At 46.2% G+C, this 122,763-nt stretch overlaps 1 protein-coding gene across 1 annotated transcript; it reads right to left on the bottom strand.

Moving 5' to 3' along the window:
- Nucleotides 1-17,809: 17,809 nt before the first annotated feature.
- Nucleotides 17,810-111,033, bottom strand: COL6A3 (collagen type VI alpha 3 chain). The gene is made up of 44 exons (XM_035306121.3): nt 110,824-111,033; nt 92,280-92,400; nt 90,154-90,771; nt 83,157-83,759; nt 75,272-75,856; nt 73,003-73,602; nt 71,132-71,710; nt 69,112-69,720; nt 66,915-67,520; nt 64,136-64,750; nt 62,297-62,896; nt 61,311-61,648; nt 59,764-59,842; nt 58,667-58,812; nt 57,163-57,255; nt 56,566-56,619; nt 55,546-55,617; nt 54,812-54,838; nt 54,650-54,694; nt 54,479-54,532; nt 53,964-54,026; nt 53,268-53,333; nt 52,820-52,873; nt 50,066-50,101; nt 48,824-48,886; nt 47,990-48,052; nt 46,610-46,672; nt 45,547-45,609; nt 43,786-43,836; nt 43,527-43,562; nt 42,989-43,051; nt 41,685-41,747; nt 40,357-40,389; nt 40,236-40,272; nt 40,122-40,133; nt 39,533-40,026; nt 37,036-37,132; nt 35,423-36,121; nt 34,024-34,126; nt 30,889-31,277; nt 29,369-29,632; nt 28,211-28,309; nt 19,267-19,431; nt 17,810-18,550 (listed from the first exon to the last, which is right to left on the bottom strand). Exons 2-44 carry the CDS (start codon nt 92,368-92,370, stop codon nt 18,510-18,512), a joined length of 9,531 nt encoding a protein of 3,176 aa, XP_035162012.3. The 5' UTR covers nt 92,371-92,400; nt 110,824-111,033; the 3' UTR covers nt 17,810-18,509.
- Between the last annotated feature and the right edge of the window lie 11,730 nt (nt 111,034-122,763).

Raw genomic sequence — 122,763 nt, forward strand, 5'->3', positions numbered from 1 at the left:
GTAACAAGAGTGAAACTCCATCTCAATAAATAAATAATAAATAAATAATAAAAAGCCGCTTCCTTCCTCCGTTCGGTGTTGGAGAGCTTTGCTTCTCGCCGCTCCTGCTTCAGTGAGACCTCTCATGCATGTCAGGAGCTGTTTCCTAAAGGAGAGTCCTGCATGCTGAAGGAAATGTGGATTAGCTCCAAAATCCTGAGGAACTCTGCCATGACCCCACCAGTCGCGCGCTGTCATAGGTTCGCCCAGCTTCCTCACATCCATGAAGAATTTGAGAAGGTTTCTGTGGGCTGGATCTCAGAGCCATGTATAAGACCCACAGCAGGTTCCCATGTGCTAATTTTGCGTGTGTGCCTTAAAATAAACTACAAAATCTTTAAAGAAAACAAGGGAATAGCAGTAATAAATTTTTAAAAAAATACAAAACCTGAAGTTTATAAAGTTAATTTTTAAAGAAATTAAAACAACAATTAAGCGACCTAAAAAGTTTCTAAATTTAGAAAGTGAAATGCAGTAGCATGAACCGAGGGTATGGACTAGAAGAAGCTATTCCAAAGGATTCAAAGGTTATAAAAATAAAATTTCTAAAGGATTCAAGAGGAATAAAACAAAAATCGTTTTGAGATTCATGATTATGGAATAAAGCCGAAAAGAACTGAAGATGGAGATACAGTAAGATGACAACTTTGATTCCAGTTCCTACTAGACAAAGACGAAAAGGACCCTCTGAATGGTCACAATGGCCCCTGTGACTTCCTATGTAGGAGGAGACCAGGTGGCATCAAGTTGGCATCAAATCACATACTTGGGTTCCGGCCTTGCTAAAGCTGGGACGTGGAAGTGACGGTCTTTATAGCAGAGGGAAGTTTGCCCTCTGCAGGACTTTGGCTCAGAGCCCCAGTTGTCCCTAGAGACACCCTAATGCCCTGCACTGCCCAGCGGATAGCAGCAGCTGCCTGTTCTCTCCCCATGCTGTGCACATGTGTTCAGCAAGAGGCTCTCTGGGTCTGTGAGGGCTGCACACGTGAGCTAACCCAAACCCTGCTCTCAAAGACATCAAGGAATAAGAAGGAATAACAGTTACGTGCAAATGGCTGAGACCCAAATGTCTGCTTTCTCCACCCCACTAACCTCGAGCCTTGAGCTCCCTTTTGCATGGGATATTGTTATTTTGGCCCCAGTCAATTTTGAACTCATCAGTTTCACACTGTGACCCTTTCTTGTGGTTTTACTCAAAGTGTACAGGTGCACAGGAGGCAATGCCTTACATATGCCACACATCCCTGGAAAAGCCCCCACCAGCCACCCTCTCGCCAGAGCACTGCCTGGCACCCACCACTAAGTGGGTCTTACTGCTGCTGTTGGGCTCACAGAGCCAGTGTGGAGATTGGCATGCTCATGGCATCAATGCCACTGATGGGGAGAAAGAAGTGGGTTAGGCCCAGAGAACAGGTGGCCTGCATGGAGCCTCAGCTGACCTCAGACAAAGGCCTGAGCATGGAAGGGCTTCAGAGTTGGCTCAGTTGAGGGGGCCATGTTTTTAAACCCACCAGTGACCAGGCACTGGGCATAGCCTGCCCCCAGGGAAGGAGCACAATCTTGGGTAAGATCTGGGGCCGAGGGTATTGCTCAAAGAGGGACTCAGCTGGAAGCCACCAGTAGCCACCATTCCAGGCAGCGAGGGAAATGAGTGTCCCATCGTGAAGGAGGGTCTGAACAGTGCACCACAGCACCCACTACCCCCGGTCCCCCTGCTACTTCATGGCTTTCTCTCTGTACTTGCAGGACACCCCAGGGTCACACCTGTGTGTGTGTGTGTGTGTGTGTGTGTGTGGTGGGTGTTGCTGGGGCAAAAAAGATCTTAACCATAAATCCCCAATTCAGTGGCATTACCCCTTTATTTTCAGCCCTTGGAAACCACTGTTCTACTTCCTATCCCCATGAATTTGTCTATTTCAGGTTGCTCCCATAAGACAAATCGTGGGTATTTGTCCCTTTCTGACTGGCTTATTTCACTTTCTTCAAGGTTCAGCCAGGTTGCAGGTGGCATGGATCAGAATCCTCTGCCTTTTAAAGGCTGAATAATCCTCCACCATGTGGATAGACCACATTTTGTTTATTCATTCATTTATTAATATTCAGAGTCCTTCTTAACAAAGTGGAGTTTCTCCTGGTCTCACTGGTATAAATATTTATACCAACTGCTACCAAAAAACACACGTTTCCCTCCTCATTTCTAAGTGAACTGTCAGTATTAGAGTTTTCCACACTTATTTATTCTCACACTGTTTTATTTCTAATTGTAAAAAGACTCATTAAATTAAAAGAGAAAAATATTTAACAAATATATATATATATATAAACACATAGTATATAACATGCTTGCTTAACATCTGAATTCAGAATCTAATAGCAAAAAAATGGATGAGACATTCTCAGTGAAGATAGAAATGCTTAACACCATGCCATGATATGTAAGTTCTAGGAAGTTTAATAAAATAAGAAAAATAAGAGCTGCAAATGTTGGAAATTAACATCAAAATACTATTTATAGCAAAATGATATCATAGTGTACCAACCGATGGTGCTGGTACAATTGATTGATAATTTGGAAAAAAAATAAAATTCCTACCTTAAACCTCCCACCAAAAACAAAAATCCACATCTCAAATATTTAAAATTAAATAGAATTTAAATTCAAAAATACTAGAAGAAAATATGGGTGACAATTTTTTATGGTTTTCTATTTGCTTATAAGTAACAGAAAAGATTTCAAGCTAAATGACACAGGAAGGGAATTCATTATAATTTATGATATTGTATCATTGCTCTTTCTGTGAAAGGCCCACATGGGACTGAAACAAGACCTGGAGTGCTTTGGGAAATGAAGACGGCTTTGCTCTCACCTTCCCTTCCCTTTTCATCAACCTCATAGTAAGTCCAGGACTTTTGCTGCACGGCTTTCTGGGCTGCTTGCATAACTCACAAGGGGCCTTACTAGAGCTCCTAGTCCCTGCATGTTTCAATCAAATAAGCCTCTCTTCCAGACCCTAACAAAAAGAAAAGAAGCCTAAACTCTTGGATGGACACCAATGGCCACTTCTCCCACAGCCCCTCATAACGTAGGAGGAGGAAACACTCATATCTGGGCATCCCGCCGTGAAGGGCGCATGGTTGGGGACAGATGCGTTCTTACGCCACGGTGGTACTGTGCCCTGGCAGCCTCTCTTTTTCTCCTTGGCAGGCCTCTTAGAGCTGCGGTTGGCCCATTGGTTTTTGAGCCTGAGGATGACCTGAGTGCTGAGAACCCTGGGTCCTCAGTTCACCCACTTGAGTTTTCCCTGGCAGCGGAACCCTGGTGAGCTGCTTCTCAGTTTCAGTTTACGGTGTCCGTGTATGAGTCACAGCCTGACATCTCCAAGCATCAGCCGCTACTAAGCCCAACTGCCTAATATGACAGAGTTCAGTTTGCTCCTAGAAGTTAGCAGTTAACCTTAGGATTTTGTCCTTCGCTGTGGTTCACTAAGTAAACCCTGGCTCCCAGAGCCCATGTTACTAGGGGAGTGGGGCAGTGATGTCAGGGGACCATTCTCAGAGAAGGGGCACAGGGGCTGAGCAGATGCCCAAACCACATCCACTGTAGTGTTTCTTCACCTGGAATTCAAGATGGCATTTATAAGCATAGCAGCAGAGATGAACTTTGTAAGGGGAAAAAAATTAAAAGGTATGAGTTCAGAAAAATTTAAAACCGCATTTAAAAAGGAAAATGTTAAGTACTTTAAATTTTCTAATATTGGTAAAAGTAATTCAATCAGTAAAGAAATCTTCAAAATAGAACAATAAATAGGCCAAAAGTAAAACGGGCCGGTTGCAGTGGCTCATGCCTATAATCCCAGCACTTTGTGAGACTGAGGCAGGGGATCACCTGAGATCAGGAGTTCAAGACCAGCCTGGCCAACATGGTAAAACCCCATCTCTACCAAAAATACAAATGTTAGCCGGGCGTGGTGGCGGGCACCTGTAATCCTAGGTACTTGAGAGGCTGAGGCAGGAGAATCGCTTGAACGGGGGAGGCAGAGGTTGCGGTAAGTCAGTATCACGCCCGTGCACTCCAGCCTGGGCGACAGAGTGAGACTCCATCTCAAAAAAGAAAAAGAGAGAGAGAGAGACAAAGAGCCCAAGCTCTTTATCCGACTTTCAGACTGGATTGAATGCAAAAACAGCTGTGTGACTAAGGGCAATTGCAAAACCTCTCTGAGCCTCTGTTTCCCCTCTACAAGATGCAAAGCTCCCGTCAGTCTGGGAAGAATTAAACATGACACTGAGAGCCAGGCACACAGCGCTCAATCCCTCAATCCCCTCCATCCCAGAGGAGCTGTTGTTTCTGTTGCTGTTAGTTTGGGTTTGTTGTCGTTTTGAATAAATTGTTTAAAATTTAACTTCACAGCCGGGCGCGGTGGCTCAAGCCTGTAATCCCAGCATTTCGGGAGGCCGAGGCCGGTGGATCACAAGGTCAAGAGATCGAGAGCAACCTGGTCAACATGGTGAAACCCCGTCTCTACTAAAGATACAAAAAATCAGCTGGGCATGGTGGCGCGTGCCTGCAATCCCAGCTACTCAGGAGGCTGAGGCAGGAGAATTGCCTGAACCCAGGAGGCGGAGGTTGCGGTGAGCCAAGATCGCGCCATTACACTCCAGCCTGGGTAAAAAGAGCGAAACTCCGTCTCAAAAAAAGAAAAAAAATTAACTTCACTAGTAATTTTAACCAATCAAAACAACACAACATCAATTTCACACATCAAATTAGCAGCAAAAATTTAGTAAAATAAACATAGTTTTAGATGAGAGAAGAGACATTTAAAAGACCATTAGTGAGTCAGGTGGGGTGGCTCACACCTATTAAACCCAGCACTTTGGGAGGCAGAGGTGGGTGGATCACTTGAGGCCAGGAGTTCAAGACAGACCAGCCTGGCCAATAAGGCGAAACCCCAACTCTACTAAAAATTCAAAAAATTAGCAGAGCATGCTGGCAGGCGCCTGTAATCCCAGCAACTCGGGAGTCTTGAACCCTGGAGGCCGAGGTTGCAGGGAGCTGAGATCGAGCCACTGCACTCTAGCCTAGTTGGCAGAGCGAGACTCTGTCTCAAAAACAAAAACATAACAAATAAAAGACCGTTAGTGGGAGTATAAACTGGTGTAGCTCCTCTAGCGGGCAGTTTGATGACGCGTCCCAGAAGACTTAAAAACATGAGCCACCTTGGACACGTGTATTTCATGTCTTGTAATTTGTCCAGAAGTTACAAAAAGAGAACTGGGTAATACCTATGCAAATGTCACTCATCACCGTATTGTGATAAAGTGTGCCATCACTGTGTAGTGGAAAACTAGAAACGACATAGGTGTCCAAGAGAATGAGGCGGCGTGACTGTGGTGCACGCACACCTATGCAAGATCGGGAGCTTATTAAAACCAGGCTGCAGAATCACACTCAGTGGTCTAGTTAGGAAGGACGGCTGAATACTACACACTGCTGGCCACATTCTTCTCCTTGACATTCTCTCCTACCCACACCCTTGGTTTCCAGAGTCCACCCTCGTGCCCGCTGCTTCCTCCCTTCCATTCCTCGTGAAACCTGCTGAAGGCCCCATCCCTGTGTCCATCTCTAAAGGCAGATGGTCCCCAGTGGCCCTTGCTTCTCTTTGCTCACTATATGTTTTCTCTGGGTGACAGCATTTGAATTCAAGGCTTCAATGGTGTAGTGATTCCTCCCGCATCTCTAGCATCCAACCGACCTTCTCCCCCTGCTTCAATGCATGGGTCTAACTCCTGGCTAATTAGCTTATACCCCATAAGGACTCAAAAGCAGGGTTCATTATTTTCCTGACCCCTGTAGAGCTCATCATATGCTCCCTGTCTCAGGAATGGTTCCACCGTGCACCCAGACAGCTGGGCGCCTTCATCGCTCAGCCCTCTCCTCGCCAGCCACAGCCAGCCAGTCAGCAGCCCTGATCCCCTCATTGACTCATTCCCACGTCTTCAATTCCCCACTCCTTCCTGTGCCAGGGCCACAGTCCCGAGGAGAGCCTTCACATCTCTCTTTGTAGACTGTTCACAGCCTCCCTGCTTCATTTGACATAATAATAGTTCATTATAACAGAAAATGGGGAGTAGATTGTCCTGGATTCTGAAATATAATCATGTCCTCTGCTTGCCTAAATAATTAGTCAGTGTTCCTCCCTCTGTGCTGTCTTAAACTCCTGGCTGGGCGCGGTGGTTCATGCCTGTAATCCTAGCACTTTGGGAGGCAGAGGTGGGGAGATCACAAGGTCAAGAGATAGAGACCATCCTGGCCAACATGGTGAAAACTACTAAAAATGCCAAAATTAGCTGGACATGGTAGTGCATGCCTGTAACCCCAGCTACTCAGGAGGCTGAGGCAGAAAAATCACTTGAACCCAGGAGGCAGAGGTTTCAGTGAGCCGAGATCGTACCACTGCACTCTGGCCTGGCAACAGAGTGAGACTCCGTCTCAAAAAAAGAAAAAAAAAAAAAAAAAAACCATAAACTCCTTTGCATGACAGACAGGGCCCTTCAAGACCTGTTCATCAGCTGTCAGTCCAGCCTCGTCTCCACCGTCCCAGGAAGGGCCAGCGCCTCTCTCCAGAGACGTCAGGTGTTTGCACATGCCAAGCGCTCGCCGTGCAGAAACAGCTCATCCTTAGGCCAGCCCCGCTATTTGGTCTGCCCAGGTGCTGCTGAATGACTTGAATGTGCTTCTCCTCAGCCCCCGTCTTCATCCTCCCCTCCGTCGGAACAGAGCCATCTTGTCTTTACCTGCCTGCGCATCTGTCTCTAAAGGCTATTTAAGAGCAAGGGCCAAGACTTCCCTTTTTTCATCCCCACTGCTTTTCTCAGTGCCTGGTTCACAGAAGGCCTCTCAACAGCACGCATGCCTTCATCAAAGCTCCCGTCATTTTGCACAGCGGTCACTGTTTATACATCTGTTTCCCCTGCTAGGCCAGGTAGACAAAACTCTAATGCTTTTATCCTTGTGCGTGCACATCCCACGGTACAGACCACTGCTTGCTAACTACACACCGAAATGGTGATCAGATGTTAAAACTCACGTACACGCCTGGGCTAGCATGATTGTTCTCGGGTCTGCTTGGATTTGTAAATTACCAGGTAGAATGATGAGCAGTATAGGCCAACTCTCCAGGGTCACTTTGAGCTGGAGGACCCGGCCTGAAGCTTTTCTTCTAGAAGCTCCTTCCTTCAGGCTCTCCACTTATGGCAGCTTCCTCGGCATCTGGCACCTATTAAAGCTGGGTCTCCTCTTTCCCCGTGGCCCTGGTTCCGCAGCACATCCAGAACATGCACCCGCATTGTGTCGAGAACTCTGCTTACTCTTCACAGAAGCAGCCTGCTTAACACGACTGGCCCTTCAGACAGCTCCGGCCACTCTCACTCTCATTCACTATCAATCCTAGGCCTGTCATCTGCACAGTCTTTCCGTCAGGTCACAGGCAATGATCTTTCAGTCAAGGGCAAGGGTGTTCATTCCAGGCCGGATCAAGCTTTGCACAGACTCTGCAGAAGACCAGACATAGAAACGTGTACGTGGAGGTGCATTTAACTCAGTGCCTCTAAACCAGAGATTGCAAATGGGTGGCTCAGGGGCCAGGTTTGCCCAGAAGATGTTTATTTGGCAGGAGTGTCTTCAGATCTTCACACCTGAGCGCCTTTACAGTGGCCACATCCTCCTTATTTGCCTCAAGCCTCAGCAATCCCTAGTGCCTTGCTCCTACTCTGCCCAAGAGACCCACCCAGCCCTCGAAGAACACAAGCCTGTGACTCCACCTAGACAAAATATGTGCCGTGAGCTCCAAAAGGACCCCAAGGGACTGAGGCTGAGGGTGGTCCCTGAGTCATCATCACAGTGGCTGCTCTGGCTGCCGATACAACCCCTGTTATTATATATTCTGCCCACTTTGAAATTGTCTAGTGAGAATCCCACTCGTGCTCCTGGAGCCGAAGGAAGCCAAACCCTCGGGCTCAGGGAGGTCACCAGGGGAGTGGCCCCAAGAGGCTCCAGGATGCTTCCCTTTCTCTGTAAATCAACGGTTAATTTGGGTTGGGGCTTGAGTAACAACCTCTGCCGAACAAGGCAGCCAGCCGAGCCCCGATGAGGCTCCAGAGACAGTGCCTCTTCTTCCACACAAGACGGCCAGGCTGCACGGCAGAGCCTGCTGAGCTGCACCCCGCTATTTTTAGTGCTGCTCTCTGCCACGCTGGCGAGGCCGCCCTGCTCAGCAGCAGGCAATGTGTTCCATGTGTGAGGCTGGAATGCAGCGGCTGAACCAGGGCCAGCAGCAGAGCGTGCTTCCTTAAAAGGCAAGAGAATGTCGGATCACATGCCACAGGGACAGGAGCATGGAGCCTGGGACAGGAAAGGATTTCCATCCTACAGAGCTCTTTAGGGGAAAGTGAGCTAGCAAAAATCTACTATGAACATGCTGTGGGTGAAAATTGATTTTTACCGTGAAATTGAAATAAGGACAAGGATTTGAGTCCATGGTTCCATTGCATTCTGGTCATCTCAGGAAAGGCGATCCCTGTGTGATTTATTTGTGGCAGGGACTCTAGAGCCACTCATATAAATTTCCCTTAGATATTTACTTCACAAATCAAAGCTGTTTGGCCAGCTGGTTACAGCTTGATGCTAAGCAGACCCAGGCCTCAGCTCAAGCTTTTCCCAGGGCAACCTTGCGGAAAGACACAGTTTTCTGAATATATTCTAAAACATACTAGAACGGAATAAAACATAATTAGAATATATTCTTTTTTTTTTTTTAGATGAAGTTTCGCTCTTGTCACCCAGGCTGCAGTGCAATGGCGCGATCTCGGCTCACCGCAACCTCCGCCTCCTGGGTTCAAGCAATTCTCCTGCCTCAGCCTCCTGAGTAGCTGGGATTACAGGCACACGCCACCGTGCCCAGCTAATTTTTTGTATTTTTAGTAGAGACGGGGTTTCACCATGTTGACCAGGATGGTCTCGATCTCTTGACCTTGTGATTCACCCGCCTCGGCCTCCCAAAGTGCTGGGATTACAGGCATGAGCCACCGTGCCCGGCCAATTAGAATATATTCTAATTTGGGATCTTTACTCTGAATATCATTAAACATGCATAAGCTGCTTCTGTAAATGGTTAATGTTTATCTTCGTTATCCTGAAGTTGTGTCTCACTCTGACCAGCATTCATTTCGCCTCCCGAGGTGGGAAATTCAACAATTCATTGTGTATAGATAAGGGCCAGGCAATCTATTGGCAAATTCCTCTTTCGCCCCACAGAAAAACAAAGATAGAGACATTTTGGAGGTCTCTCTGCACAGCCCTAAACTCGTACTTAACCATTGCACTGCTTTCCAAATCACCGACCCAGGTCACAAGCATTAAACCCGGCCCAGGAATTAATGAAGGCCACCAGAAAATAAAGAAGGTGGGAGAGATGTGTGGCTAGGGTGACGGGCACAGACCCTCAACGTTCAGATCTAGCGAGTCACCAAAGTCAGCGTCTGGTTGAGGCAGTCAGGTTGACAGTCACACAGGTACCCAGTTCTCCTGCCTCGAAGTGAGGAAAACACAGTAGACTTCATGTGTCATTACATCTCGTCACTTTCAGTGCTTCCCTTAAGCAAAAACTAGAAAGCTTTGTTTCTGTTGTTTTGCCTCTTTCGGAAACTATGGAGGGAGTTGGGAAGAGTGATGCCTACCTATGCCGTTGGGTGAACTGCAGGCGGTTACGTGTCACTGACGGCTGTGAGTCACGGATGCACACACATGAACTTGTACAGGCGAAGTGATGGATGCAGCCCGCTCACATCCTCTCAGCCAGAGCCCGAGGGCCTCTCCACAGCGGGGTGGGCTCATTTCATTTAAGAGGGTTTCTTTTTCTTTTTCTTTTTTATTTATTTTTTATTTTTTTATTTTTTTTCTTGAGACAAAGTCTTGCTCTGTCACCTGGGCTAGAGCGCAGTGGCACAATCTCGGCTCACTGCAATCTCTGCCTCTCAGGTTCAAGTGATTCTCCTGCCTCAGCCTCCTGAGTAGCTGGGATTACAGGCACGTGCCACCGTGCCCAGCTAATTTTTAGTAGAGACAGGGTTTCACCATGTTGGCCAGGCTAGTCTCAAACTCCTGACTTCAGGTGATCCATGGATTCTATTCTTATTGCCCATGTTGGCTTAGAGGCCATGCAGCCCATTTTCAACCAATGGAATGCCAAGTGCCATCTGCAGGGCAGCTTTTTGGAGAAAAGCCATAGAAAGGATGCTCTTCCTCCTTCCTTTAAATAGAAGTGTGTCCACATGAGACTGTCTCGTTGCAAGCCTGAGGGTGGAGCTCAAGCCAAAAATAGCCCAGAGAGACTAGAAAACCTGGGTCCTTTATGGCATCCTCGACTCCTCCCACAGCCTATGCTCTGGATTTCTGTGAAATGGGGACAACCAGTGACATCATGGTCTAAGCCAACGTGAGATGGGGTTTCAGTTCCTGGCTGCCGAGAGCATCCTAACACGCCACAGCCCCAGGAATACTTCTCTCTCCTTCCTGCTCTCCGTTTTCTAAACCATTAGCATTCAGCACAGGTGACTGTTCTGTTCTATTTTTTCTTTCTTTCTTTTTTTTTTTTTTTCGGTTGAGATGGAATTTCACTCTTTGTTGCCCAGGCTGGAGTCCAGTGGCATGATCTCAGCTCACTTCAACCTCTGCCTCCCAAGTTCAAGTGATTCTCCCGTCTCAGCCTCCCGAGCAGCTGGGATTACAGGTGCCTGCCACCATGCTTGGCTAATTTTTGTATTTTCAGTAGAGATGTGTTTTCACCATGTTGGCCAGGCTGCTCTTGAACTCCTGATCTCAGGTGAGCCACCTGCCTTGGCCTCCCAAAGTGCTGGGATTACAGGCATGAGCCACTGTGCCCGGCCCTGTTCTTTTTGGCACAGCTTCTCCCAACACTGTCCATGCATGACACCTGTCTCTCCTGATTCTCTTATTTCTGCAAACACTCCTCCTCAGCCTCTTTCAGCAAGCCGGTCTTCTCTGCTCAACCTCTGATGGCCAGGCCATAGAGAGGCCTCTCCTGACTCCCCGTCCCTCTTCATCTACACTCTCAAACAAGGGAATCTCACTACAACTCTAGGCTGTGAATATTATATATTCCCAAACTGCCGAATGTATATCCCTAGCCCCAGCCTCTCCTCTGAACTTTAGGTGCCTTCCTCATGTCACCACTCAAAAGTTCAATAAGCATCCCAAGTTCTAACACGTGTGACAGAATTTTTGACTGACTACCCGCCTCCAGAAAGAATCTCATGGCACACCCAGACTGCCTGGTTTAAAGCTCCCAACAGCTTTCTATCACATTAAAATAAAATTCACAAGCTCCTTACCATGGTGAAAGAGTTATGAGACCTGACTTGGCCATTCTTTCTCAGACTTCAACTCCAAAAATTTATCCACTCATTTGTTTGGCTCCAGCCATGCTGACATCTTGCTGTTTCTCAAACATGTCACTGTCATTTCTCTACCCAAGACCTCAGACCCAGCAGCTCTCTGGATATGGATCTTCCTTCAGGTCTTCCCAAAGGTGGCTCTCTTATTTTTGTTTTTGTTTTTTTGAGACAAAGTCTCACTCTGTTGCCCAGGCTGGAGTGCAATGGCGCCATCTTGGCTCCCTGCAACCTCTGCCTCCCAGATTCAAGCGATTCTCCTGCCTCAGTTTCCCAAGTAGCTGGGATTACAAGCATGTGCCACCGTGCCAGGCTGATTTTTTTTTTTTTTTTTTTTTGTATTTTTAGTAGAGAGGTTTCATCATGTTGGCTAGGCTGATCCCGAACTCCTAAAACCAAGTGATCCACCTGCCTTGGCCTCCCATAGTGCTGGAATTATAGACATGAGCTACCACGCCTGGCCTCTCTTGTTTTTTTTATTATCATTTTAGCTCGTGACTCAACTCTTCAGAAAGGCTTGCCTTAAACAAGCAGTAGGTCCATCAGGCAGCCTCCACCGCCACTCATGCTCCTCATTTACTGAGGGTTTTGTGTGTTTGCCACTGAATTCCCTTGCCACATAAGGAACACAAGAAGCAGAAGTGTGTTCTGTTCACCTCTGTGTCCCCAGTGCCTTGTCTAATACCTGCTGTATGTGAGGTGCTCAGCAAACATTTGTTGAATAAGTGATTGAATGAATGATTGATGAAGGCTGTTTCTGAACTGGCTCTGCATGGGGTCTCAGCAATGCTGAGGGGTGGCACAACGCTGGAGTGCATGATTCCAAGGAAACAGGAAGACCCCAGAATGCGATGGTCTCACAAAAAATCAGGTTCACTTCCACAAATGGAAAGGAACAGGGAAGTCGAGCAGCCAGAGCTGCGGCTGAAGTTCAAAGACACAGCACAGGCTCCATGGCTCTTACTGGAGCCCGAAAACCACTGGATACTGTCAGGGTCCTTTACCAGAAAAGTTTGCCAACCCCCTCTGGAAGAGTGCTGGGCATACTGTGGGCCACGGTTTAAGAGCTCAGAAGCTGTGCTTCATCCACGAATCCCCTCATTTCCTCCCATCAGCCTAATCAGAAGTGGACGATATGTCTCGATTCTCATCCTCATCTAGACAACCCTCTCTAATCCACTTCAATGTCTATAGGCTCATTCCAACTGGCTGATTGCTGATGCTGCTCCTGCCCTGCTCCTCAGCCAACCTCGGAGCTCCCCGGCAGCTGTGCTGGCTGGTTCCAGGTGTGCTGACAGCACTCCACCTCAGTGGCCCACAAGGCTCTGCTTCTCTGCCAAGGACTTTTCTAGCAAGTGTGTGCAGGGGAGCCTCAAAATGCTGGTGTGCAACACCCCCAGGTCAACCCCTGAGATGGCTAATATTGAGTGTCAACTTGACTGGATTGGAGGCTGCAAAGTATTATCCCTGTGAGGGTGTTGAGTCAGTGGACTGGGAGACGGAGACCCACCTCCCTCTGTTTCGGCAGTAACTAATCAGATGCCAGCGCCGCCAGAACAAAGCAGGCAGAAGAATGTCGAAGGACTAGACTAACTGAGTCTTCCGGCTTCCAATTTCTCCCGTGCTGGATGCTTCCTACCCTGATACATCAGACTCCAAGTTCTTCGGCTTTTGGACTCTTGGATTTATAGTGGTTTGCCAGGGGCTCTCAGGTCTTCAGTCACAGACTGAAGATGCACTGTCAGCCTCCCCACTTTTGAGGTTTTGAAACTCGGACTGGCTTCCTTGCTCCTCAGCTTGCAGGCGGCCTAGGACTTCACCTCGTGACTGTGCAAGTTGGTACTCCTTAATAACCCCCTTTCATATATCCATCTATCCTGGTAGTCCTGTCCCTCTAGAGAATGCTGACGCTGACTACCACAAACCCCAACCAAAAACAGATGAGGGTCAGTCCCTAAACACCCAGCTTTCTGCTCCTTGTCGCATTCTCCCACATGCCTCAGTGGATTCCCAGGGGGACTGAATTGCTCTCAAGGGTGACACGCTTTTAGCTAATGTACCATCCTTTGACTTGCCCACTTGTCTTTCTCTGTCTTGCTTCTCAGTGACCTCATTTGTGCTTCCCACGCACCTTCCCAACAAATGACTGCAACCAAAACTTGGTCAGGGTCTGCTTCTGGGGGAACTCAAAATAAGGCTGGTTTGCAAAAGACCAGTCAACTTCTTGAACTATAACTCCTATCAGACACAAGTGTTTTAAATGCAGTCTTTAAAAACAAATATTCTTTCACAGATATATAAGTTACACCAATTGCTTTTTATTGTGCTATTTCTGTTTCTAAGATCTCTTATAAAATTCATGCAAGGCCAGGCGTGGTGGCTTACGCCTGTAATCCGGCACTTCGGGAGGCCAAGGTGGGCAGATGGATCACTTGAGTTTGAGACCAGTCTGGACAATATGGTGAAAACCCGTCTCTGCTCAAAATACAAAAAAATTAGCCAGGCATGGTGGTATGCACCCGTAATCCCAGCTACTGAGGAGGCTGAGGCAGGAGAATCGCTTGAACCTGGGAGGTACAGTCTGCAGTGAGCCGAGATCATGCCACTGCACTCCAGCCTGGGGACAGATCAAGACTCCATCTCAAAAAAAGAAAAAAATTATGCAAATGCTGGGAAATCATTATTGTCTTGCAATCAAACTTGCACAGCTAGCTAACATTGCAGGTGCCCATTACCTTCTATTAGATGACCTTTTTGCAACAGCGGTGTGGTTTTCTGAGAGACATCGACATAGGCAGAAAAACAATGTCAGTTTTCCAGGTTGAGCGATACTTGGGCAGTGTCCCTGTCATGCACAGAGGCCCTTGCATTGCTGGCCTTTTCCCATCACCCATGATCAAAGGTCAAGCTGTGACAACTAGATTTCAAAATACTTCTTCCTCGGTGTTTTGGTCTTCATTAACTTTATGCCCCCCGTAAAGCTGGGCCAAATAATTGGGAATACCATGGAAAAGGATTTCTGAACTGGCTCCACATTGGAGTCTCTGAATGCTGAGGGGTGGCCCAACACTGGAGTGCATGATTCCAGGAAAACAGGAAGACCCCAGGAGTGTGATGGCTCTTACAGCTGCTTACCACCGGTATTCAGCTCCCAGGGAAGGGGAGGCACAGGCAGCAGCAACGCTCAGCCCCAAACTAAACCAAGGAGGGGTGTGCCAGAGGGCAGCCTCTGGACCAGACCCCATGGCCTGACAGCATTGGCAGCCCACAACTGCTCCGGAAGCCACACCTGGATAGGTGGAACCCTGGGAGCCTGGCTCATGAAGAGCAGCTAGGTCCAGCTGGAAATCTGACAACCATGGAAATTTGGCAGGAAAATACGAATCATCTGAAAGTGAATCGCTGTGGGGGAAGAAATTTAAAATGGTTCTTGAGGGTTCAAAACATTGGCTTTCTACAAAAAGGCTGGCACTGGTTCATAAGTGCTGTGATTTCTTTTTAATTATGCTGAAAATTGTAAAGAGGGAATAAAAAGTAGAAAGCACTTGTATTCAAAAATCCAGCAAGCTTGCTGTTGAAAGGACTGACATGTGCTCATGGAGTGCAAATAGATGTACTCGTGACTCGGCCTCGGAGCCCAGGCGGGCCGTACTCAGCCCCGGCCACCTTCTGTGCAAGCCCTCAACACGTGCCAGAGCCCCCAGCTTCTCCAAGTTCCTCCCTAAGCCACAGCTGCTCAGGATAATGAGAAGAGATAGAAAAGACTGCCATGAAATGACAGGGAAGAATAGAGACTCGCCGTCCAAGAAAGAGTAACGGAAGGTCTTGGGGAGAGTCATGCAGAGGGCATGCTTTGTTCTGGGAGAATACACATGGCTCAAATCTGACTTCCAGAGAAAGAGCCAGAAACATCTGGAGAACGGCAGTGGGGGTCCTACAGGAGCCAACCTTGGAGCTCTGGGAGGGCTTCTGGGTCACCATGACTTGTTCAGATGCTCCATTAGGACACAGCTGAGTGAACTGGACCACTCTGACCCTCTGTTTCATCATCTCTAAAACTAGGGCAATGACCACTCCTGAAGAGCACACACCACCTAAGATGTGTGTGGAACATTGAGTAGAGCACCCGACCCACAAAGGCTTCTGGATAAAGGTGCCCTGTGTTTGTTAAGGTCGCACCAGCTGCTAGAAGAGTCCAAGGCCCTAGGCTCTTACCTCAATAGAGGTTTATTTCTTAGTCACAAGTAAAACAAGTATTATATATTGGCAAGCCATCTTCCATGGGCCAGGCTGGAGGCCTCCCCAGAGAGAGCTGAGGGGATATTAGGGTCAGGGACATGTCAGGGTTCAAAGAAAGACACAGAGTCCTTGGTATAGTCTGGCAGAAGATGCATCTTGAGAAGAGACATCCATGAGCTGTCAAGGGGTCAAGAGTCCTGCAGCTCAGGTCATGTTTTGCTGAACCCTAAGTTAGGACAGATGATGTAGCAAAGGATTTTGTTATGTTTGCTCTGTGGGAATAAGTGGGAAAAACCGTTCACCCCCCGCCTGAGCACCTTGCCTTACCCCAAGTTAGCAGCACACACAGGTTAACCAGCCACTCGCCTGGACTTCCGTCACCTCCTCCTTCTCCTGACTCAGGTGAGACAGTGGCTGTGATTGTCCCAGCAATTTTGAGCAGCCAAGGGATACATACAGAGAAGCAATGCATGGATAGAGTGAACCAAGAATGGCAGGGATGGCCATGCTGGCAGCAAAGGTGGGAAGGGAGAGAGGGTTCCGTGCCTGGAGCCCTAGGAAGTGAGTCTCCAAGTGCTGGGCCCCCCCCCCAGGCTATTTGTAACATGCCTTGAGCAGACCATCTAGGTATGTTACAAATATCGGTGTCCCACTCCCGTACGTTGGAACTGACTACTCCCTCACATTCCACCAGTATCTGCAGGTCTTTGTCAAAAACATTTTCTTACACCACAGAAGGCCCCTTTGCCAGTGTGCCTGCAAGCCAGGAGGACCAGAGCAGGACTGCTCCAGGAGCAGCCAGTGACGCATGGGAACAGGTGTGTGACTACCCCAGCTCCTTCATCCCTCTGCTGGGCTACGAGTGCCACAGGCACTCCCAGAGCTTCCCGGAGGGATTAGGCTCTGGGCACCCACAGTGGGCGCTGACTACTCTTAACAGTGCTCTCCCCTTCCTTGTCTCACTCCCCATTTCTCAGCCACTCAGTGATTTCCCTCACCTCCCAAATAAACTACTCCTACCCATATCCTTAGTCCTAGAGGCTGCTTCTGGAGGGACCCAAAAAGTAAAACCAGAGTGCGATGTCACTTTAGGTCCATAGCAGATAGAGTCAGTGGGGATCCCTTGGGAAGTGCAGCAGGGCCGCCCATTGCTATGGGAGCCAGGCCCAGAGCTCTCCGCTCCGCAAGTTCCTACAAGAGGCTGATACTGGGTTCCTGGCTATTCCCACTTTCTCAGCGTTGGTCACCAAAGGCCACAGCTCAGAGCACACTGACCTGAGCCCACCAAGGTAGCTGCCAAGCTAGAAGAGGATGGGGGAGGAGGTCACGATGGCCTTGTGAGGACAAAGTGATGCTTCTGAGAAAGGCCACACTCCTCTCTCCCTTCCCAATAGACCATCTGGCAAATTCGTCCCGATTTTAAACAGAACCATCTGCTGACACCCAGGGTTCCTGTAATTCTACCCTTAGCACTCGTCAGAACATGTGTATTTTATCAAATAAGTTGTTTCCTTCGTAAGTGGAACTCGAGTGCCCCCCGAATATGTATTTGTTGGTTTCTTGTGTTATCTCTGAAGACAGAAAAAAAGTCTTTAAGAAAAAAACAATGAAAGACCTTGTGCTTTGTCTTTGAGATTCCAGGAAAGGGGTGGGGGGTGCTGGGGAAACAGTGACTCTCTCAGCCATTGTGAGACGGAGCAAGTCAACCCACTGGGAAAGGAGCACTGCAGAGAGGAAGACAGGAGGAGGCTGAGGCTCTGGGGGCCAACAAAGAGTTAGGGGAGAGGATGGAAGCCAGCCTGGACCCGACAGTAGGAACACCCTGCACTCGCCACGGAGTGCTGGAGGATGTGGGGCTGAATTCGCAAAGCCGGGGATGCTTGTCTCCACCCGGTCTCTTTGCACACTGGCTGATAAAGCGCTTCTTGCCTCCTCCACTGGAAATGAAAGGGTGTTGCCCAGGTCCATGGGGCCAGGACCAAGCCCAATTTCCCCAGGCTAGGGGGGAATTCTAACAATCGCTGCTGTGGACACAAGACAGCCAAGAACACCACACCCAGGAGACTTTCAATAGACTTTATTAAAAAGTTTCTTTGTATAAATTTCCTAAAAATTTTAAAATTAAAATTAAATCCCCTCCCCCCTGCACAAAAAAAAAACACACACAACATTAGAGGAATGCCAAAAATATTCTCTATGACAACTTTCTTTCAATTCTTTAATGAAGGCGTTGGTCCCAACGGTGCGCATAGATCAAGGGATTCTGCTTCCTTCTGAAATGGATCATTTGTTGGAGGCTTTCGAAAAAGAAAATTAGCTTGAAATCTAATCCAGGAAGTGAGAAAGTCGGTGTCTTATTTCTCCATGATACACAGGCTTCCCATCTAAAGTCATGCTTAACTAAGAGGAAAAAAAATGAACCAAGCAAAAGTATACAGAGCAGCCATGACATCTGCGTTACTTTCCAGGCTTCACATTTGCCTGCCGCAGGCATAACATGAAACTCCAGAGGGAATTCGAATTGATGTTCACAGACACACCAGGAGTGGCTAACTATTACACAACGTTCAAAGTACTGGAGAGAACAGACACATTAGCACCATACTGACAGGTCATGCAGCAGGATGATTCCTCCCGAGTTCGAGTGTAAATCAAAGCATGAAATGATACAAGGGAATCTACACCCGGAGCTTCTACAGAGACGAGCTGGCGATGGCTGACTCCTTCTTCTGCAAGAGGTATATGATGTTGGCCAGCCACGCTTAGGTTCCGATCACACTGACGACTCCGGGTTTGGCGAGCACTGAGGGTCGAGAGGGGAGGGGTGGGATGAGGAGCCGAGAGAGGAGAGGAAAGGTCACATTACTGACCCAAAAGGGCACGTTGTTATCACAACACAGCCGCGCAACCCCTGGTTTCCATCGCCTGTCTCACTTTTCTGCTCGGTACCATCCGTGGCTCTCTGTGACCTTCTCGGCCTGGGGCCCGGGAGTGTCTGTGAAATCTGATTCCATTCTTCCGCCCTGCATCATCTACCAGGTCTTTATACGAACTGAGCTCTCCCCATTCTGACACTGACCCCAGGATCCGTTTAAAGTGTTTATTTTATCACCAGTCGAACTGTCCAATGTAATGGAGACGCTTATTGTTGTTTATACGAAGCAAAATTATTTAAAGATAAATTTGTGGGGGCTATTTATCTTTGGTGTTTTCTGTGGTTGCTCATTACGTTATTTTCCCAGAAATCATTTTTGGTGCAATATTTTACGGAAAATGGCAACTTAGTAAGATTTCTGAAGAATGACAAGGGACAAGTGTTTTTTTAGAAACCCAAAATAGGAATTCAAAAAGAAATTTCACGGGCTGTATTTGAACCTCTTCCTTATCTGAGGATGCAATTTATCTTCTTTTTCCTATGTATCGCAATCTTTGTACCTCTAATATTTTCCAAAGTGACTTACTGACCTGAATTTCTTATCTTATGTGCAAAAGCCATAAACACAAAGAAGAATCACTTACCAGGAGCGCAAACCTTTTCACATTCTTTCTGTGATCCAAACTTGTTCTCATTTCCACCACAACCTCCGTACCAGAATCTCGCACAGCTTTTGGTGTTTGGATCATAGTACCATTTTAATATGAAGTCCCTGCAAGTTCCTTCGTCTTTCGGCAACTTGCATATATCTTTAATAACAAGATGACAAAAGGACATTAATGAGAATGGGTGTGTTACTCTGTCGCCAGTGCCGGGGCTGACAGTCTGATGACCCTACTGTGGCAGAAGAAAAAAAGAGAGAAGAGCTTCCAGGTGAAGGCGCCCTGAACCTGCTTGACTCTCTGTCTCCTCACTGCCATATGGACATAGTAATCACTTGCAGCATGGTGAGAGATAAATGAAGTTAAATCAGTGAAAGTGCTTCATAGACGGCACTCAGAATCCCAAACGTTGGCAGTGGTTACTGAATAATTTTAAATGAAATAAACTGTCTTTCTGCTTTCCAATCACTGGCCCATTTGCCCTCCAAGTCGTTCCATGTTAAATCCCCAGAGAAGAAACCAAATTTTAAAACCTCGGGGTTTTATACTTCTTGGCAAAATGGAAATTTGATTCTGTTGGAATATAGTTCAACCATAAGGCTCTACCTTTCATAACAAGTCAAGTAGACTTAAAATTAAGGGTAAAGCAGAAAAGAAAATCCTTTGAAAGTGTGTGTACACGTGTGTGGTAGCCAAGGGCCTTTGTGACCTGCCAAACGAAACACGTAAAACGAAGAGCTAGCACTGATGTAAAATGCATGATGGCAAAAATGTCACATAGCAGAGCTATTTTGAAGACAGAGAAGCATTCTTTTTCCAGTTAAGGAAATTTATGTTTTAAATGCACATGTCTGATATAGCCCAGCTGCAAAGTAAAGTGAAGGTCCCCTCGATGCCTGGAGCAAAAAGTTTACAGTTCACACACAGCGCAACTTCTGTTTACAGACTTTTCTGGCAAACTCCAGATTGTTCTGAGAAAGAGAAGCACTGATGTCAACTGTTATCTGTAAGTCTGAAAACATAAACCTTCTTTCTCCAAAACTCCCTGAAGCCAATTCTGTATGTTCCTGTGAGCAGCTAACAGGCTCAAATTACCCAGCTCAAATTACCCTTTGTCCCCAGCGAGGCAGGCTGCTCACAGCTGTGGAGGTGGTGAGCACCTGCAGTTCAGATAGACACCAAAAAGGACAAGGAAAACCTAAGTCTTCAGTGGATAATCACAGCCTGGATCACCCACGGTGGAGCAGACTCAAATGTGCACGGGACTGAGGCTCAGAATTGGTCTCAAACATTCCCTGGTTGCTGCTGTCACCCAAATGCCAGGCTGGTGGCTGGTGGCTCACAGTTACAACACCTCCTAGTCGCAGACCCTCTCAGGGACCAGAAAGCCAGCAGTCCCCTGAGAGCCTTTGAAGACTCCAGGAAGTCAAAATAAAATGGAGACAATTTACAGAAACAACCTCCTTTCCCTCAAGTATGCCAGCAACTGAAGGAAAATGCCTAGCTTTCAAAAAAGCTTCTCAAGGGAACTGAGCAACGAAAGGCGATTCAACCAACAAAACTTATCCCTCGTTTACTGGTGGGTTCTCCTTTCCAATTTCTGGGCCATTTGCCCACCAAATCCTTCCATGTTAAATCCCCAGAGAAGAAACCAAATTTTAAAACCTCGGGGTTTTACACTTCTTGGCAAAAATGGAAATTCAATTCTGTTGGCATACTGTTCAATAATAAGGCTCTACCTTTCATGACCAGCCAAGTAGACTGAAAATTAAAGGTAACACAGAAAAGGAAATTCTTGTGCGTGTGTGTGTGTGTGTGTGTGTGTGTGTGTGTGTGTGGATGAGGCCCGCATCAAACGGTCACCTTATTCCCTCGTCCTTCCTTCCCAGAGCATTTGCCAATGGACCCTATTTGTTCTAATTTATTTCTCAAGTGCACTTCAGTCCTGACCATCTGTGTTTAGCGGTTCAGTTCCCCGTCCCCTGGGCTCTTCTGAACCAATCATGAGAGGTCTGCCCAGACCCACAGACCCGTGGGCAGCCTTACAGCAGCGCACTCCACCTCCCATCTGACTAGGCTCTCCAGCTTCCTGGGGTCTCCACCCTAACCCTCCAGGTCCACACCATGGCACTGGTGTTTTCTGCCCTTATTTCAGTGAGAGTCACTACTGAGACGCTGTAAGATTTACTAATGGAAAATGAGGACACTGTTACTGTGGACAAGCAGATATTTGGGAAAGCAAGAGAAATATATGACTAAGAACCCAACACGATTCAAAGACAAAAACCTGAAATTCCCCGCCTCAGGAGCATGAAAATGGGGGGTTTTATGTTCTTAAGCAGACTTCTAATGCAAACACCACATCACCTTGACTTCTGAGACCCGTCATTTTGGCTGGACTCTCCTAAGCTATTCCCACATATGTTAAAGCAACTGTTTAAAAGCAAAAAAAAAAAAACAGGGCTCAGTGGCTCACGCCTGTAATCCCAACACTTTGGGAGGCTGGGAGCCTGAGGCATGTGGATCACCTGAGGTCAGAAGTTCAAGACCAGCCTGACCAACATGGTAAAACCTCATGTCTACTTAAAGAAAAAAACATTATATATATATATATATATATATATATATACACACACACACACACACACACACACACATATGCACACACACACACATACACACATATAGCTAGGTGTGGTGGTGGGCTCCTGTAATCCCAGCTACTTGGGAGGCTGAGGCAGGAGAATTGCTTGAACCTGGGAGGCGGAGGTTGCAGTGAGCTGAGATTGCACCACTGCACTCCAGCCCAGGTGACAGTGCGAGATTCTGTCTCAAAAATATATACATACATTTAAATGACCTGGAGTACAAACAGAGATGGCCGGCCCTTGTTGAACCTCACTGGGACGTCTCCCTAGAACCACCAGTCTTCGGGCACAACAGCTGTTCATCTAGAGCCTTTCCCTCTAGAGCCTTTGCTTTTTCTGAGAGGAGTGTTTGCTTGAGTCTTCCTTGATTTGCTCTTCCTAGTTACTGAGAACCTAGTGAGACCCTAAAAGACAATATGGACTGAAAATTATGCACAAGCTTCCTGGCTTCCTAACCTAGAATAACAATGTAAGTTTCCTTGCAAAACAGAGAGGTGAAACGCTGTCTGACTCAGACCACTGTCTGCTGAGATTTCCTTACTACCGGTCACAGTGTTAGGGATTCTGGGAATCCCACCTGTTCCCAGAAGCCACAGGCACCCACCTAGAACATCCTAACAACAACTGTTCAAAAACATTGGGGTGCAAGGCACCCTAAGCACCACGGTCTGTTTTTGTAATAAAGATACATGGGAGTGGATGCATGCAGTGCATGCCCCTACCCACATGCAGTAATATTCATAGAAAAAACATCGGAAGGCTATGTATCGGGTCGCTACTGGTTTTCAGCAAACCCAGCAATGCTGTCACCATGAGAACTGTATAGCAGATTTCTTTGCACATCCTGAATGCTTGACAACACATCTCTTTTAACTCTGATCAGCAAAAAGTATGTGTATTCTTCAAGGCGGAAAACATGTTGAGTGAAAAGCCTTGTCCTTTTCATAGTCTGAGGATCCCATAGTGTTTCAGTGCCTTTTTAAAGGCGCCAGCTTTGACGTTTTCCAAACATACTGATTTCCGAATCTCCACGGAAGTGCTCCCTTGAGCACACTGAAGGCAGGCAGGCTGGAGGTGTTCACGCTGCCTCCAGCCACACGTTCCTCATCAGTTTAACGGTCAGCCACCCTCTCACTCGGCATTGTTACTGTGGTGTAAAGTGCTTACAAACCTTGACGCTTCCTTGGATCCAAGCATGGGTGCAGGTACGAATTGCCTGATTGAAAACACTTTCCACCGTCGACATTTTGAGCACTGGTTAGTTCAAAAGGTACCAAGGTAACGTACTACATTTCTAACTTTATTTATTTGTTTATTTATTTATTTGTTTACTTTCAGGCAGAGTCTCACTCTGTTACCAGGCTAGAGTGTAGTGGCACAATCTCAGCTCACTGCAACCTCCGCATCCCAGCGTCAAGTGATTCTCCTGCCTTAGCTTCCTGAGTAGCTGGGATTATAGACGTACGCCACCACACCTGGCTAATTTTTGTATTTTCAGTAGAGATGGGGTTTCACCATGTGGCCAGGCTGGTCTCAAACTCCTGACCCCAAATGATCCACCCACCTGGGCCTCCCAAATTGCTGGGATCATAAGTGTGAGCCTCCACACGTGGCCAATTTTTAATTTTATTTTTAAATGTAGCTGTGGTTAAATTTTGGACCCGTTACTCTTTCAGATCTTGCCCAACAGACTCCTATTTTTTAAGACTTCAGGATAAAAAATAACTCTCTGGGCGCAACATGATCCACACACGGTAACGAATCAGAACAATTCCTCACACAGCGATGAACGACAGACAGCTTGGAGAGGACAATTTCCCAAACACCTGTAGCTATTTAACTTACTTCAGCCATGGGATTCGTTCATTCTTTAAATTATTATTAACATAAAGTCAGATATTTCCCCTGAATATACCATTTTATGCTAATTGATGATATATATGCATATGAAACATGGACAACCAAATACTGTATGCCATCCAATCTAAGATATCTTAATTTTATGATGCACCCTTGTTTTATGTTCCACTAAGTCACACAAAATACTACCAATAAACCATGATATGTTGTCAATTCCAAGTCACGTTTCAGTTTCGGAAGGGTCCCAGTGGGGAAAAAAAATGTACATCTTAGAATCAGTAAGTAAAATGTTGGTAAACATGACATGATGGTTCCCTCAGAGCTGAATACTTGGCCCAGTGATGCCTGCTCAGGCAAAACGTGATCAGTTCTACAGACTGCTCACTTCAAAAGCGAATAATAAAGGATATCATTTGTTATCTTTTTCTAGTTTCTGCATTAAAACTTCTGTAACACATACGATTAAGCCAGTAATTTAGGGTTCATTTGGTAATATTGCAAAAAGTAAATTTTAAGTTAGAAAATCTAACTTGTTGTTTAGAAATTTCGGAGTCTTAGCTTTAGTAATAATATGCATAGAAAATATCTATCCAAGGCTTCCTTAGCTAAAAATGAGAAGGGAGGAGAGGGAAATGGTAACAAGAGACTAAAATCAGAATTAGCAACTACATAGCACTGTCTAAACCAGCAGCGGCAAAGCCGGTGGCAGAAAGGCCCAGAACACCCATGCATTCAGGAGGCCGTGGTAACGAATGAAGGGTCCATTGCTGCTAATTGCCATTTGTAGGCAGCAGATGTGTCACAGAAAAGTGGCTGGGGTGTAATTCTTTTAGATGCTGAACAAAGAAAAAAGCACAGTGAGATATCTGTGTGGGGGTTCATTTTGTTTGTTTTAGAAATATATAAACATTAACCATTTAAAATTGAATCACCTAACATTGCAAAGCTGGAATCCTGAATGGCTGCCAACCATAGACATGTTAACAGAATCAAGGTCTGTTAACAGCATCAACCTTCATCTCAAAGGCGAGAGCCTCCCTGCCACACACCAAACAGGGCCAGACCTTGTAGGGACAAAGAATCCCCTAACCAGACTGCCCTCGCATTTCGTGCCTAACTCAGATTCCTGATAAACAAGCATCTATTCAGTGCGATTGTCAAAATGTGCAAACGTTAAGAAACACAAATGAAAACAAAGGGTAACCCTGGTGCTCTCCTCTTCCTCTGCCTTAGGGGCCCAGGACTGGGAACCTTTTCATTTCAGGGTGTTTTGCCCACAGACTCCTTCACAGACTCAAACACAGGCCACCAGGTCCCCAGAATCCAACATGATAAACTATGAAAAATATAGGTTCTTAAGACAGCATCTTTTATTCACAAAAGTAAAAAAAGCAAGCAGTAGTATCATAGGGACCCATCTCTGTAAACATGTTTCTAGTTCCTTGATGCCGCAGAAAGTAAGAGGAATTAAAATAGACACATGTACATATAGAAAATGTATTTTTAAAACTCTGTTCTGCCTGAATGGTCTAGGAACTCTATCTCTGGAGAAATAATGCAAAACAATGCATATTGTCATAACTGGAACTTGGATGCAAAATTCACATGCAACTACTGAGTCGCATGAGGTTACTATTTTTTAAAGTTATTTAATAAAGAGTGATGTCTTCTAACTTCTTTTTATATGTCCAAAAATATATAAACCATTAAAAGGTTTCCCCCATCACCCCCAGGAAAATGGTTAAAATGACAATTACAGGAGAAGGGGAGGGGGGGAGGGAGAGAAGTTGATGGGGTAGGGAGGATAAGCATTCCTCTCCTAATTCTGGTTATCCATTTTTAATTTTAGACATTTTAAGTAAATACTCCATTCATTAGGTTGGTGCAAAAGTAACTGTGGTTTTTGCCATTATTTTCTTTCTTTTTCTTTAATTTTACTTTAAGTTCTGTGGTACATGTGTAAATCTTACAGGATTGTTACATAGGCATATACATGCCATGGAGCTTTGCTGCCTCCATCCCCCGGTCACCTACATTAGGTATTTCTCCTATGTTATCCCTCCACAATCTCCCCACCCCCTGCTATTCCTCCCCTGGCCCTCCACCCGCCAACAGACCCCAGTGTGTGTTGTTCCCCTCCCTGTGTTCATGTGTTCTCATTGTTCAACACCCACTTATGAGTGAGAACATGCAGTGTTTGGTTTTCTGTTCCTGTGTCAGTTTGCTGAGAATGATGGTTTCCAGGTTTATCCATGTCCCTGCAAAGGACAAGAACTCATCCTTTTTATGGCTGCATAATATTCCATGGTGTATATGTGCCACATTTTCTTTATCTAGTCTATCTTTGATGGGCATTTGGGTTGGTTCCAAGTCTTTGGTATTGTAAACAGTACTGCAATGAACATATGTGTGCATGTGTCTTTATAATAAATTGATTAAAAATCCTTTGGATATATACCCCGTAATGGGATTACTGGGTCAAACGGTATTTCTATTCTAGATCCTTGAGGAATCGCCACACTGTCTTCCACAATGATTGAACTAATTTACACTCCCACCAACAGTGTAAAAGCATTCCTATTTCTCCACATCCTCTCTAGCATCTGTTGTCTCCAGATTTTTTAAATGATCGCCATTCTAACTGGCATGAGATGTGTTTCAGTAGCAAAATCACAATTATTTTCCCACCAACCTATAATTCAGAAAGCGTTCTCAAAAACAGCATGTATGTACATAAGCCAACGTGTAGTGATCAGGCCAAGGTATATTAAGTGGCCTGTTTTGTTCCTATGAAGTAGTTAAGTTTAAGAGATCAGCGATCAATTATGTAGGGCCTTGTTCTTTTTTTTAAAAAGTAATTTATGTCTTCACTTCAGGCAGGAAAGCACATATATGCATGTGTACACGCACAACACAGACACGCACATGTGAAATGGCGAGAGGACATTCACATCCTGCGTCTGAGGGTTATGCCCCAGTTAATATGAAGGAGAAAGAAACACAAGCCCCAATTTCAAAGACTCTTTTCTCTTCATCACATGTGGACAGGCGCTCTCGGTGTCAAAGGTCCGGCTCAAAAGCACCTTCCTAATTCTGAACCTCACAACTCAAAATAAAAAAAGAAAAGAAAAGCCAGACAGCCCAGCCAGAATCTTGCTTCAAGAGTTTGTTGTTTATATTAACTAGGCACTGCTGTTTGTATAACCTTGTCCTCTCTGGACCACATGTAAGAGAATCAAACACATCCCCAAATCTTGCTGTCTAGTTTACACCAAGTCATCTTCTCTCAATGAAGCACTAAATGGGCTAAAAATTGTATATTTCTCACGCTGTTTTCAGGGTAAAGTTAGCCAGTGAGTGAGAAATGACATACACAGATTTCAACAACTTTGAGGTTACAGTTGACTCTGTCCTGACCCACACCTTTGGGGGAAGTCTGTGTTCCTCGTGGCTTCTCTTTGAGCTCAAGCACCATGGTAGGGCCTTCTAACGGGCTCACTCAACAACTGCCTTTAAAATCAGTTACAGAAAGAAGCATTGTTATAAGAAATGCTTTCCCCCTCCTGGCGGTAGATGACGCACCAAAATATGATGAATTGCCCCCTAATGAGGTCTATAAAACAGTATTATATCTAAATTCCCACGGAATTTCCATTTTTTATGTTAGCATCATCATTCTTGGCTGAACTGTCTCAAGCAAGGCCTGTCAACTACTTTGATAAACAGTTTCTCGTGGATAAACAAGCCAAGTCCACATTCTGCTGAGTGAGAGATTCCAGGTCTCTCGGAGTTTCACTGCCCAAGAACGAAAGCAAGTAACAGCTGTCAGTTCCTGAATCACAGCTAATCAGTCACTAACTTAACACAGGCCCTGCACACACTCCGGGGCTCAAGCACATGAGAGAGGGGCATCACAGACTAAGCCAGGCTGTGTGCTTAGGACATCAGGATCAGAACATCCCATGAGTCAGCTCCAAACCCATGCGTCTCATGGATTCCAGCCAGATTTGCCTTGTGATCTTCTAAGCAGTTTTGTATTCAATTAAATCGCTGAGCAAATGAAATCCCAATTTTTGTGGCATCACAGACCACAAATCAACTCGAGTCCCAGTATGAGGCACAGGAGATATGACTAACGGATATGTGAACCCTAGCAATAGCTTCGAAAGCACCTCCCATCGAACTCTCCCTGAGCCTGGTCACAGGTAAGGTAAGATTCCATTTACACCTGGGATTATGCAGAATAAGATGATGTCGGGCAGCTGAGAGCTGGCGCAGACATTTCCCCACAGAAGTCATGCCTGGGCCAAGACCTACAACAGGGGAAGGTGAACTGGAATCAAGACTTCCAAAGCTTTAACTTTTTGGATGGGTATTTTCTCAGTGCCATTAAGGGACCTAATATGTTCACAACTCACCTGTTTCAGTGAGAGCCAACGGCTCTGTGCTCACCATTAGATTGATGGTTGAACTAGAAGCTGACCTTGCTGGCTGTGGAGGTGAGGGCTGAGATTTCACTGTAAAAGAGAAATACATGCAACTTGTAGGTAAATCAGAAACCAGAGGGCTTGGGAATCCTTAGTGACTGATACAAGGTTGCCTGCTGTGATTAATGTCTGACATGGGGGAGCAGGGATTGAAAGACAGAGATCCAAGATACCTCTGCATCCATGGCTTGTGCCGTGGGGTACAAGTTGGATCCATGTACTAATAAACAAATGGAGGAGATCCCTGAACTTCTGAGCAAATCCTCTCACCTCCCACACAGCCTCTTCTGCTGCCGTCCAGGAAAATAGAGCCCTAGGGTTGGCTGGGTCTTTGGACTCATATCTCTATGGCCTAATCAATGGCACTGGTGGGAATTCCCTTTTCTCAAGCTGGTTCCTTGATCTGAATCACGTTGGCCTAAAGAAAAGAGGAGCCTTCCCCTCCACATTCCTGGAGCAGTGGGGGATCAAGAAGAACCGGATGGGGAAATCCAGAAGAATTTAGACCGATGAGAGAGGGGATCATGAATAATTAAGAAAAGCTGGGAGAGTACTCCTGTGCAGGCCTCAGTGAACTGGGGGACCCCTGGGGACAACAGCTGCTGAGGACAAAGCCCAACTATGGTGAGATCAGGGCAGAGAGACTCAGCTACCGGACATCCCCCACCCCTGGGGTGGTGAGACTTCAGGGACACCTCCATTACTCCCTAAGGGGTCAGTGACTGGCTGGTGTTTTCCTGAACATTAAAACCTGGACAGGGTGGTGGGCGGCAGAGAGCTCCTGCCAAGAGCCATGGCCACGTTTCCTGAGTATGATGTTGGAAAGGGCTGTGCTCAGGCCACATGGATCTGGTTTCCTGCATAAAGTAGCCCAGGACCCATAGGGCAGGACCACATCCCACGTTGAATCCCATTTTCCATTCTGTCTTTTATAAGTCAAGGTGCCACCAAAGCACCCAGGCTGAGTCGGTGTTTTTTTTCCCCTAGCTTGTAGTTATTCCCCAATAGATTCCATCAGTGTCACCCTTGTGTCCTCATTGATATTCCACATAGAAATCAGGCACTGCCTTGTACTGATCACATACTTACCTGTACTGAAACTTCCGTGGTAGGTAGCTCTGACCTGAGACTTCAGGTAGCAGACCACGGCCACGTGGTACGTCTGCCCAGGGAGCAGGCCTCCGATGATGCGGTCCGTGATGGAGAGGTTCTGCTTCAGAACCAGGGACTGATCATGGGCTGAGGTGACGGTGAGGTCATAAAAGTAAGGACTGTGGGGGTCGGGCCTCTCCCAGTGGAGTTTGGCGCTGTTCTCTGTGATGTCAAACACCTGGACTTCTTGGGACACCTTAACTGGAAGATAGATCAGAGTGTGAAGGTAACAAATAAAATCCTCCATGACTGAGCAAGAGGAAATCTGGAGGGGATGTGCTAACAGAAAAATTGACTTGAAATTTAGGTGAGGCAGGGAAGTAATTTCTTGTTCAAGCTCCCAAAATTATTGCTCTTATAATCTGTCAGCACACGTAAAATGTGAAACTCACAATAATGAAAAATACCATTATTCATCAACTACCTTTTTTTCTATTAAAAAATCTACACTGTTAAGAAGATACTTTGAAAATGCAAGTATACTAATCATAAGTTGTGTTTGCTACAAAATGAGCCCCCACAATTTAAAATATATTAAGTCATAAAATGTTAGGGTACAACGTGAAATTCTTTTAAAGGAATTCTGCTTTCCCTCTTTCATGCTGCTCCTAAAATGAAGATAATTCCCATTTTATCATGAGCCTTCCTATACAGCTTGTGACACTCTGTAGTGTCTTTCAGTATCTTCTTAAAGAAAACGATAAATAACATACTCTTGGCCTCATTAAACCCACCTACCTTTTGTATCTAATTCGGTCTGAAATATATTAGGTTGCTGCAGAGTAATTGGGGGTTTGCCATTACTTTCAATATTTTTCTCACGGTCATTATAAGCATAGATTTCAGTCTTGGGGGAATGGCTGATGGTCCAGGCTCTGACTTTTCAGGCTGCTAGACTGAACACCCAATATTGCCATAGCACAGAGCTTAGGGCCCCTTCTCTGTGGGTATAGGCAGGGACAAAGTATGCATTCACAAAGAGGTCCCCCAGACTTTTTCAAGTCATATTCTAAGGTAGGCAAGTCCAGCTCCGGACACCAGCACGGAAACAACTGCCTCGGTGCCTAAGGACCAACTGCAGGCTTTTTCTTTCTGTTTCTCTCACTCCTTAAATAAGGGCTAAAACCCTATTTTGACATAAAATCTTTTCTCTTTAGTTTAAGACAACTCAATTTCCAGGTGAGGTGAGCAGTGCTCCCAGTGACATTCCAGGGAGAATGAGAGCTTCCCATCTCTACCCCAAGTCAGGATTGAGGGCACAGGATGGGGAGTGGGAGAAAGGTGACAACAGAGGCTGCAATCTCTAACCAACACCTCTTAAAATGCATCATCCAGATGCACAAGCCCAGATCAAGGACTGTATTCTGAGTGCTTTACATGCAGGCTTTGGGGATCACGCCCTGGGAGCAGTCAATGAGGATGTCGCAAGATGGCAGCACTAGAAAGTGCTTTCTTACCCACGGGCTTAGTGGTGGCTGGCTTGGTGGCAGCTGATTTGGCTGCCTGTGGCCTAGAGGCCTCGGGCTTGGTGGCCACTGGTTTTGCCACAGCAGCAGGGGGTCTTGCAGCTGCTGGCTTTGCTGCTGCAGGCTTTGCTGCCACTGCTGGCTTCACCACCACTGAGGGTCTGACGGTGGCTGCCTTTGTGGCCACAGGTTTGGCAGCTGCAGGTTTTGCAGGGGCTGGTTTCGCAGGGGCTGGCTTTGCATCGGCCGGCTTCACAGATGTCTGATTTACAATCGTTACAGGCTTTGTTGAGGTGGTCACCGGCTTCGCTGTGGTCACCGGCTTCGTGGTGGTCACTGGTTTGGATGTAGGACTTGAAGTAACATTATTCGGAATGTTTCTGTTAAGACAAAGAAAGTGTTGCCTCTACTTCTGCCTGCTGTCTAAAGCAAAGAAAGCACCCCGTGAGCTACATGAGATTTGCTGTTTTAGCATGACGCATGCAATAGTTTGTATAGATTATGTATAGTACTGCATATATTAAATTCCTTCTCAAGGATTGGTGCCCCCCTCGAAAAAGATACGGAACAGCACACTGAAAAATAGAATCACTAAAAATGAAGCTTATATTGTTCTACAAAACATCTTTCCATTTATAAAATAAAGGCAGAGAGAAAATAAGAGACAATAGTAAATACTATCCAACAACGTTCTCGTTATAGCAATAAACCAGCCAAAACAAACACCAAAAATTAAATGAAATCAGTAGTTAGCTACTTTCATCATAAGAAAGTATCCACTCAATCAAATACTATGTTGAGCTGGAAAATTATAAAGTTAGCAAGTATAATGTTGCTCTCAGGGCTTACTATTGGAAGTGTATATATTTTTTGTCTTAATTTTTGTGTATGTGTATTTTTCCTGACAGTTTCCTGATCTATTACCAATCCCTAGAGAGAACAGCAACCTAATCAAACAGACACAACAACATGGACCCACACTTCATAGCTTTCTTAGAAGAAAATGTATTATTTTATAGTCATATCTTCCTATACATCCTAGGAAGTATTCATATATTTTCAGGTTGATAGCGTAAGATTTCAAATACTAGGTTACTTCATTCATTCTATTTTCCTAAACATAAGAAGGTTGAGCCAATTTTAGGGATTGTTCCAGAGAAATAATAAGAATCATTAAAGCCTAGAAAAATAGAGGCCACGAAGCTAAATGCAGCATCCAGTGCCATGATAAGGGTCCTAGTTGCCTTAGCAATGATATTCATTCTTACTACGCTGAGATTTTTTTTTTTTTTTTTTTTTTAGATGGAGTCTCGCTCTGTTGCCCACACTGGAGTACAGTGGTGTGATCTCAGCTCACAGCAACCTCTGCCTCCCGGTTCAAGAAATTCTCCTGCCTCAGCCTCCTGAGTAGCTGGGACTACAGGTGACCGCCACCATGTCCGGCTAATTTTTGTATTTTTAGCAGAGACAGGGTTTCACCATGTTGGTCAGGATGCTCTCAATCTCTTGACCACGCCTCCCAAAGTGCTGGGATTACAGGCGTGAGCCACTGTGCACAGCCCATGCTGAGATTTAAAGCCATTCCTTCTGAAGACAAAGAAAAGAGCTGAAGGACTTGAGTAGTGAGGGAGAGAAGGGTCTGCAGTAGGAAGAGATGGGCTCTCTTTCTCCATTCTGAAAGTCAGCCAGTCAGCCAGTAGTAAGCCAGACAGTCATTTTCCGAGGATCATTTGCATTCACATCTCATCCGTATACAAAGTTCAGAACCTGCAGAATCCGCACTTCCCTCCGAAGCATGGCACACTGTGACATTCTCTTGAGAAGCACACATTGCTGACAAACTACAGGAGCCCAGTTCTGCAGCTGCATCACCCCAGCTAGCCCTCTGTCACATGGCCCACTGCCCTCTTTGCTCCTAGAGTTGGCACCCAAGATGGAGCAGGGCATGAGCCACGGCACACAGGCCAGGCAGCAGCATCAGCACAGTCCTACTCACTTGCATCCCTCCCCTCTGTCTTCAAGGAGAACATGCACGTGGCTTCCTATTATTACCATCATTACTTGTTATTACAGCATTAATCATTTTAAGAAGATGTGGAGTCCATTTTTTGGTGTATCCAATCCTTCTTTTATGTAATCATTTCACACCAGCTACAGTAGATCGTTTGGACATATGGTCCCAATTACCTGCCTTCCCTGTGCCCATGCCCTTTACAATGTAATGTGGCAAGTCCTTCGATCAAGCCTAGTTTTCCACCCTTAAATCTAGATTAGCCTTTGGACATGCTTTGGCCAATAGAGTGTGGCAGATCTAATAATGCACCAGTTCTAACCTAGGTCACAGGAGGCCTTACACACTTCTGTCTTCCCTCAGGGAACCCTGCCAGGTCACCTTGTGAACAAACCCAGGCTAGCCTTCTGAGAATGAGAGACCACGTGGAGCAGAGATGAACTAGCTCAGCTGAGACCATTCTACACCAGCAGCTCTGTAGCTGACAAGCAGCTGACCACAGACATATAAGGGAGCCAAGTAGAAAACAGAAGAACCACCCAGTTGAGCCCAGACAAAAATTGCTAACCCACAGAATTGCAAATTAAATCAGTGGTTGTTGGCCAGGCACAGTGGCTCATGCCTATAATCCCAGCACTTTGGGAGGCTGAGGCAGGCAGATCATTTGAGGTCGGGAGTTTGAGACCAGCCTGGATAACATGGCGAAACCCCATCTCTACTGAGAAAAAAATACAAAAATTAGCCAGGCATGGTGGTGTGTACCTGTAGTCCCAGCTACTCAGGAGGCTGAAGCACAAGAATTGCTTGAACCCAAGAGGCAGAGGTTGCAGTGAGCCAACACTTCACATCTGCTCTCCAGCCTGGGCAACACAGCAAGACTCCATCTCTAAATTAAATAAATAAGTAAGTGGTTGCTGTTTTAAGCCACTCAGTTTTGTGGCTTGTCACTCGGCAGAAGCTAACTGATACAACAGATTACATGACCCGGGTCACCTTTGGGAAGTCACATTTTCTGAATTTCAGTGTCCTCATCCTATGAAGTTAGGAGCTGGTTGGAGGACCTGTGCATTCCCTGCGGCACCACAGGCTTTGAGACAATTATTATAATAACTTACACTTGTTTGTGACCAAACTTCACAAGAGTCTGCTTTGGTTGGTCCCCCTGGAACCAATCACACTGTTTCCTGATATCTGGGGACAAGTAAAAAGCATTTTCACCTAAAGAAAAAAAAAAAAAGAGAAAATCATTGAACTGCATGCTAATAACACGAAAATTAAAATTAAACTGTCAATGAGCTAAATGAATCGCATAACATTTATTTCACCCATAATTATTGTTGAATTAATTGTATCAGACAAACTATGTCCGATGATTTTAAGCGTTAAGTATGATGGCATTTGAGCGGTAAAACATGGTAAGCCAGTATGTTCTACTGGGCAATATTTGGGTGATTCAGTTAAAGATACATTTATCCAATGTGAAAGAGAAGACAGGGATAGAAGAAAAATCTAGTGAGGAGTTTAACAGGTTCTAGAGTCTTGAACATCAGATTATAATCCAAGTGCTCTTCATATTTTCTCTGTGCTTTGCTGAACAAAGCTTGAGTTTTTCATATTCGGATGACAGGAATGGTGGCCCGTGGGTGAACCTGCTGGTTTCCCTTTGCTTCACATGTTTCCCTGAACTTTTGGGGCCAGCCCTTCACAAATGTGAATACTGTTTTCACAGACCTCAGCTTTCCCTGAAATAATAAAGTTTCCATATATACATGTTTATTATACTTTACAAATCTCCCTCATTTGTGCCAAACCTTGCCTAATCTGACGCTGGGCTGCCCGCCATATGCAGGTTCTCAAGGAGCAGTGTAGGGGACCACAGACCCACAGACAAGTGATCAGCAGGCCAGGTAACAGATGCCCTAAGTAGGGTGTCTGGATTAACCGTGAGCAGGCCTCGGGAGCGGGAGCCGCCATGGCGAGCAGAAGCCGTTGGAAGTGAGCTGTGACGATGACCACGGGTTTTCTGCTCACGTGCGGTGGAGAGCATCGCAGGGCGGGAAGCCCCCTGAGCAATGACCCAGTGGTCTCCAAGCATGGGGCTGGTGCTAAGCTCACATTAAAGCAACTCTTTCTAGAAGCTTCCCCTGCTGCCCCAACAGAAGTCACTTCTCTTGCAACATGCCAGCATGTTACGTCATGCATGACAGATGTGCACTGGATCCATTTGCCCACCCACTTGTAAACTGTTAAGGACACCAAGAGTGCCTGATGGCAAGGAAATGCTCAGTCAAACGTGGGGGAATAAGTGAATCCATGAGAAATAGTATTCTGTCTGCGTGTTCCCTGCTGCATCTGGCTCCTAAAAGCATTTCTGGCATATGGCAGGTGTCGAGTTAAATGGATGAACCAGTTCATGTCAACACACTGGCTGTCTTTTCCATGACTGTTCCCCCACTCCTCCTGGTCCAAGCATAAAGCCAGGCCAGAGCACACACTGTGCGACACAGGACTTACTGCTGACGAAGGACGGCAACAGCCTCCCAAAGCGCATCAAAGGTTCCTCGCTCAGCTCGGTGGGCTTGTCCACTAACTTGAAGAAGACATCATTTGGCTCACTGGCGAAGGTGTATACCTCCTTGATGTTCACCTTCCTGCCAATGCCCAGAACCACGAAGAAGTAGCCCTGGCATTTGGCCTGCAAGATGACTTTCTGGGCCTCCTCCAGCTGCTGCTCCTGCACCTCGCCCGTCAGCATCAGGACCACGATTTTCAGGTCGCGCGGGTTTGGGGCACTTTTGAAAACGTTCTCTATGGTGTATTCAATGGCACTGCCCAAGGCCCTGGTTCCCTGCAGCTGTGTCATTCCCCTGCTGAGGAAGTCCAGCAGCTTCTCCTTGGAGCCATAGTCAGTCAGGGAGAATTCCACCTTCACAGGTGGCACGCTGGCATCATCCGTGGACTCATAGGGCGCGTGCTGCACAATGGCCACTCTGGCAAAGTGCTGGGAGGCCTTGGGGTCTGGGCTTATGTCCAGTTGTCTGATCAGGTACGCTATGTACTTCTTCATCTCATTAAACTGGAACAGGCTGGTGGTCTCAGCGCTGTCTAAGATGAAAGCCATGTCGATGTCCACGTCGCTCCCTGCTGCTCTCCTGTCCCTGAAGGAAGGTCTCCAACTGCCAAATCCACAGGATGGGTCAATGTTGCAGATGTCTAGAAGGAAGCACGGCAGCCCATTTATTCTGTGACACCCACAGCGGGATACGCCGCTCAACGATCTGCTGGGAGACTTGGGTCATTAAAATGGTCACAGAAGATCAAAACCGATTCATATCTTGCTGCCTTGATTACTGCCACATTTCAGTTTCCATCACCTAATACTTAGCAGGTGAAACAATTCAGTAACCTTAAACCTTTGTAGTATACCCTGGTACTGACATTTTTAAAAGAAAACAAAAATTATCTTACTTCTTTGCCACTCATTAAAGAAATATGTTGTAGAATGTCACTGGAGCCAAATATTTTCATTCTAGATTCTAACATCAAAAGTTAAGCAGAACCCACCTCCTCCTTTGTTACCTATAAAATGTATTAACCCCCATCAAAGAGAAGCTCTGTTTTGGGAGGTCCTTTTTTTTTTTTTTTTTGAGACAGAGTCTCACTCTGTCACCCAGGCTGGAGTGCAGTGGCGCGATCGAGATCAAGAGAGCCAAGCTGACTGCAAGCTCCACCTCCCAGTTTCAAGCAATTCTCCTGCCTCAAGCTCCCAATTAGCTGGGACTACAGGCAAACGCCACCATGCCCAGCTAATTTTTGTATTTTTAGTAGAGAGGGGGGTTTCACCATGTTGGCCAGGATGGTCTCAATCTCTTGACCTTGCAATTCGCCCGGCTCAGCCTCCCAAAGTGCTGGGACTATGGGCGTGAGCCAGCACGCCTGGCCGAGGTCTGTACTTCTGATATAGAAACTGCTCCAGTAGCATTCACAATGGCAAATAGGAGGCTTTGTGAATCAACTGGACTCAAGCTCTTTTTACAGATCATAAGTATTCCCTCAGACACTCTTCTGTGGACATTACGTTTTGCAATTGCAGCTGAACAGATTTTCCTGTTAGCGACACAGCTTACCCAAGCAAACATGACACGTGAGGACATTCTTCAGGAAGTCTGTGAGGTCTCTCCTTGCAGGCAGGACAAGCGCATGGCCCACTGCTGTGTTATTGATCTGGTTTAAACAAAAGAACAATTTTGATAGGGGTTTACCCGATCAGTAAGATCTGAAAAGACGGCCGAGGAGTAAATCAAAGCCACATCAATCAAACAGACTGACTTCCCACTAGGGCGATATTGAGAACATCTTCTCATTTGGAGGTGGGGCTAGACTCTAATAGAAAAACAAAGGTTTGGCCGGGTGCGGTGGCTCAAGCCTGTAGTCCCAGCACTCTGGGAGGCCGAGGCGGGTGGATCACGAGGTCAGCAGATCGAGACCATCCTGGTCAACATGGTGAAACCCCGTCTCTACTAAAAATACAAAAAATTAGCTGGGCATGGTGGTGCGTGCCTGTAATCCCAGCTACTCAGGAGCCTGAGGCAGGAGAATTGCCTGAACCCAGGGGGCGGAGGTTGCGGTGAGCCGAGATCGTGCCATTGCACTCCAGCCTGGGTAACAAGAGCGAAACTCCGTCTCAAAAAAAAAAAGAAAGAAAAACAAAGGTTTTATTCTAATGGGGAAAGCTGGAGCTCCTATCCCGTTCAAAGTGAGTTCAGTTTTTTCAGCTATAAACTGTAGGGGTAATAACACTTTCGTAATGGTGTCTGTCATTTGGAGGCTTAAATTAGATGATAGATGTCAGCACCTGGTGTATTCTCCAGTAAATAGTAGAAACTTAATCTTACCGTTATTTTTAGCAACAACATGGGTGCACCATCCTTTCCCCACCCTCTCGGGCATAGGTAAGCAAGTAACAAAATCACTCCCAGTGGGGTGCAAAGAGTCCTGTCTATCACAGCACCTGGCATGTGATTAGTAGGTACTCATTTAACAAATACCTCGTTTGAATGAATGACTGGGTGAATAATTAATGAATGAATAATGTTTTGATCTTTCTGAAACCATGCTAAGAAACTCATGTGGTTCTGGGTCCCTCAGCCCACACAAGGACAGATTTATGTGAACAAACCTCCCACACGAGAGCACACAGCCAGTAGCCCACCTTCAACCCTGGACTCCCAAGCCCAGCATTCTGTGCTCAGATCACCCTGTGTTCAGCAGAATGAGCACTGAGAAGTGGCAGTGGAGACCCAATGTCTTTTGCTGACATAGGCTGTGGTGAAAGCATAGACTCTCCAATGTAGAAGGAAAGACATTAGCAGTCACCTTGCCCCAGCCTCATCTTACAGGTGACAAATCGGAGACCCAGGGAAGCACGTTACTTTAAATGTGGGAGAAGGTGGAACCAGGCCAAGGCCTCCTGACTCCTGGCTGGACTCCTTCCTACCCATCACCCATCTCTCTTGAACAGTACCACCAGAAATGCACCAAATAAATATTAATCGATATAACAGTTAAACCAGTCGGACAGGCATGGTGGCCCACACCTATAATCCCAGCACTTTGGGAGGCCAAGATGGGCGGATCACGAGGTTAGGAGTTCAAGACCAGCCTAACCAACATGGTGAAACCCCATGTCTACTAAAAAAAAAAAATACAAAAAATTAGCCAGGCATGGTGGCAGGCGCCCATAATCCCAGCTACTCAGGAGGCTGAGGCAAGAGCATCACTTGAACCCAGGAGGCAGAGGCTGCAGTGAGCCTAGATCATGCCATTGTACTCCAGCCTGGTTAACAGAGTGAGACTCCATCTCAAAAAAAGAAAAAAACAAGCAATTAAACCAGTTATTTAATCAGATTACAAGTGATACTTGGCCCCTCTGTGGGATGACCCTTGGGGCCTGGCTGAAGAAAGCTTTGTACAGTGGTGTAGATTGGGGATGCTCAGTCTGCATGGTTTTGGGGACCTCACTAAGAGACTACAGACCTCCAGGGCCACCCTGGATATTCATCTTCAGGGCTGATTGGGACAGAGTGGAATGAGTGTCATCAGTACATGAGTTTCAGAGTCTAATGGACTAGGGTCCCAGCCTCTCACAAGCACCTCACTACCAGCAGGATCTTCTTATCCATGAGGTGAGACTGATGATACAAACCGCACCAGCTGGCGATGGGAAGCAAATGCCCAGTACACAGTAAGACACAGCTCAGAGTGGGCAGGTGGGGCCGTCTTGGGAGAAGCCAGGACTGATCCAAAGGTCCAGGTCCTCACAAATAAATCAGACAAGTCACAGCACCTCGTTAGTAGACGGAGAGTGTCACTAACTGGCAGGAGCTGCCAACGTGTGAGGAGGGACCTGGGGGCAGTCCTACAGCCATGGGGGCATCCCTGCAGTGCTGGAGACTCAAGGCTGTCCCGGTGATCTCACAAGAGAAGTTCTCAGGTAGATGGCCTCATTGGGGGCCTTTTAGGAGCTATGGGGCATAAAGCCACCCAGGAGCGTGGACATGTCTAAGAACCTTCTCAGAGCCCCAGAAGAAAGGAAGAAGCCAACAGCACCCACAGAGCACAGACCTGCAAAGCGTTGATGAGCTGCCGGTCCTCCTGGCTTGTAAGGAACAAGGGGGTGATCCCTGCATCTGAGAGCTTGAGCACAGCCTCTCCAAGCTGTGGGGACGCTCTTGTGGGCCTGTTGCTGAAGAAAACGGCCACTTTCCTCATCAGGAATCCATTCCTCACGCGCTTGAACGTGTTTCTGGCCACGAATGACATGGCCGTCTCCAGACTCTGCTGTTTGGATGTCAGAGACACCTGAAGGTTCTTAATCTTGTCCAGGAGAACCGACTTCTTCTTGGAGTCAGCGAACCGGATCTCCGTGGTCACCTCATTGTTGTAGGTGACCACTGCCACCCTGGCCCCCCGCGGGCAGTTGCTCTCAGCAACGGTCAGGTCATTCACAATACCCAGGACCACATCTCGCATCCGGCTGAATGTGTCTTGGGTGACCCCCTCAGAGGTGTCTAAAGCAAAGGCTAGTTCTGTCGGGAAGACAGGACACTCCAGGGGTCCTGCGGAAAGTGGACGGTGAAGCTTAAAGATCAGCCATACTCACTACAAAAGGGAGGCTTCCTTTCCTTAGGAGGAAGTCACAAAATCAACTTACCATAGCAGCAAGCTAGAACGGAAACACAGAGAAGAAAAGGTGAGAGACCACTCTACCATGTGAGAGTTTCTAACGTGAAAATATATGTTGTCGGACAGAAAATCATGTACTTACGACATTTATCTTTGATGCTTTGGATGAGGGCACATTGCTTTAAAAGAAAATAAAAGAAGATGTAAAGGGAGCAAATCAAAGCTCACGAGGCAACGAGTCATTCTGGACACATGTAACTTACATCGATGGAGTCGCCTCTGTTGCCCTTGGGACCCTGTAAAACCAAGGAACGAACAGCTGAGAGCCACAGCAGATGTGAAACTCAAAAAATAAAAAAAAACAAAAAACTAGTCTTTGGCCCCCAGAAACACACAGAGCAAGACAAAGGGGCTCCTGGATAACCGTGTTTACCGCCTCTCCCTAGACACCTGACTTTATCCCTTGCAAGGCAAGAGGGAAGATTCTGAGGGCAAATGTGTTTCCCTGGGAGGTCATTTGACTTTTGAAATAGTCTCACATCCTGAAACCAGGAAGCTCACCACCAATCCATGTAAAGTACACATGTGAACTCGGGTCTAGATTTTGCTTCTCTTGAGAAACGAGCTCCCTTTCACACACCTCCCTGATACACCACCCCTGCCAAAGGGGCAGTGAGGGGTCATTGAGCTGTCCTGGTCCCCTCCATGTCTAACGCATCCAAGCTGAATTCCACTCCAAGGAGCTCCAGGGACTGACTCGAGGCAGCCCTGAGCATTCCATCCCTAAAGCCCACTACCCTGACAGCCCAGCAGGTATCTCATGGGCCATTAGTGTCTTTCCAGGGGGCTATTTCTGCCTGATTGGTCTGTAGGAATGGGCTTAACATGCTCCCCCCAACACTTTACTCATTTAAAGACAGCAATCAGACCCACCTGACCAGCCTTCTTTTCCCTAATTCAACTAAACTGAACCCTGGACCTTTCCTTCTAGGAATGATTTTTCAACTCCTGAATTATCTTTTCCATTTTTTTTTTTACTTATCAATTTCAATATTGAGGGTCAATATAGGGTTCAAATAAGGAAGCAGAGGTATTAGCAATAAAGAGGTTTGGAAGGTCTGTGGAAGGATGCCCTCCTGGCTCCTGGTGGCGGCGTGACTAGTGGACTTTACCCGCAAATCAGGAGCTCCCTTGAAGATTTCATGGACCAAGGGAAGCATCGCCTAACCAAGGCCTAGCGTAATTGTACAGCTTCTACAAGACGCCAGCAAAAGGTATTTAGGTTTTCCTTCCTTGGTTTCTCCTCTACACAAACGTCAAACACACCTATCCCAGGAAACTATACAGGCAAGTTACAATACTCCCTAGGTGACAGAACATCCCCTGAAAGCTGTTTTTAAAGTTCCTTGTTATTCTAAAACTCAAAATCTCTTTGCTGCATCATGATGTGAGAAGGCAGCGGTTTGACAACCAATCAAAGGCAAGCACAGCACACGTTCTGGTGAGCCAAGGAGATGCTGGGACATTTTCAGGGACCGCGTGTAAAGCACCCAGCTCCAGGCGGCTGCATCAGAACTGGATAAATACTTACAGCTGGTCCTGGGTAGCCTGGGTCTCCCTTCTGTCCAACTATCCCTGGAGGTCCCGAATTTCCCTAGAGGGAACGCAACAAACATTGCTCAATTGTGTCAGAAAGTGGAAACTTTAAGGCTCCTATAGTTTGAAGGGATGGTAAAAGTGACCTAACTCAAGGGACTCCACTGCCACGAGAAACCTCTCACTTTAAGGGAGTTAAAACGTCTCTTAAACTCAAGTTTAGGGACAAGCAATCTCAACAAAGCCAATGAGAGTGCCCCTCCAACTATGGAGGGATTATGTTCTTTGCCAGGCTGAGGTAAGACAGATGCTTGCTGAGAACCATTAATAAGATTACTATGGACACCCAGGAGAATAGGTAACGGACGATGAATGAGAAGATTTGTTCAGGGTAATCAACGAATGTTTAAAGTTCTTCTGGGTATTCAATGATCTAGTTTGTCTGTCTTCACTGGTCAGATTAACAGTATAATCATGATTCTTTTCTAACTATATTTCAAGCGGAAAATAACTGTTAGCAACATTTACTGAGATCTAGGCCACGATTTGCTAATTGAAGACTCTACCATTTTAGGAGGGTGAGTAAACATCCATTGAAAAGAGTAATCTGGCCAAGTGTGGTGTCTCATGCCTGTAATCCCAGCACTTTGGGAGGCAGAGGTGGGAGGATCGCTTGATCCCAGGAGATAGAGGTTAGAGTGAGCCAAGATGGCGCCACTGCACTCTGGCCTGGGTGACAGAGTGAGACCTTTGCAACAAAGTGAGACCTTCTGTCTCTCTCTCTCTCTCTCTCTCTCTCACACACACACACACACACACACACACACACACACACAAAAGAATAAAAAGAAAAGAGCTATCAGGGCCAAAAGCAGCTTAAGGAAGAAGAGTCTCAGAACCAGTAAGCTGAGACCATGGCCGTGGCCTGGCTGGCTTGCAAGCCCAGAGCCTTCAGAAGCAGTTTCCATGCCTCACGCACTCCCACTGCCTGGCCATCTCGGTGGATATGGCCCAAAGTGATTGCACAGACTTCCCAGTCATCCGTAATGAGACTTGACAGAGTAGGTGGGTGCTGGGCTGGCAACCCTGGAGGTGAGTTGCAGGAGGACAGCCACGGACCACAGCCATGGCGGCGCCCTGAGGACATTGGTCTGGGGCTCGGATTACCTTCCTACCACCCTGTACTATCCCTGGCAGGGTGCAATTGAAGAAGGATAATTGTCAAAGGCCTTAGCAGTGAATCACGCTGCAACATATGTTCTCATTTCCCACCTGCAGCCAAGGCCCAGGCAAACTTACCCTTCGGCCTCTGATGCCTTTGGGTCCTGGTGCTCCATTTAGCCCAGGCTGGCCAGGGTTACCCTGGGAAGAAAGCCAAGAAGTGGCACAGTGAGCTTTGGAACAGAATATCCCACTGAGGGTCCGTGGGGCAGGATCTCCAGGAAACGTGCGGGCCACATTTTCAAGGGCAGCCAAGTGGTTAGCTTTGATCCACTTTTCCAGTGGTTTGCTGGTATATTTGTGGTATTTGCAGATAAATCTTCATTTCCTTAATCAGTAATGTTGCTATCATATAGGTTACAGCATTTCACAGCTTACAGAGTACTTTGCAGTGTATGTTATTTAAATCCCATAAGCATCAGGAAAAGTAAGTACTGTCACCTCCACTTGACAGATGAGAGAGTGTTTTAGGGAAGGAAGGGTCCTTCTTAGGGTAGCCCAGTTAACTGAGTGGCTGACCCAGCACTAACGCCAAGAGAATCTGATTCTCAGTCCATGGGCATAACAGAGTCATCCCAAAATCACGATGATGCTTCACTGGCTGGGGATTATTTACCTTTGGTCCCGGGTATCCAGGGAATCCCCTTTCTCCCTATAAAAGATAAAGACATTCTTTAAATACTTGGTTCTAATTTAAATTCTTCTAAAATAAACTGACCTTGAAAGAAGGAAATGTCTGCAGAGTCATCAAAAGAAAACAGTCAAATACAAAAACAATGTTTAAAGAAATAATTCTTTTAAAATGCAACACGTCAGAAGTTGTCCTTGGAGCCTCCTGGCAGCAAGGACTCGGAGAATCCTCAGCAGATACGTACTTTTTTGCCCCTGCGTCCTTCACTGCCAACTCTGTCTCTCCCATCATCTCCCTAAGAGGAGGAAAGAGATGTCACTGCCAGTCGCCATGTCTGGCACCTCGTAACCACCGTCTCCGCCCTGCTGCTGCCCTGAGAAGTGGATCCTTGAGCTCCTGAAATGTTTCCAGACACAGGTACAGGACTAGGAACACTTCCCGCTCCAGTCCCGTCCAAGTGTGAACAAGCAAAAAGGCTCTGGCAGACTCACATAGAAAGAGCTGCTGGTAGCTTTCTGTAAAGGTTCTGTTTGGATGTAGAATATAAGACTTGTCAACCCCAGGAATCTTAGAATTGACAGGAATCTTGATGGTTACTTCAATTCTATGCATCCATGAGTCTTTGATTCTACTTCAAAACAAGAACACTGGGCCGGGCACGGTGGCTCACGCCTGTAATCCCAGCACTTTGGGAGGCCGAGGCAGGTGGGTCACGAGGTCAAGAGATCGAGACCATCCTGGTCAACATGGTGAAACCCCGTCTCTACTAAAAATACAAAAAATTAGCTGGGCATGGTGGCGCGTGCCTGTAATCCCAGCTACTCGGGAGGCTGAGGCAGGAGAATTGCCTGAACCCAGGAGGCAGAGGTTGCAGTGAGCCGAGATTGCGCCATTGCACTCCAGCCTGGGTAACAAGAGCGAAACTCCGTCTCTGAAAAAAAAAAAAAAAACCAAGAACACTGAACTCCATCTCTCAGACCCAGGTCATATTCCCCCTCCCCATGCCCCTTCATTTCTTTCCAAGCCATCACCCCTAGACCCCTCCTTTCCAACACCTCCCCCAGCATGCCCAGATCTATTCCTGTTCCTCTCCCATGCGTAGCATTCAGAACTGGGCATCTTTAATTATTTCAAAAGAATCAGAAGAACCGTGTGAATTATACATTACTACCTCTAAAATACGTAGGAGCTTGCCACTTTGTTAATTTACAGTTTTAAACAGGTATCAACCACTCGATTCCTGCTGGCCCAAAGTAATGGAAACAAAATCAGGAACAGATGTCCTTCAGTCGTTTGAATAGACTTGAAAGTCCCCGTGCTTCTGAGACTCACAGTAATACAAACAGATTTGTTTTTAAACTCTAGTTAGTTAAATACAAAAAAAATGCAAGAAAGAAAAATATTTTAAAGCTTGGGATTAAGTGTTAGGTGGCATGACTCATTTTGGAAAAAATCACAATGGACCGTAGATTTCTTTATTCTTTTGTAATGTAGAAATATACATTACAAAATTATTGTTGGTGAGTTGCTGGGATGTTTTTAAATTCAAAAAATGAGTTACTGGGGTAATAATTTCTATTCCTAAGATGTCTCACTCAGAAGAAACTTTCAATCTGGATTGAGACCTAATCAAATCCAATTCCCTTTTAACTCAAAAGACATTTACTTCTTTGCAGAAAAGCTTCAGCTAGTAATGCTGCAAAGCATTTGCGGGACCTAAGATAAAGGTGGTTTAAGCTTCCTTAGCCTCTACATTCCCCTGTATCAGGAAAAGCACAGGGGAAAGCAATGTCTCTACCCACTGCCCACCCCACCTCTCTACCCCTGCCAATAAAATTCATTAAATTTTATTGAATTTAATACACTGCAAGTTTCACTATTTGCAGCCGTATCCCCAATAATACAAGAAGCAAGGCTCATCTCTATCTGGAACCCTCTCCTGGCTTCCTGCACTTTCCAGCAAAGAGCTGGCAACAGCCTGGACCCAAGCGTGCTATGACCTTACCGTCTCCCCACGAGGGCCACGGTTCCCGATTCCTCCTTTTGGTCCTGGCTCTCCGGGCTCACCCTAGACATGAGAAACACGACTGAGACCCTGTGGCGTGAGGCTGGCTTACGCTGGGATGCCAAGCCCTGCTTTTGTTCTAGATAAGGGTGCTGCAACCTGCTGACTTTACCTTGGAGATTTCAGTAAAATTATTTCCAAAATTGCAACATTCATGTGCAATTTAGAAATGTATTTGAGTGCAGTCACTGAAATACAAAAACGATTTTTAAAGAAATAATTATTTTAAAATACAACACATGAGAAGTTGTCCTTGGAGCCTGGAAAAGAATCCGGGAAGGTTTGTTTTTGTCCTTTCCACCAGCGTGGCACGCGGGCCAGGCTGATGAGAAGAGAGAATAAGAGCTAGGAGAAGGAGGCATTGAGTCCAGTGTAAAACCCAACAACACCCTCCAGGCAGAGACCGCCATGGATTCTCAGGAACTCGTTTCTTTTACAGAGAACATGCAGTCTTTTCAGACTGGTTATGACAAATTGTAATTTATGTCAAAGCTGAGAGAAAGGAGGTTCTCAGGCAGCTTCACACAGCAGACTTGCTGTTATCCACAACAGTCAGGGTCAGCGCTCTCGGATGATCTAAATGTGGTTAGCTGAGCTGCTGTACATGCACTGCCCGTGTTTAAAGACTGCTTGTTCCATATTATACTGCAGCTGTGCCAAGCACTGCCCGGCTGCTCTGATGGCTCAGAGAGGGCTACGCTGTTGGCACAAACCAAGCAAAAGAGGAGCGGATAACCCACCAACTGATGGAGGGCTGTGGCCGGGAGAAAGCCAGCCCTCTGAGCAGGGATGGTTGGTGGCAGGGATGGGAGTGGGGATTATGGTGGCAATTGTTGGGGGACAGTGATCCCACTGGCCAAGCCAGTGATCAACAGGGGAGGCCGGAGTGGGAACCAGCAGTACTGAAGAGGAGGGACGGACAGACAGACAAAAGGGGGAGAGGAGGTGTGTGCACCTGGCTGGCCCCTGTCCTCAGGAAAGCGCTACCTTTCTCAAGACCTACCTTTCTTCCCAAGGGACCTGTTCTGCCACGTTCTCCAGGAGCACCGGCGGCACCTCCGCTTCCCTGGAGCAGGAGGAAACAAATGTGTCAGTCAAATGGTCAACCGTCCAAGCAAAGTTGCCTCTGAAACCTGACTCTCCCCTGCATGGAGGTCAGAGCCCCCGAGGGGCATGGGACCCGTCCTGCCTGCAAATCCCAAGCACTCAGCTCTGAACATATGGCTACAGACTCAAATATAAACATGTACAAAAACGGCATGTGCAAATTTGAGACATGAGTATTACCTCTCAGTGCCTGTTTTCACAAAGTCATGCGTGTTGCCGTTGTCAGTGTACCTATCCTGGGTTCCTGACTAGACGACAAGCTCCCAGATCTTATGTGACTGTGTTCTGTGTCCCTTTACACACCCTCACAATGAGCACCTGGCACAAATGGGTATGTTAAAGCCTGTTAGGTTATCGGATAAACTGATGGTTGAAATTAACTCTCAGCATGTGGTGCAGTCTACCCAGCCCAGAAATAACCTAAAATAGATGACGAAAAAGTGCAAAGGAATGAATGTTTCTGAAGCTATTCGATAAATATTTGAATAGCTTTGCATCTATACCATCTTAAATTGTTGAGTAATTAGAAGTAAATGGTTTTTATTTTTAAAAAAAACCTCTAAAAATGTGTATTTATCAGCTTTCAAGCTAGAGAAGGACTTTCTAAGCAAGTTCCTTCCCATTTCCACTGTAAAATATTTTTGTGCATCTATGTAGCAACATACTAAGCTTGTTGCCGGTTTATTGGTCATTTTTTGGTTACAAATGATAGGATACCTCCCTCAATATCACTTCAGCCATGAGGGAAACCTGACTATGTGGTTTCATGACGCCTGATCCTAGCCCAGCGATGGCAATGTCTCTGCTCATCGCTGCCCAAAGCTGCAACGCAGGGCAACATCCGCAGTCACAGCAAGTTTAGGGAACGTCTTCTGTGCTGAACTCGAGCGTGAACTTGGGACATTCACTATACAAAATACTTCAGCACCAGGGACTATCTCCAGGGACCTTGCGTAATCTAAGAATTTTGGGAGATTTAGATTTTCCACGATTCCATCCTGAGGCACATCCCCTGATTTCCACCCAGGGCCTACACTTGGAAAGAGCAGAATTGAGACTTAGAGGCCCCTGGAGCACCAAAAAAAAACAAACTCTTACTTCCTTGGGGTGAAATAGCCAGTCACTGCATGGCCTGAGGTTAAATCCAGGGTCTGTGTCACCAAAGAGGAGAGCTAATGGGAGGTCTGTCTACAATAGCATCACCCAAGAAACGCTCAGTCTGCTTGGCAGGTGCCCTCTGTTTAGCTAGAGAGCAGTGGTATTAGGACAGGCTTACCCGAGGTCCAGAGATGCCTTGTTCTCCTATCAGGCCTGGAGGACCAGCAGGACCAGGTGGGCCCTGGGGAAGGAAAAGGCCATTGTGAGTGCTAATGAGGTTACTCTCCATGAGAAGCCTCTGCGTGACATCTGCCCATTCCACAGCGCTTTGGAGCCTCACTTGTGCCGGCCAGAAAAGGCCTCCAAAACCCGCATTGCTCCTATCTTAGCTGCAGCAGCCGCTGCCTCAATCCAGAACGTGAATAGGCAAGTTAGCTTAAAATACAAGCAACAAGCAATCAGACAGAACCTGGTACAAGAATCTTCACAGAAGCATCACTCATAATCTCCAGAAAGTGGAAACACCCCAAATGTCCATCAACCAATGAGTGGATAATCAAAGTGTGCTGCAGCCACACAGCAGAGTATGTGTCCCTCCACCGCGAAAAGGCATGAAGCGCTTATACACGCTGCGACGTGGATGAATCTCAGGAATGTGGTGCTCCGTCAAGTCACACACACAAGGCCGCCGAGTAAATGGTTCCATTCATACAAAATGTCCAGAGCAGGCAAATCCGTAAAGATAGAGAGATTCGCAGTTTCCAGGGACTAGAGGTGGAGGGCAATGGGGAGTGACTGCTCATGGCTACAGATCTCCTTTGAGACTATGTTTTGAACCTAGACAGAGGCGATGGCTGCACAGCATTGTGGAAGTACCAAATCCCACTGGATTGTTCACTTTAAAATGGGTAACTTTCTGTGACGTAAACGCCACCTAATCATTTTTAAAAATAACTTATCAGGGTACTTGGGAAAATAGAGAGGGCACACAGTCACACAAGGAGGCACTCACCTGTGCACCTCTGGTGCCCTGCTCTCCCTCGAAGCCCGGCTGGCCTGGACCGCCCTTGTTGCCCTTTGAAATAAGAGAAGATGCAGGGAGGAGTCAGGATGGTTCCTGTCAACGTCAGCTCTTTGCTCTACAGTCATTTCTGGGCCGGGGACTTGGAAAGCTACCAGGGAAAACTCAGTTCTTCCAGGGGTTACAGACGATCAAAGTGATGACCCCAGGGTGAGACACTGAACACAGGAGCCAGCTGTCTCCCTGCACTTCCACAATTGCTTCTCACTCCCGCCTCACCTCTCCTCGGGCAGCTTTGTGAAACAAGGGTCATTCAGACCTGAAGCAGAGGACCGAGACCCCAGGAAGCTGCAGGTTGCTGATGGCCAGATAAGTGGGCATCTTCTGGAAGAGACACCCGCCTGGACTCTACTGCCTCAATCGTGTTTCCTGTGCTTAGACCCCAAGTCCCCACTGGGTGCCATTTCCTCTAGATTCTGCAGATGAGGCTAAGTTTAAGGAGATGTCCAAAAGAGCCTCAGGAGCTGTGACAGCCCAAGAAGGATGAAAGAAAAACAAATCTCAGAACCCCAAAATTACTAAGCCAAAGAAAAAGTCAAGCTGGGAACTGCATTGGACAGAGCTGCCTCCCATTCTATTCCTAACAAGACAGCTACAAAGTTTTTTTGTTCTTGTGTTTTTTTAAGCTACATACCTCCCTCACAATCTGCCCCCAGAGAAATTCCTTGTGGACAAGGGACAGACAGAACTGAAAGTCATCTCTCTGCTCATGGAAGACAAAGACATATCCAATTGCTTCCTCAGCCCTATTTTTCACTAAGCCTAACTAAGGCATAGGTGGCTGTTCGTGTAAACTGTGTATTCAGTGAAAGGCTAATCAGAGACTTAAAGGAATGCAGCCTTTTGTCTCTTATCTACCTATGACCTGGAAGCCCCCTCCCCTGCCTCGAGTTGCCCCACCTTTCTGGACTGAACCAATGTACATCTCACACATCCTGATTCATGTCTCATGTCTCCCGAAAATGTATAAAACCAAGCTGTGCCCCAACACCTTGGCCACGTGTCATCAGGACCTCCCAAGGCTGTGTCACTTTGGCAAAATAAACTTTCCACATTGATTGAGATCTGTCTCCAAAGCTTTGGGTTCACAGGAGAGAGTATTTTTTATTCCTAGACTAAGCTGCATCTGGGCTGTTTGAAGAGAGTCTCCCGAGGGCACTCCATGAGGCTCACCTTAGCTCCGGGGGGTCCCCTTCGGCCAAAGCCACCCTGTGGAGGAAAAAGTCCCACAAACTGTAAAGGGGAGCATGGGAGGATGCTGGGCATGGGGACTGGGGCTCTTTCAGACTTCACCCTCTTATTCTTCAGTTGCTCAGGGGACCTTTCCAAGCACCCCATTGTGCCAAGAACCAGAAACCACACCTCATCAGCCCTGGGGAGACTCGCACACACAGACACCCTTCCTCCCCCTTCGTCCGGATGCAGTTTTGCTTCCTTGCTGCGCCTGTTAATCACCCAATGGAAGTTTTGAGAATTGCTGCAGACCTGCCAAGCAACATAATGACACCTTTTGGCTGCACGATCCCAGCCAGTTTCAAATGAGGAATGTGAAAAGGGAATGTCAACCTGTCTGTTTTTCTTCCATTTTCCAAACTGTAGTGAGAAGTCATGAAATACATTAATTATGATGGAAGGGAGTCCCAAGTTCTCCTAGTGATCCCGGCCAATCACAACACACACTCGGTTAAGTAAAGTATCCGAAGTGCACACATGTGCACCTAAAAGTCTAGTACTTAGGTAGGGCTCACGACTTGGCAGCATCTCCCTGGATGCTCCAGAGGTGACCTTAAGTTCAAACATGTGGGCTTACTGCACAAGTCGTCCATGAATTTCCACCTCAAAATTGTTTCCTCGGCAGTGGAAAGGTTTGGGGTGGGACTACATGAATGTCCTGGGCTGTCTTTGCAAAGTGAGGGTTCGTGTGGGAAAGACTGTGATGGACTAGCTCTGTTGTGGAGCTCGGCCACCTGCTATATCAACCTAAGAACCTCACTCTTCCTTCCGGCGGACCAGCCCAGTGATCTGGGGTGATCAGTTTGCCATTATTCGCTGTAGTGCCACCTGCTTCAATGGAAGATCTTGGCCACCTTCCGTGGAAAATTTGAAGAAAAGGGACAGTCTTCTCCTCCACAAAGCAACAGTCTGGCCTGGCCCCTCCCAAAAGAGACATCCTAGAGTTCCGTGGGAGCCCACCAGCACTCAGTGATACATTCCTCAGGCCAGAGGCAACCTGCAGAAACTCTGAATGGGGGGAGGTAGGCATGCCAAAGCCCAGTGAGAGGGACACATTTCAGCTTGGCCTGAGCCTGGCACTGTGGTCCTAAGGGAAGGGAGAGCAGGCCATGAAGCCAGTCCTTACCCTGCCACAAGAGGCAGAACTGAGTCCACAAGGTCCTGCGATTGTAACCGAATTCAAATCCAGTTTCTACCTTGTGTGTAGAATTTAAATTCATCTCATGAACTACTCGATTTTAAATCATTTCATGAAACCATGTTTTAACTCTGCTCACACGCTGATTGTGATAGCCCATCGTGGCATTTGATGAGCATTTATAGCTTCTTTTTCATTATATAGCATTCTTCAAAAATAACGTTCACTTCCAAGCCGTTGATCCAGGTCTTTAAAATGTATTAAAAATAAGTAAATAAATAGTGCTCAAACTTTTAAAAATTATGTTTTCAAAATTTCTATTTTCTTCTGAATTTTCTTTCTTTTTCTTTTTCTTTTTTTTTTTTCTTTTTTTTTTTTTTTTGAGATGGAGCCTTGCACTGTTGCCCAGGCTGGAGTGCAGTGGTGCAATCTCAGCTCACTGCAACCTCCACCTCCCAGGTTCAAGTGATTCTCCCACCTCAGCCTCCCGAGTAGCTGGGATTACAAGTGTGTGCCACCACACCCGACTATTTTGTATTTTTAGTAGAGAAGGGTTTCACCATGTTGGCCAGACTGGTCTTGAACTCCTGACCTTGTGATCCACCCACCTCCACCTGCCAAAGTGCTGGGATTACAGGCATGAGCCACCATGCCCAGCCTCTTCTGAATCTTCAAAGCAAAATGATGCCCGCAGTCCTTTATTTGATTTTGATGAGTTGCTCCTTTTGAAAGCTCCTCACCCCATCATACTCTACTGGCCCTAGTGCTAGGGCCAAACGTGCTGCTGCCCCTTGGGACATGGCTGAGGGCCCAGTTCCCAGCACCAAGCCCCAGTTTGCAGCTTTTGTGCTCTGTTCATTTCTGAGCAGATATCTCTCCTAGGCACCCACCAGCATCCTGAACAACTTCTGAGGGTTAACAAACTTCTACACCACTGCCTCCCTGAGCAGGGGTCTTCTCCCAGCTACAAGGCGCACGCTGCCTGTGCCCAGGGACCCTGGAAACTTTTGGATGGCTTCGGAAAGATCATTCACATCACTCTGACTTTAGCATTTCTTCAACAAGACTGAGGATTAGGCATATAAGGAACTATTCTGCTCCAGACAGTTCTGAAATGTCTTGAAATGGCAAGATTGAAATTGCAACACACCAGAAAAGAAACAAATCTCCTTTTGTTATTTCACTTACGGCAGCACAAAAAAAAGCCCACAGATAATTACAAAAGCAACACACCTACAACTCCCCCCCCTCCCCGTATTAGTATTTCCATTTGGGTTTCTTAAATACTTGGTTGGATCAAACCCAGCCAGATATCTGAAAGCAGCAAATATATTATTTTTAAAAGCATCTGTTCAGTGAGAGCGAAGATTAGGGAGAGAGAAGAGATGAAGCCCCAATTAGAAGAATGAAAACAGATCGGAGAACAACTGCTTCAGAAACCCTCACATTCCCTCAGTGAAGAGCTGCGGAGCAACTGTGCACCAGGTAATGTCGGGCAGATCTTATGACACTAAGTAACACCACAGAGCCCCCCCCAAAGGCCCGAAGGCACTCACATTCTTCCCAGTTTCTCCAGGTCTTCCAGGTACTCCATCTCTCCCTGGGACACCCTGGTGTGGGAGAAAATTAGCATGAGATTCTCGTCTGCAGAGAAGAATGTTGCACAAGACCTTGCAGGGAGAGGGAAGAGCCTGTCTGCAGGAGGGCAGGTGCACATTTTGCAGGATGCACTGCACTTCAGTACGCTCCCACCTCTACAAGCCTTTCGCTTAACAAGCACCTTCTGTAAATATCTAAGGTGCACAGATTCTTCTGAGTAGCCCCATTTGGCAAGGGTTGCTCTGGTTCGCCACAGAGACTCCCTTCACGGGGACTCTGCTCCTAACCTTGGGCTACTCTGCAGTGTTAAAGGCCACGTCTTTGGCCTCTGTGGCTGCTGACGGGCTGAGGAGCGTGTCCTTTCTCTGGCCCTCAGCACAGCAAGAGTCCAGGAATGTGCCTTACCATGGGGCCAATGTCACCGGTTTCTCCTTTGGGTCCTCTCTGCTGACTGTCTTGTCCTGGGTTACCCTGAAAATGGCATGGGAAAGGGAAATGAGCCACATACACAAGGAAAGCAGCTGCCACTGAACTGGATGGTCAGGGAAATATTAGCAAGGACCTGCATGCAGGGCTCCAAAGGACAAGCCGTTTGGCCATAGCCCATCCAGGTAACATCCATGCAGCTCCCACAGAGCCCAATCACAGGATCAGCAAGGCACTCTTCACCTCAAACAATGGGGCAATGGGTTCTTCCCCAGGGAGGAGGACACCCCGGGCTCACTCTTGCTTATCCTTGGCCACAGAGGCAGGATGGGCTGGAGGAGGAGGCTAGCTTGTAGTGGTCATTTGCTTAAAGGTTTTACAGAGCCACAAAATGAGAAAAGCTGCAAACCTCTCTTTTCTAAAAGCAAATTTAAAGCACTCTGATATCACATTTTTGGAAACTTCTCAGATCTTTGTATAACTGAACTTGCAAATGATTATCTTGTTAGCAAGAGAACAAACACATCTCCCGAAACCCCAAAATTGCAAGAAAAGAATATTTTATCAACACATTTTAAAGCAATTTCAAAAGTAGAATTCTTCCTTTCATCCCCACTCTCCCCACAACCCTCTTCCTCAGCCTCAGGCCTGAAATCGTCAGAAAGAAATTGTTACCGGGTCCCCTCGAATCCCAACGTCTCCTCTTTCTCCTTTCACTCCTCGAGGTCCTTTATCACCCTAAAGAAGAAGCACAGGTGGATGCCGAAAGCTAGAGGTTTCCATGTTTATCTCACCCTACAAATCACATTCTTCAATTCATAAATCATAACTAGAACGGTGCTTACAATTTACTCATTTGCCAGGAAGGCCAATTCCCTTCCACATATTTTTTTATTCATTCAGTTAATCCATGAATATCTACTGGGGACTCACTTTGTGCCAAGCACTGGAGATTTATTTACAACAAAACAAACTCAGTTCCGGGCCTCTGGGACGTGATCTCCAAACAAGAAAATGTACTGTAATGTGTCAGAGCCGAGAGGGGATATCTCAGGCGCATCCACCGGGGAAGTCGGGGAAGGTTGTCTGTAGGAAGTGGGCTTGACATATATGAGGATAGGAAATAACTATTCCCTAAATGAAATGTTAGTATTCTTTCCATAATAGCAGCACTGTGGAAATACACCTACCCTTCTTCCAGGATTCCCTTTCTCTCCAGAAGAACCAGGCAATCCTTTGTCTCCCTGCCAAAGACAAGGATTAGAGGTCACATCTGTTGCAATTTCTATCATAGACTGAGTTGTTAGTTTCTGGAACCTTCTGAACCAAAAGCAGTTTGGACTTAGAGTAAAATCACTTACCTCTTCACCGTCCAGACCATCCAGTCCGATTTCCCCGACTTCACCCTGAGAGGGAGTGAGGGAGGCAGGTAAATCTAGAAGGTTATTCTGGCAAAGGAAAAATGAGAAATGCCGGGAGAGGGGAGAGTTTTCCATTTATGAAACAAAACCAAGCTTGCGTACCTTCTCTCCTGGGAATCCCCGAGAACCCTGGAAGGCAAGGGGACAGGGGAAACATTAGCTCTTCCTGCAGGGCTGGCCCCCCAGGGAGAAGAGGCCAAGGGCTGTTCCCTCACTCCACCCCATCTGAATGCTACAGTATCTGAAAATTTAATACTAGAATTCCACGCCTTTGGATTCCTCTCTCACCACCACGTGTGGTATTTTAAACCTAAAACCGGAAGTGAATGCTTGGGTGGTCTTGGCTCCTTGAGGGGTGGGGAGGCAAAACCCAGGGCAAGGAGCTGACTTTCCAGGCAGAGGCTGACTTTACAACTCTGCAGCCCTTCCCTTCAGCACCTGCCTTCAAACTTCAGCAAACAGAGAAGCAAGTTCACCAGCCTCTAACCCAGCTGCCATCCTCCCACTCCACTCCCTTCCCCGGCTGCTCCGACGGTGCAAGACCAGGGCCACAGGCACCAGCCTCCCCTCCACCCGGGCCCATGTTCTTTCCTCGTGAGCGTTTCCTGACTGCTTCATGTTTCCATAGGAAACTATTTCTCCATTCTCAGCCTCCCCACCAGCTGCAGTCCCTGCTCCTGAACCCACCCCACTCAGAACTGCCTCCCAATGAGAGGTCACAGGCTGCTGAATGTCAAGAAGCCTGGGCCAGTGGCCTCCCTCCCTGGCAGCATCTGAAGAAACTGCGAGTCACCTGACCCCTCCCCACACTAGCACACCCATCACCCACGCCTCACCTTTATTCCTCTCTGGCCTGGGCAGCCCTGGAAACCTTGAGTGCCGTTCACACCAGGCGGACCTCGCTCACCCTGTCGTGAGAAACAAAGGCATTTTGCAAGTTGGGGCCCCTCATCACCCTGTCTCTGCCGGGCTTGCAGCAGCATGAAGGGCACTGTGAACAGCATGCAGCAGAAAGCAGATTTCACCATGGGAAACACTCACTGAGGCTACATGAACCAGGGAGCCTCTTGGGCCCCTGCATGAGGCCTGACCTGGAACCTGCAGGTCCCCTGAAGGGAATGAGATCTGAGATGGTAGCAGGGCAGACATCACTGCCTGGTGGGCTGAGGGTGGGTGGGGTTGGGTCCCAGCACCGTGTCCTTGTGGGTGCTGAATCCCAGGAAGATCCACTGGCCTGACAGCTCCTCCAGGTGATGCTTGGTCCCCAGTGCTCTGGCTAAGCCCTGCTGGGCTGGGCTGTGGTGAACCCATCTGTCCCCTCTATCCCAGGGCTGGACCTTAATCTAGTGTCCCAAAGCCCCTCAGACAGGCATTTGTCCCAGGCATTGCTCCCATGGACCCTGCCACTGGGGTCTGTCCATCCCCAAGACCCTCGGACACTGATGATCTGATCCAGCAGCATTCCCTCCCGGGACTGCCCTTAATGGGGTAACCTCTGCAGCCCTGGTGAGTTTTGTGCTGTGCCCCTGCCCCCAGCTCACTCCCATCTCTGCTTGCATGTCTTAATCTAGTAGATACTGGATGTGCATATTCGGTGGCCCTCTGACTCTGAGACCAATTAATCCCTCCCTCTGAAATAGCGTAAGAACAAATCCCACACTGCATGCCCACATCTGTCATACTTGGATTCTCATTCTTAGACATCTGGGCAAAGTTGTTAAGAAAATTAGAAATTAATTTTTCTCCCAAAGGGAAAGCCATCAGCCACTGAATAAGTGATGAAACCCACAGTGCAATCCCAATGGGTAAGGGACAAGCAGGGGTGAACTTTAGGGACTAAAACAACTTTTACTTACAGGTCCGCCCTCATCACCAGGATAACCTCGGTAGCCATCTTCTCCAGGAATACCCTGAAACAAAGTGAAACGGGGCCTTCGTTAAACCCCGTGGTCTTCTTCGTTCTAGCGAAAGGATCCCTGTGGCCCCCCCTTCATTTGGCAGAGCAGCACTAAAATTCAGCGTGGCTTTCCTGGTTACTGCTTTTCCCCTCGTGACGCAGTGTCATGATGCTCCCTATCAGGATCTCTTAGGCCCCTGCTCTGCCTAGAAATGTCAGTTCCTGCTGACTCAAGGCAAATGCTGTGAGTTCCAGCCGCCATTCGCAGCCAGGCTGCTGTCAGGGACACCAGCTCAGTTGAACGTTATTTTATGAAATGAAGAACCAGACTATCCTGTGCAGAAGGAGGACCCCGCCTGAACCATCTTCACTGGGATGGGCCCCGGAAAAGCAGCACATAGGTTTGCCCCTCAGAGCTCCTCCGTCTACCATAAAGAATGGTCTCTGGTCTCCTCCTTCACCTCCATGCTCTCCTGTTAGAGAAATTACCCTACCAAAGGAATGTCAGACTTACGACACCTCATCTCAGGGGCAGGCAAGGACAAAGCCATCTTACCTTTGGCCCAATGCTGCCGATGGGCCCTCGGTCTCCCCTCTGTCCAGAGCACTTGCAGGGAACCCCACAGCAAGCTTTCTCAGCAATGTTGTCCTACAAAAAGGAAGAGAAACCAAACATCCAGATCTCAAGGAACGCCCAGCAGAAAATCACAAATATGCTTTCAAGGTCAAAATCGGACACATGGGGGTTTCATGGTGCGAGATGAAGGTCCTCCAGGTGACACATTTGCTGGATGACTGGCCAGCAGAGTCAGGAGGGCCCAGCTCCTGGCAGGCAGGGTACGGGTGGGAAGTCACCAACGGGAAAGGAAAGAACAACCAAAGTAAGATAAATCTTATCCACAATGTCACCCCTGGCTGGACCTTATTTTTAGAACTTTCCATCATCAAATCTTAACTGTAACTTACATATGCTCCAGTTCCAAAATGCAAAGTCAAGCAAATGGCAGATGGCCAAGACTGAAGGTCGTTCCAAAACAGAAATCCATGACCACCCTCCTTTGGAACCATGGTGAGAGTCATGGGATATGGTGCCAGGCCAGAAAGAGGCTTCCAGAGCAGCCGTGGTGGGAGCACCCACAAGTGGTCCTGGCCTGGGAGCCACAAGCTTCTCAACTCCAGGTCACACAGACACCCTCTACATTCTCATCCCATGCGGTCCCTGACCTTATGCGGGACAGGGCATGCCCCAAATACATTTCCATCTGCTAAGCTCATGGCGGGCACATGCACGTTCTTACAATGAGCTTCCAAGAGCTTTCAGTTTCTCCCATATCCAGATTTGTGAACTAACTCAATCTACTTCCACCCAATTAAGAAAAAAAAATCCTAATTCTAGCCCTGTGAAGAAGTAGGGAAGAAAGGAAGGAGCAGAGTCCAGTCATCCCATTCTTATAGGCACATTTCACTCTTGCTACCACCAAACAACATCTGAGATGGCCCCGAAGCCCACACCTCCCAAAAGCTCCACTCCCAGTCCAACCCAGGAAGTCACACCTCCAGCTGATAGTGGCTGGCCCTGGGAGGATTAGGAAGCCTCTGAGGGATGCTTCATTAACTCTAAGGGAAACTAGAGAAAGCAATTAAAGCACTTCTCCACCCAGAAACGGCCTTTCTTTTCCTGAATGTTCTTGTTTTTATCATGCAAGATTTCAGATGCGCTTGACATGGTTTCCTGTTTGTGGATGGCCAACCTCAATGGCTTGCATCCCAGCGATGGTGTTAAAAGAGGCTGTTCTTAAGAAAGCAGAGGAAATGCTAAGGCCACAACCTCAGAGCGCCTAGAACCCCCTTCCAGTTTGCTGTTTTTCCAGCAATTTGCTATTTCCAATTCCAGATTCACACATTATGGCAACAAGGAATTAAGTGAATTAAATAAACTTAAATACCCACCAAGGCACCCGTCCGCCATTCACCTGGTGATAATTTACTTTGTTCTGTTGAAATGCCAAAAATCGTGGTATCTAGACTGGTTTGTGTACACAGACATTAAAAACACTCACAAGCTGCTCCGCTAGTTCATAATCCAAGTCCAGCAGGTTAAGCCTCAGGGGCCTGTCATACATGAACCCTCGCCCAAACTCCAGATGCATCAGACGCTCCAAGTTGGCCACTCGTTCGAGGCCCACCAGGATCAAAGCACGGACACCTGCAAAAAAAGATGCCTCACCTAGGCACGTGGGAACGGCAATGTCTTTTTTTTCTGACCACATTCTTAAAGAAAACTTCAGTGTACAATTTAGCTTTTAACTTAAATATATTTAATCAAGTTAATTGGCTACTCTGAACAGTTGAAATACTGAAACTTTGGACTCCACTGAATAATTATTTCAGGTATGTCAAGAACTAAACCTATTACTAAAAATATAGGAAGTGGCATCCATGAAGTATATTCATGTGTGAGTTCTCAAACTCTGGCCTTCTGTAACACGAGCATGCTGTGGGAAGAACTGACATAGTAACACCTCCAAAATCAGATCATAGCAGTCTCATCTCCATTGCTTGGGAAAAGCAAGCTAATAAATAGAACATTCTTATGATAAATTGCACCTCTGTAAATTCTTCTTCAACCCTTGGTGTTGGCATCCACTTTCTGATAGTCAGTGCTACCAAATACCAAAGCAAGTAAACAGTCAAATATCACATCTAATAACAGGCATGGCTGCTCTCCGGCCACCTTGTTTGCTACACCATTGCTTACATTATTTTCTTTGTATTATTATTAAATGTTGAACTGTGATAACTGCAAACCAAAAATAGAGCAATGTATTTTTGTTAGTAATTAATTCCTAGTTTATAGGATGAAGTTAAATGAATCAATACTTCATGATATTTTGCAAAAGCATCATGCTCTCTGCACATTCTACCACCGAAGGGCCACAACACAGCAGGAAAGCTGTCTAAATACAGAAGGAATTTCTGTTAGCTCCATCCCACAGCCCCAAGTGGGTGACGAAGGGCCACGATGCCAGGAGGAAGCGTCTCCCAAGACACGCTGGTCCCGCAGGGGACTGCACTAACAGAAAAGCTTCTCTCCAGCAGAGCAGCACACCCACCTCAGCTGGGTTGCTTCTCGTGTTTAGAAAGCCTTGGCGCCTACCTTCCTGGCGGAGATCCTCAGATGCTCTGTGTAAATCAGCCAGATCTCCATCTGCTCCATCGGTGAAATGGATGACCACCTGAAGACAAGAGAGCTGTCAAACCCCACGCACACTAAAAGGAGCATCACAGACTGCCGATAGAAAACGAAGAGATTTGCCGTCTCAAAGCCTTCGTTTTACACTTAAGGAAACTGGAAACTGACAGCCCAAGTTGAGGAAGATTGATTGCCCATGTTCACAGGCCTTTCACATGGCACTGAAAATGCTGGAGTATATTTGAGTGCTTAATTTATTTAAAAAAAAAAAAAAAAAAAAAAAACAAGCAGCAATGACAATAAAAACCATTTATCTCATTCTCATATTTCTAAGATGTCATTTCTAGAAGTCATGTGCATGTTTGCAAGCACATGCGTGCATGTGTGTAGGTGCGTGTGTGTGCATGTGTGGGTGTGTGCATACATGCATGTGCATTGTGTGCACACATGTGAGTGCATTGTACATGTGTGTGGGTACACTGTGTGTGCATGTGTGTGCATCTGTGTGTGAGTGCATGTGTGTGCATGTGTGGGGATGTGGGTGTACTGTGTGAGTGCATATGTGTACACACATGTGTGTGCATGTGTGTGCATGCATGTGTGTGCAAGTGTATGGGCATATGCATGAGTGCCTGTGTGTGCATGTGTGTGTTCATGTATAAGTAAACGTATGTATGCATTGTGCTTGCCTGTGTGCATGTTTGTGCATGTGTGCATGCATGTGTGAACTGAGATCACTCCACTGCACTACAGCCTGGGAAAAAAGAGCGAAACTCTGTCTCAAAAAAAAAAAAAAAGAAAGAAATTTGTACGGTAAGTCCTAACCCCAAGTACCAACAGAATGGGACTGTGGTTGGAGACAGGGTCTTTAAAGAGGTCAATGAGATCACTAGAGTGGACCCTACTCCGGTATGACTGACGTTGTTTCAGGACATTAGGACACAGACATGCACAGACAGAAGGCCGTGTGGAGACACAGAGAGAAGCCCGCTGCCTGCAAGCCAAGCAGAGAGGGCTCAGGAGAAACAGCCCCGCTGACACCTGAGGACGTCAGGCCTCCAAGGCTGTGAGAAAATCAATGTCTGCTGCAAAAGCCCACCAGTCTGTAGTACTTCATGATGATCCCTAGCAAACTCACATGGTGTGTGTGTTTACACGCTATATAGGTATATATGTACACACATGCATGCACGCACACAGAGAAATGTAAGTGAACATAACTGACTCATTTAATTGGTAGGACTATACTTAAACATAAATCCATCACGAATTCAACTCACTCAGGTTTAATTACTGATTTCCAGGATTTTTTAAGAGCTCAAGTCAGACTACCACAGTAAGGAAGACAGTACATGACATTAGATCAGTTAATAAATAAGGGACTTTTCCATATAGGCACCGACAACCCAGTTAAACATGAAAAGGATTTAACTTGGGGAAGGAGCTTCCTCCTTTACAGTAAAAATCTGGAAATTGCCTAGGGAGCATCTGAACCAAGGGGGCTCACGGACCTTCACGCTGTCCGGCGAGGACTGTCTGAACTTGTTCTGATAGACCTTCAGCGTGTCCGCCGTGAGGACATAGGGGTGCTGGCTGCGCATGTTCCGGAACTTCTCGAGCATCTCTGGCTGGTACTCATCAAAGTCAAAGGCCTCCACTGGCCCTGAGGGCGTGTTGCCCACCACCGACACGCGCACCGTGGGCGAGCGGCCGCCGCTGCAGCTGACCCTGTGCATCTGGCTGATTCTGTTCAAGATGGCATCCACCTTGGACTCAAAGCCCTTCTGGGCCACAAAGACATTCTGGTCTCTGGAACCATCAAACCCCAGAATCACATCCAGATTACAAGCTGAAAAGGAGAAATATAGGTAATGAGCTCTAAGATGAGGCTGGGAAATGAACTCTACTTACACCAGCAACAGGGGCAACCCAGGCAGAGGACCAGGGCATCACGCTCAATTGTAAAATGAGATCCTGTGTGTGTGAGCTTTGATAAGCAATTTGATCTACCCCTCTCACAGAGAGAAACGAGGATCGCTGTTAGATGCCAAATTGTAAGCTATTTTTAAAAGTTGGCTTTTTTGGTGGTGTTAATCAACTTTCGTGTGACGATACACCATTGGTGTTTAGATGTGTCCCAACTTTGTGCTTTAAATTAAAAGCACTTGAAAACTAAATACTCTAATCTCAAATACTTGATCTAATAAATCTATAATTAGGTATAGGAATCAATAAATCTGAACTGCCTGAGGGATTAAAGAATAGGAGAGAAAAGTAAATCTTATCAAAGCAAGGTACAATAGACTTCTCTCATCTTGGAAGATCGCCCTATGGTAGCGGCGAGGTGGGTGTCGGGACCAGTCCAGGTGGGTAAAAGCAAATGTGTGAAGCAACCAAATGCCAAAGGACTCTAGAGGTCAGCGCTGGGGACCAGACAGCTAAAGAGGCACAGGTGTCAACAGGAAAGGGTGGAAAATATGCACATAATGGGAGTTACCTCTGGCGACGTCGGTCACACCAGGGCACAAGGTTTCGTGCATCGCATCATGCAGAGTTTCCAAAACTTGCTCGCTCAGTTCGGACAGCTCCTGGACGTTGCCCACACGGAACGCCGTGGCACTGTTGGATGCTGTCTTTCCGACCTCCTCCGAGTCGATATTCCTCACACCAACGGCAAACACTTTGACCCCGCTCTGGGTGAGGGCCAGGCTCACCTGTTGCGCATCTTCCACCGACTTTCCTCCCGTGACCACGAAGGCAATCTGAGGGACGCGCTGCTCCAGGCGGCTGCCCGCCTCGGGCACAAAGTGGTTCACCCGCAGGTGCTCCAGGCCCACCTTGGTGTTGGCGTGTCTGCCCCCTTTGTAGACCACTTTGTTGATGGCGTCGATGATCTGCCTCTTGGTGGAGAAGTCCCTCAGGAAGAATTCGTCCGTGGGGTCAGAGTTATACTGGACCAGCCCCACTTGGATGGAGTCGCCGTCTTCATAAACTGTGTCCACGATTTCAGACACAAAACGAAGCACCTCCTGGAAACTGTCACGCCTGAAGTTGATGGATCCGTCCAACAGGAACACAATGTCCGCTTTCTTCTTCTCTAGAAGTGATCGAAGTGAAAATAAGGAGAGATTGAGTTTCCAGACCCAGAACATAACTACACGAAAGGTAAAATTAAATAACTGAAATAAGACATTTCTAATAAGTTATTCACAGTAAACCCTTCCCTCAAATCCATGCCTCTCTAATCTCCAGTTCCTGAATTTGCAGCTCCCAGAAATGCTAAATACAAATGAGTGAGAAATCATCTAAACAAAAAGGAAAGGAGAATAATTATTTGATGTCACACTCTGTGAAAACTCAGTGACAGAGAACTTCAGTTATCCCATGCAAAATGGCATTGTGACAAGAATTCAGTAGGAACCCAGTTGTGACACTGGTGAACTCAGGTGTTTTAGGAAATGCCACTAGACACTCCCTCTGTGGTCAAAAATTTTAAATGGTGCCTGGAAGTGGAGAGAGGTGTGTTAGAGGCAGGGCAAGGAAGACCCGGGAAAAGAGATTGGAAAATAGCCTTTGGAGGATGATCTGAGAGCTCTGTGGGAGCCAGCTGAAAATCAGTGGTGTGGGGGGTAATCTCTTGATTATAATCAAGCAATTGAGACTGAAGTACAGAGGAGGAAGTACTAGAGACAGAGTGAGGGAAGTGAGACGTGCCACAGGCAGCCTGGAAGGGAGCAGTGAGCGAGGGACACAGGCATACGGCTCCCTCTCGGAGAACCAACCCTAAAAATTTGCTTCAGATGTCTACATTGTGGCTGCCTGGAGGAGGGGTAAAGAAAAATGTGGGCTGGTGGAGAGATCTGCTTTGCTCCCGCAGCCCCAAAGGCAAAAACCAGGAGCACGGGGTAGTAGCTAAGGTGGACGGCTGCATGTCCTCCCGGGAAGTCTCCCTGACTCCTCTGGGGCAAGGAATGAGGGGACCTGGACTATGGTGGGCATCTGGCCACTGGGCATGGGCCAACTTCAAAGTCATGTTTAGTGGAGCATGGACTGGCTGATTTCAGAATACGTCCTATTCTGAAAGCCAATGAGTTTGTAATTAATTAACTCAATGCAACATCATAGGACCTATGATCAGTCTCAGGAGTGATGGAAGATCAACAATATGCTTCCTTCTGCAATTTCAATGTAGCTACTTTTCCAGAATTTAATTTCTAATATTATCTGCAGAAACAACCTTGAGAGGGGAAAAGTATTAAAAATGACTACTGATTACTTCTTTAATTAAAGAAATGTTGATGTCACACTCTGTAGTCTTGGGTCACACAGCGCGTACCCGGCAGTGAAGGAGACGGGATGTCCACCCCGGGAGGTGCAGGAGTGGCTGCGGAGGGTCCAAACGAGTTCATGATCCTTTCTTCTATGTTGGGAAGGTCTCTGAAGTCTCGCACTGTGAAGACCAGTCTGGGGTCATTGGTGATGGTCTGCAGCTCTGTTCTGTCGATGTTCCGGTCTCCTACCCCTAAACTCACAATTCCCGAGGAACGGATCACCTGGGCAAACCTGGACACGTCATCCTGGGATTTTCCGCCCAGGACCAGGACCAGGTGTTGGGGCACCCCGTCTTCTATGCGGCTCCCCGCAGACTTAACAAAGAAATTTCTCGCCACAAATTCCAGAGCCCTGCCAGTGTTCAGTGGAGACCCCCCTCTGAGCCTCAGGCGCCGTATGGCCTCCAGCACTGGGACCTGGGATCTGTAGGTCTTCAGGTAGAATTCTGGGAAGACGTCATTGCTGAACTGCACAACCCCGACTCTCACTTTGCTGGGGCCGATGTTGAGTCTCCGAACAATCCTGATAACGAAATCTCGAATATGGGCAAAGCCCTCGGACCTCACGCCCTCGGAGCTGTCGATCAGAAACACGATGTCTGCAGCGTCGCTCTCAACTGCTGCCGGGCAAAGAAGAAAAAGGGCAACGTTCAGTGTGTATGCAGGTGTGCGCTTTGCACCATAATCTTAACCTGAAAATTATATCCCAAGATGCACGTGCTGTTTGTATCTTGGGCCTTTTGAAGTTAGCCATTAAAAATTGGACCTTTTACGCCAAAGCAATTTCTGCTTCCTGAAATATTTGAAGTTACCCAAAAGCTGTCTTTCTGAATTTACTCTATTTAAATTCTGGCACGGTAGTCTGGGGTACTACTGATTTCTAAAATGTAAGCAGCATTTAGAAATCAATCCTGGGCTACCACAATCTACAGAATCATGAACTGTTGCCACCAGAGGAGACCAAGGCCAATGGCATCTACATCCTTGTTGTACAAGAAGAGAAACAGCTGAGGCCAAAGGCCCTCGCCTTGTCCAGGGTCATCACTTAGCAAGCGAGACCCCTGAGGACCCCACCGCCATCCCAGCGTGCTGCCCAGGCCCAGCCCATGGGGGCGGGGATCGTATAACACGGTGCCAAATCCAATGGGTCACATTAAGGCTCTCCAGATATTTGTGTCCTCGTATATTATTTTTTCTTTTGGCTCACACATCTCTAGCATTTACACAAAGTCTTTATTTTCACTATTATTCCCTCTATTTCCTTTTTTTTTTTTTTGAGACAGGGTCTCATTTTGTCTCCCAGAGTGGAGTGCAGTTGCACAATCGCAGCTCACTGCAGGCTCAAGCAATCCTCCCTCCTCATCCTCCAAGCAGCTGGAACTACAGGCATCCACCACCATGCCCATGCCTTTATTTTTTACATTTTATTTTACAAATATCTTTTTTTTTTTTTTTGAGATGGAGGTCTCACTGTGTGGCCCAGGCTGGTCTTGAACTCCTGGGCCCAAGTGATCCTCCTTCCTCAGCCTCCCAAAGTGCTGGAATGATAAGCATGAGCTGCCATGCCCAGCCTCCACCCACCTCATTTTCTTTACATTAGCGCATTTTTAACAATAAAATTAATCAAAAGGTCCTGGGAAAGATGAGCCACATTTTCCTATTAGTTAGGATTTCAGGTACTTCTCAGATACCATTTTATTAAACTTGTATGTTGCCACTCAACACATTTCAACCTGCACTCTGCCTTATACACAATTGGGCTATTTACAGTGTAAATGAGGCACAGTAGAAGCTGAGCAGCTCCTGTGATGGAGCCGTTCACTCTGAGAAAGGGAGAATTAGCCCCTGCACTGGGGAGCTGGCCCAGGACACACAGCCTTGGGGTTCTCCTACTGAGGACACATGATCTCACAGAATACCCACAACAGACAAGGCCACTCTGTGATCATGATGGAGCAAGATGAAAATGAGACCACATTGTAACCCTATCTGAACACAGACAAAAAGAAAAGCATTGTGCAAACCACGAAAACAACAAAGATGCCCCTCTATCCTGGCTCATAGGAGCGACTGCTGTTCTCTACCAGTCTACACCAAGGCCATCCTGCTTCTAGGTAAGACTTCAAATAGCCAGCCACAGAATCACCTCCACAGTCTCAGCAACATCCAATCCAGGCCAAAGTTCCATTTCTTTAAGCCATCCACAAAACGACCTGCCACTAGCTCAAGTCCTCCCAGTCCTTCCTGCCCTCTCCTACGCAGATGCCCCATGCTTCGCCAGGGCACACATTCTCCCTGGATGCAGTGAGCCATAGACGCGACCTGCTCAGTCGCAGCTGTGTCCTGGTGGTGACTGGCTGGGGGACGTAAGGTGCCGGGTGCAGTGGCTCGTGCCTGTAATCCCAGCACTTTAGGAGGCTGCAGTAGGCGGATCGCTTGAGCTCAGGGGCTTGAGACCAGCCTGGCCAACATGGTGAAACCGCATCTCCACAAAAAAATACAAAACTTAGCCAGGCATGGTGGTACGCGCCTGTGGTCCTAGCTATTCAGAAGGCCGAAGTGGGAGGTTGGCTTGAGTCCAGAAGGCAGAGGTTGCAGTGAGTTGTGATCATGCCACTGCACTCCAGCCTGGGCAACTGAGCCAGACCGTCTCAAAAACCCATAAAGATAAGGGCACACCATGTTTATTTTAATTTAAATCGTTATGAGTACCAGGGCCTTTGAGCCTGTTATTTTTTTATATGGAAAATACTCCAAGGAGAGCCCCTGCCGCCCCCGTCTCACCTGGAGGCGGATAGTGAGTGCTGGCTAGGAGCTGCTGGATATGACCTGAGTTCAGGGACATGATGGGTGTCAGCAGTTTCTGCTCCAGGCTGGGCAGCTCCTGGAAGCTGCTCACCAAAAACACATATTCGGGGCTCAGCGAGATCTTCACCAGCTCCTCCTCGTCTACGTTCCTGGCAATGATCAAAGGGGCCACGCCAAACTGCTTGAGCTCCACCACCGGGTCGTCCACCTCGTCATCGGACTTCCCGGAGGAGATGAGGACCAGGAACTGCGGGACACCCTCTTCGATGCGGCTCCCCAGAGGCCTCTTGAAGATGTTCCTGGACACGTACTCCAGGGCACTGCCCAGGTTGATCTGCCGCCCTCCCTTGGGCCTCAGCCGCCGCACCGCGTTCTGCACTTCGTCCTTGCTGGAATGGGCGTTCAGCAGGAACTCCACCTTGGGGTCATCGCTGAACTGGATGACGGCCACCCGGGTGGTGTCAAAGCCCACATCCAGGAATTCAACCAGCCTCTCTATGAGGGTGCGGATGTGCTGGAACTCAGGCCCGGCACTTTGGGACCCATCGATGAGAAAGACCACGTCCCTCTTGTCACCAACACCTGTGAAACAAACGTGAGCATGGCTGCACCTTCGTCGTCACCACATTCTTAGTGTTCATGAGCCACCGCCCAGTTTGTCATGGCGTCACAGGCAGAGGATCCTGACACCAACACCACTGTTGGGAGTCCTGGGCATTTCAGGGTGTATGTGTCAGAGAGAAGAGGAGTAAAGGATAAAAACCTGCGGGAAGCGGAAACCAGAAGAGCTGCCTTGGTACCAGCGAGGATGGCACCTGGGAAGGAGGGCATCTGCATTGCAGTGGGCACTGCTCAGGGACCTGAGGCTCTGCCACTGGGCTTCGCTGGAGCCAGGGACATCGCCAGATGCAGTGACCTCAACTGGAGCACTTGGGGGAGGAACAAGGATGAAGGAAAGGGTAGGGTGGGCTCAGAGTGGACAAGAGGAGAGGAACTTCAGAGTACAAAGTGTTGGAACAAGATAGGTGCTGCTGGTGGGGTAGCTGAGCATCAGAGAGGGCGCTTAAGAAAGAAGACGCAGTGCATTTTGTCATGGATGGAATCATCCAGAACAGTGGAGAAAGGGTGATTGCAGATGGTGCCACTGAGAAGGTGAGAGGAAAGGGGGCCGAGGAGGTGGATACAGGCCACCCAGGGGCTGCCTGGTGGGCGTGCGTGCCTGGTGGGGCACATTGCTCTCTGCCCCAGGAGCCAGTGAGGAGAAGCCAAGCCCCTCTCGGTTGCACCCAAATAATCATCCTCACCACCCTCATCACTCACTGTATCCTGTGGTGATTTTCTTCCACTTGCTTTTACTCCTTCCTCCGCCCCTCCCCCACCTTTCCTTCCTTTCCCTCCTCTCGGAAGAGCAGGCGAGTGAGGGGGTACAAGGGAACAAGGCCACATCTGGCTCCTTCGCCGCTGGGAACCCCCCCGCCTGAGTGCCCAGGAAGAGTGGCCCTTAGAGGGCATTTATTGAGAGGTGGATTTCTCTGCCCTCCTTCCTTCTCAGCACCAAGGTTCCCACCATTTTTTAGTTTTTGTGCCAGACCTAGAAAGAGCGTACAGGAAGAAGCAAATCGAATAAACTATGATCCTAAGAGCCAAACGGGCTTCCTGCCAGTTAAGACACTTGTCAGCACCAAGCAAAGTCAAAAGGCATCATCACACCTGAGCTCTGGAGACACCACTATTTCAGAGTGTATGTCCCAGCCTGCAGAGTGTCTGTAGTCAGACTCCCTCCTGCCTCACAAAAGGCTGCCGACCGCACCCACCAGAGGGGCTCAGGATGGATCTAACAGGCCTCACCAGTCAGACGGCCCCTCCCCTCGGATATCTAGACAGACACCTTCATGCAGAGTCAAGGAGTCTGAACTCCAAGCTGCATTTACGTCCCTTTTGGAGAATTTAGTTTGTCCCAAAACATGAATCTTAGTGTCTCCCCATTGAACTTCTGCCATTTCTGCCCATCGAGGCCAAAAAAGGGCACATTGGTTCCTAAATTTTCCCATAATTTTAGTTTTCACTCCAAATGGCAGGAAAAGCAAAATTTAAAACACCTTGTGGCCCACAGTCCAGACAAGTAGCCCCCGACAGTGACACAGAGTGAGGATGCAAAGCATTCCCCGCATACCTGGGCTCGGTACAGGCTGCAGCACTGGCTGCAGCCTGCTCAGCTCCTCGCGGGTGAGCTGGGTCACCCTCTCGGAGATGACCTGTTGGATGGTTCCCAGCTGGCGAAAGGTGGGAATGGCCACGGCAAAGTCTGGGATGAAGGAGATAGTCTGCATCTCTGTGATATCAGCATTCCCGATGCCAATGCCGATGGGCACAGCCCCGCCCTTCTTCAGGACCACTGAGGGGTTCCGCACGTCATCCCCAGACCTATCGGCGGTGACGACGATCAGCAGCTGGGGCACGCCTTCCGTTATCCTGCTTCCCGCAGAGCTGACCAAGATGTTCCTCAGGACAAACTCCAGGGCGGCCCCGGTGTTGGGGGTTGGCCCCCCCAGCAGGGTCAGCTGGCGGATGGCATTGACAATGTCCTGCTGGTTCATGTATGAATTCAGGTAGAACTCGGGCCTGGTCCGGTCGCTGTACTGAACCACGGCCACGCGGACCCGGTCCTGGCCCACGTCCAGGCTCTCCACCACTCTCTGGACAAACTCCTTCAACAGAGGGAAGCCGCTTCTGACACCCTCAGAGCCATCAAGCAGAAACACCACATCCTTTTCACCTGAAACTGAGAGGAGGATAGCCTGGTGACTCACACAGGACATCAGATCAACAACTCCACATCAGCGAAGTGGGCTGCATAACAGCACCCCAAGGATGTCCAAGTCCAAATCCCTGAACTTGAAGAAAAGAACTTTGGAGCTGTGATTTGGGGATGGAGGATTGCCCTAGATTAGCCAGATGGTAATCAATCACAAGTGTCCTTATAAGAGGGGGTAAGAGAGTCAGAGTGAGAGAGAAAAGTAAGAATGGAAGCAGAGGTCAGAGAGGAGAGAAGGTGCCATGCTGCTGGCACTGAGGATAGAGAGAGGATGGGGCCAGGAGCCTAGGAATGTGGGCAGCCCTTGGAGGCTGGAAAAGATGAGCAGATGGAGAATCCTTTAGAACCTGCAGAAAGAACACAGTCTGTTGACATCTTGATTTTAGCCCAGTAAGACTGGTTTCCAATTTTCGAACTTCAAAACTGTCAGATAACAAATTTGTTTTGTTATTAGCCACTACATTTGTTTTACTTCATTATAGCAGCAATGGGAGACTAATACACCAACATAGGGACCCCTTCTATTCTGGAACCTCTCAATGCTTGAAGAGTATTGTTAACTTTCGAAGTTGTATTCAAGAAAAAAATGGGGATGGGAGGAGAGACATGGGAGGGCAGCACCTGAATAACCACTAGCATTTTCTCTGTGGGAGGTTTCAAGTGAGTTGCTGCGAGTCACAAGTGGGTTAATGGAAGGAAATGTAACCCAGATGTCAGAGTTACCATCCCAAGCCAATGGGCCCAGTAGTCAAAAGAGAGGCTCTGGAGCCTCCACTTTTCATCAAAAGGCAGTTAAGAAAAAGTGCTCTCTTCACTGCATTTTTATCACTCAATAAAAGTGGTTAAACAAAAAGTGATAATCGTGTGAATTAGCAGTTGGGGATTTTAATGCAGAGATTTGATGGGAACTTATCTGCCTTTTTTAATCCTTTAATTTTTAATGAATGTAGTGAAGGAATGATAACACATTGAAGGAATTGTAACAATTAATATAAAGGCATTGGGTGAATATGAAGATGAAGACTTCTAGCTATAATGTAACCATGTGACATGGCTTTCATTATGCATACAGTAAGAACTGCTTTTTAAAAAAGATTTTAACCACTGATATCTAAATCTGTATAACGTGTCTTACTATGAAATAATCTAATGTCCTTAAAAATAATCACCCTGATTCTCCTGAGAGAGCAGCTAGAGAATCAAAGCAAGGAAAGAAAACTCATATTCTATTGTTCCTGCCGAAACTACTGATTAACCTTCCACCTTTCACGTAAACTCAAGGAGGGCTTCTATCTGAGGACCAGTGGCCAGCAGCCTACCCTCAACTCATGCATTAGAGAACAGAGTGGCAGAAGCAACTAGCATTTCTCTACCATACCTCGTACTGGAGCGCCGTTGTGCACTGTTTTTAAGAGATTCACGATCTGTGGTTGAAGATCTCCAATCTTTGGAAGCGACTCTGCCGCCAGGATAAATGCCGGAGACAGCACAATCTGCTCTAACTCAGCAGGGTCCGCGTTCTTGGCTTGGAAGATGAAAGACACAATCCCACTCTGCTTCATGTTACTTGCTGGACCGTCCACACGATCAGATGACCTTCCCGCGACCAGCAGCACCAGGAACTGAGGCACTCCATCCTCGATCCGGCTGCCAGCGGACTTCACAAAAATGTACCTCTGAGCATAGTCCAGGGCATAGCCCAGGTTGAGGGCTTTGCCTGTCTTGATCTTCATTCTCTTCACAAGATTCAGGATGTCAGGCTTACTCTGGTGCTCGTCGAAACGGGACTCCACCTTGACATCATCGCTGTACTGAGCCACCGCAATTCGGGTCCCATCCGGCTGCACATTGAGCTCATCGATAATCTTGTAGAGAAAGTCACGGACAACAGGGAACTGTCCCTGGCCCACCAGATTGGCTGAGCCGTCAAAGAGGAACAGAATGTCTCGCTTGCTCTCTGCAATGAAGGCAGATTAGGACACAATGAGGGACGAGAGCACAACAGGCACCAAAGGGACTTCAGCCCAGCACCACTGGCATTTGACAATGGGGGTTGGGGAAACTCATCTGATAACCACTGTGCCAGCAAGAGAAGAGAAAACCCAAACTCATGCCACTTGTCTTGACAGTGTCCTATTTCAAAGCCGTGCATATTTGCAAAATCTAGTGACTAGATCAGCCTCTCCCATCTAGCATCATGCATCTTCAACAAAGCCAGCCAGGGAAAAACCCCACCAGGTTCTCTCCTTACATCAGGTGGCAATCACTCCAGGAAAACAGGCAGCATTTGCAAACTGTTGCAAATGAAAGAATTGAAAATGTGGCCCTTAACACACTTTTGCTGAAAAAATTGATCTCAATCTCTAGTGAAAAAAAAAAAAAGCTGATATGGGTCAACCACCCAGGGATAACTGGATTGCCATGAATCTGCTGTGATTGAATGACCAATTCATTAAATTTGACGTTACAGGTCAAGACCCACAATAGTGACCATTATTGCTGTGTGTGTCAGGCTCTTTGTCAGTGCTTCCCAATCTGTTGTAATGAGACAGCAGGAAACACAGATGACAGCCCTCAGGGCACCACAACATGTAATGTAAATATTATTCTCAGTTCAAACAATTCTTAGAACTATTTTGATTAGGTTTCAGTTGGGTTAGTCTTGCCACCCATCTGTGTGACATTAGCAGACTGGTAGATCTAATACATCCACATCTTACCACTATAATAATTTAGAGTAAGAATAAGTTAGACTTCCCCTGGAAGCCAGTTCAGTATTGCATGAAGACGCACCTTTGTTTATAAGAAATAGTTTTATAGATACAGCAGATGTTAAACATTTAAAAATTATATAAAAATACAATTTCAATTTTTAAATAATCCCAAGGCATACTCATGTAAGAAAAATCTCTCTCTCTTTCTACCTCTCTCCATCCGCTCACCCCCAAGTCTGGATTGGAACTCCAGAATCCTCACAGTCATTACAGGAAAAAAATCCTTCTGAATAAAGGGTGAGACAAAATGGATAGAACATAAGCTGGATGTTCTAGACTTGCCTTAGTGAACACCCTTTAGACAGAGTCTAACCTTGCTGGTACAGTGTCTCAAGTCCCATTCAAATTATTTCAGTGGAAGGGAGCCAATTGTCCTTCTACAGTCCACAGTGCTCTTGAGTTCAGACCGACCAACTACTCGCCAGGGTGGTGTCTAAGGAAGGAGAGGGAGTTCCCGGCAACAGGGGAGGTTTACCTGGCTGGGCGAGTGGTACTTCCTCCACACCTCCACTAACATATGTGGTTAGGGGCTGAATCAGCTGCTGAGACAAATCTGGCAGGGAGCTGAAATCATCCATGAGATACACCAGGCTTGGATTAAAAGCAATCTGCTCAAGCTCTGCCTTATTCGCCTGGCTAGCTCCCACACAAAAGGTCAGGATGCCCGCACGCGTCAGGGCGTTGGCAGCTTGCAAATAGGAGTCCTCAGACTGCCCAGCTGTGAGCAGAAGCAGGAGCTGCGGCACGTGTTCACGGATCCTGCTGCCGCCAGCTTCCGTGAAGTGGTTGGCATGGACATAGCTTAGAGCTGAGCCTGTGTTCAGGCCCGAACCTCCCTGGAGCTGCAACTGCCTCAGGTGATCAAGTATATCTGACTTGGTCTGGTATGTGTTTAAAGAGAACTCCGTTACAGGAGTGTCACTAAATTGCACTAAACCAACACGAATATTGTCATTTCCAACATCAAGGCTGTTAACTAGCATCATTACAAAGCTGCGCATAGAAAAGAAATTGGCTTTTCCGACGTTGGCTGATCCATCCAAAAGAAAGATGATATCCCTTTTGTTTGCGTGAACTGCAGTGAAGCACAGAAAACAAAGTGAGACATACACAACCACAGAGAGTTTTATCATGTGTGCCTACAACATGTACACACATGCCAACATTTAGAACACAGAGAAAGTCAGCGTGGCAAAGCATGTCCATCTTGTAAAATATGGCAGATGGCCCACATATTTTCCTCTGCTGGTGGCTGGTGTTTGTGAGACATATTGGTAGCCAAGTTTACAAAACCAAGTTGGCCTAAAAAGAGCTGCAACATCAAAGTTAGCATGTTTACAAACAACAAAATTGATCAGACTTCTTGAAACTGAACACTTCTTCCCTAAAAATGAATTCTATGAAGGTGCCGCATCATTCCACATCACTCACCCCAGCTAGGTTTAAGTGTGTCCGGCTGGGTCCTCTGGGGCTCACCTCTACCCACTAACAGAGGGTCTTCCATCCATAGATCAGAAGCAGTTAGCCCTCACTAACCTGAGAACTTCTTACAGCTAAAAAAAAGTAACAAAAGTAGGCTGGTCTCATCTTGAAGTCTTCCTCAGACTTCCCTGTTTGTCTTTCTCTACTGGGACTCTTCTCGTATCAGGAAGTCACAGCCTTGCTAGGCAATCATCCAACAGGGGAATTCCCCCAAAGTGAGATGACAGGACCATAAATACACAGCAAAATAGAAAAGGACTATTTGCTAGGCTTGGCCAAAGTTACACACATTCAGAATAAAAAACGTAATTCTCAAAACAGAGTATTCTGCCCAACACATTTAGCTTGTGCCTTTACATTTTTATTTTTTATTTCTTCCCTGATGCCCTACTGTAATTGAGACCTCACAGTGAATTATATCCTAGGTTAAGTTGAACTTTGGCTATAAAAGTGTGGATTAAAAGTTTTAAGAAAAATTTTATGAGAGAGAGAGAGGCAGATTAAGAAGACCAGGGAGTGTGAAAAGAAAGCATGCATCCAGGCAAAATGAGTCATACATCAGGCAATCCTCTAGTGACCAAGTCTGCAAGGTAGGAAAGCATGATTCTGTGATACTCATCTTCTCATTAAGGATGGTGAATCACATTTCTTCAACTCATTAGCTCATAGATCTTTATAATGTCTTTAGAAATAACTCTCCACTGACAATCATATTAAATGAGGGATTTGAAGAACCAGTAGGTTTGAACTCCACACCCACCCATTCAATATGCTTTCCCACTGAGAGTAATCCCTTAATGAGAGAGAAGAGAGGGAGTAAAAGCTGAGGACACTGTGCCCAGAAAAGCTCAGACTGTTATTTAGAAGGAGATGGTCAACTCAGGAAAGGTAAGCTGCATCCTGGTGGTAGAGAGGAGACTGGACAGAAATCACCAGTAGAAACAGAAGAACGCAGGGATCTGACAAGCAATAAGAACTGAGATGTGACCTCCTAGGCCAGAAGCTTCAAAGACAGGTAGACCCATGGTCCCATGGTTTAAATCATACAGTTCTTATCATATGAAATTTTATTGCATGACATTGTAAACTATTCAATCCTCAACCCAGTGCAAAAGGGAACCTGAAATAAATCGTGTTTGTTACTGCTGTTTTTATCATTCGTTGTCTCTTAGTGAAATACAAATAAACTTCATTTTGTTTTGTTCTCAAAGGTCCTGCCTGGAGACCACCCCACTGTGTGTCTGAAGTCATCACCACCATACCTTCAGGGGTTCCAGAGAGGGTCCTGAGAGGTGCCAGCAAGCCGGGCAGCATGCCTTGCAATGGGGCAGCTCGGAACTCGGCCGGGATGAACACCAGGGAGGAGTCGAAAGCGATCTCTTCCAGCTCAGCCTGATCGGCACCCTTGTTTCCGATGGCGAAGGCCATTATGCTGCTTCTCTTCAGCTCCTGGGCAGGCTGGCTGATTTCATCTAGGGACTTACCACCTGTGATCAGCACCAAAAGCTTAGGAATCCCATCAGCATCCCGGTAGCCTGCTGAGCTCGTGAACAGGTTGTTCCGAACAAAGTCTAGAGCGGAGCCCGTGTACAGGGCCGAGCCGTCCAGGGGCTTCATTTTCCGCACAGCGGTTATGATGTCTTTTTTGGCTGGGTAGGTATTGAAATAAAATTCGGGCCTCACAGTGTCGGCATACTGAGCCACTGCCACCTGGATAAGATCCTGTCCGATTTCCAGCCTCTGGATGACTTTAGCGATGAAGTCTCGGATGGCATTGAAGTTGGCCAGTCCCAGTGCAGATGAGCCATCCACCAGGAAGACTATGTCTCTCTTGTTGACTTCAATGACTGTAGGTGGCAACATTATAAGGCAGTTAGAATGGCCTTACCGAGCCCATTCAACAATGACTTTCTACAAAGCTAACTCCACTGAAAGGACGTGCCCATTTGCTGCGGCCAATGTGACCACAGGGCCACCCCAAAGGGAATGTGTCCCAAGAACACATAAGTTACAGTTGCCTCCCCACCTGCTGGAGGAAAGCTAGCTCCCCTTCCATGCTGCCCAGTCAGTAGTTTGTACAAAACAGTTGCACAAAAACAAATTTGAGTTTTAGTAGCCACCTGTTTTGTTATGCTGTCACAGAAAAGTCCATACGTTCTTTTCTGCCGTAAATACAAACCTAGCCAGAGTGAAGCCATCGCTCAAATAATTAAAGAAAAAGAAACCACGGGTGTCTGCCCAGAGAACCCTTTGCCTCACATTCTTGGTTTCAAAATGCTCACGGTCAAGTGCAAAAGTTGAAAGAGACTGCATGTCCCTATTCTCTTTAGTTCTGTATTCCATGTCTTCATTTGACAGACAAAATAATTACTTAACTTAAAAGTTACAAAAGGAAATTAGCATCAAAACCAGCAAATGTTTTTCACTTAAGAGACCTGTGTTTTGGCCAGGCACAGTGGCTCATGCCTGCAATCCCAGCACTTTGGGAGACTGAGATGGGTAGATCACCTGAGGTCAGGAGTTCAAGACCAGCCTGGCCAACATGGCGAAACCCTGTCTCTACTAAAAATATAAAATTTAGCAGAGCATGGGGGTCAACACCTGTAATCGCAGCTACTCAGAAGGCTGAGGCATGAGAATCGCTTGAACCTGGGAGGAGGAGGTTCTAGTGAGCCAGGATCACACCACTGCACTCCAGCTAGGTAACAGAGCGAGACTCCATCTCAAAAAAAAAAAAAAAAAAAAAAAAAGAGATATCTGTTTTTAAAGGTCCTAAGTAATAATTATGATAGTCATAACTTAAAAGCAAACCGTAAAGCAAAACATCTCAGTAAGATCACTGTCCCACAGTGACTGTGAACTGCTATATCCATGTGTAGGCAACCCAGCCATATTGTAGGAACCATGAACTCTATTAGACCTCAACGCCTAACCCAGAAACCTGACAGAGCTTCCAAGAGGTAGAGGAACATAAATGATTAAACTTGAGACGGACTGTTGGCAGAAGAGTCCTCTGTTACTACATACCATCAGATAGATTGCACGGCAAGTTAAGGAAGCAAACTTTGGGATGAAGGTAAGGAAGAACCTTCTAAGAATTAGAGCTACCTTCCAGAACATATTTTATTTTTATTTTGGGACAGAGTCTCACTCCATCACCCAGGCTAGAGTGCTGTGACAATCTCAGCTCACTGCAACCTCCGCTTCCTGGGTTCAAGTGATTCTCCCATCTCAGCCTCCTGAGTGGCTGGGACTACAGGCGCACTCCACCATGCCTGGTTAAGTTTTGATTTGTTTTGTTTTGTTTTGTTTTGTTTTGTTTTGTTTTGTTTTGTTTTGTAGAGACGGGGTTTCACCATGCTGGTCAGGCTGGTCTCAAACTCCTGACCTCCAGTGACCTACCTGCCTCAGCCTCCCAAAGTGCTGGGATTACAAGCATGAGCCACCACACCCAGCCTAGAACGCGTTTCTGGAAACAGTTCATTTCTGGTTGTCTGGACCAGAAGCTGGGAGCATGATGTCTGGGGTGAGAATCACTGATAAACACCTTAAGAAATCATTTTGGGATAGCAATGCCTCATCTGGGTGCTCACCTGTAGCCCCAAGACGGGTCTATGTTCTAAGAGAGGGGCCACATGTTATGTACCCATGTCCTTCAAATAATAACACAGTTGCCTGCTGGGGAAGCACTGTGTGCAGAACATCACTGAATCTTCCTCAATATTTAATGGTCACTGTTATGAACATCTCTTCTGGGCTTTCTCTCATTCCTTCCTTTAATTTAGAACATGCTGTCTCTCTGGGCTACCACTTTGATTCTGGTTTAAAATGTCTTTGCAAATAAAATTAATGTGCAGATGTCTAGAGGACTTCTTACACCTTTGTACCATTAGAAAGAAATGTGTATATATATATACACACACACGTATATAGACACACATAAATTCCATATATGCTATACCATGAATCTACCATTCATGTATTTACTGTGTATATCACACATGACAGAAAAATAGAAAAATACTCATATAACAATGACCTGAGAAGCTTCTTTCCCCTATACTAAGTGGTTCAGACGGTTATATTATTCTTTATAAGTACCAGCAATGGCACAACTCTTGGGGTGGGAGAAGATAAATATTATACCCTCCCCTCCCATGCTTTCCCTCCCCCACCACTGCATCACTAGAACTTCTCCTGATGAGCCAGTGGGAAGGCCTGTCATCCAGATCTGGTGAAACAAGCAAACTAGTTTCCTTGCACCGAGCAGAGATTCAGCTCTGGGGACCCTGAAATGCACCTCCAGTTCCCAGAGGCTCTGTCCCAGAGTCCCCTTTGACTAGTGAAGAGGTCATGGATGTTTGATTTTTATTCAGGTCATGGGAGCGCGTAACAGATGATATGCCTAGAACCATGCTCAGCCAAATACGGTAAGCGCTGAAAAAGTGACTGCAAGAATGACTGAATCCTGCGTTTGCCTCATGACTCTGACTCCAGTCGCCTAGCCTTAGCAGAATCACTTCATTTCGCTGGGTGTGTCTCCTCGTTGCTAAGACGAGGGGGCTGCACCAGGAATCTCCTCCGACCCAGTGACAAAAACCTTGGGATTCTCAAGGCTGCCTCTTCCGTGAGCCATGTCAGGGATGCGCCAGCACTTCCCTCCACCCAACAGAAACACCAACCCAAACACAGCTGTCTTCTCTTTCACGTGGCTCTGCAGGACCTGACTTCACTGCCCTGTTGGGAGATGAACTTGAAAGTCCTGCTTCTCCTCGCCACCAAGGCACAGCCCTCTTCAGCCTCCTCCCGCGCCTCTCTCTATTGTCCTCTGTGCATCATCCCTGCGCTTCCATCAGACTCTCCTGACAAAGCCTCCATCAGGCCCTCTGTCTTCCTCATGCATCACTAAAGCAGTGGACAGTCCCAGAGGAACACAACCAGGTATCCACATGTGCCACTTGGAACCCCAGATCCCCACAGGGAGATCCGTGGCTACCGCCATCCTCCCACGCCTCCCTGGGAAGCTGGCTGTCCCATCCTTCAGAATGACTGTCTCTCATGGTTGTGCTCTCTGCTCAGCCCTCTGCCACTGCCTCCGCTGAACCAAGACCTCCTCATTTGTCTCTGAGAAAACAGAAGCCCTCGGAGGAGGGCCCATGCCCCCAGCCCTAACCCACGGCCTACCTGTCTCTGCCATTGGCTCCCAGCCCACAGGCCCAGTTCCCTGCACCATGTACCTGGGAGCTAGTTCACCAGCATCACCAGCTGCTTCACGGTGACCCTGCTGACTGCTGCTGGTGGTCTTCCTCCTATCTGGCTTCCCAGCAACCCGTCCCAGGCAACCTCTCCCTCCCTCCTGGTACTCCCCTCTCTCAACTCCTGGCACCCACACTCTGTATCTACATTGGACAGCTCCTCCTCAGAATTCTCCCTGGGGAATTCTCCCCTCGCCTGGCTCTAGGATGATCCCTCCTCAAGGCTGGGCCCAGGCCTCCTTCCTCCTGTAGCCACACTCCTTCCCAAATGCATCTCTCAGGCCTCTCCCAGGAACCTAGGTGTGTGTCAGTCCCTGAATGCCTCACGCTCCCCTCAAAATTAACTACAAGAAAGCTGCAGCCTCTCATTCCCCTACAGCAGCTGCTTCTCCAGCTTCCACGAATCCAAGGAGCCTGAACTTCAGGTCCCATGTGTTCCAGTCACACTGCCTTCTGACAGTTCCGGCAAAGGACCAAGCGCCTTTGTGTTGCAGGGCGGCCCCTGCTGCTCTTCCTTCTGCCTCGAGCACTCTTCCCCTGCTCTCCACATGCTCATCTGCCTTCGATCCCACACCTTCTCAGAGCCTTCCTTCCACCTGATCTAAAGTTCCTTCCCACAGTCTTCCCATCACAGCCCTGTTGAGTGCCCTACTGCAACTTCTCATGCCCAGAATATTTTGTCTGGTCACTAGTTTATATTAACATTATCTCTTTCCCCATTATCCTGTAACAGACAAGCAGCCACATCCATCTCATTAAACAGCACCATGTCTCCAGCACTTGGCAGAGTGTCTGGCACATACCAGACAGTCAAGGATATTTGTTGAATATTTACATGTTAATCACCGATATTGAACATGATGCTTGTGATCAAGGGGTTAAAACTCTACTTAGCTAGGGAAAATCTGGAACGAGGGTCACGTGCTGCCCATTTTCATTCAAAAGTTGAAACTTCTCCTAGTACAGACATATCGTCATCTGGTGCAACTCCTTCGTCATAAATTCAAGAAATCAAAACCCAGAGAGGTTGCATGCCCGTCCCAGGATCACACGGCAGGTCCACAGAAGACCCAGGACCAGAGACCAGGTTTAACATCTGCAGCCAAGCCGCTTCGTCGGTGTCTGCAAAACAGGGAAATCTCTGGGCATACTCTGACATGCAAGCCAAAAGTAGGCAAGCCCAGAGAAACCTCAGCAGGTTGTACGTTTTCACTTAGTTGTTTTCTTTTTCTTTTTTCTTTTTTTTTCTTGAGAGGGAGTCTCACCCTGTTGCTTAGGCTGGAGTGCAACGCACAATCTTGGCTCACTGTAACCTCCGCCTCCCAGGGTTCAAGTGATTCTCCTGCCTCAGCCACCCAAGTAAGTAATTGGGATTACAGGTGCCCACCACCGTGCCTGGCTAATTTTTTGTATTTTTAGTAGAGACAGGGTTTCACAATCTTGCCCAGGCTGGTCTCAAACTCCTGACCTCGTGATCCACCCACCTTGGCCTCCCAAAGTGCTGGGATTACAGGCGTGAGCCACCGTGCCCAGCCAGTTGTTTTCTTAATTGCCAGAGTTACAAAACGGCACCAGTATGCAATGAGCGTAAGCAGCTCCAGGCAGCGGCAGGCAGTCCTACACGCTGTGTTTCCATTGCTCCTCAGTATCCATTTGCGCTCAGAACATCATGCTCAAACTTCTAGTCTGCCTGTTAGCTCAGCTGAAGGATGTGGGTCAATTCTATGGCCCTGTCAAGTGAGAGAAAACCTGGAAAACTGTATGCAGTGAAAGCTAAGCCACACCGAACCGGCCTTTCGAACTTAAGTAAATGCCAGACAGAGCCTTCTGCAGAAGGCAATACTCACATGCACTTTTCATGCTACATCACCAGGTTATGGTTCCAATGTATAAATTAAGTAGAGAGCCCATATCCTGAGCTTTGTACCTATAATTTTTTTTTTTTTTTTTTGAGATGGAGTTTCGCTCTTGTTACCCAGGCTGGAGTGCAATGGCGCGATCTCGGCTCACCGCAACCTCCGCCTCCTGGGTTCAGGCAATTCTCCTGCCTCAGCCTCCTGAGTAGCTGGGATTAGAGGCACGCGCCACCGTGCCCAGCTAATTTTTTGTATGTTTAGTAGAGACGGGGTTTCACCATGTTGACCAGGATGGTCTTGATCTGTTGACCTCGTGATCCACCCTCCTCGGCCTCCCAAAGTGCTGGGATTCCAGGCTTGAGCCACTGCGCCCGGCCTGTACCTATAATTTTTATTACAACAAAACCCCTGGTTTAAAACCATCTGAAGAAAGTTTGCGATGACTCAATGTGAATTTTGTAACCCTTGTAAGGAAATGTGGTGATACTGCGTTTACATGAATGCAACAACTAGAACTAATGATTAGCAAAGCATTATTAAGTAGAGGTCAGGTCCATAAATAAATAGATATTGATGCTTTTAATTAAGACTTTGAAATGCTCTACTCTTAATTTCATACAATTTTTGTACATTGGTATATCCTCCAAAAGGGTTATTTTTAAATTATTGTCACTCCTTTTTCAAAGGAAAACCTCCCTGGATCCCTAATTGATACAATGGGTGACGCAGTATCTTATTACAACGTTTATGTTGTAAACCCAGCCTTTACTTATAAAGTCAGCGAATGAGAGCTGGGACCCTGTGTTATTTCACACAAGAAAATTTAGATCATTGGCTGCAGATGATCATCAGAGTCTTATAGGATCCTCAGTATCCATTCACCGACCCTGGAAGGACGACGAAGAACAAGATCATATATTTTATATGTAAGCACTAATCTTGTTAGAGCATCCCAGTGTGTAAGCAACACCGGGAAGTGAGTTGAGTGTTTCTGGAAACTATTGGGGGCCACTGAGTCCCTAATTCACCAAATGGCATCCTATTGTCCTGACCTAGGTCATGAAACTGATAGGTCTGAAAATGGCTGATGTCTCAGAAAACGCTTGAACAGGTAGGGGGAGCTGTGCATCCTGATGCCCCCACCACACCTCCTATGTTTGTTATGTGCCGTAACATAACAAATGGTCGGAGTTTTGTTTTTCAGACCACTCCAACTGGCCGTTTTGCCAAAGACCGTCCATTTGAGCCTGTATCCTAATATCGCCACTCAAAAGAATTACTCCCACACTTGGTAAGCACAGGGGAAAAAAAAATCATAAATACTCCATCAAGTGAGTGCACTGTTATGTCTTACCTTCAGAAGTGTGACTGTCAGCGCCCTAGAACGGAAGGACTTTGAGTAGACACTCTCACTCCATCCTTGCATTTGGAAAGAGACTCCGCGTGTGAGCACACTTCTAACACACTGACTGCTAGAGGCCAACGCCCCGGTTCTGGACTAAGTTTCTCAGTACCGTATTGAGCCCCTCAAGCCCATTTTTAGGATGACTGGGCTACAAGTAGTTCATACGATGACGTTCAACACTCTCAACCCAACAGGTTTGCGGAGTTCGCCTTAAAAGCACACTTTCTCAGCAACTCACACTCCCACAGGAGCCTGCACTCACTCACTGGTCTTCAGTTTTCCTGTGGAGTTCGCCTTAAAAGCACACTTTCTCAGCAACTCACACTCCCACAGGAGCCTCCACTCACTCACTGGTGTTCAGTTTTCCTGTGGAGTTCGCCTTAAAAGCACACTTTCTCAGCAAGTCACACTCCCACAGGAGCCTCCACTCACTCACTGGTCTTCAGTTTGCCCGCATTCTGCAGCAAACACAAACACGACATCCAGGACCCAGCTCCTCAGGGAAGGACCGGACCGTGGGTACTTACAGCTTCTCCTGTGGCCCAATCATGCTTGTGCCCACCTTACGTCTACGAAGACCAACACACACAACACCCCAGGCCCACACGGACGGTGAGAAGAGGATACATACCTTGAGTGACAACGGTTGGCGGTTTCAAGACAATGTGCCTTTGGGCCACGCCAACAATGTACGGCAGGAGTTTCTCCTGGAGGTCCCCAAAGCTACGGAATTCCGGGACAGTAAACACCAAGTTGTCATCGGTAGCTACGTGCTGCAGCTCTGCCCTGGAGGCGGCCTGGGCTCCGAGGCCGAACGAGAACACGCTAGCCTGCTTCAGTGCTACCACCCCGTCGCCAATCTCGTCACTAGAAGGCCCGGCGCTTATGAGGACCAGCACCTGGGGGACCCCTTCCTCCACGCGGCTGCCCCCTGCCCGGGTGAAGTGGTTCTCCACCACGAAATCAAGGGCCAGGCCGATATTGGCCAGCTCCCCACCAGCAAACCCGAGGGCTTTCACTGCACTCAGAACCTGGGCCTTGGAGGAGTAGGTGTCCAAGGAGAACATGGTTCTGGGCTCATCGCTAAACTGGACCACCCCCACTCGGATCTGCTGAGTTCCAACTGGGAGTTTCTCAAGGAGATTTACAAGGAAGTCGAGAATGACTGCGAAATTGACACTTCCGGTGTTGTTTGATCCATCAATAAGGAAAATAATGTCAGCAGACTCTTGTGCTTTAAAAGAAAGAAATGCAAAAAAACATGTGAAAGCGTTAGAACAAGTGACCACATGCATTATTCGGTGTCCTGACATGTTTCTTTGGAGACCGATAAGAAACACGAAATACGGGAAAACAAAACACATGTTGATGAAGGAACGTGAAACTCTCTTTCAGTTCTGCATTGTGAATGGATAAGAGGCAATCTTTTAGAAATTATGGTGTAGAAAGGGGAATTTATATCAATTTTCCATTTGTGCCATCTTCGTAGTTAAATTTCCAAAAGTATTCCCTTTTCTGAAAGGGGATTCTTGGGTACAGTATTGTAGAAATTTCCACTAAATTGGGAGGGAAAGATGGTTGCATGGAATTGTGCACTACCAAACCTACAGGGGAAAATCAATGAGTAGGTGAACAAAACTTGAGAGATGATTTCTAATTTTCGGTCATTTCTCCTGCCTCCTCCAATGATTAGAATCTTTTTTTATACAGATCCACAGTTACAAAACAGAGTCACAATTTGGTGATTCCTCAGCCAACTATGTTGCTCAATGCCTTAGGCAGCTATTGTTTCTTCTTCTTTTCTTTAAAAACCAAAATCACCTTGTATGTGCACCTTTGTGAATCAGAACTCAAACTACATTTAAAGTTTTCATGTAAAAAATATTTTGATGAAATTTTTGTTTGATTTTTTTTTCTCGAATGCTATTTAGTTGCATAAAACTCAAACGCAGATCTGGGATTGCAGGACGTTTTGTTCATTTATTTTGTCATTGCCTCTATATTCAGTCACCTAATGCAGAACAATGTTAAGCAGAGTGATATGAAACCAGTCATGACATAATTATCCAACCTTGTTTTTATGACATCCTAAACTAGTCACCTAGCAAGACCATGAGCATCAGATAAACCCTTAATCAGAATTAGCCTGGGGTTACACAAAGGACAGAATAAACGCTGACCAAGACCTATTTTCTCCCCCATAATGGTGAACAGAGAATTCTCATCCTGATTCTGAGAACGGGCCTGTACAGCAGCCTGAGAGAGGAATAGGAATCAAGAAATCTACAAGCCAGGGCCAGAGATTTTATAGGCTCCACTCAAATGTTTAAATTCAGCTGGTTTAAACTCAAGGAGGAGCATAATTATTCTAACAGATGTTTTTGATAACTTAAATATGTTAGGAATAAGCAGAGATTATATGTGAGCTTATATATTTATATTTTGGGATTCCAGAAAGCTACATTCAAGGTATCATTTTTAAATAATGGTAATTTTACAGGTAAGACCATTCACTATGATCTCTGATCTTTTCAGTGACAGTGAACATTTTATTTGTAAAATTAATGTTTCCTTGTGCCAACCAAATTGCTTTTATTCGCACTGTAGAAAAGGATCCAAAGCTTGTCTCAAAAATTGAAGAGTTCTGATCTAGTGAAATGACATTCCTACCCATGTGCTTCTCATTGTGTGAACTGAGACAGAGATTGAAGGGTTCTGATCTAGTGAAATGACACACCTACCCACGTGCTTCTCATTGTGTGAACTGAGACAGAGATTGCCAGGGTTGCTCTTTTTCCTTCCTAATATACACAAAAGTTCCTGACAATATATTTGCAGATTAATTCTTTGCACAGGGAAATATATTAACCTGGCAACACTGCTGTCACACTCCTTATAAGATATAATGAGTAGGATAATTGTGCTGCAGTAATGAAGGTTGTGTGTTTTTAGTAATTGCCACACAAAACTTTTATATAAGACTGAGCCCTTGATTAGAACCCAAAACATTTGCTACTGTTCAGCCAAAATATAAGATTCTTGAATGATCTTCGAGAAGGTGTGGTGCCAGGGGTTGTGAATTACACAAAAGGTCATAGAAATGGCCCACTTCATTGCATAATGCAGAGGCTCCACAAATCACACAAAATTTCTCAACATTTCCCAGGCCTAAACCAATGACCTCGAAGGACACAGGAGGATTTGCCACTTCCTCAGCATATCAAGACATTTAAGGATTCAACAGTATCAATATGGTCAATTTTTTTTAATAATCCCTAAGTTTCAGGGTAATACTATTTCTTCTCCATTTGTAACTTACTTTTTGATCGAAATTTATAGCAGTGCAAATAAGACAAATGAACCCTGAGGGAAAATCCTTGAACTTTCTCTTCTAAAAGACTAAATATCTACAGTGGCCATAGAAACACGTTGGATAATTTGTCATCACTGAATAAAAACATTATCACCTTGCACACACAATAATGGGACGCACAAGGGCATGCTTTGTTATTCAGGAGAGCTGAAGCCTCAAGGGCACACAGGGGCAGTGTGTTTCTGTGTACAGCAAGGCAGACCAATGACCAATGTTAACGTTACGAGGAATCAGATCTGTGCAAAATTTAAAGCTTTGGAGTCGTCTGGATTTCTGCTTCTAGACTGTGTGTATCACATTCTCTATGGCATTTTCTACAGAAAAGTGTTACAGTGTCCAAGGAAAATTCACAGTTTCCTTTCACATCCCTGGAGGCTCTTTCCCTGAGCTCACTGGTGTGGGCACAATGCCTCTCTTAGCTCATGTGATGCCTCCTTTCATTAAGAAAAACACGTTCACTTCTTATTTCCTATGCAAAACACAAAATTATAGGTATGTTTCACAAATTTAAAAAAATCTTCATCCTTTACGGAGAAAAGAAGGCTGATGCCAAAATTCTCCTTGTCACCTTTAGCTTTTGTTTAAAAGAAAGGTTTTATATCTCAGTTATATTTATTTTTTAAAGAATGATAAAAGGATTTTTAAAAACACAACCATTAGAGATTGATTATTTGAGTAGAGTTCATTGACAGTAGCGGTGATGGTTCACATTTTACACACATGTGTGTTTAGCAATCAAGAACACTCTATGGGGAGGTTACCTAGCAGACAGGTAGTAAGAAGCAACAGCCCTAACTAACTAGCAATGTCTATAATGCCCTTCTAACTGCCTTTCCAAGAAGCTCTAAGCAGAGACTTACTGTCCTTCTGGGATTACGACTCTATGTTTTTGCTGTGGAACATGCAGCGGGACGTGGTACTAGGAGGAGTTGCCGAGTGATGTTAATTAGAAAAAACAGCATGAATGGATTAATTGTCTGCCCTGGCGCTGCTAGTGGCTTGGACACTAGAAGACAGAGATGTTTTCTTGGCATAAAAACAAAGGTTTTGTCATCTGTGTGGAAACACACTATGTTGGTAGGTTCGTTTAGCATTCACGATGGTAATCTCATTGTTTGTCCATTACATAATCATTAAACATAAAAGCAAACTCGGCTCTTTTTTTGTGAGTGTAACAGAACGTCAATAAAAAGATATTCCATTTCTCTACCAGTCCCTTTCACTGGTGTGTGTGTGTGTGTGTGTGTGTGTGTGTGTGTGTTTTAGATGGAGTTTCACTCTTGTCACCCAGGCTGGAGTGCAGTGGTGCGAGCTACACTCACTGCAACCTCCACCTCCCAGGTTCAAGCAATTCTCCTGCCTCAGCCTCCTGAGTAGCTGGAATTACAGGTGCCCACAACCACACCCAGCTAATTTTTCGTATTTTTAGTAGAGACAGGGTTTCACCGTGTTGGCCAGGCTGGTCTCGAACTCCTGACCTCAGGTGATTCACCCTCCTCAGCCTCTCAAAGTGCTGGGATTACAGGTGTGAGCCACCGCACCCAGCCCCTTTCACTGTTTTTTGATAGGTCTTTGTTATTATCCCTATATTCAGAAATGTGATGGACCAGGGAATTAATGATATTGAGACTATGGTAGCAAGCAACACCATAGATACCCTCTTGTTATTTCCTGGGGATACTCTTGGGGGCACCCACCTTTTCCTGCCTTTTGGCAGGATGGATGCCTTTGTGGCAATGCCAGGGGTGAGGTCTGTGATTTGGAAGCAGGGAACACTTTTCGGTGTTTGAGCTGCCTCTCACTCCTTCCTATTGAGAAGCAGACCCACTGGTAAGGGGTCTGCCAGCCCCATCAAAGCTGAAATCAGGGGTAACCACTGGGAAAATCATTTTATGAACAAAATTCTGAAACACCCTGGGGCAGGCTAGTTCTGAAACCCTCCACTTATCCAAGCTCTGCCTGCCCAAGACAGCTGGTTCCTTTCTGCTGATGTTAGTTAGGTCATCTCTCTCTTCAGCTCCTGCTTTCTGAATCCCTGTTAGGAAAAACTGACATATGGTCCTGCTTCTCTGCAACTGCTCCATTATTCTGATTGCAATCTTGCAATTCTTCTGCTGTCCCTCCCTTGTGGCCCTATTGAGTGATGATTGCCTCTAAGCCTCAACTCTCTTTTTCCTGCCCCATTATCTTGTGTATTCATGAGAGACTGACTCTTCATCAATCACCTCACCTCCTCCCTCCTGTCTTGATGGCCCTCTTGGTGGTAACCATTTTTAAAAGTATAGAAGAAAAATCTGCTCATAAATCTTGCTTCCTATGATCACTTCCTCCATGCCATGTGGTTGCCCACTCATTCGTTTTTGATTCAAAGAATCATCCACTTCCTCATGACTGCTAAATACACCGAAGAGATTCTCCAACATTCCTACATGATTCGTTCTATCATATTCAGCCTACATCCACATGGCAGGCTCTGCGGTCATCTGCAGACTTTAATGTCTGCATGGAAAACCCTTCTGAGCACCAACCTCTGGTTTCCCCAGTGGCTGGCTGTCTATGGCTCCTACACATCTGAGGACCACACTGAGCACCACTGGAAACTCCTCCAGCCCTGTGATCAGCCCTCAGATGTCCTACACACCAGCAGTGTCCCTGACTTGCATACTCAGCTGTCTCCAGGGCTCTCCCTCCAAGCCCCAGCCTCTCATCCTCTGTGTCTTCAGAGGTCTCCTGGCCCATTCCGGCTCTCGCTAGCTCCCCAGCCAAGATGCTGTGGCGGGCCATTTTGGAAATTTACTAGCTACTACCCTGGATTTCCTTACTGAGAAAGTTTTCTTCTGTCCTCTCTATCGTTCCCTCTTTGCAAGTTTCAGTTCTGGGAACGTCTTTGATCCTGGGAGTGCCTGAGATATCTGCAGAAAGGCAAGGATCCATGCTAATGCTCGTAATCTCTGATAGCAACTGGGCGCCACCGCAAATCAGCAGTTGCTTCCCGAATGTTCTGTGAGGCCTCTTCACATCCCTACGGCAGCTCTTCAAAAATAACTTCAATCCCCCAGGCCTCCAAACCCCACTGCTTCCCGCCTTTATTGAGATGATGGATGTCAACTCAACTTGCACTCTGTCAATATGCCTCTTATCCTCCTGAATATCTTGGAAACAAGCCCCCTTTCTTATCCCCTCCCTCCATCTCAGAGGACTTACGTGTCTCCTTTCTGGAGCTCAACTCCCCCCTGGATTCGTCCCTCATTTCCTGCTCATTCCTCCCAGAATTCCCTGCTATCAATTTTTGAATGGCTGCATGGACTTATTTCCTAACAAGGGGAGGTCCCTCTGATCTGCCCATCACTGATGAGTAAGCTCTGGGCACTCATCACAGTTGCTGTGGTATGGTACAGTCTGAACTTTTACTTATCAAATTCCTTCCCCACCAGTCATTTAGGCACTTAGCCCTAGAGGGAGAGCTAACAACCTTGACTAGTTAAATAACTTGTCAGCCAATTAGCTCCATACATGCAACTGCACATAGCACATCGATGCAATGTCCACATGCTCTCAATATTTCCAGAGTGGGTCTCATCAGTGTCATTAGAATTAGAAGAGTCTCCGTGGGCACAGCTGTGATTACCACATGGAGGACAAGTAAGAAGACCAGACCCACAGTCCAAATGCACAGCCTCCAGCTCTGGCTGTCACTAACCATCCAGGATTCAATTTCTTCCAAATAGATCTAGACTGGATCATAGCTAAGGTTTGCTGCAATTCTGATCCTACCAACAGTCTCTCCATGGAGTAGAAGAGAGGAGCTCTCTGCTAGCCACTGGACACAAAAACAGATGCCCTCGTTCCCCTCTCAGTTCATGCACTGTTCGACAGGGAGCTTTTCTTAAAGGAAGCATATCCCAATGCCACATAGAAGGGTTTGATCAGATGCTTACCTCACCACTCTGGGCTTTATTTTCTAATGAAGGCAAATGTGCTTTGTGGGATCATGATACTAGAATGCTGGTTTTTTAGAGTTCAATTTTTAGTTGTCTAAAAAAAAAAAAACTCTTCTTGTATGTAGGTGAATGCCCTATTTGGGGAGAAGCCTGTGGAAGAATATTCCAAATCAAACCTTTGTTTTTAAACCTGTGAACATTCATCTCTTCCCTGGCCCGCCCGCCATCCTAGCCGTAGCTCTAAGGCCAGCAGTTGCCAAGCTCATCTCCCAAGAACAGCAGGGCAGGGCATAGCTTGGCGGCGTTGCCATTACCTGTGATGTCTTTAAGGGTTTCCGTGTCGCCAGCCCTTTCTGGACTCACGGATGAATGCACACAGGACACTAAGTTTTCTACTATGTCATGAAGTGAGGTAAAATTCTCTAGGTTGAACATATGCATGTTGAGCGGTTCACTTGCTATTTCTTTTAATGCTCCTTCATCTGCACCCTCAACTCCAATTGCAAACACGTTAACATCAGCAGACTTAAGTCCCGCTGAGGGCAGAGCCAGGCCCTCCTTTGAGTGTCCATCAGTTAACACTACGATAACCTGGGGGACTCCGTCACCGGCCCGGCTTCCAGCAGCCTTGGTGAGGTGGCTTTGCATTACGTATTCTAATCCTTTTCCAGTCTGATTGGTTCCCCCAGTGTAAGACATGTTGGAAATATGGGAAAGGACTTCTTGTTTAGTACGATACGTATTTAACAGGAACTCGGTATGTGGGTTTCCGTTGAACTGGACCAAGGCAAAATGGAAATCATTTTCTCCCACAGCTAAGGATTTTACAACATCATATAGAAACTCTCGAACAAGTTGGAAATGTTCCTCTCCAATGCTCCAAGAGGAATCCACTAGAAATATTATATCAGCAGCGGCACCATTTTTGACATCTTTAAAAAAAGACATTGGTTTAGATTTTTCTACTATTTAAGCAATTACTTCCTATCAGTGCAAAGCCTTCCTAAACAAATTTCATTTACACTATGCTGTTACTAAACACTGCACACCTCACTGGTAATGCAGGAGGGTGGACTGACTTACCTGCAAACCAGGGACCTGGGCCCATGCACTCAATAGCTGCTGGCGCCCAGTCACTGGCCCAAGTTCCATACTCAGAGACCAGCACGCATGGGCCAGTAGCATGTTCCAGATTGGGGAAACAATTTCCTGGGCTGTCTTTACCTCAAGCATGATTCCTAGTGTCAGTTTGAGCCCCAAGACCCGCCTGATTAAAGCAGAAGGAAGTCTTATTACAGATAACCAACCATCATTTTATAAATTCATCCTTTAGTTTGGAATATGAAACTGGGCCTCGGCAGAAGGAAAAGTGAAAATTGCTATTTTCTATTCACTAACCCCCAATGCTTTGGGTAATTTGCATGAAAAGTAAATATAATAAATACAACTTCTTTAAATGAGGAGGACCTGTGTAAATGTAGAGAAGGGAAAGGACTTGTTCCAGATTTTTGAGCATGAACAAAGGTACTCTAACTAGTTACTGCATATTTTACAGAGCCAGAAAAGTCTTCAAAGAGTTCAAACATTATCTATCTCATTCCCAGATGAATCCAGTTATCCCTCAAGTGTAGGAACTCGGGGTATCGGACTGTCAGTGGCCCCAGGAGGTGCCCTCCTGCAGCTGTGGGCCAGGCTTGCTCCAGGACTCTACTTACCTCGGGCTGACCTGATGCCCCAACCCACGTTCTTCTTCCATTGAAGTGACACTAGACTCCCCTCCAGCTAAGAGCAACCTGGCCTGGTGAGAGAATCCCTCAGAGGCCCAGCTCTCCAGGTCAAGAAGAGGGAGACCCACCTCAGTCCTTCCCAGCTTGCAATGCATGAAGCATTTCCCACTTTTCTAAAACTCTGAAATCAAATTCTCAGTAGAGTTAATTAGAATCCGTGTTTTTAATTCATTTTGGGAAACAGAAATCTTCAAGATCCAATGAGCCTAGATGAAAATGCCTTTCTGCATCTGGAGTTAGAGAGAGTGATCTTTGTTTTTTTTCAGGGAAAATAGTTTTGACTCTCAGTCCTTGACCTCTCCCTATTTTATGTGCTCCGGGACCAGCCAATGCCAGAAATGTGGAAAATCCCTTCAGGTGGTAAAACATTTGAGATACAAACTTTCCGCTCACATCCAATGTAAAAACAAAGCATTTTCAAGCCAATTCCAAGATACTGAACCCAAGTTTTAATAAAAATAGGTCATCTGTCACTGGATAAGCGTATCTGAAAAGGTCTGTAATCCTATAACTATTGTATCTGATATCCTATAATAAATGGCTTAGCTACCTTAGAAACGTATCTAAGCTGTCTGACAGCTCCCTGTGTCTCAGATCTACCGTCAAAGAATGCTATTCCTTTTTACAAAATCAAGGACGTTTTTGGTTCTTACCTGCATGCTGTTGTTGGGCATGAGTTGTGGGAAAGCCTGAGAGAAAGAGGCAAAAGATGGCCACTAAGGGCAAATGCCGATGTTTCCTCATTTTGAATTTGTCTAAGCACCAAATATGAACCTAAAAGAGAAAATAGGGCAAAGGGAATGATCAGTTTTTGACTCTCATTATGCAAAATCCCATGCTTTTTACATCCTTTTTAGACTTCCAAGAGGACTTTGTATCTGATTCATTCTTTGGACCAGCAGCGAAAGGATGGATGATAAATAAATGATAGACTGATAGCTAGATAGACAAAAATAGGTTTAGATACATACGTGCACACATAGATGCATACATGAAAGAAAATAAGAAAAAGGAAGGAAGGAAAGGAGGGAAGGAAGGGAAGGAGGGAAGAAAAAGGGAAAGAAGGAAGGGGGGGAGGGAAGGAAGGAAGGGAGAAAGGGAATGAAGAAAGGAGGGAAGGAGGAGGGAAGAAGAAAAGAAAGGAAGGAAGGAAGGAGGTAAATGAAGGAAGGAGGGAAGGAGGAGGGAAGAAGAAAAGGAAGGAAGGGAAGGAAGGAAGGGAGGAAGGAAGGGGGGAGTGGGGAAAATGGGAGGGAGGTAAAGAACAGGGGAATGAGAAGTGAATAGGCAGAGCTCTCTGTCTAAGGTGACCTCAGACCTCTTCTTGTTGGCAGAGCATAGATCACGTATAATGAAACTGCTCACCTTCCTCACTGGGCATTCTTAAACATAGTTCAAAGAACACAATTACATTTTTAAATAATAGGCGTTCATAGCAGTTTCTCCACAATCTAAAAATATTCTTTCTTTTTCAAATTATTAATTAATGACAAAGAATGCATCCGCTATGAACGATGGTTTTGATTAAACATATGAATGAGAGTTTTTGTTCTAGTGACTATTCCTTTGGCCACAGCTAAAAGCTGTGCAATTAAACCTTTTTTTTTCCTCCCAAAGTAACATAGGCAGCAATTTGGAAATAGCATATTCCTAAGCAAACAGCAGAATGGAAATGGGTCAGGAGTAAAGGCAGTCACAGACACAAAATGTGTCAGGTTTTGACACCCAGCTTGAGTTTGTAAGTCGTGTTTAAAATAACCTCAGAGGAAAGCTTCAGTTTACGGAGAGAATGGGCTTTGCCCAAATCACACCAAGTGCAACCCAACCACAGCAGCCCGGACTGTGTCAAGTCTTGTCCGTTTTCTCTATTACTATTTAGCCCTTTTCCTCCAAGGAAAATCTGCCCTGTGCCAACCTCCAGTCTCACAATGGAATGAGCCGAGGCTGATTTAATTAGTAGGACTGTGAAGCCAGACCTGGAGGCTAACTGCCCTGTTGCAGTCTCCCACACCCACACACCTCGGGGGGCTGCACACAGGATGCCCTGCCAGCCAAGTTCATGTTCACACAAGCTCAGTAGTGTGTGTCATCTCCCCTGCCACACCTTCTCTTCCTACCTCAAGACTTTGTGACAGCCTCCTCGCTCTCCAATCTCCAATCTAAGAGATCAGCTTGGGGGACAGGGTCTCCCTTAAGACCCCTCCAGAGAGCTGCCCTAGGTCCTTCTATCTAGGCTGAAGTCTCCTTGCCAGGAAAGCATCTTTTTTCTCCTCTCCTTGACATGGGATTCTAGGTTCCCTCAGCTTTTTCTTAGAGGCAGCCAGGGCTGCCTGTGCTCAGAAGGGTCCCATGCTCAGTTTGATGTCTTGGTGTTGCTATCTTGGAAATTCTTAAAAGGTCTGAACAAGAAGCTCCTCATTTTCATTTTGCACTGATGTGCATGTCAGCGACTCTTCTTACTCAAAATGGCCAAGGGTTTCCCAGTTAGGAGCTCTCTGGTCAGGGGTTCCCTTTTCCTAGGTTTGGGTAATGGTATTGGGGAACTAGGGCATTGGCAACACAAGTAGGCTAGGATGTTATCAAACCGCTGTTTCTGATGCCATGTTATCAAAAGTTACTCAGCATCTACTATGTGGTAATTGCAGTTTTCCAAAATTTTTCATAAGGTGCTCCTCACAGAGGCCTGGAAGAGAGGCATGGCTATCATTGTCTTTGTGTTACAGAGGAGGAAACGGAGGTTTATTTATCTTTACATTATTTACTTAGCTTGTCTTATTTATCTTTACATTATGTATTTATCTTATTTATCTTTACAGTATCCTTAGAGGTAGATGCTGATCCTCATGCTTACAGGAAAAAAATTGGGGTGCAGAGAATAAGTGGCCAAGGCTCACAACTATCCAAAGACACCATGGTGCTCAACAGCACCTGCCACACGGAGGGTTCATGAGACGAGAGGATAAAAGGAACATTGTTATTTCTCCATGAAAACTCCGTGATTCCATAGCAACTTTGCAATCAAGTTCACCAGCCTGAATTTGGGCTTTTAAAAATCAGAAAAGGAGTCAGTGATGTTTCTGGATCACTGATCTGGAGGCTCCAGATCAATCTGGATCCTCGATCCACCACACCGTACCTCAGGCAGGTGGTGTACTTGCTCACAGCCTCCATTTCCTCCCCCATAGCATGAGGACAATGATAGCCACGCCTCTCTTCCAGCCCTCTGTGAGGAGCACGTGGCAGGCTTTTTGCTAAATGCCTGACGCAGAATGGACTGTAAGTGAACTCTAACTACCCTTCTCCAGCAAGGTTGGTTTCATCAGCACTTCCCAAAATGCATTCCAGGGAACACCCATTCCATGAGATGTTCTAAGGGGAAACACAGGTGTTCCATGAGCAAAACAGTTTGGGAAGTGCTGACTATCAAGCCTCCTTCTGGAACAATTACAATGCACTTTAATGTACAGCAGCTCTAAAATATAAAGAAACCTGCTGTACTTGACTTAACCCAGAATTCTCAAAACATATACTTCATGGCATCTTTTCTCCATCATAGCTATTCAGAGCTCTCACGAAACAAGCGGTACACTTTGGGAGCCCTGGACTATTCCTCTCAATGTCTAATTTTGCTAAGTTCTTACTCCTCTGAAGCAGCAAACAAAGGCACCTCCACCTGCCCAGGTCTCCACTGAGCTCAGGTCATTTGCAAATATCTGTTCTCTCAGACTCGATTAACTGTAAGTGAGACCCATGTCCCTTGATGGTGGAGCTCACCACCTCCCTGTGACCCAAGTGAGAGGATTAGAATGGGTAGGGGAGTGAAGTTTCCTCAAAGAATCCCAGGGGAGGGACCAGACTCAATCTCATTATTGGCATGAGCTTTCATGACATTAGTTAATATTGTCATTTTTCCTTATACTGAGTTTCAGGAAGTACTATTTGATATTGGAAATAATATAGTGTAGACTACAGTTAAGTAAGAAATTACATTTGAGTTAAGAAACTGAACTAGATATAATCTAGATTGAGTTATCATCATCATTTCACCGTTAAGGCTCAAAGGTTAAAAAGAAGTCTGTTTCATGGACCACAGCATGTAAAGGCATCAGAGTGAATAAAAAGCAAAAACATCTTCCTGGTTTTCAAGTATATGTCAGATTTTAAAATGTGACTTTTTTTCATCTCATAATTCTAAGCCTCCAAGTGCTTCTAAATTGGTTTCATATCCCCTGCATCAGGAATAATTTGACAATTCCCTGAAGAAAGCAAGGGGAACTGAGAGCAAATCAGGCACATGAAATTGTTGGAAAGACTGATAAGACTCCATGAGATCGGTAAGAAGTGAAGACAATAATGCACCAACAAACTGGAAAACTAGAAAAAATAGATACATTGCCTGAAATATACAACCCGCCAAGACTGAATCATGAAGCAATAAAAAAGTTCTGAACGAACTTAAAACCAGCATGGGGTTTGAATCCGCAATCAGAAACCTTCCAACGAAGAAAAGCCACATGTCTGTCCTGAAAAATTCTACCAAACACTTAAGGAAGAATTACGACTAATCCTTCTCAAACTTTTCTCAAAAAAAGGAAGAGGAAAGAACACTTCCAAAGTCACTTTTATAAGGTCCTTATTACCCTGAAACCAACATCAGAGACATTACAAGAAAAGAAAAATACAGACCAATATCCTGGAGGAACACTCATGCAAAAGTTCTCAACAAAACGCTGGCTGACCGAATCAACAGCACGTGAAAAGGATTATACGCCACGACCAAGTAGAATTTATTTCTAGAATGCAAGGATGTTTCAAGGAACGACAACCAATCGATGTGATACACCACATCAACAGAAAGAAGGGGGAGAAACACATGGTCATCTTAATTAATACAGAAAAGGCATTTGACAAAATTCAGCACGCTTTCATGATTTAAAGTAAAACACCCGACAAACTATGAATAAAAGAAAATTACTTCAATACAATAAAGGCCATGTATTAAAAACTCACAGCCAGCATCATACTCAGTGGTGAAAAACTGAAAGCTGTCCTTCTCAGAGCAGGAAAAAGGCAGGTATGTTCTCTCTTGCTATTCCTATTTAACATAACACTGGAAGGCCTCACCAGAGCAATTAGGCAAGAATAGTAAATAAAATGCATCAAAGTTGGAAGGAAGAAGTAAGATTAACTCTGTTCGTAGGTGACATGAGCTTGTATGTACAAAATCCTACATACTCCACATATTTTTAGAAAACTATTAGGACTAATAAATGAACTCAACAAAGTTGCAGGTTATAAAATCAATAAACAAAAATCATTTGCATTTCTATTCACTAACAGTGAACTATCCAAAAAGGAGATTAAGAAAACAATCACATTTATAACACCATCAAAAAGAATAAAATCCTCAGAAATAAACCTAACCAAGAAAGCAAATACCTGTACACTGAAAACCATAAAACACTGTTGGAAGAACTTCATGAAGACAAAAACAAATGGAAAAGCCTCCCTGTTCATGAATTTGAAGACTTAATGTTGTTAAAATAGCTATACTCCCCAAAGCAATCTACAAATTCAGCGGAATCTCTATCGAAATCCCAACGGCATCTTTTGCAGAAATAGAAAAGCAATACTAAAATTTATGTGGGATCTCAAAGGACCCTAAATAGCCAAAGCAATAATGAGGGGAGGGGGTAATAGCAAAGCTTGAGACCTCACACTTTCTAATTTCAAAACATAAAATGAAGGTAGTCAAAACAATGTGATGCTGACATAAAGACAGACATATGAACCAATGGAACAGAATAGAGAGCCCCAAAATAAAACCTCATATATATGGTCTTTCAGCTTCCATAAAGCTACACGATGGGGAAAGGAGAGCCTCCATCGTATGGATGTTCCTCAAAAAACTAAACACAGAATTATCATATAATTTGCAAATCCCACTTTTAGGTATATCTAAAAGAAGTTAAAACAGAATCTCAAAGATATATTTGCACACCCATGATCATTTCAGCATTACTCATAATATCCAAAAGGTGGAAACAACTTAAGTGTCCTTCAATAGATGAGATGAGTAGATAAAGAAATTAATTTCTTTCAACAATGTTTTATAGTTTTTAGTGCACTTTTTTTCTTTCTTGGTTAAATATATACATATATAGGATTTGTTTTTGCAATTATGAAATTGATTATAGATTTCCAAGTCCACTTTATCACAAACCGTCTTCCAGGACTGCAAAGCTCAGCCACACTATGAGCATAGAGTACGGCAAAATGCCTGTCTGTGCCATTGTAGGTATATAATAAATATTTGTTGAATTCATAACTGCTATCCCTACAGTTCTCCTAGGAAGACTGGAAGAATTCCACCACTTATGCTGTAATTTTCTTTCTTTCTTTCTTTCTTTCTTTCTTTTTTTTTTTTTTTTTTTTTTTTTTGAGACGGAGTCTCACTCTGTCACCCAGGCTGGAGTGCAATGGCACAATCTCAGCTCACCGCAACCTCCGCCTCCTGGGTTCAAGCAATTCTCCTGCCTCAGCCTCCCGAGTAGCTGGGATTACAGGCACGCGCCACCACGCCCAGCTAATTTTTTGTATTTTTAGTAGAGACGGGGTTTCACCATGTTAACCAGGATGGTCTCGATCTCTTGACCTCGTGATCCACCCGCCTCGGCCTCCCAAAGTGCTGGGATTACAGGCTTGAGCCACCGCACCCGGCCTCTTTTTTTCTTTTTTTGAGACAGAGTCTCACTGTGTCACCCAGGCTAGAGTGAAGTGTCATGATCACAGCTCACTACAGCCTCAACCTCCCAGGCTCAAGCAATCCTTCTTTCTCAGCCCCCTGAGTAAATGGGGCTACAGGCACACACCACCCCACCCAGCTAAGTTATGTATTTTTAGTAGAGACAGAGTTTTGCTATATTGTGCAGGCCAATCTTGAACTTTTGAGCTCAAGAGATCCTTCCACCTTAGCCTCCCTAAGTGCTAAGCATTACAAGCGTGAGCCACTGCTCCTGGCCTACTGTATTACACTCTTATACATGCCACATACAAAGGATATTATTCAGCCTTATAAAAGAAGGAAATCCTTTTATCTACCACCACATGGATGAAACTTGAGGATATTATGCTGAGAGAAATAAGCCAATCACTAAAAGACAAATACAGTAGTTTATAATTCCATTTATATAAAAGTATTTATTCCATTTATTTCATTCCATTATTTATTTAAAGATATCGTTTCATTTATTTATTCAACGGTATTTATTCCATTTATTTAAAGATATTTTTGGGAGGCCGAGGCGGGTGGATCACGAGGTCAAGAGATCAAAACCATCCTGGTCAACATGGTGAAACTCCGTCTCTACTAAAAATACAAAAAATTAGCTGGGTATTGGTGGCGCGTGCCTGTAATCCCAGCTACTCAGGAGGCTGAGGCAGGAGAATTGCCTGAACCCAGGAGGCCGAGGTTGCAGTGAGCCGAGATCGCGCCATTGCACTCCAGCCTGGGTAAGAAGAGCGAAACTCCGTCTCAAAAAAAAAAAAAAAAAAGATATTTAAAGGCATTAAAGCACCCAAAGTCTTAGAAACAGAACTTAGAATGGTGCTGGCCGGGGCTGTGAGGAGGGGGCAGTTGTAGTTACTGTTCCATTGGTGTAGAGTTTCTGTTTTGCAAGATCAAAAAGCTCTAGATATTTGTTGTGCCACAAGGGGCATGTGGTTAATACTGCTGTACTGTCCACTTAAATACAGTCAAGAGAGTTCATTTTATGTTGCGTGGTTTCCACCACAATTAAAATAGAAATGAGGACAGGAAGTATCATTTGCCAGATTTTAAAAGCGTGAGTAACTATGTGCCCCTAAAGCATAGCCATCAATTGAACAGGAATGATGGGAGCACATCATCTCTTTTTTGAGGTGTGACAGAGTTTAAGGGTGATGGGGAGAAAATGATACAACTAAACATCCTGACGTTTGTCTCTGTGCGCCTTTATATATTATATATATAACACAACGTTTGCCCTTGCTTCTAACTAAGACTTAGAAAAGAATACGTGTCATGCAAAATGTTAGCGTTTGGCAAAGAGGATCAGAGTCTCATGAAGGTGAGAAAGAATCTAATAGGAACGTTCTGACCTGGTGGAAAAGTGGCTTTGGCCCTGACGAGTATCCTCTGAGCTTTGGAGTCAGCTCCACCCAAGGCCTGAGCTTCTGCACCTCTGTCTTAATCTTCCTCTTTCCCCAGGTGCCCCCACGGGCTCTGCAAGTCTATTTATGGTTGTCTGTTGTGTAGCACAGGAATTCCATTTTTCCCACATAGATAAGGAAACCAGGGATGAGGATGATCTAATGTTCTCAGCCTTGCCATCTGCAGATTGATAGCAGAGGAGAGTCTGTCTGGCTGATGAGCCATGTGACTTTGCCATGAATGGAGCAGTGGATTAGTCTCCAGATGGACCACTTAGCAAAAGTACAGGGAGAGCCACAGAGAGTTACTGAGGCTGCCAGTCAGGGACAGGAGCTAAGTGGGTTCAAAGGAAATCTGAAGCTCAGTCCCATGGATTCGTCATGAAATTCCTCCTGCCTGAGGTCAGGCCAGTCAGGCCCAGAGGGAGAAGCTGGAGTTCAAATCTTGTGTCCCGGCTATGAGGAAGACAGTACACAGTGTGGGCCCTAGGCCTGACCTGCCAAAAATTGGTGAGGTGGAGAAAGATGAAGCCATAAACAAGGGAATGAAGTCCAGGACCCATGTGGCTTTGGATTTCCAAAGAAAGTCAACAAAAAGTACCACCTGTGATGGAACAAATCTACCCTGTGATTCAGATTCTGAGAACTTGAAGGCATGATCTCAGCAGCTGGAATAGAACCACCTGTCAGTACAGCAGTATCTTGGAAATGTATCAACAGTGAGAAAGGAATGCTGTTCTAATGATGTTCAGGAGGTCAGTCATCAACAGAACTCATTTCTTTCTGCAACAAAGTGACAGCAATGAGTGGTGATAATGGCAGCGCTGAAAAGCTCAGTCCAATTGTTTTGCCTTGCGATGCCACAGTCACCGCCTGTTGGACATGGATATATATATTAATACCACGTAGAAGAGCAGTCTCCAGTGCTCGTGCTGTAGTTTGACAATGCTCCCAAGTTTTAGCCCCGTCCCAGCACAGCTGAGCTCAGGGCACCCCTGACAGGCTGGACTGCCTGGTCTCCTCCCTCCACTTAGGATGACCCTACCCCCCGCCCCGTGCCATAGCCCCAGCTTCGCCCCTTCACTCTCTAAGAATTTCTCAAGCTCATGCGACCCTGGGAACCTTCCAGACCTTTCCACCAATCTCTACCTTTCTTCCCTACAGTCTGTGAGACACATGCCTGAGTGTTTCTTTAAAAAAAAAAAAAAAAGAATAAGCAAGTGCAATATCTAATTTTTTGTATGACCTCAACTAAATAATGATATATACTTTAGAATAATATAAAAGTACATTTTATATGTGCTATTCTTGATTCTTTCTATCAAAGTTGAGGATCAAATTTTTGAGCAAAGATAAGCTTCCTTCTAGATTCTTTCGAGGAATATGGCCTGTTCTTTCCAAAACAACTGTAATGTTATAACTGGTCTAAATCAAAGTTATAATACGGGATCAACAGATTCAAGGGGTCTATGCCCCTCCCACAATTGACTGCAAAACTGCATCTGTGGATGAGGGTTTTCCTGGGGATAAAGGTCCATGTTTGCATGTGATCCTAAGAGGCACTTGTGCTGCTCCTCACTCCCCAAAGTTTAAGCATCACTGCTTCAATCAAAAATTTTAATGCAAATCTTCTGGAAGATCCAGTTCAATTATTTTAAATGTTTAATCCACGTTCAAGAGGCATGATTTTAAGTGGTATTTTTGTTTGTGAATGAGAACACAAGAATATTATAGAGTCTCTCTGTAAAGCATTTTGCCTTTGAAATCCAGATTAAAAATATATATATAGGACAGGCGATAAGATGAGACCTGTCCCCTCACTGTTGAGTCTGGGATGGGAAGAGCTGTAGACACCTCTGCAGGGAGCATTGACAAAGAGCACAAGTGAATTATGCCTTGAGCAGGTTTTGCTAATGGCTTTCGTAACCATTCCTACACCTGACACATTTAAACACCTTTGAATCCACTGATTCTGTCACACATAAAGCATGGAGTGGGCTCACTCTGGGGCAATTCCAAAATTACCTCTCTCGTCTTCCAGAGTGCTCAGTACAATCTACATAGTTACAAAATAAAATCTGGGAAGTCTTTCTAAGACATCACTCACTTACATCAACCATTCTGTGAGTAAAATAAACTTTTAATGGTTGAAAATGATATGCAAAGATTTTTATTTTCAAGATGTGGATCTTTAGAAGAGTAGCCCCCCCAGTGAGATACTTCCCACTGGAACACAAAGGAATGGGATAAATACCCTGTGCACGGGAATTCTTTTTTCCAGAATATAACCAGATATTGAGGGAAGAGGAGGGGAGGGAAGAGAAGGAAAGGAGCGCTTCCAGCTCTGAAAAGGACAGAAGATCATGCCTGTAGGACGATGTGTTACCCAGGCCCCACTGATGACTCAGAACCATATGGTTCGACTGAGCTGAATTCCCAGGTGGGAAAAACGCCTTTGGCCCCACACACCTTCCCACCATCAGGCGGGAAGCAGGTCTTGTGGCTCATGGGCTCTTGGCCCAGCTGGTGAATATCTGTTGATATTTTCATTTACAATTAACTCTTTTCTATTGTTTATTATGCCCTGGAGTCTCCATTTAAAAAAAAAAAAAATTCCCTGGCAGCAAATTTTGGAGAATTTTTTCATTTAGATTATTAAAAGATGTCACCTTCTCCCCCAAAATGACCACCTGACCACTTTAATTAGGGGGTATGAGGCAGCTATCCCCCCTCCCTCCCCAACCACTACGCCCCCAGAGGAAGGAGAGAGGACAGTGCTAGTAACACATCCTGGGCTTCTGTCTGTGGTTGGGATTCCACGCCCTCCTCCCAACTGCCCAGTGGCTGATTTCTCTCCATTTTATAGCTGAAAAATTGAAACCCCAGAAAGGCAAAGTGATTTTTCCAAAGTCACATAGATAAAACAAGGTGGAACCAGAATCCTAACCCAAGTTAGCATTCCCAAAGCTCAAGGGAAGAACCCAGGGAAACCCTAGAGGCTGTGCTGGCTTCAGCCCAGATCTCAAGGAAATTCCCCATGTCTTTTGGGGAAAAAACAGACTTCCCTCATGGTGACAAACCACAGATTCTATGTCAATAGAATTCGGCTGTCTGCTATTATTCTTTCAAACATGAAAAGAAGAGTCAGAATTGGCTGCTTGAGATCCTTGGGCTGGAAGGGGTCTGCTCCTTCATCCTAGATTCCATGTCCTAAAGAAACAGATTCAATAAGAGAAGTTCATCACATTTTCATTCTCATCTTTCTATTTAGGATTACTCATCTTTTTGTTTATTCTGCCTCATTCCAAAAAGGATTTGAGGTACCTTTTTCCATTTAGTTTCTATCCCTTTGAAATTTAGAAGGATGCCTCTTATTATAAAGGTTGCCCTACATGGCCCTTCAACCTAAAATCATATTCAATCATATTCCAATGAATATGATTTCCCAAACTATTTTGCAATTCTGTAAATTCATTTTCATTCAGCCTACTCAAAAGTTTTTTTTTATTTTCCATGTCTGGAAATCTTTTTTAAGAAACAGACACACACATGCACACAAGGAAATAATTTTAAAACAAAGACTCAAATAAATCCAGAGCTCCCATTTTGAAGTCATTTATTTGGTTTTCTCCAAGCACTGCTTTTCAAAAATCAGCCGGTATCTCCTGTCAAGTCCTGGGACTCCTGTTAGTTCCTAATCTTCCTTTTTAAAATTCGAGCAGTGGAAATAGTTAAAGATCATAGTGGGAGAGCCGTGCACACGGACCGGGTAATGAAAAGTCCAATTTCAGTAAACGTGAAGCACTCCTTCACCTCTGCATTTGCCATACCCGTTCCTAGACTGTGAGAATGGACTGTGAGAAAGCGCCTCATTTCTTTCTCTTTTTCTCACTCTTTCTCTTTTTGCCTGAATCCTGGGAAAGAAGACCCCTTTCTTGTCCTCAGGGAGGAAGTTAAGAAAGGATTTATTAAGTCCTGTAGTTAGAGTCGGAAGAGAGTGGAATTTAATATGCTCTTGCTGTTTGAAAGACCCAAAGGAGAATCCTCAAAAGCAAATGTTTTGGAACAGCTCCAAGAAACCCTCCAAATACATACATCAAGTTTTGGTTTTCTTACTGTTTATTTTACAACTTGGATTTCATAAATTTTCTTCTTCCTTTTTTTCTTTCTTTTTATTGAAACAGAGTCTAGCTCTGTCGTCCAGGTTGGGGTGCAGTGGCACAATCAGGGCTCACTGCAGCCTCGGCTTCCTGAGATCAAGCCATGCCCCCACTTCAGCCTCCCAAGTAGCTAGGACTGCCGGTGCAGGCCACCACGCCCAGCTATTTTTTTTTTTTTTTTTTTTTTTTTTTTGGTACAGACAAGGTCTCACTATATTGCCCAGGCTGATCCCAAACTCCTGGACTCAAAGGACCCTCCTGCCACGGCCTCCCAAAGTGCTGGGATTACAGGCCTGAGCCACCACACTTGGCCTTCGAATTTCTATCCTATGAAAATATTCTAGAACAATAATCTATTTGACTCAAACTGAATGGGTAACCCGTGATAGGAACATTTTAAAACTCTCCTTGTCAGGCAGGGTAACTAGACCTCCTTTGTCACCTGCTGGGGTCCTTGTTAGACATGGATTAACTGATTCGAGGTCTTCGGCTCTTCTTCGTAAAATCTAACAAAACGACACCCGTTCTGCAACTCATGGATCACAACAAAGCAATGCAGAAAGAGAGGGCCTGGGCATCCACTAGCAGTGCTCCGCTCTGTGAATAAGAGCACCTGTAAGAACACGCCATCCACCAGCCAGGCTCAGGCTAAGCTCCTCAGAGTCTGCTTCCCATTACAAAGGCAACTTTAAGAAACTCCAGATTAATTGCCCAGATATTTGAAAAATTACTTTAAAACATATTCCTAGCATTCAAGATAATAACCATGAAGCAGAAAGTCCCATATCTGGTGTGATTTGAAAGCTAGACACCGCCATCCAAATGCAAATCACATTCTGCATTCTGAATTATATGGCGGCCAGACAAGATTTTGTCTCATTTATACTGCTAATTATAAACATCAGGCAGAGACTAGTTCCATTTCAACGTTAAAGAAGACAGTGCATTAGAAAATGCTGCAAAAGAAATTGCACAAATGCCCACTCCATTCCAACCCCTTGCCACATGACGCTGCTGGATCCAAATTGGAGCTTGGCACTTACTCCTGTCTCTTTCTTTCTTGGCAATGAACTTGGGTGCTGCTGACCTTTCCAAAACTGTGGGCTTCCACTGTAAATGATTAAAGTGGCTGAGAGGTGCTCCCATTGTGAGGAAAAAAAAGATTTTGTTTCTTTGTTTGTTTTCTAGTCTAACTCATAATCAAGTAGAGAAGAAAAAATTATTCTTGAAAATAGAGAAAAATCAGGTTGGGACATCTGATAAAATATCATCAGTGCTGGATTTATTGCACTAACCTGGGAAATTCTACTTCCTTGCTGCCTCTGTCAGCAATGGTCAACTACTCTCTCCCAGCCTCCCTTTTGAAAGAACCCCCTGAAAGAAGGCTCCTTGCCTGTTGCTTGAACAGGCCGTAGTCCTGTAACTGCTGTCTTCTATCTGTTGCCCTGGGCTCGGATGAGTGATGGATTTTCTGCGACCCCAATGAGAAACAGAGCCCCCGGTGCATCGCTGGGCCAGCTGTGGGTTTAGCTGAGTTGGCACTAACTCTGGGTACCGGCCCTGGGCTGCTGAATCAGCTAACGAAGATTCCAGAAGTGAAAAACCGGTTTCCTGGAATGGTTTCCCTTGAGATCTCATCTCCAGCTGCCGTTCAATTTTTAATTTTGAAACTAAACGGAGCCACGAGCTCTTCCTTCCAGTGGCCAATTCCTGATGCTCCGGGGTCCTGAAAATCTAATGTATAGCACACATGGGGGGATTTACAGAAACATTTCCCATTGTACTTTTCCCTGGCCACTCCCAATTCTCAAATGTTTCTCTGTACTTCGTGAGTTTTAAGCTTCAGGAGAGGAGTAGGATCGTACTATGCTAAATGCAGCCAGACCCCTACAAGACTAACAATTTGCCTTTGGGAGAGGGTTTGGCAGAACTTTTCGCATTTGTTTTTTCCTTCTCTCCTTTTTCTTTCCAGATTTTTTAAAACAGCAGTTACCCCTCTGCTGAATCAACTTAAAAGAGGCTACTCCAAAGAAGACCGGGAATAGGAAGAGTGCCTTTCTCCACGTGGCACCCTGAAACACACTCTTAAGGCTTGTCCCCCTCGTAACGTCCAGAGTGCAAGATGTCTGCATATTGGAAACAGCAGACACTTCTGCTACCAGCTGTGTGGCACTGCCACTGGCATGCCACTCTGAGCTCTCTTTCTTCATCTGAAGTATAAAGGGAGTGGAGAAACCATCCGCCAAGGTAATAGTTTTTTGATATTTCAAATAGCCAAACAGAAATTATATGCTTGCCCACCAGAAGGGAGGCGGCTATGTCTTAGCCATTTTTATCCCCTCCCTGAACCTCAACACTCAAGGTCGTGGTGCACAATAGGGCTTGTCAAACGTAAGTAAACATGAGGACACAAAGACCAAACCAGAGGGTTAGGTTGTTTTTGTTTGATTGTTTTGATCTTAGCTAGGATTCTCTCCCTAGTCTTAACACTGCTTATCAAGCTAACAAGCGTAAATCTGAGAGCCAGTAATATATATTTGTATTAATAAATATTTCAGATGAGATATTCATAAGTATAGCTTGTGTGAATTTTTAGAAGTATGTTAAAACCTATTGTCCTTTAGGGGAAAATATCAAAGGACATGTCGTGAACATGTCTGGAAGTTTCCCTTCAAGTTCTAAAATTCAATAACTCTACAAGGATACACAATGGCAAGAATATGCAGACTTACTATGGCTCCCAACACCCGACTGTTCGTTTAAACTTCTACAATTAGGTGTGGGTAAAATGCTGGCTATAAAGTATCTTCTTTGCTGAATACCCTTGTAATGCAGTTATGTTTGAGAACAAAGAATGCCCCCTTTGAAGACACGGTTTTATTTCAATACACTCACACCTGAGCAGAGAAGACAACAAAGCTGTAATGTATGCCCACTTCGGTGATTATGGACAGATGCAATAAATATAATAATAATAATAATGCACTGAGATGCCAGTCCTAAAGATCCCCGCCAGTTCTGCTGAGATGTACATCACTGAGTCACTGCAAACCCCGAAGCCCTGGAGACTCCAGGCACCACGTCAGAGATTTTTCTGGAGCTCACAGAGATATACCTCCCTCTAGAGGAAAGAAAACCAAACTGCCTTTTCAAAAACAGCTAGACCAGGATGAATGCACTAACTCAAAATTTCTTTTTTTTTTTTTTTTTTTTTTTGAGACAGGGTCTTGCTCTGTCGCCCAGGCCAAAGTGTAGTGGCAATCATGGCTCACTGCAGCCTCAACCTCCCAGGCTCCCAGCCTCAATCCTCCCGCCTCAGCCTCGTAACTGAGATCACAGGCGCATGCCACCATGCCTGGCTAATTTTTTTAATTTATTTTGTAGAGACAAGGTCTCACTATGTTGCCCAGGCTTGCCTCAAACTCCTGGATTCAAGCCATCCGTCCGCCTCAGCCTCCCACAGTGCCGGGAATACAGGGATGAGCCACAGTGCTCAGCCCTCAAAATTTCATCTCCTTTCCAAAATGGACTATAAGACCAGAATGTATTAAAAATTATATTTTCAAAACTGACAAAGTGAATTCCTGAAGGGAATATCTCCTTTGCAAAATCAGGACCTGTGGGATACTCCCTGAGAATAAGACATTCATGCCACACATTAGAGGGGGCAAGCAACATCTTTTATTTAACCAGTAGGACTGTCCTTTCTCTGCACTGAATTTTTCCACTGAACTCCACTGAAGTTTTACGGTGGAAACAGAGCTGCATCTAGAAGTGGGAGAATGAAGAGAACCATCCTTGTCTAGTTTATGGCTGTCTGAATTAGCAGGAACCTTAAAGCTCCCCTGCTTTAAAAGGTGGATGGTTTGTGGCTTTCATTTCCTTAGCTAGAGCTAATAGGATTCTCTTTACACGTCAGGTCCCTCCTCAAATCGTCAGCTGTTTACGCAGCAGCGGTGTGCTTTTTACTGCCTGCTCGCTGCGGCCAGGGGACCGTGAAAAATTTGCTCCCGTAGGTCAGGGTGGAAAAGCTGCCTGGTACACGACGTCCCCTTCAGATGGAAACCGCCTGCGATTCTTCCCCCAAGAGATAGCAGATTTTCAGCTTCTTCCAAAAGGAGCAGTGACAAAACTGAACTTTCAAATAAAAATTTTTGCTGAAGTTGTTACCGTGCCTGCCAAGAAGTCTCACGCAATAGTGTTCGCGACTTGCCAGTGGTGAATTTTATATCCTAAACACGGAATTTCACATAAAAGTGGGAGGTGACATGACTACTGGTGAAGACTACACTTGACCCAGTCGTCTAAACACTCTGAGCAAGGAACCAAATGAAGCCTCGCTGGCAGAAACTCACTACCAGCTTCCAAAGCTTCCAAAGAAGAAGGCGGTCTTGTTTCAAGCCAGCTTTAGGCATCCACATCTAGGGGTTCCATTCCCGAACCTAAGGTCCCGATGAGCAGCCTCACTGGAACCACAAGTCAGCAACTGACTGAACAGAGGTGCTTCTTCCTACTTTCTCGTCGGGGGCAGATTAAGTTGTAGGATAGGAAGTCACAAGAGGCACTTATGATAACGTCAGTGCAACGTGCCGAGTCCTGAATGCTTGAGAATTAAAACGAAGTGCAAAGCGAAGACCATGTTTCAGAAGGATGCCTGCTCATATCAAAAATATCATTCAGAACCCGGCTTTGGACATGTGCCACACATGCCCTCACCTGTGGGCGACAACCGTGGTGGGTGCAGCAGGAGTCCTCCCACGCAGGGGAAAAGCAGGGCGAGGGCTAACATTCTAGAGGCTTCCCCAGCCACCTCCCAGAAAGGTGCTGTGGCCACACCTCCAAGGCCTGGTTAGGAAAAGCCAGGACAGCCTCACTTCACCCCAACATGGAATTCCTTCCCAAGCCTCCTTTCCACTCAGTGTCTGCTTCACTGTTTCCCTCGGCCATGAGTGAGGAATGGAGGGAAGGAAACCTCTGGGTAATAAGAAACCCTTGCCTAAACAAAAACGTCCAGACAGACAGCCAGTCTTAGATCCCGATCTCTGTAAAAGCCCCGCCTCCCTCCCAGGCTTCCATCCTCAGCTATCAGCCCACTTCAGAATGAAGAGCATTCAAGCCCCCTCCCTCGGGGCCCTCCACCCCCAGGAGGTGGCCTGAGCCAGGGCTGCCAGCCCCGGTGTTCTGGTCACAGAGCCGGTGCCCCCTCCCCACAGTCCACCTCACTTCTTTCTCTGTTATTTGGTAGAATCTTAGTGAGCCCAAAGCTGTTTTCCCATCTAGATGTGAGTTATTTGGGATCCTCCATCACCAGCTTGTCTGCTCTCCTGCAATAGGGAAGGATTTCACTGCCATCTCAGACACTGGCTCCATGGCCTAGGCAAGGAATCCCGCATCTCAGAGCCTCTGGTTTTAATTTTGAAAACCAGGGAACGACACCATCAGTGGCCTCCATCCAAGAATCCCATTATCTTTAGCCCAACAAAACCCTCAGAAGTCTCAGAAATGTCATCAACAGCCAGCCACTCGGTTTTCAATACAGTTTTGCTTAGGAGCAATATAGCTTTGATTTTAAAGCCATTTCTGTTCAGTTATTTACAGTGTTAAGAATCGGTCCCTGGGGAGTTGGGGGATCCGGGGTGGAGCATCTGGCATCCCCATGAGCTCTGAGCGCCCTGCAGCTCACGCATGCTGTGGTCCTCATCGGGGTGAGCTGTGTGTGGGGAGAGATCACAGCCCTGCCTCCCCATCCAGTGCAGCAGCAGACACCCCTGTGCTCACAGAGGGGGTTTGTTCCTAGGGTCTGCACCAGCCTCAAAACTGGCTCCTGGTGCTCCCTGTAGAGGCTGATTTTTCTTCAACCACTCCCTCATCCCTCCCCATGGCCCCACCCATGTGGTCCCTCCCCATGGCCCCACCCATGCTTCAATCCTGGTTCATCTTCTAACATAGTAGGCCCCTTGAAACAGGTTCCCCAAACAGGCTGGCCACTGTCAGTGAACGTTTTCCATCCTTAGCAAGAGAAGACCCAAGCCCCACCCTGCATCCTCCAGGCCAGGGAACAGCCCTCGGGGCCTCCCAGCTTGGCACTGGCCTCACCGCTGCACAGCGGGGGCTGGCCGTCCAGCCCCAGGGGCCCTGCCTTATACTCACAGCATGCTGCCGAAGTGGCAGATTCCTTCTTCCCCTCTGACCCCTGCAGCTCCTTTAAGCAACCCCAAGGGACAAAGTCTCCAACAGAGACTTCAGGTTCCTGAAAAGATGAAAGCTTGATGGCAATGACTGTGCGACCCTTGACTTGGCCCTGAGCCTGGGCACCAGTCACTCCAGTCTCACAAATGTGCTCCACCAGTATCTTCCCATGGGTGGCCCTGTGCAGAAGACCCACGCGGGTTGCACCCTGACCCAATGTCACCACCCAGAGAGCTCAGAGAACATCTCTCAGTGGAGCCGCTCGGCAGGGAGCGCTTATAGTCCTCAGCAAAGACGCTTCTGCAAACAAAGCGGATCCGAACCGGGTTTTAGAAGAAGGCGGGAACTTAAATCAATCATGTGCCGAAACACGCTACCGCCTGGAATGCACGGGGCGCGCGCAGCAGCCACAGACACGCGGTGGGAAAGCGTTCACGCTCTTAGGCAGCCGTGACCTTAACCAAGTTAGGGAAACCCAGTTGCTACAAAGTGAGAAAGAGAAGTCAGCGGAATCTTCCAGAGACCTAAAACATGTACAGAAAACTGAAGAACAGCGTGAACACGAGAGCCACTAAAGCTACCTAGAAGCGATCGCTCCAGGTTTACAGCATTTCCTTCCAGCCCCGAACTGGAAAGACAGAAGAGAAATCACACTCACCCCTGAGCAAACCTGAAGGCGCGTGTGTCCCTGGGCTCCTCGATTCAATTAGCTTTGAATAGGAGGCATATTTCTCCCACTCACTATGTCTCCTTTTCTTTTCGCAGCCTTTCTCCACCAAAGAAGTGGAGACTCAGAGCTGCGGAGACTCTTGCAGTGTTTGCAGGAGGCTGGAGCCCAGGAGAACAGAACAGCCTTTGGTGGAAGACTGAGCTCCAAACTAGACTGGGGCCAGGGATACAGTCAGGGCTTCCTCCAGCTCCAGCTCCTCCTCCTCCTCCTCCCTCCCGGACCCCTCCCCTCCCCCTCCTCACTGCAGAGCTGACCCAAACTGTAAATGAAACCAGACTCCTGCACTGTTTCTTCTGGCCCCCGCTCAGGCTGATGTCACCCTCTAAAGGCTGTCTTCACCCTACATTCGTTTAGCTGGATTCCTACAAACCCCAACTCTTTAAAAAAAAAAAAAAAAAAACTGACCACTTCTACTCGTCACCTTTTGGGCTGGGCCCTTGGCGGCAAAAAGAATAAATGTTGGAATTTCTTCATGGGTATCCATGGTTTTCCTGCAATGTTTTCCAACACCATCTGAACGGAAAACAGGAAATGCGGTCCCCCCTTACCCTCACCACACCCTCCCATTTCTTCTTGAAGTTTCTGAATTGAGACTCCTACTAATAACCTCCCCTTTCAGATAGAAAAACCAGCAATTAAAATCGCCTTGGCTTTCCGTTAACCAAAGCTCTGTTCACCAGTGAAAAGGGAAAAATGAAAGGAGGCTACATTTCTTTTCGCTTCTATGTATAATGACTCTGATTGTGGAGCCTATAGGTCCCTCCTAGGCACGGACGGGTAATGAAACTGGTTATCTTGCTCAAAGCTTCAGGAAAATTCTTGGGTAAGAACTTCTGTTTCTACAAAGCTTTGCACATTTCAAAACACTTCAGTATACATTCTCCCCTTTATCACAAACATCAACACCCTAAGCCCTTTTAAACAGAGATGTCTTTTTTTAATTAGGTGAGACTGTGGTCCCATTTTCCAGATGAAAGAAACAATGTTCAGAGAGAATAAGCTGCGTCATCATTGTCCGGTCTGGTCAGTAGCAGACAAATGACAACCCCAGCCATGGCCATCCCCGAACTTCTCTCCCACCACGTGGTCCTTATGAAAAGTGCATTAATGTGAAATATCAAGAGACATCCCAAAGGTTTTCTTTCTGACTTTGAGATCCTTCTGAACCAAGTTGGAAGAGGAAATAAATCGTTAACTCTTTTCCATGGATTCTCTCCCTCCAGTTTAGGGAAGAAAGGAGACAGTGCCCCAGAGAGAATGCCTGCTCCCCTCTGCAGCTCCAGGGCTCCCTTCCTCGCCCATAAAGGGGCCCAGCCCATCTCTGCACCAAAGGGCTCACTTGCAGAGCACCGGGGTAGGGAACAAGGATGAAACCTGAGTTATGGGGTTCTTAGATAAAGACACGCTGAGCAGAGGCTCCGGGTACAGAACTGTGCTGCCTGCCTGGTGTGTAGGATAACACGCCCCTGCGGGGACATCCAGTTCTCTGCCCTCATCCTCTCTGCACACTGCAGGCATGGACTCAAGCCCCTACAGAGACCTGGGATACTTGCTGCCACCCTCTTGGTTAGAGTCTGCAAGTTCAGCACTCGGGAGCACTATTTCTCCCAGACACATTGTCTGCTGCAAAGACGACAACCTTTGTTTACAACCCCATGCTTCAAGCAGCTCAGCAAGCTGAGGTTAACTGAACAAGCACCTTTTACCTGTTTCCACTCCACGGTTTCTTTCGAATACAAATACACTCTTTTTTTGCAAAATCACTAGGCATATGCATTCCTTAATTATTATATGTGATATTAAATGTTTCTATCACAGTTGACCTCATATCCACGGGTTCTGAATCCATGGATTTAACCAACTGTGGTTCAGAAATACTTTTTAAAAGTGGATGACTGCATCTGTACTGAACACGTACAGACTTTTTCCTTGTCACCATTCTCCAAAAGACACAGTATAACAACTGTTTACGTGGCATTATAAGTAATCTAGAGCTGACTTAGAATACATTGGAGGATGAGCACAGAAGTACATGCGGTTATGTGCAAACACTACCCCATCTTATTTCAGGTATTTGGGCCTCCGCGGAGGATCCTGGAACCAGTCCCCCGTGGACACCAACAGATGACTATATTTAAATAGCAAGGACAAGAAATTCTTTAGAACAAGATTCAAAGGAACAAAAGCTCCCGTTCGGTAGGAAACCATAATCTTTAATATTTAGCTGCACGTAATCATTGATGATCCAGATCCTCGTCAGCACCGCCTATGGCTCTAGAAACTTCCAGAGGCTGGTGGTATCCCTCCCTTGTGCTGACAGGAGAGAATTTTGGTTCCTGCAGCTTTATTCCCTAATCACCAGCATGTGGAGTCTCACTTAAATTTCCAGTTCCTCTCTGCCACCTGATCCCAGGAGGAAAAACCACCTCGAAACTTAGAGCTGCGCTGAATGCCCCACGTCCTGGGTCTAAGCCTGGCCATCGGTTGGACCTCATAAGACACTGAATCTCTCGATTCTGTTTCCCCTTCCCTGCAGGCTTGAACCGGCCCTTGGCACCTCCTCCCATTTCCTTTCGACATCTTTTCTTTAACCACACAAGTTAGCAAGTTTATAACTCCATTTCCCAAGCTCCCGTGTAGCTGTGGCCCTGATGGGGATGAGGCATCCCCACCAGATACACGGCTGTGGGACTGGAAGGTGGCTGAGGCATGGTGATTTTCTGTGACTTGGGCTTGCCTTTCTCCTGTTGGCAAAGACAGTGTGGAAGTGCCATGGGTGCCTCTGGAAGATCCCTTCAGATGGGAGTCAGATGCTAGTGGTTCACACCCACGCCCTCTCCTTGGGGACAGTTCATGGATGCTGGGAGCTGCCTCTTCTGGAGACATTGGGGTATGTGGGGTGGGTGGAGTTCTAAGATGACCCCTAGGAGTCAAGCCCTTGCATAATTCCCCCCTCCCACCTTGAGTGGGAATGAAATCTGAGCCCTGATTCCAGCGTTTGAACATGACAAAGGTAAATGGTGTCCCTCCCTAGATTAGGTTACAGTTAGGTCACAGGAAGTCACCCAGGGATCACAGAAGCCTCTGTCTTAGGAAATGGCAGAGACAGATTATCTTGCAGGTTGCTGGGGTCTGGATGTCAGGTCCCTCAAAAATCCATATGTTGAAATTCTAACCCCCAAAGTGATGGTATTTAGAGATGGGGCCTTTGGGAGGTTATGAGGTCCAGGAGAGAAGCCTTGATGGATGGGGTCAGTGCCTTATAAAGAAGGACCTGGAGAGATCACTCCGCCCTCCCACCACATGAGGACACACAAGGAAGGTGCTGAGCATGAGCCAGGGAGCAAGACCTCTCCAGACACCGAATCTGCGGGCACGTTTATCTTGGGCTTCTCAAACTCCCGAACACGAAAACTAAATTTCTGTTGTTTAAGTCACCCAGTTTATGACATTTTGTTACCGATGTCCAAATGGACCAAGACACTGGCCTTGAGAAAGTCAGCTGCCATCCTCAGAGGGCCAATGGCAAGGAAATGTGGGGGCCTCTGGGAGCTGAGAGCAGCTCCTGGCAAGCAAGGAAGCAGGACCCCCCCAACTCAACAACCACAAGGGCCTGACTTCTGCCAATATCTATGGGATTTCAGAAAGAAACATAGTCTCCCAAACTGAGGTTTCAGCCTCTGAGACCCCAAGAGAGGACCCAAGATGTTAAATGCACGTTGTAAGTTGCTAACTTTGGGACAATTTGTTACACAGCAGCTGATAACTGGGGAAGGGTTATAGCCCCTCTCCCTTGGGGTGGCCCACAGTCAATGATGTCTGATGTGGGATGCGACAGCACCCTGTCTCCGGCTCTGCTTCAAGGAACCTGAACAACTCCAGGCCATTACCTCTGGGCCAGAAAATCTTGGCAGCAGGATTCCCACCGCAGAACTGCCCGTGGGACCGGGCTGACTTCTCAGAACCCACTCCTTGCCTGGCAAGAGAGGCCTGCCCTTGTCCTCCTTCCTGCCTTCATTCTTGGTCTCCCCTGGGAGTTCTCCGTCGGTAATCACCTGCACTGCACCCCACCTCAGGCTCTGCTTCAAGGAACTTGAACACACAGTCACAGAGAGGTCAATATGAAGACTCTCTCCCTGAATGCTAAGAGGCAGTGGCAGGCGGTGTAGCGGACTCAAGTTCCATCACAGGCTCTGGGACCTGAAGGGAAGTTGTGGCCACAGCAGTAGCAGCTGCCACACCCCACATCCCAGCATCCAGACAGCTGCTGAAGGGTACCTCAGTCTTCATCCTCTAAGCCCTGTGCTGCAGCTGTGCCGTGCATTCCTAAGTTCCGTCTCTCCAGTGCAGGCTCCTATTTCCCTGCCTCCCAGAATGGACCGGAGGGTTTGTGCTGGGATGTCCCGGTAGTTATTCCTGGGGGCCCAGCTCAAGTCCACTCTTCTCACCCTCCCAACCGGCTCCCGGTGATGAATCTGCAATCGTGTTAATAGATTTGCTTATTGCAGTGAGGCTGGAGTTTCCTCTCATTGAAGAGGAGGTATGTGAGATTGCAAAGACAGTAAAATGCTCAAGACAAGAAGAATTAGAAGCCCAACCAAGGAAGAGGACTTGAGGCTGCCACTGACCCCACCGGCAGAGTCAGCTGGGATTGAGTAGCAAAGTGGAAAGTTGAGCAGCTCTCCGGGAATGAGGCCCTAGTGCCTTCTTTGCTACCAACTCATCACAGGTCTTGGGCACGTCAAGTAAGCTTCCTGCACTCAGTTTTCTCATTTGCAGAGTGAGCGGTAGCTGTGCTCAGTAATGTCCAGAATCATCCAGCAATAGCCCCCGAGGATCTGAGCTGCATCAACCATATTCATCTCTGCCTCAATTCTTTCACTGCCCCAATTTGCAAATTTCAAAGCTCCCACCTCTAGATTCAGCCCCACTCAGCCCCAGACTCAAAAACAAGGAGAAATGCCGGATATAGGTGATGGGAAGGAAGGCAGCAAATCACACTGCCACGTGTGCACCTATGCAACACTCTTGCATGTTCTTCACATGTGCCCCAAAACCTAAAATGCATAAAAATAAATAACAAAAAAAAAAACAAGGATGGACCAGCTGCCGCTCCCCATTCCCTAAGCACTTCATACGGACATGCTGGTGTGAATGTTTCCTACTCTATTCTGCTGCACAAGTGATCTTGTTTCTCTGACTTTTGAGAGTCTAAAACCACATGGCGCTTCACTTCACGCTACTAAAACACGGCAGGCTGTGAGGAAGATGTGGTGCCAGCGATGGACAGAGAGCTGTTGGGTCATGCGTCTAGACCAGCACTTCTCTTATTTCGGGAACACCCTTCCCCTACTTTGATCACGCGTTCAAATGAGAGCTGCTGTCTTCCAGAAAAACCCTCTAGCATCACCTCTACCAGGTGATCCAGAGTTGGTGAGCTCATACCCAAGCTGGCACCTTAGAGCCAGCCAGTCTCAGGCCCTCTCTGATAATACCAGGAGCTGCCGTATTTGCTACCATTTGGAGGAAGTCAGCCAGGGAGAGCAAATCAGAGAGAAGTGAAGAGGAGACAAAGAGAGTGCAATTGGCTTCCTGACTCCAGACATCCTGTCTATACTAGTTCAAGTTAAAATTCCGACACTAACAGCCAAACATCCTGCCTGAGGCACTCATACAATCTGTTCAAAGAAGACACAGTTCTGAAATAAGTCCTGGACTAGCAGATAAGTCAAGCCATTATCCTAATTCCCACGGTAATGCCATGATTTCTCCTGCTGTGGTAAAAGTATAACTGTTCTTGATTTTTCTTGACTTTTCTTAAAAGCATTTTTTTCATCAAAACAGGCAGGATCAGGAGGCCGAGGCAGGTGGATCACCTGAGATCAGGAGTTCGAGACCTGCCTGGCCAAAATGGTGAAACCCAGTCTCTACCACAAATACAAAAACTAGCTGGGTGTGGTGTCAGGCACCTGTAATCCCAGCTTCTTGGGAGGCTGAGGCAGAAGAATCACTTGAACCCAGGAGGCAGAGGTTGAAGTGAGCCGAGATCAGGCCATTGCACTCCAGCCTGGGTGACAAGAACGAAAGTTGGTCATAAATAATAAATAAGTCAGGCAGGAAGGGAAGTCTTTGTCTCTGTGCAGCACAAAAGCCTGAAATATGAAGTAGATGTCAAATATGTTTCCTAAAGTCAACCCAGCGAGACATGGATGAGAACTGGGGGCCCTAAAGTACGTCTTTTAGCGTACAGGAAACGCCTTATTAAAATAAACATTCTTGTGAAGAAAAGTCTAACAATTCTATATTCATCTTGAATGATTAATTTTGGGAGTACATGTGAACCTGGACATTTGAGGGGGATGAGAAAATTGTATTAAAGAGAATGTGCCAGCTTTTAGCTGGCACTAGGAAAATCGGTGTAAAATTGCCCAGTTAAAAATACAGCATTTTTCCTAGAATTCTGTGAGCTATAAACCATGCTCAGCTGATTAATTTTAAGGATGTCAAACCCAAATGTGAGAAGATCCAAGATACTTTTTGCAGTTGATTGGAATTCCAAAATTTTAGCAAGGAGAGCTTTGGTTTTATAATTATAGTACGACACCAAAGTGCCAATTTGGGTTTTTTCAGTTTGAAATATAAATTTCCATGTGTGAAAGATGGGTGGACCAGTTCCTTTATTTAACAATCTTAGCCTTGTGATGAATTTTCTCTTAGGCACAAAGTCAGATGTCTACTCATTTTAGCTTCAAAGTCATCTCAGTTCCTTCATTCCTTCACTTATTCAACAAATGTGCACTGAGAGGCTATTGTGTGGGGAAGCTCCGCCCTAGGAAGCGGAGGTGATGCCAAGATGAAGCAGGCGAGGACCTCAAGGCTTTCATGGCAGACCCGCGGAGATCCGGGCTAAGGGGCATGGACCAGACGGGCCGATGCTGGGGACGCCAGAAGAGGGCGCCCTCATTTCCTCCTGAGAGGAAGCCCCAGGAACCTGAACACTGGAAATCCGATCTGAGGTGATAAGAGCAGATCCTCAGCAACTGGAGGCTCCCGTTATTTTCCAACACTGAGCTGAGGCTGAGAGCACAGGGATGACGGGAGTTTCAGTAGGGAGGACTTAGGCCCCTAGATCACGCTGACCCCTCCGCCCGCCTCACCCAGAGATTAATTTCAAAAGCAATTAAAGCAGAGAAGCCCCAGATCCAGGGACAACAAGCACAGAACACGACCCGGGGGAGACCTACAGCAGATGGGGGAAAGCGGAGGGGGCGTTCAGGAAAGTGCTTCCCCAAAAGTGGAGGGGGCTTCCGGAAGGTGCTTCCCCGGAAGTGGAAGGGGCTCAGAAAAGTGCTTCCCGGGAAGTGGAGGGGGTTCAGAAAAGTGCTTCCCCGGAAGTGGAGGGGGCTCAGAAAAGTGCTTCCCCGGAAGTGGAGGGGGCTCAGAAAAGTGCTTCCCCGGAAGTGGAGGGGGCTCAGAAAAGTGCTTGCCCGGAAGTGGAGGGGGTTCAGAAAAGTGCTTGTCCGGAAGTGGAGGGGGTTCAGAAAAATGCTTCCCTGGAAGTTGGGGGGAGGTTCAGGAAAGTGCTTCCCCACCGAGCCCTGCCCCCTCGGCCAGCATCCCAGGCAGCAGTGGGCACGCACTCTGTGTTAGTTTGCTAGGGCTGCGGTAACAACAATCAGGGTCACCTGGAACAATAGAAACTTATTATCTTACTGTTCTGGAGGCTGGGAGTCTGAAATCAAAGTGTTGGCGAGGCTCCACTCCCTCCAGGCCTCTATGGAGGCTCCCTCTCTGCTTCCCCCAACTCCTGGTGGCTCCAAGCGTCCCTTAGCTTGAGGCCACGTCACTCTGATCTCCACCTCCATCTCTACAAGCCTTCTCCCTGTGTCTGTCTGCATATGGTGTTCTCCTCTGTGTCTGTCTCTCCTTTTCTGTCAGGCCCCGGGTCATATGTGATTAAGCTCCCCCACTCCAGCATGATGTCATCATCATCTAAATAATTACATCCACAATGACCCCATTTCCAAATAAGGTCACATTCTGAGATGCTAGAGGCTAAGACTTGAACAAATCTTTCTGGGGGACACAATGCAATCTGTAACGCTCTCCCAGCAGAAATGGGAAAGTTCTTTTGGTCTTTTTGATAGACCAAAAGAAAAGATAGAAGATGCTAATATATAAGGTTCCCCGCCACCACCCCTCAAAACTAGGTAAGTCTTCAGCCATTGAGAAACTCACTACCCACCAAGTCCCACCCATAAATACAGAGCTTCTGACTAGCTTTTTGGTGACTCATTCTCAAATATGAACAGCCAATCACACCCTCTAAGGATATCCCAAAATAAGTAGCAGAAATGTAAATGAAAGAGGGAAAGAGGAAGGAAGGAAGGGAGGGAGGGCAGGACAACAGACTTGGAGGAAATAGACAATGCAGAAAAAAGAGAAAACTGTTCTATAGAGAAACAATGAATATTCACAGGATAGAAGAAAAAACACATGCATGAAACAAGACAGGAATGTTACTTTTGAAATGAGAACATTTACAGAATAAGAAATCTTTTTTTGTATTTTTAGTAGAGACAGGATTTCACCATGTTGGCCAGGGTAGTCTAGAACTCCTGACCTCACGTGATCCTCCCACTTAATCCTCCTAAAGTACTGGGATTACAGGAGTGAGCCACCGTGCTTGGAGTGATGGCAGGTGCCTGTAATCCCAGCTACTTGGGAGGCTAAGGCAAGAGAATCTCTTGAACCTGGGAGGCAGAGTTTGCAGTGAGTGAAGATCTGGTTACTGTACTCCAGCCTGGGTGACAGAGCGAGACTCCATCTCAAAAGAAAAAGAAAAGAAATCTTTTAGAAATTGAAAATACTGTAGCAAAAATTAAAAGTCAGTAGAAGTTTTTGGAAGCTTAACTTGAGAAAATCTCTGAGAGCTTAAAATAAAAAGTCAAAGAGATATAATAAAACAGGAAAGCTTAGAAAATTACAGGCTCATCCAGGAGATCCAATATCTGAGAAACAAAAGTGACAGAATGAAAGAATAGAAAACAACAAGAAGGAAATGATCAAATAAATAATATGGGGAAATTCCCAGAATTGGACAGTGTGAGTTTCCAGATCGAACAGTGAATGAAACAGTGAATGAAAAAGAATCCTCATGAGGAAACATCCCTGTCACATTTCACAACACTGATAATAAAGAGAAAATCCTAACAAGTTAAGAAAGTTAAAAAGAAAAACAAGATCACATGGATTTATACAAAGCTTCAGGAATCAGAAAGCCTATCAGACATTCTCAACAGCAGCACTGTAAGGAAAGAGCCAAGGAACAATGCCTTTGAAAGCCTGGAAAGAAAATATTTCCAACCTAAAATTTTATATCCAACCATTCATCAAATTCACTATTAGGTAAGATGTCAAAAGTTATTATTTGTTATCTTTGCTGAGGAGTTCACTAAAAGATGTGTTACACCGAGGATGTGTTATTCCAAGTTGAGAAATAAATCAGGGAAAAGGAAAACAAAGGTTCCGGAAGATAGGGATCTTAGAGAAGATGCTTTGCCAACCAAAACAATTTCTTCTCACAATTCAATTGGAATTTGGCAGGTGGCAAAGGAAGCAAGTGAGGACTTCTCCACTCACTCTTCTGTCTGATGAGTGTCTTGAGCCTCCTCTTTCCCATGAGTCTCTTTGAGTCACTGGTGCAACAGGAGAGCTTCATGTCACACCAAAATGTGTCATTCCACATAATTTGAGAATTTCATCATTGAATGTATCCTGAGAGACCATCTAGCACAAATCATCATCCTACAGATGAGAAAACTGAGGCAAGAAGAGACCATGACTGACTGGGCCCCAGGAAGGTCTAGCTGCAGATTCACTGCAGAGCCTCAGCCTCCAGCTCCCAGCCCTGCCAGTCTCGTCTCTCCTGACGACCTTCTCATTTTTCTGTGGTTCTCCATGTGGGCTGCTGCATACTCTCTCACCCTTAACCACAAACTTCCTGAGGAGAACATTGAGTTTTTCTCTATTCTGCCTATTTTCACCCTCAAAATGTTTTTTACTATTTTTTTTCTTACTATTTCAGTCTTTGGTAGAAGATACACTATAATGAGATTTCTTCCATATTGTAAATCAGTCTTGGTTTTTCCCTCATGTCACCTAAGTGACACTGGGTCACATCCCTGCAACATTCATGGAAGAGAAACAGGCTTCTTCCACCCTTTGTCCTTGCTGGCTTTCTAGTTCTCAGCCCGTATCCAAGATGCAAATAGTTGAAGCTTCTGACCAGTTGCTTGAGATGGCAAGCCTCCAAGATACTGAACACATATGAAACTCAAGTTTCAGATACAAAAATTACAGGCAGAATAAAGACAGGGTTGAGGGAAAAATTTCTTTATCCTTTTGGCCCCCAAATAAACATAAGTGTGTCCCTAACTTGCTGAGAATTTTTTGCAAAGACTGCTGAGTAGCCCTGTGGGACTCTGGGGATTGTCAGTGCCCTGAATCCACTTACAACCCAGAAAGGAGGTACCCAGCCAGCAGGCAGAGCCCATGCTCACTGGAGTCCCTCACCTTGCACCACTCTCTCACCTCTTGCCCATGCTTCCAGTGCCTCTGTCTCTATTCTACTGTCTCTATAGTATCTGACTTTTTTTTGTTTTATTTAAAAAGTCTCACTGTCACCCAGGCTGGAGTGCAGTGGCACAAGCTCAGCTCACTGTGGCGTCTGCCTCCTGGATTTAAACAATTCTCCTGCCTGAGCCTCTCGAGTAGCTGGGACTATAGGCATGGGTCATCATGTCCAGCTAATTTTTTGTATTTTTAGTAGAGATGGAGTTTCACCATGTTGGCCAGGCTGGTCTTGAACTCTTGAGCTCAAGTGACCTGCCCACCTCAGCCTCTCAAAGTGCTGAGATTACAATCATGAGCCACGGCGCCCTACCTAGCACCTGAAATTATTAACACTTCTTCTATTGCCATTCTGAGCTTATTCCTTGGGCTTAAGATGACCAGGATGTCAGAAATTAGGAACTATACAAGGAAAAGAAGAGCTAACCTCTTTGTAGAACTTGACAAAACGATGCTAAAATTCACAAGGGACCCAGAATATCATGTAAAAGTAAAATAGAGCTGGAGGACTCACTCTTCCTGATTCCAAAACTTACTACCAATCAACAGGAATCAAGAGCATATGGGATTTACATAAGGATAAACATATAGATTAACGAATCCAACAAGGCCCAGCAATAGACCCTTACATTTATGTTTAATTGATAACTAAACATTTACATTTATGTTCAACAAGGGCACTAAAACAACTCCAAGGGAAACAACTGTCTTTCCAATCATTCTTGGGATGACTAGATATCCACATCCAAAAGAATGAACTTTGATCCCTACCTCATGTCATATACAAACATTAACTCAAAATTAATTAAATAACTAAATGTGGCTTGATTCAGTGACTCATTTTTATAATCTTAACACATTGGAGGCCAAGGTGAAAGGATCACTTGAGCCCAAAATTTAAGACCAACCAGGGCAACATAATGAGACCACATCTCTACACAAGATTTTAAAAATTAGCCATACATGGTGGCACGCACCTGTAGTTTCAGCTGCTCAGGAGGCTGAGGTGGGAGGATTGCTGGAGCCCAGGAGGTTGAAGATGCACTGTGATTACACCACTGCACTCCAGCCTGTTCCATGGAGAAAGATCCTGACTCAAAAAAAAAAAAAAAAGGTGGTGGGGGGTGCTAGTCATAAGAGCTAAAACTGTAAAACTCCTAGAAATAAATATAGGGGCAAATCTTCACAACCTTAGATTAGCCAATGGTTCTTTTTAGATGCGACACACCTACATGA

This window comes from Callithrix jacchus, chromosome 6 (assembly GCF_049354715.1).
Source record: "Callithrix jacchus isolate 240 chromosome 6, calJac240_pri, whole genome shotgun sequence".
Taxonomy (NCBI): Eukaryota; Metazoa; Chordata; class Mammalia; order Primates; family Cebidae; genus Callithrix; species Callithrix jacchus.

What these genes read in the sequence shown, in the direction of transcription:
- COL6A3 (XM_035306121.3), bottom strand. Translation starts at nt 92,370, where the DNA reads ATGAGGAAACATCGGCATTTGCCCTTAGTGGCCATCTTTTGCCTCTTT. An exon ending in GGGGACCCCCCGGAGCTAAG is followed by an intron (nt 48,887 to 50,065) that starts GTGAGCCTCATG and finishes CTTATTTCAAAG; the next exon opens with GGCAACAAGGGCGGTCCAGG. An exon ending in GTGGCCCTCGTGGGGAGACG is followed by an intron (nt 43,837 to 45,546) that starts GTAAGGTCATAG and finishes TCCTCCTCTTAG; the next exon opens with GGAGATGATGGGAGAGACAG.